Raw genomic sequence first — 128,524 nt, 5'->3', positions numbered from 1 at the left:
GCCTGGGCTCCGCACCACTGTCCGGTCTATTCCACTCACAGGACATGGCCCTGAGGGAGGAGTGTACAAAACATGGCGGACACGAGGATCGCTCAGAATGTATCACACAGGATCGGATTAGATACACAGCTCAGCAGACAGTATCACACAGAATAGGATTAGATACTCAGCTCAGCAGACAGTATCATACAGGATCGGATTAGATACACAGCTCAGCAGACAGTATCACACAGGATGGGATTAGATACACAGCTCAGCAGACTATCACACAGGAGAGGATTAGATACACACGGCTCAGCAGACTATCACACAGGAGAGGATTAGATACACAGCTCAGCAGACAGTATCACACAGGAGAGGATTAGATACACAGCTCAGCAGACAGTATCACACAGGACAGGATTAGATACACAGCTCAGCAGACTATCACACAGGAGAGGATTAGATACACGGCTCAGCAGACAGTATCACACAGGAGAGGATTAGATACACGGCTCAGCAGACAGTATCACACAGGAGAGGATTAGATACAGCAGCTCAGCAGACAGTATCACACAGGATAGGATTAGATACACGGCTCAGCAGACAGTATCACACAGGAGAGGATTAGATACACGGCTCAGCAGACTATCACACAGGAGAGGATTAGATACACGGCTCAGCAGACTATCACACAGGAGAGGATTAGATACACGGCTCAGCAGACAGTATCACACAGGAGAGGATTAGATACACAGCTCAGCAGACAGTATCACACAGGATAGGATTAGATACACGGCTCAGCAGACAGTATCACACAGGAGAGGATTAGATACACAGCTCAGCAGACAGTATCACACAGGAGAGGATTAGATACACAGCTCAGCAGACAGTATCACACAGGACAGGATTAGATACACAGCTCAGCAGACTATCACACAGGAGAGGATTAGATACACAGCTCAGCAGACTATCACACAGGAGAGGATTAGATACACAGCTCAGCAGACAGTATCACACAGGATGGGATTAGATACACAGCTCAGCAGACAGTATCACACAGGACAGGATTAGATACACAGCTCAGCAGACAGTATCACACAGGATGGGATTAGATACACAGCTCAGCAGACAGTATCACACAGGATAGGATTAGATACACAGCTCAGCAGACAGTATCACACAGGAGAGGATTAGATACACAGCTCAGCAGTCAGTATCACACAGGAGAGGATTAGATACACAGCTCAGCAGACAGTATCACACAGGATAGGATTAGATACACAGCTCAGCAGACAGTATCACACAGGACAGGATTAGATACACAGCTCAGCACACAGTATCACACAGGACAGGATTAGATACACAGCTCAGCAGACAGTATCACACAGGACAGGATTAGATACACAGCTCAGCACACAGTATCACACAGGACAGGATTAGATACACAGCTCAGCAGACTATCACACAGGAGAGGATTAGATACACAGCTCAGCAGACTATCACACAGGAGAGGATTAGATACACAGCTCAGCAGACAGTATCACACAGGACAGGATTAGATACACAGCTCAGCAGACAGTATCACACAGGATGGGATTAGATACACAGCTCAGCAGACAGTATCACACAGGATAGGATTAGATACACAGCTCAGCAGACAGTATCACACAGGAGAGGATTAGATACACAGCTCAGCAGTCAGTATCACACAGGAGAGGATTAGATACACAGCTCAGCAGACAGTATCACACAGGATAGGATTAGATACACAGCTCAGCAGACAGTATCACACAGGATATAATTAGATACACAGCTCAGCAGAGAGTATCACAGGATAGGATTAGATACACAGCTCAGCAGACAGTATCACACAGGATAGGATTAGATACACAGCTCAGCAGACAGTATCACACAGGATAGGATTAGATACACGGCTCAGCAGACAGTATCACACAGGAGAGGATTAGATACACAGCTCAGCAGTCAGTATCACACAGGAGAGGATTAGATACACAGCTCAGCACAGTATCACACAGGAGAGGATTAGATACACAGCTCAGCAGTCAGTATCACACAGGATAGGATTAGATACACAGCTCAGCAGACAGTATCACACAGGAGAGGATTAGATACACAGCTCAGCAGACAGTATCACACAGGAGAGGATTAGATACACAGCTCAGCAGACAGTATCACACAGGAGAGGATTAGATACACAGCTCAGCAGTCAGTATCACACAGGAGAGAATTAGATACACAGCTCAGCACAGTATCACACAGGAGAGGATTAGATACACAGCTCAGCAGTCAGTATCACACAGGAGAGGATTAGATACACAGCTCAGCACACTATCACACAGGAGAGGATTAGATACACAGCTCAGCAGACAGTATCACACAGGAGAGGATTAGATACACAGCTCAGCAGACAGTATCACACAGGAGAGGATTAGATACACAGCTCAGCACAGTATCACACAGGAGAGGATTAGATACACAGCTCAGCAGACAGTATCACACAGCACAGGATTATATACACAGCTCAGCAGACAGTATCACACAGGATAGGATTAGATACACAGCTCAGCTGACAGTATCACACAGGATAGGATTAGATACACAGCTCAGCAGACAGTATCACACAGGATAGGATTAGATACACAGCTCAGCAGACAGTATCACACAGGACAAGATTAGATACACAGCTCAGCAGACAGTATCACACAGGATAGGATTAGATACACGGCTCAGCAGTCAGTATCACACAGGGGAGGATTAGACACAGCTCAGCAGACAGTATCACACAGGATAGGATTAGATACACGGCTCAGCAGACAGTATCACACAGAATAGGATTAGATACACAGCTCAGCAGACAGTATCACACAGGAGAGGATTAGATACACAGCTCAGCAGACAGTATCACACATGATGGTATGGCCGTGTATCTAATCCTATCCTGTGTGATACTGTCTGCTGAGCTGTGTATCTAATCCTATCCTATGTGATAGTGACTGCTGAGCTGTGTATCTAATCCTATCTTGTGTGATACTGTCTGCTGAGCTGTGCATCTAATCCTATCCTGTGTGATATGGTCTGTTAGGCCGTGTATCTAAATACACAGCCTAACAGACCATATCACACAGGATAGGATTAGATGCACAGCTCAGCAGACAGTATCACACAAGATAGGATTAGATACACGGCTCAACAGACAGAATCACACACGATAGGATTAGATACAGTACCACACATGATAGGATTAGATACAGTACCACACATGATAGGATTAGATACAGTACCACACATGATAGGATTAGATACAGTACCACACACGATAGGATTAGATACAGTACCACACATGATAGGATTAGATACAGTACCACGCATGATAGGATTAGATACAGTACCACACATGATAGGATTAGATACAGTACCACACATGATAGGATTAGATACAGTACCACACATGATAGGATTAGATACAGTACACTGGTAGCATTATCCTTGTACTTCAGGTGTTTTGTGTTATTCCTTTGAAGCTTCATGCTGGTTGTCGCTTTATAAGGCTGTGCTGACCTCTGGTGGACATTGCTGGTATTACTGGTATTGTGCTTTGCTCTGCAGGTCACTGACATTGGTGACATTCTTGCGCTCTTCATCGCCTCTGCTGCACTGATCATTAATCTGCTGCTGTTTATTAATGGTATTAAGTGTTTTTTCCTGTTATTAGTGGCAGATTGTTCTCCGGTGTAAAGAGAATGTATTACCAGTGACTGATAATAAAAGTGATTATATTCTGGCATGTGATCTACATCCTGACAATGACTACAGCCCCGAGGCACTACAATGCCCAGTGTAGCCAGAGGTCACATGGCACAGCTGTCAGCAGGTTATTACACGAGGAGGTGGGGTACAGCTGTATAGGCATTTAGCCCCCATTATAACAATTAATTTTTTTCTAGGGGTCCAATGTGCCAGTCCTGGGACCTGTCAGCCATGTTTAGGTTGTGCGCTGCCTCTTCTTATTAACCTACAGATGACAGAAGTGGAGGAAGATGACTGCAATATCAGACTATGCACAGTTTGTATTCTGCAATCATTGGCCTGCATGAGTGCTGCAGACACAAAACGGGAGCAGATATATCAATTCTTTTAAAAGCCGCTTCATATTTCACTTTAGAGGCGCTAAAGCAAAACAAATAGTTGGAAATGTCTCCATACCCTTAATTAATTGTACAGCATAATAAAAAAATGGAAAGGGGAATTTTAATTTCTAGATCTCTGCTCGCTGTGAGTGAATAGTAACTTGATTGTTTAGGAAGATGAAGCCCTGACCTACAATAAATCTCATTTCTATTCACTGATAGGTAGCAGATTTACAATAGGGAAAATAAGTATTTGGTCCTCTGCCGATTTTGCAAGTTTTCCACCTACAAAGAACGGAGAGGGCTGTAATTTTTATCGTAGGTAACTTCAACTGCAACAGACTGAATCCAAGAAACAATCCAGAAAATCACATTGTATGATTTATAAATAATTGATTTGTATTTTATTGCATAAAATAAGTGTTTGAGACAAGTGAGAAACAGAACTTAATATTTGGTAGAAACCTTTGTTTGTAGTTACAGAGGTGGGACGGTTCCGTTAGATCTTCCCCAGGTTTGCACACACTGCAGCAGAGATTTTGGCGACTCCTCCATACAGATCTTCTCCGGATCTTTCAGGTCACTCCTCCATACAGATCTTCTCCAGATCTTCCAGGTCACTCCTCCATACAGATCTCCTCCAGATCTTTCAGGTCACTCCTCCATACAGATCTTCTCTAGATCTTTCAGGTCACTCCTCCATACAGATCTTCTCTGGATCTTTCAGGTCACTCCATACAGATCTTCTCTGGATCTTTCAGGTCACTCCTCCATACAGATCTTCTCCAGATCTTTCAGGTCACTCCTCCATACAGATCTTCTCCGGATCTTTCAGGTCACTCCTCCATACAGATCTTCTCCAGATCTTTCAGGTCACTCCTCCATACAGATCTTCTCTAGATCTTTCAGGTCACTCCTCCATACAGATCTTCTCTGGATCTTTCAGGTCACTCCATACAGATCTTCTCTGGATCTTTCAGGTCACTCCTCCATACAGATCTTCTCCGGATCTTTCAGGTCACTCCTCCATACAGATCTTCTCTGGATCTTTCAGGTCACTCCTCCATACAGATCTTCTCCAGATGTTTCAGGTCACTCCTCCGTACAGATCTCCAGATCTTTCAGGTCACTCCTCCATACAGATCTTCTCCAGATCTTTCAGGTCACTCCTCCATACAGATCTTCTCTGGATCTTTCAGTTCACTCCTCCATACAGATCTTCTCCAGATCTTTCAGGTCACTCCTCCATACAGATCTTCTCCGGATCTTTCAGGTCACTCCTCCATACAGATCTTCTCCAGATGTTTCAGGTCACTCCTCCATACAGATCTTCTCCAGATCTTTCAGGTCACTCCTCCATACAGATCTTCTCCAGATCTTTCAGGTTTCGGGGTTGTCACTGGGCAACATTGAGTTTCACCTCCCTCCAAAGATTTTCTATTGGTTTCAGGTCTGGAGACTGGCTAGACCACTCCAGGACCTTGAAATGCTTCTCATGGAGCTGCTCCTTAGTTGCCCTGGTTTTGTGTTTCAGGCCATTGTCATGCTAGAAGACCCAGCCATGACCCATCTTCAATGCTCTTACTGAGGGAAGGAGGTTGTTGACCAAAAATCTTGCGAAACATGACCCCATCTTTCCTCCTTTTATTTCGGTGCAGTCCTCCTGTCTCCTTTGCAGAAAAACACCCCTAAAGTATGATATTTCCACCCCCATGCTTCACGGATGAATCGGTGTTCTTGGGGTTGTACTCATCCTTATTCTTCCCCCAAACACAAAGATGGTGTTTATACCAAAAAATTCTATTTCTTTCTCATCTGACCACATGAGCTTCCCCCATTTCTCCTCCGGATCATCCAGATGGTGATTGGTGAACTTCAAACAGGCCTGGATGTGTGCTGGTGTGAGCAGGGGGACCTTGCGTGCCCTGCAGGATTTTAATCCATGACAACGTAGTGTATTACTAACAGTAATCTTTGAGACTGTGGTCCCAGCTCTCTTCAGGTCATTGACCAGGTCCTCTCATGTGTTTCTGGGCTGATTCCTGACCTTTCTCAGAATCATCCTTACCACACAAGGTAAGACCTTGCATGGAGCCCCAGACTGGGTAAGATTGGCTGTCATCTTATGTTTCTTCTATTTTCTAATAATTGCGCCAACAATTGTTGCCTTCTCACCAAGCTGCTTGCCTATTGTCCTGTAGCCATCCCAGCCTTGTGTAGGTCTACAATTGTGTCCCTGGTGTGTCGCGGGCGGCGGGGCGCTGTGCTGATCACGCTCGGGTCCGGCGCTGCTGCTGCTGCTGCTCGGTGGCTCGAGCGGTGGGCCGGATCCGGGGACTCGAGCGGCGCTCCTCGCCCGTGAGTGAAAGGGGGGTAGTTCGGTTTGGGGATTTAGTCCGTGACGCCACCCACGGGTTGTGGTGAAGGTGGGCACCACCGCTGCTGGTGACGGGGATCCCGGGAGCGATGGTAGGGAGCAGCTGGGATGTTGTTTTCCCCTCCGTGGGTAGGGTTTGGTGGTCCCGGGGCCCGGTGAGGTTTCGGGGAGGCAGGGCTGGCAAGGTGCAGGGTCGCTTGGACTGCGCAGCGTGGTGCCGGATGGCACGGTAGTACTCACTCAGCCACAAATGTACGCAAAGTCTCTGGTAAACCAAATGGCTGGATGGACGGGTCCCGCAGCCGGCTGCTGTAGTCTCTCCCGGACGGTTGGTGGTGGCTGCCTTTCCCTGCACCTTTGTGTATGTTCGGTCCCGATGGCTTCCCACCGGTAACCCGCTCCCCAGCGTGTATATGTGCCAGAGGAGCCCTTTTGCCCGCAGGCTCTGGCCCTTGGAACTCTAGCTGTGCTGGTAGCTGTATTTCCCTTTTGCTGTTTGGACGGTTGCCTTCAATCGGGTCTTGGCTGCTAGGAAACCCCTGGGGTTCCGGTCACTAACGGATTTGACCTGTTTAACGGCGACTCCAAGCCTGGTCGGGGTCAGCAGGCCCTGCCGGTTTGTGCTTGCTTCTCTTCGCTCCCCGGTTCAGTACCGGCGGGCCACTGCCCGTCCCCGGTCCTACGGTTCCGCGTTGATCTGCCTCTCCTGCAGACGGCCACCACCGTCTGCCAACCTTGCTCTGGGTGCCCGGGCCACGTACCCGGACACAGTCAGTTTGCTCCTCTACTACCACTTTACTCCTCACTCTTCCACTTCCCTAACTGATCTGCTTTCCTTTTCCCGCCTCCAGGACTGTGAACTCCTCAGTGGGTGGGGCCAACCACCTGGCTCCACCCCACCTGGTGTGGACATCGGCCCCTGGAGGGAGGCAACAAGGATTTTGTGTCTGGCTGATGTGCCTGTTTCGGGGTGAGGGTGTGTGTTGCAGTACCTGTGACGACCTGGCTAGTCCAGGGCGCCACAGGTGTCCTTAGACAGCTCTTTGGTCTTGGCCATTGTGGAGAGTGTGATTGAGTGTGTGGACAGGTGTCTTATCTACAGGTAACAAGTTCAAACAGGTCCAATTAATACAGGTAATGAGGGCAGAGGAGGAGAAAAAATAACAGGTCTGTGAGAGACAGAATTCTTGCTGGTTGGTTGGTGATAAAATACTTATTTCATGCAATAAAATGCAAAATTAATTATTTAAGAATCATACAATGTGATTTTCTGGATTTTTTTATTCTGTCTGTCGCAGTTGAAGTTATCAACAATAAAAATCACAGCCCTCTCCGTTCTTTGTAGCTGGGGAAACTTGCAAAATCAGTAGAGGATCAAATCCCCCCCCCAATGTATAATCATTAGAAAACTCCACTGGATTAGGAATTAAAACACAAAAGCCCCCAACAAATTCATCACAATTTAAACTAAAAGTGTATGGAAAACAGAAATGTACTCTATGTCCGGGCTTTAGGTCTTTTTTTCTGTGGCGCATGACAACTCCCTTCTTTTCGATGTTCTGATAATAGAATATTAGGCTTCATTTGCATTACGTTGTGTGACCCTCAGTTGTTTTCCGTTGTTTCACAATCTGATAGATGCCACTAAACCTAATGATTAACTTCACCAAACTATATAGCATTCTTTTTTTTAATTGCATGATTCTTTGCAGAATATTCCTGAGATTGCAGGTGAACTTACAAGCAGTGACCACCAGGTGGCAGCATAAGACAAGCGCTGCAGACGATCGCAGCTGGATTCATTGTTCATTAATGTGCTCACATCTATTATGTATGAGGCGTGCACGGATTATTGGTTTGTTATATCGATGGGAACAGATAAATCTCATTACTCAGTGAGAAGATTGAAGGAAATATTCCCCCGACATTATGGGGGCGATGATGACAGCACGACATGCTGTGCACCGCGCAGCAAGGACACCATGACCTTTACAGCAAACCTCAGGTCATATTTTTGTGGGTAAGATCAGATGACACAATCCATGTCTGTCTAAAGCTAATTTCACACTTGCGTTGAACGGCATCCGTTGCATTGCGTTGTGTGACGGATGCAACGGATGTATTGCATGTAGTGGCACAACGGATGCAACGGATCGTACAAAACAACGGAATCCGCTTTTCTTTTTTTTGTTGTTTTTTTACAGTTTTAGGCTATGTGCGCACGTTGCGTACTTCACTGCAGAAATTTCTGCAGCGATCTGAAGAGCACATGTGCTCTTTAAATCGCTGCAGAAATGTCCGTAGTGAGCGCCGATTCCATGCGCTCTGCCTGCAGCTCCTGCCATAGACAGAGCAGGAGCTGCCGGCAAAGCGCACGGAAGAAGTGACATGTCACTTCTTTTTGCGCAGCGCTTCGGCAGTAGCCGAAGCGCTGCGCTCTTAAACGCCACGTGCGCACGGCCCCTGCACAATCTCCATAGACTGTGCAGGGGACGCAGGACGCATGCAGTTACGCTGCGCTACAAAGCGCTGCGTAACTGCATGTATTTACGCAACGTGCGCACATAGCCTTACCGACGGCAGACTATTGTGAACGATCAGCTGATCTCCCGGCTGCCGGGCACTCAGATAATCACTCACAGCAGCCGGTCGCCGGGTGATCAGCTGATCGCTCACAGCAGCCGGTCGCCGGGTGATCAGCTGATCGCTCACAGCAGCCGGTCGCCGGGTGATCAGCTGATAGCTCACAGCAGCCGGTCGCCGGGTGATCAGCTGATCGCTCACAGCAGCCGGTCGCCGGGTGATCATCTGATCGCTCACAGCAGCCGGTCACCGGGTGATCAGCTGATCGCTCACAGCAGCCGGTCGCCGGGTGATCAGCTGATCGCTCACAGCAGCCGGTCGCCGGGTGATCAGCTGATCGCTCACAGCAGCCGGTTGCCGGGTGATCAGCTGATCGCTCACAGCAGCCGGTCGCCGAGTGATCAGCTGATCGCTCACAGCAGCCAGTCGCCAGGTGATCAGCTGATCGCTCACAGCAGCCGGTTGCTGGGTGATCAGCTGATCGGCCGCCGAGAATGTGTGCGGGGGGGCGGAGTGCGGGGTGGGTGGAGCCAAGCGGGGCCATGGCTCTGAGGACAGGTGAGTGTGTGTGTGTGCGCGCACACGCGTGTGTGTACATGCGGAGTGGAGTGCGGGAGGGGGCGGAGCCAAGCCAGGAAGTGTCGGGCTCCCTGCACACGTAGCCAGGGTAAATATCGGGTAACTAAGCAAAGCACTTTGCTTGGTTACCCGATGTGTACCCTGGTTACGGGTGCAGGGAGCCAAAGAGAGCATGCGCAATGAAATCCTAAGGATTCCACTGCTCAAAAAACTTTACATGCTGCATTCCTTCCGCCCGGCGGAAGCAACGCAGCGTCGTCCTTTTGGCACAATCCGTCATCCATACAAGTCTATGGGAAACAGCGGAATCCGTTAACGCATTCCGCTGTTTTCCAAAAGGGCGGATTGTGACGGAAGGAAAAAAATGCAAGTGTGAAAGTACCCTAAATTGGCTTATGAGGCTGACAACAGAGAGCAATAGCTTGTCTTTAATTTGGAGGTGTGGCATTGGCAACAATTAAAAAAATAATATTATTTTCAAGAATGATAAACTGATAAATTCGGAGTTGTTTTGTGCTCAGGGTTCCCAATTTTCGGATTAGACGGCCCACAGTGCCCGGACTGCCCGCGGCTCTAGTGACCGGAGCTTATCACTCTTAGCTCAATCAATAAGTTTGGGTCTGGAGACCCCCGGGAGTGCGGTCTGTAAACGTACGTTTTTGCTCTTGTAAGTTTTATTTACTGCTGATTTATAAAACCAGACGTACAATACAGACATAAGGATGCCGTACGGGGGAAAAATTGTGCGTTTTTCTGGATGAAAATCGTGTTATTTCTCACGCGCTCGCTGATTGTACCTTCTTTGCTCTATTAGTCCACTCTCTCACTTGTGCTTTCTTCTGTCCTTCCTAGACTGGGTGTTAATATTGGGAAATATTCATTTTTTTATATTTTATGTTTCCTTTAATGTTCATGTGTTTATTTATGGTAAAAGGTTTGCACAAATTTGAATTGCGCAATCATTTTTTACAACATTTCGATGTGTTTTACACTGAATTCTGGTGAGAAAACCTTGTTGGAGCAAGACCAAACTCTTTTTCTCTTAAAGATCAAAATCTCCAGGACTTTCTACAGAAACCTAAAGCCAAGATGCTTGAGAAAAAATGTTTTCTCTAGAAGCAGAGATTTATGGATGGACGCCCACCCCTAAATTCTTTTTGGCAAAAAGGCATGCCTGACAAAAGCACGCCGAAACGTGTGTCGGGGTGGGCGTCCGTCATGGCATTATTTTCTGTATTGGGTTCTGTTCTATCTAATGATGAGGATTGGTCTTATTTGCAAAGTGTATTGACTTGATCCTTATACAATCTCTGTAATAGCACCGGGTCACTTTATTACTGATTCTGCTGCTCCGTCAGCTTACCCGACTGCTTTATATCCTATGATCCAGTGTCTTTGACATGTTGGCCACGGACGTCTGATTGTTGCAATATTTTGCAGATATTTCCTTATAGCACTAAGTGATTTTATTAGTTTTCCTCGTTGCTCCTGTGCTAATAATTACTGACTCTCCACACTAAATTACCATGTACAACCCCTGACAAAAATTCTGGCCTCCCCTGGCTCTGAGGAAGTTCATTCAGTTGTTTACTTTTGTTTAAAAAAATTAAAAAAAGCATAAAACTAAAGTAATTTCAAATGGCAACTTTCTGGCTTTAAGAAACACTAAAAAAAATCATGAAAACATAATGTGCAGCCAGTAATGGTTACTTTTCAAGACCAAACAGGGGAAAAAATTATAGAATCACTCAATTATGAGAATAAAAATTATGGAATCATCCTGTAAATTTTCATTCCGAAAACTAAAACCTGCATCAAATAAGATCTGCTCATTAGTCTGCATCTAAAAAGGAGTGATCACACCTTGGAGAGCTGTTGCACCAAGTGGACTGACATGAATCATGGCTCCAACATGAGAGATGTCAATTGAAACAAAGGAGAGGATTATTAAACTCTTAAAAGAGGGTAAATCATCTTGTAATGTTGCAAAAGATGTAGATTGATCACAGTCAGCTGTGTCTAAAATATGGACCAAATACAAACAACATGGGAAGGTTGTTAAAGGCAAACATACTGGTAGACCAAGGAAGACATCAAAGCGCCAAGATAGGAAACTTAAAGCAATATGTCTCCAAAACAGGAAATGCAGAACAAAACGAATGGTAGGAAACTGGAGTCAATGTCTGTGACCGAACTGTAAGAAACCGCCTAAAGGAAATGGAATTTACATACAGAAAAGCTAAACAATAAAAAGATGACTTCTTGAAGAGAATATGTAAATTTCCACAGTCATTGATGATATGGGGTTGCATGTCAGGTAAAGACACTGGGGAGATGGCTGTCATTACATCTTCAATAAATGCCCAAGTTTACATTGAAATTTTGGACACTTTTCTTATCCCATCAATTGAAAGAATGTTTGGGAATGATGAAATAATTTATCAAGATGATAATGCATCCTGCCATAGAGCAAAAACTGTGAAAACATTCCTTGAAAGATGACACATAAGGTCAATGTCATGGCCTGCAAATAGTCCGGATCTCAATCCAATTGAAAATCTTTGGTGGAAGTTGAAGAAAATGGTCCATGACAAGGCTCCAACCTGCAAAGCTGATCTGCAACAGCAATCAAAGAAAGTTGGAGCCAGATTGATGATGAGACTGTCACTCATTAAGTATGGGCCTCAGAGACTGCAAGCTGTTATAAAAGCTAGAGGTGATGCAGCACAATACTAGTGATGTTTGGAGGGTTCTTCTGTTTGTTTGTTTTCATGATTCCATTATTTTTCCTCATAATTGAGTGATTCCATAACTTTTACCTGTTTGCTCTTGAAAAGTAACCGTTACTGGCTGCACATTAGGTTTTCATGATTTTTTTTAGTGTTTCTTAAAGCCAGAAAGTCGCTATTTGAAATGACTTTAGTTTTGTGCCGTCTGTGATCAACTGAATGAACATCCTCAGAGCCAGGGGAGGCCAGAATTTTTGCCAGGGTTTGTAGTATCACAGCCATCTGGATTTAATTGTACAAAGCTCCAACTAATTTTTCACCGGCTTATATATATCTAATATATAAAGCTGAATGTGTGTATGTGTATGTGTGTGTGTGTGTGCGTGTGTGTGCGTGTGTGTGTGTGTGTTTATGTCCGAGATTGGCATCTGCACCGTCGCAGCTACAGCCACAAAATTTTGCCCACTCACACTTCTGGACCCCGAGAGCGTCATAGGCTATGTTTTGAGGGGAAATTTTAACCCCGCGCTTTACAGTTACTCACCAAAAAACCTGCCTCCATTAAAGTGCATGGAGCTGTGAGCCACAGTGCAGCCAGAACTTCAGAAGAATGCGTAGCCACGCCCTTATATGGAATGTTGGCGTGTCACAATGCAGCCAGGGAAAGAGACAGACACAGACAGGGAAAGAGGCAGACACAGACAGGGTAAGAGACAGACACAAAGAGACAGACACAGACAAAGAGACAGACTGACAGGGAAAGAGACAGACAGGGAAAGAAAGGGAAAGAGAGAGAGACAGGTTAAGAGACAGACACAGACAGGTAAAGAGACAGACAAAGAGACAGAGACAGACAGGGAAACAGACAGACAGGGAAAGAGAGGGAAAGAGACAGACAGGGTAAGAGACAGACAAAGACAGGTAAAGAGACAGACAAAAGAGACAGACACAGGGAAAGAGACAGAAGGAAAGACGGAAAGAGACAGACAGGGAAAGAGACAGACAGGGAAAGAGACAGACGGAAAGTGACAGAGACAGACAGGGAAAGAGATAGACAGGGAAAGTGACAGAGATAGATAGACAGAGAAAGAGATAGATAGACAGACAGGGAAAGAGACAGACAAAGAGATAGAGAGAGAGACAGAGAGATGTATACAAAGGGGGAGACAGACATTATAATTACATCTATATCTATTTGTTTTGTGGTTTTTGTGTGCAGAATACATTTTTGTTAATACATTCTATTTTGTTAACAGCAGTTATTAACCCGGGCGAAGTACAGCTAGTATATATATATATATATATATATATATACTTTATACCATATTAGTTGCAATACCTTTTTGCTATTTCTTACTAATTATGTGGATATTTTCTGCCTCTTTCATGTATTTCTTCTGTTTTTCTCTTCTTTTTCTCTTCCTTTTTCCCTCTTCTCTCCAGCAGTATTTATCCTTTTTTGGGTTTTCTATTGATAACTATTGAGATATTGGTTGCAGATTTGGGATGGGCGAGCGCGCCTGGCACTGGCCAATAATTGGTTATCTCTGGTGCTTGAGTCCCCACCTTGCATCTTTCGCGGCCATGTTGACTACGCGGCCGCATCGCGTTATCTGGTCTATATAAGACAGTGATACAATGCTCAGCTCACTCTACCCCAGAAACAATGTAGAGATACTGCCGCAGGAGGGATAGGTTTGGATTGGAGACATCTAGGCAGGGATAAGAGCCTTACAGTCCTTGCTGTTGCACCCTAAAACCAAAAGACCCTTGTGTCACGATTCCTCTGAGCAGAGCATCTTGCACATTAGGAGATGCTCTGCTGGGTTTTCCTGGGCTATTGAGCTGACAGGTTGATTGAATACTCAGGTGTTCCATCTTCTGGGTAATTGCTTCTTTACTGATCATGCTCGCGCAGAACCTTGCCAGTCGTACATTCTGGTTCAGTTGTTGTGCTGTTGTCCTGTATTCCTGCTAGTGATCTGATTTTTGTTCTTTGACCCTGAACTGTTGTTTGACTCCATTCTGCCCGCTCCCTGTTACTGTCATCACCTCCCGGCTTTTACTTCGAATCATTACCTGACCACGTCTCAGTTTACTCCCTGAATCTATTTTGTGCTTTCCTTTAATTCTGACCCCTGGATTGTGACCTGACTACGCCTCTGTGTACTCCCTGTGTCCATCAATGTCCTCCTGTTACCAGACCCCGGCTATCCTAACTACTCTTCAGTTTGTGCAACCCATGAGTAGTGACTGCATTACGCCTTGTCAGGGCTATATCTATTCTATTCCCTATTAATACCATAACGTTTGCAGGCATATATCATCTACCTAATGTAATATGCACAAGGTGTGCAGGAAGGGACAGGGGAGTGGACGTGCCGCTGATGGTGCACCCACAGGCCGAGGCCATGGACCTGTTGAAACTGTGCCTACTGTGGGAGCACAATGAATACGCTCATCTACGAAATGTAGCTTCCTGCCCCAGTTTCCTCGGGTGCGGGACACCACTCTTAAACCCAGAACAATGCAAATAGGAGGTCGGTGGCATGGCAGATAATGCTTCCAGTATGTTTCTCAGCACCACCAGGTCTTCCACACGGTCCAGTCTCACTATGTGACACAGAGTTTGGCATAAACTTCACCAACTGTCATGGCAGCATTGGGCGCTGTTCAGATTGCAGTTCGGACACTCCGCCTGATGATGTCTCTAGTGTCTGGGATCAACACAGGCAGACTCGGGCGTTGACCTGCTGTGTGCGGATCCATAAGCAGGCTAGCAAGTGTTTATCTCTGTGTCACGAGGTGTGATGGGATAACCCGGGCTCCTAAACTGGCCCTCAGGATAGGGGGGGCCCTAGCTGTCCCTGATCCCAGAGATACGTCTAATGTTGAATCTGTCTGGGCCGCCTTCCTAGCCGTGCTCCTGTACAGCCCTGAGCTAATACCCCCTCTCCCCCACCCCAGCTGAGGGCTGGGACAGGAGTGGTAGAGCCCACAGATATGGACAAACAAGGGAAACCAAAACTTGTTCACTCAGCATGCTCACACAGAGGTATTAGACAACCAGTGATAAGGAGGAAAATAAGAGCAGGGAGTAAACAACAAGATGACAAGAGAATTCCACAACAACACCAAGCACAAAGTACTACAATTACCAGCAGGACTGGGATACAACAGCACACAAACAACTGTAGCAAAAGCTATAGTCGGCATGGAAGGACAGATTCCTCCTGCTTAAAAAGGCAGGGAGTAGCTGTGATAGGTCTTCACACAACATATGATCCCAGAGGTAAACAGCAGGGGAATAGAAATTAACTTCTGCCAACCTAATCCCAAATGAACACACAGCTGGTTGATGCCTTAGCCTGCATGTGCAACTCAGAAACACCAGAGAAACCACAGTGTGAAGTGTCAGAATCTGTAATGTGAACAGTGTCTGATGCTGACATGACAGTCTGCTTGCTCATTTGGTGACATGTTGTGGGGAGGCCTATCACATCTGCTTCCCTCCTTTTTATGTTGGTTGAAACCTTCCACCCATGCCAGCTAGAGTTTATTCTATGTTGGTCTGTGAGGTGTGGTGTATCAGACTTACTGGTGAAACCTGTGCTCATTGCTTGGTGCGGTTATGGAGTTTACACGTCTTGTTTTGTCGCTTCCTTCCTGCTCTTGTTTTTCCTCCTTATCTCATATTGTCTGTACCCTGTTGTGTGCGCCCTGTTTGACGGAGTTTTGGTTTTTCCCTGTTTGTCTTTTTCTGGGTTTCATTACACTCTTGTCCTGTCCCTCCCTGGGGGAAGGGGCAATCGGATCAGTACTGTTCAGGAAGCAGACTCAGGCCTCTCCATCATTAGGGGTATTCCTGTGATTAGGGATAGCATAGTGCCACCTAGGATAAGGAACAGCCTAGGAGCCCAGTCCCCCGCTATCCCATAGTCACTGTGACACACTAGCTAAGGGTCTGAGCCACATAATCCTCACCCTGATCCTCTTTCCTCTCACCATGGCGAGTCCCAGGAGACAAGTGATCCTACACTCAGACACTCCAAGGAGCAAGCCTTTACATTGCCATTACATTAATGTCTAAACCGCTGGCAACAAAGTGAGTATACCCCTAAGTGAAAATGGCCAAATTGTGCCCAAGTAGACATTTTCCCTCCTCGGTGTCATGTGACTCATTAGTGTTACAAGGTCTCAGGTGTGAATGGGGAGCAGGGGTGTTATATTTGGTATTATCGCTTACACACACTCTCATACTGGTCACTGGAAGTTCAAGATGGTACCGCATGTAGGGATGAGCGAACCTGAACAGTAAAGTTTGTGGTTTGTAACGGACCCTTGGTGTCCAGGACTCTAAGTCAATCACGGACTTTTCTCAGAAATCCGAGTGCTGTTTGGATGCTGAATAAAGCTGGCTGAAAGATTGCTTTTTTGCATGGGGAAGATGCCTGTAGGCTGCTGTGAACAAAATAAATGAATAAAAAAATTACACAAAATCTCCTTTATTTTTGATAACCAGCCAAGGTAAATCAAACAGCTGAGGGCTGGTGTTATGAGGCTGGGAAGGCCCATGGTTATTTGGCCCCTTCCCAACCTTAAACAGCAGCCCGCAGCCTCCCTAGAAGTGGTCATCCATTAGATGCTCCAATTGTGATTAGATGCTCCAGCTCATCCGGATTCCCTTGGTGCAGTGGCAAGTGGGGTAATACTTTTGGGGTTGATGTTAGCTGTACATTGTCAGCTGGCATCAACCCCAGGGGTTAGTAAAAGAGAGGCATCTAGCAAACACCCCCATTACTAACCAGGGAAGTGTAAAGTTAAAAAAACAAGACACAGGAAAAATTTGTTTATTTTAATAAAGTCACTCCCTCATTCAATTTATTAATTAAAAAGAAATCCTTGAATTTCAGACATAACAGAGTAATGTCCCACGACACCCGTCGAACACTACGGCGTCTCGTTCTGAGAACATTCGCAAAAATAAGAGGGTAAAGTCCTCAAAAAGAAGACATATATATATATATATATATATATATATATATATATATATATATATATATATATATATATATATTAACTGGGAAGAAACAAACAAGTGAAATGAAAACTAAACTAGGCTGTTCTCGTGATGTCTTGATGTAGTTGCAGTTTCTGGACAGCAGAGGGAGCCCATCAGTGCACACGGCATGGAGAGATCTGCCGGATCTGGCTTGCCATTCACAACTTGTTTCTTGCAATTGTTTCCGTCCATTAAACTATGTTCACACAGGGCTTTTTTGGTAGGTTTTTGCTGCGTTTTTTAGCTGCAGATTTGCCTTGGTTTTATGCAAATCCATGCTAATAAAAAGCTGCTTTTTACAGTCCCAGCAAAGTCAATGCCATTTCTGAAATCTCATGCACACATAAACACATCATTTTTTTTTCCTGACTGTTTTGTCAAATACCTGCGTTTTTGGTCAGGTTGTTAAAGAATGAGCATATCAGCTCTTTGCTGCAGATTTGCTGCGTTTTTTCATTGATGCAACCAATTTTGTAGAAAAAAAAGCAACAAATCCGCACCAAATCTGCAGCAAAAAGCCACTAAAAAAAAAAAAAAAAAAAAGCATGAAAAACGCACCAAAAACGCAAATGACTTAAAAAGAGATTTCCTGCCACAAGATCAGGTTTTGGTCAGGAAAAAAAGCCCCGTGTGAACATAGCCAATGAAGGAAAATGCGCTGCTGTACAGCCTTTCCCCTGGGGGCACGGCACAGCACAGCCTCAGCCCTCTCGGTAGGACTCGGTCTCTCCGGCTTTTCCCGGTTCTGGGGCTTTTCCTCTATAATCCTCCACTCGGGACACTTCTGAGTTTCCTCTAAAGCCCTACAATAAATCCACCAATCACACGGGCCGATAAAAGCCATGGGCGTGGCTGTCGTCGCGCCTTGCCCTATCAGCGCGCAGTGGGCGCGGCCGTGGAGCGCAGTCCTTTGTTGCCGCTGATGCAAAAGTAACGTTAGCGGAGCGCGCTGCCGTGACGTCACACGCCGGGTCCTGCTCCAGCCTGACGTCACATCCAGGGGGTCCTGTTGAAGAGTGACGTCACACCATTCATCACGTTAGGAGGAGACTGCTCCGGGTTTGGGGTGTTGCTGAAGATTCCCCCCAACTACAGCGCTGCGATCTGAACTGTGCCTTCACGTGACATCACCGGAGAGGAGATCCCCTGACGTCACCGGAGGCTCCGTGCTCCTCACAGCCCAGAGGCAGGGCTCCGGAACCAGTCACACGTGGCAGCCGCACTCCGGGACTCGGCTGGGATGGGAGGACGGTGGGAGAGCTCCCTGCTACTGGGGCTCCTGAGCCTGCTCTCAGGGGCTCTGCTGCCAGGTGAGTGCCAGAGGGAGGGAGACCGGCCCGAGACTGCGCAGCATTAATGTGACTCTCCGCTCTGCACACTGATGAGGGGTCTGCACCGAACTGGGCTATGCAGAGCTGCGACCCCCGACACTGAGCGGGTGGCATCTGCAGAGAAGTGGTATTCAAGGAGTTAACCTGCAATGGCAGGCTGGGGGTAGTTATGAAGTGTCACAGTTCTAGGTGTGCCCCCACATTACCGGGGTGTGTGCACTATTACGGACCCCGTAACTTGGGGTGTGCATTGTACAACTGTCCCGTACCAGGGGTGGGGGGTGCACCGTACGATGGACCCGTACTGGGGATGGTGGTGCACCGTGGGGGTGGGGGGTGCACCGTACGACGGATCCGTACCAGGGGTGGGGGGGGGGTGCACCGTACGACGGACCCGTATCGGGGGTGGGGGGAGGTGCACCTTACGATGGACCCGTATCTGGGGTGGGGGGTGCACCGTACGACGGATCCGTACCAGGGGTGGGGGGGGAGGTGCACCTTACGATGGACCCGTATCTGGGGTGGGGGGGCGGGGTGCACCGTACGACGGCCGCGTACCGGGGTTGGAGGGTGCAACCTACGATGGCCGCGTACCGGGAGTGGGGGGTGTGCTCCGTACTCAGGGCAGTCCTATGACAATAGTGCACCTCAGGTGTATGTTGTTATTATAGCACCATTTATTCCATGGCGCTTTACATGTGAAAGGGGTGTACATAATAGGGACAAGTACAATAATCCTAAAACTGGCACAGACTGGTACAGGAGGAGAGAGGACCCAGCCCGGGAGGGCTCACAATCTACAGGGGGTCGGTGAGGATATAGTAGATGGGGGAAGAGCTGGTCGTGCAGCGGTATAGTGGAGTGAGGGAGATGGGTGAGGATACAGTAAATGGGGTAGAGCTGGGCATGTAGCGGTATAGTGGAGTGAGGGGGATGGGTGAGGATACAGTAGATGGGGTAAAGTTGATCGTGCAGTGGTATAGTGGACTGAGGGGGATGGGTGAGGGTACAGTAGATGGGGGTATAGCCGGTCGTGCAGTGGTATAGTGGACTGAGGAGGATGGGTGAGGATACAGTAGATGGGGGGTATAGCTCGTCGCGCAGTGGTATAGTGGAGTGAGGGGGATGGGTGAGGGTACAGTAGATGGGGTATAGCCGGTCGTGCAGTGGTATAGTGGACTGAGGGGGATGGGTGAGGATACAGTAGATGGGGTAAAGTTGATTGTGCAGTGGTATAGTGGACTGAGGGGGATGGGTGAAGGTATGGTAGATGGGGTATAGCCGGTCGTGCAGTCGTATAGTGGACTGAGGGGGATGGGTGAGGATACAGTAGATGGGGTAAAGTTGATCGTGCAGTGGTATAGTGGACTGAGGGGGATGGGTGAAGGTACAGTAGATGGGGTATAGCCGGTCGTGCAGTGGTATAGTGGACTGAGGAGGATGGGTGAGGGTACAGTAGATGGGGGTATAGCCGGTCGTGCAGTGGTATAGTGGACTGAGGAGGATGGGTGAGGGTACAGTAGATGGGGTAAAGTTGATCGTGCAGTGGTATAGTGGACTGAGGGGGGATGGGTGAGGATACAGTACATGGGGTAAAGTTGATCGTGCAGTGGTATAGTGGACTGAGGGGGATGGGTGAGGATACAGTAGATGGGGTAAAGTTGATCGTGCAGTGGTATAGTGGACTGAGGGGGATGGGTGAAGGTACAGTAGATGGGGTATAGCCGGTTGTGCAGTGGTATAGTGGACTGAGGAGGATGGGTGAGGGTACAGTAGATGGGGGTATAGCTCGTCGTGCAGTGGTATAGTGGACTGAGGAGGATGGGTGAGGGTACAGTAGATGGGGGTATAGCTCGTCGTGCAGTGGTATAGTGGACTGAGGAGGATGGATGAGGGTACAGTAGATGGGGGTATAGCTCGTCGTGCAGTGGTATAGTGGACTGAGGAGGATGGGTGAGGGTACAGTAGATGGGGGTATAGCTCGTCGTGCAGTGGTATAGTGGACTGAGGAGGATGGGTGAGGGTACAGTAGATGGGGGTAAAGTTGGTCGTGCAGTGGTATAGTGGAGTGAGGGGGATGGGTGAGGATACAGTAGATGGGGGTGTAGCCGGTCGTGCAGTGGTATAGTGGAGTGAGGGGGATGGGTGAGGGTACAGTAGATGGGGTATAGCCGGTCGTGCAGTGGTATAGTGGACTGAGGAGGATGGGTGAGGGTACAGTAGATGGGGGTATAGCCGGTCGTGCAGTGGTATAGTGGACTGAGGAGGATGGGTGAGGGTACAGTAGATGGGGTAAAGTTGATCGTGCAGTGGTATAGTGGACTGAGGGGGGATGGGTGAGGATACAGTACATGGGGTAAAGTTGATCGTGCAGTGGTATAGTGGACTGAGGGGGATGGGTGAGGATACAGTAGATGGGGTAAAGTTGATCGTGCAGTGGTATAGTGGACTGAGGGGGATGGGTGAAGGTACAGTAGATGGGGTATAGCCGGTCGTGCAGTGGTATAGTGGACTGAGGAGGATGGGTGAGGGTACAGTAGATGGGGGTGTAGCCGGTCGTGCAGTGGTATAGTGGACTGAGGGGGATGGGTGAGGATACAGTAGATGGGGTAAAGTTGATCGTGCAGTGGTATAGTGGAGTGAGGGGGATGGGTGAGGGTACAGTAGATGGGGTATAGCCGGTCGTGCAGTGGTATAGTGGACTGAGGAGGATGGGTGAGGGTACAGTAGATGGGGGTGTAGCCGGTCGTGCAGTGGTATAGTGGAGTGAGGGGGATGGGTGAGGATACAGTAGATGGGGTAAAGTTGATCGTGCAGTGGTATAGTGGAGTGAGGGGGATGGGTGAGGGTACAGTAGATGGGGTATAGCCAGGGTGGATTGATTTAAATCACGCCGATTTAAATCATGATTTAAATCACGATTTAAATCAAAAGATTTTTTTCTATTTAAATCGGATCGATTTAAATCATGATTTTAATCATGATTTAAATCACTGATTTAAATCAAAAGGGTTTTTTTTAATATAAATCACGATTAAAATGAGAAGTGAGAGCAGTGTGCATGTGCGCCCATAGTTACACGGACGAAACTAGGGGCAACGATCTAACGCCAGGGTGAGGGGGGGACCCCAAAGTAAGTAAAAATCTTTTTTGTTTTACTATATGGCAATAGGTAGGTGTTTAAAAGCAGCATGTCTTAATTGTATAAACTATTAATAGCCTCCACATTTTGTTCATACTGCCCCTTTAATTCCACACTTCTAGCTTGGGTTCAGTTTTGGTTTAGTTTCTTTTTCCCTGCATTCAGTTGACATGCCCAAACTTGTTGGATAGTCAGCAGTACTTGGCTCAGGCTGTAGTAACATCAGCAGTGCTTGGCTCAGGCTGTAGTAACAATCAAACTTCATAAGTGATCTGTGTGAGCCATGGCAGCAGGTCGTAAGAGAGACCCTATTTGGGTTCATTTTGTTGAGATGCCAGCAGCAGATCTTGGAAAGAAAGGTGCAAGAGCAAAGTGCAAATACTGTCAAAAGGATATCCAAGGACTTGTTTGCCGTTTGAAATCACATTATGAAAACTGCAACCAGAAGGGAAATGAAGATGTTGATAGTGATACAACTAATGTCAATGAACCCCCACAGCTTCTTATGCACCAGGAGCCTAGTACTAGTGGTAAGTCTGGCAATTAATTTACAACCTATTTTTTTAACAGACATTTTACTGGGATGGTTAAAGTCTATGAAAAGAAAAATTTCTAGCACTGGTAGTTCTGGAGTATAGAATTTAAATTTATGTTAAGGCAATATTTCACAGAAAATTAACGCTAAAGGACATGTGCACCTTTATTTTTTTTAAGGTGCACATGTCCCCCCCCCCCCCCCGCAGCGCTCTTACCTCCGATCCCCACAGCGCTGAGATCCGTGGCTTCGTTTTGACCGTCCGCCTCCCGTCCTCCGGTTGCGGCCTACTCGCAGTGATCCAGCGGCGTGACGTCAGCGGGCCGCACGCTCCATTGAAATGAATGGAGGCGCGCTCGCGGACGGGCAGAACGAAGCCACGGATCCCCGCAGCGCTGACATCGTAGGTAAGAGAGCTGCGGGGGGAGGACATGTGCACACTGTGACTGGCTGCACCTTAAAAAATAAAGGTGCACATGTCCTTTAAGTAAAAATAAAGTGTGTATACGCTTATTTTTTTTTTTATTGTAGGCTGCAATTCACTTTTGAAGTCTGCCAAATTGACCATTTTAAAAAAAAAACATTTTTAAAACTTTTGTGACATAATTTTTTTCAGTTGCTGAGGCTCTGATATTAGTTACCAGTATTACAGCAACCTCACCGGAAAACTTGAGTAGCATAACTTTTGAGACAGCCCTTATAGGACGAGGACCATTACATTGTTCAAAAAGTTTGTTTCAAGAGATAGAGATAGGCTATTGTTAAAAAGTACTTACTCTCTGTAGTTCAATTCTGAGTGTTTAATGGTGCAAATAAAAATTATTAGGTTTCATAATCAACTGTTTTAATATTTTTATTTGTGTAAAACAATTAGATTTGCAAAAAGACAAAGTTTTGCTTGTGTACAACTTGATTAAAAAATCTGATTTAAATCAAATGATTTAAATCAAAAAAATCTGATTTAAATCAAAAAAATCTGATTTTTTTGATTTTTTTAAAAAAATCAAGATTTTTATCCACCCTGGGTATAGCCGGTCGTGCAGTGGTATAGTGGACTGAGGAGGATGGGTGAGGGTACAGTAGATGGGGGTATAGCCGGTCGTGCAGTGGTATAGTGGACTGAGGAGGATGGGTGAGGGTACAGTAGATGGGGTAAAGTTGATCGTGCAGTGGTATAGTGGACTGAGGGGGGATGGGTGAGGATACAGTACATGGGGTAAAGTTGATCGTGCAGTGGTATAGTGGACTGAGGGGGATGGGTGAGGATACAGTAGATGGGGTAAAGTTGATCGTGCAGTGGTATAGTGGACTGAGGGGGATGGGTGAAGGTACAGTAGATGGGGTATAGCCGGTTGTGCAGTGGTATAGTGGACTGAGGAGGATGGGTGAGGGTACAGTAGATGGGGGTATAGCTCGTCGTGCAGTGGTATAGTGGACTGAGGAGGATGGGTGAGGGTACAGTAGATGGGGGTATAGCTCGTCGTGCAGTGGTATAGTGGACTGAGGAGGATGGATGAGGGTACAGTAGATGGGGGTATAGCTCGTCGTGCAGTGGTATAGTGGAGTGAGGGGGATGGGTGAGGATACAGTAGATGGGGTAAAGTTGATCGTGCAGTGGTATAGTGGAGTGAGGGGGATGGGTGAGGGTACAGTAGATGGGGTATAGCCGGTCGTGCAGTGGTATAGTGGACTGAGGAGGATGGGTGAGGGTACAGTAGATGGGGGTGTAGCCGGTCGTGCAGTGGTATAGTGGAGTGAGGGGGATGGGTGAGGATACAGTAGATGGGGTAAAGTTGATCGTGCAGTGGTATAGTGGAGTGAGGGGGATGGGTGAGGGTACAGTAGATGGGGGTGTAGCCGGTCGTGCAGTGGTATAGTGGAGTGAGGGGGATGGGTGAGGATACAGTAGATGGGGTAAAGTTGATCGTGCAGTGGTATAGTGGAGTGAGGGGGATGGGTGAGGGTACAGTAGATGGGGGTGTAGCCGGTCGTGCAGTGGTATAGTGGAGTGAGGGGGATGGGTGAGGATACAGTAGATGGGGTAAAGTTGATCGTGCAGTGGTATAGTGGAGTGAGGGGGATGGGTGAGGGTACAGTAGATGGGGTATAGCCGGTCGTGCAGTGGTATAGTGGACTGAGGAGGATGGGTGAGGGTACAGTAGATGGGGGTATAGCCGGTCGTGCAGTGGTATAGTGGACTGAGGAGGATGGGTGAGGGTACAGTAGATGGGGTAAAGTTGATCGTGCAGTGGTATAGTGGACTGAGGGGGGATGGGTGAGGATACAGTACATGGGGTAAAGTTGATCGTGCAGTGGTATAGTGGACTGAGGGGGATGGGTGAGGATACAGTAGATGGGGTAAAGTTGATCGTGCAGTGGTATAGTGGAGTGAGGGGGATGGGTGAGGGTACAGTAGATGGGGTATAGCCGGTCGTGCAGTGGTATAGTGGACTGAGGAGGATGGGTGAGGGTACAGTAGATGGGGGTGTAGCCGGTCGTGCAGTGGTATAGTGGACTGAGGGGGATGGGTGAGGATACAGTAGATGGGGTAAAGTTGATCGTGCAGTGGTATAGTGGAGTGAGGGGGATGGGTGAGGGTACAGTAGATGGGGTATAGCCGGTCGTGCAGTGGTATAGTGGACTGAGGAGGATGGGTGAGGGTACAGTAGATGGGGGTGTAGCCGGTCGTGCAGTGGTATAGTGGAGTGAGGGGGATGGGTGAGGATACAGTAGATGGGGTAAAGTTGATCGTGCAGTGGTATAGTGGAGTGAGGGGGATGGGTGAGGGTACAGTAGATGGGGTATAGCCGGTCGTGCAGTGGTATAGTGGACTGAGGAGGATGGGTGAGGGTACAGTAGATGGGGGTATAGCCGGTCGTGCAGTGGTATAGTGGACTGAGGAGGATGGGTGAGGGTACAGTAGATGGGGTAAAGTTGATCGTGCAGTGGTATAGTGGACTGAGGGGGGATGGGTGAGGATACAGTACATGGGGTAAAGTTGATCGTGCAGTGGTATAGTGGACTGAGGGGGATGGGTGAGGATACAGTAGATGGGGTAAAGTTGATCGTGCAGTGGTATAGTGGACTGAGGGGGATGGGTGAAGGTACAGTAGATGGGGTATAGCCGGTTGTGCAGTGGTATAGTGGACTGAGGAGGATGGGTGAGGGTACAGTAGATGGGGGTATAGCTCGTCGTGCAGTGGTATAGTGGACTGAGGAGGATGGGTGAGGGTACAGTAGATGGGGGTATAGCTCGTCGTGCAGTGGTATAGTGGACTGAGGAGGATGGATGAGGGTACAGTAGATGGGGGTATAGCTCGTCGTGCAGTGGTATAGTGGACTGAGGAGGATGGGTGAGGGTACAGTAGATGGGGGTATAGCTCGTCGTGCAGTGGTATAGTGGACTGAGGAGGATGGGTGAGGGTACAGTAGATGGGGGTAAAGTTGGTCGTGCAGTGGTATAGTGGACTGAGGGGGATGGGTGAGGATACAGTAGATGGGGGGGGTATAGCTCTTCGCGCAGTGGTATAGTGGAGTGAGGGGGATGGGTGAGGATACAGTAGATGGGGGTGTAGCCGGTCGTGCAGTGGTATAGTGGAGTGAGGGGGATGGGTGAGGATACAGTAGATGGGGTAAAGTTGATCGTGCAGTGGTATAGTGGACTGAGGGGGATGGGTGAGGGTACAGTAGATGGGGTATAGCCGGTCGTGCAGTGGTATAGTGGACTGAGGAGGATGGGTGAGGGTACAGTAGATGGGGGTATAGCTCGTCGTGCAGTGGTATAGTGGAGTGAGGGGGATGGGTGAGGGTACAGTAGATGGGGGTATAGCCGGTCGTGCAGTGGTATAGTGGACTGAGGGGGATGGGTGAGGGTACAGTAGATGGGGTATAGCCGGTCGTGCAGTGGTATAGTGGACTGAGGGGGATGGGTGAGGATACAGTAGATAGGGGTATAGCTCGTCGTGCAGTGGTATAGAGGTCTGATGGTTACTGCAGGTTGTATATGACAACGTTGAACTGTGTGAACGGTTTTCCACTGCTTTGAGACACGGAGAGTTAATATTTTGACCTCTCTGTTCTTATCAGCATCTTTATGTTCATCATTGTGTTACCTGCGCAGAACGTTCCAGGGTAAGCAATCCCTTAAGGAACAACAACTCCCAGCGTGGTTTTCTGGATGCATGTGTTGAGAATGCTGAGTGTTGTAGTCCCCTGACAATGGCCTCCGGTTGCAGACTGCTGCTGTGCGGTCAGATCCTCCATACAGCATGATACTGAGATAATGGGATATGAGTGGATGGTGTTGCTGAACCTTCTAGTTCCTCAGTGTCCCGGGCTTCTGTGCCCACCTGCTTATTGTAGCTGTGAGGATTCTCAATATCAACAAGATGAATAAAATATGACACAAGTGACGTCATTCTGTCTGATTAACCTCTTCAGTGCTGGGACGAAGAGTGGGAAGGACCCTGGATATTCAGTCATGTCACATTTACCCCTCAGGTTACGTGTTTCTGATAGAGGACCAATATGGTGGGCTCTGCAGCCCCCATGTGGCCTCGGCACTGCCCCCTTATGACTGGGAGGGTTGGTGCTCACCTAGGTTCAGAAATGGTCGAGTCCTTTAAGAACTTAACAGAAGAGGAAACTTTGGAATTTCTATTTTTCTGTGGGATTATTTAGATTTTTGGCTTATTCAGTAATGTTCGGCTTATAGGGCTGATCCACCTTCCGAAAACTCAGATGTCTTGCTTTGTACGTGCTCTGTTAACCCTTCGTTATCCGTGCTCTGTTAACCCTTCATTATCTAGGCTCTGATAACCCTTCCGTCCTTTATTTTATATCCGCATTTACAGGGACAGGCGTGTTACAATGTCTCCATGTAAAGGGAGAGGAGTAAAGTCGTCCGTGGTCGGACGTCATTCTATAACGCACTCGTGGTATATTCTGTGGTCGTAGACAGAGCCTTTGTCTGAGGCTTATAGTAGATCCCGACCGGTGATGCAACAGATGAGACGTCCATCGGGGATAGGAGAGACAGCTGGTGTAACGAGACCGCAGGCGGGATGAGAGGTCTCCGGGGCGCTGGAGAGGCGGCTCCTCTGTGGATACAGTGTCGTTGCGTCCTGTCAAGAATGAAAGGGTTAATATGACAGAGATTAGCGAGCGCAGAGACCGCCGGGCAATTTCCAGGAAGCATCTGACGTGCGCGAACCTGCAGCCGCACATCCTGAGCCCGTCCGCGACAATGTATCCACAGAGCTACACAAAACCGATGGTAATCTGCCTAATCGCGCGGGACACGGCCGGCAACGGGGTAGGAGGGTTCAGATCAGCGTAAAAAAAAAAACCAAAAAACTTATTTCATCCTGGGAAAAAAAACTATTTCACATCTACATTTTTTTTTGTTTTTTTTGTTTTATCATCCAGTTTATACATCAACAGTGTAAAAAAAGAAAAAAAACAAATCCAAGTTGCTGTCAGTGATTGCAAGGAATCTGAGTGCATTGAGTTTAATGGGAGTCTGAGCTGAAAAACCGCTGACGGGTGCCGGCTGCGCCTTATCTATCTTGGTTTTGACTATTGACTTGCACTGGGATTTCTCTGTTACCTGTTTTGCATATGGATGAATAATAATCGAGCCTGATATCCATTGCTATTTCATCCAAAGCTCTGACTACCGTCCTTTTTTTTCCTCATTTCTTTTTCTATTGCTTTACACTGCAGCTTTGCTCTATTAGGACAGAGCTATAATCCTGATTAATATGGTTGTATTCTGGTCACTATTTGGCAACCAAAACCAGGACTGGTTCTAACAACGGATGAAGGGGGAAATCATTTTTTAAAATGTTTCTATAGGTTGCAGTGGTATAGTGCAGTGAGGGGGATGGATGAGGATACAGTAGATGGGGTAAAGTTGGTCGTGCAGCAGTATAGTGGACTGAGGGGGATGGGTGAGGATACAGTAGATGGGGTAAAGTTGGTCGTGCAGCAGTATAGTGGACTAAGGAGGATGGGTGAGGATACAGTAGATGGGGGTAAAGTTGGTCGTGCAGTGGTATAGTGGACTAAGGAGGATGGGTGAGGATACAGTAGATGGGGGTAAAGTTGGTCGTGCAGTGGTATAGTGGACTAAGGAGGATGGGTGAGGATACAGTAGATGGGGGTAAAGTTGGTCGTGCAGTGGTATAGTGGACTAAGGAGGATGGGTGAGGATACAGTAGATGGGGGGTAAAGTTGGTCGTGCAGTGGTATAGAATCCACTCCTTTTCCGCTTATACATATTGATGAAAAAAAACTAACTAGAATCCCACAGAGTGAGATCTCCCCTTTCCCATGCTTTACACTGAAGCTCTGCTCTGTTAGAAGACCTTTATGTTGAGTGACTCCAGTTTCGCAGCATCATCTATTGGAGTCTGAGGTTGTCTAGAATCCACCTCCTGTCTGATCAGAGACTCGGGTTGCTGCTCTTTCTCCCATGCTTTACACTACATCTTTGCTTCATTAGAGAGCCTCACTATTTAGGAGAAGCTGCAGCTTAACTGCATTGTCTTATCAGTCTGATTTAGGCTACGTGCGCACGTTGCAGTTTGGTACAGACATTTTCTTCATGAAAACTGCACCTTGTGGCAGAAAAACGCAACAAAAAATGCATGCCTTTTGGTCTGTTTTTGTGCCATGCGTTATTTTAATGAAGTCAATGGGTGGAAGGGTTAAAAAAAAACGCAGGAAACAATGCACCAACACTTGACCTGCTGCAGTTGTTTTCTGCACTAAATCTGCAAGGAAAAAAAAGCAACGTGTGCACAGCAATTCTCAATGACTTTGCTGGCCTGAAGAAAAATCTGAAGATTTGGACCAAAATCTGCATCAAAAATGCACTGTGTGCACAACGCCTTATGCTTCAATTCACCTCCCGTCTCCTCAAAGATCCAACTCTCACCTATGCTTTACACTACAGCTCTGCTCCAAAAGGGCACCTGTGTGTTGAGTGGCTCCAGCCCATCTGCATTGTCTATTGGTATCTGAAGTAGTCTGTAATCCATTTATCTCATTAGGGGTGGTTGTTCTGTCCCTCCCCCATACTTTACACTACAACTCTGCTTTGTTATGGCACTTCTGCCTTGAGAGGCTCCTGTTTTATATCTGCAGATATCTGTAGATAATACTGGAGCAGTGAATTAAGGTGGTGTCAAGGCCCCTTTATGCTATGTGCGCACGTTGCGTAAATTCATGCAGTTACGCTGCGCTTTGTAGCGCAGCGTAACTGCATGCGTCCTGCGTCCCCTGCACAGTCTATGGAGATTGTGCAGGGGCCGTGCGCACGTGGCGTTTAAGAGCGCAGCGCTTCGGCTACTGCCGAAGCGCTGCGCAAAAAGAAGTGACATGTCACTTTCCTGCGCTTTGCCGGCAGCTCCTGCTCTGTCTATGGCAGGAGCTGCAGGCAGAGCGCATGGAATCGGCTTCACTACGGACATTTCTGCAGCAATCTAAAGCGCACATGTGCTCTTCAGATCGCTGCAGAAATTTCTGCAGGGCTAGTACGCAACGTGCGCACATACCCTTAGGGGTGCTTCACACACAGCGAGCTCGCTGCCGAGATCGCTGCTTAGTCACGTTTTTTGTGACGCAGCAGTGACCTCATTAGCGATCTCGCTGTGTGTGACACTGAGCAGTGATCTGGCCCCTGCTGCGAGATCGCTGCTCGTTACACACAGCCCTGGTTCGTTTTCTTCAAAGGCGCTCTCCTGCTGTGACACACAGATCGCTGTGTGTGACAGCGAGAGCGACAAATGAAGCGAGCAGGGAGCAGGAGCCGGCATCTGGCAGCTGCGGTAAGCTGTAACCAAGATAAACATCGGGTAACCAAGGTGGTTATCCGATATTTACCTTAGTTACCAGCCTCCGCAGCTCTCACGCTGCCTGTGCTGCCGGCTCCGGCTCTCTGCACATGTAGCTGCATTACACATCAGGTTAATTAACCCGATGTGTACTGTAGCTAGGAGAGCAAAGCTAAGCGATGTGCGCTGGTAACTAATGTAAACATCGGGTAACCATACCCGATGTTTACCTTAGTTACCAGTATCCGCAGCTTCCAGATGCCGGCTCCGTGCAAGCGCAGCGTTGCTTGCACGTCGCTGCTGGCTGGGGGCTGGTCACTGGTGAGATCTGCCTGTTTGACAGCTCACCAGCGACCATGTAGCGATGCAGCAGCGATCCTGACCAGGTCAGATCGCTGGTCGGATCGCTGCTGCATCGCTAAAGTGTGAAGGTACCCTTACACACTGAAACTTTCTAGCGATCCCAACCTGGCCGGGATCGCTACAAAGTCTCTGGTGAGCTGTCAAACAGGCAGACCTGGCCAACGACGCAACAGCGATCCGGACCTGCAGAACGACCTCGCTGGTCATTGTGGACGTTGTAAAGCAGCTTTTTGAAAGGGAAGTCGCTAACGAAGTCGCTGTAAAGTCCCCTTTACACACTGAAACTTTGCTGCACAGCGGGAAACAAAGGACCAAAGAATGGTCCTGAACAATTTGTAGCGATCACAACTTCACAGCAGGGGCCAGGTCGCTGATGTGTTTCACACACTGCAATGTCGCTGGGGAGGTCGCTATTACATCACAAAACCGGTGACGTTACAGCGATGTCGTTTGCGATGTTGCAGTGTGTAAAGCCACCTTCACACACAGCGACAACGACGTCGCTGCTACGTCACCATTTTCTGTGACGTTGCAGCGACGTCGCTGTCGCTGTGTGTGACATCCAGCAACGACCTGGCCCCTGCTGTGAGGTCGCCGGTCGTTGCTGAATGTCCAGCTTCATTTTTTGGTCGTCGCTCTCCCGCTGTGACGCACAGATCGCTGTGTGTGACAGCAAGAGAGCGACGAAATGAAGCGAGCAGAGAGCAGGAGCCGGCGTCTGGCAGCTGCGGTAAGCTGTAACCAAGGTAAACATCGGGTAACCAAGGTGGTTACCCGATATTTACCTTCGTTACCAGCCTCCGCCGCTCTCACGCTGCCAGTGCCGGCTCCGGCTCTCTGCACATGTAGCTGCAGTACACATCGTGTAATTAACCCGATGTGTACTGTAGCTAGGAGAGCAAGGACCCAGCGCTCAGTGTGCGCGGCTCCCTGCTCTCTGCACATGTAGCACAGCGACGCGTGTCGTTATGATCGCTGCTTCGGCTGCTGTTTGACAGCTAAGCAGCGATCATAACAGCGACTTACAAGGTCGCTGCTACGTCACAGAAAATGGTGACGTAACAGCGACGTCGTTGTCGCTGTCGTTTAGTGTGACCCCAGCTTTATTCTCCTGTTGCTCAGGTTGCTGCTTTGTCCTTTTTTCATGCTTTACACTACAGCACCACTCCATTAGGGCAGCTCTGTGATTGGAGGCTCCAGCTTAGCTGCATTGTCAATTGAAGTCTAAGGCCATGTGCGCACTAGAAATTGACTATTTATTAAGGAAAAACCAGACCCTTTGAAAGAATCCCGCACCTGCGGTAAAAAACTGTCCCAAAACTAAACGCAACTAAATCCGCATGCGGTTTTGCCGCGTTTTTTTCTGCAGGTTTGTCCCTGTGGGTTTTTACCATTATCTATGGCAAAAAAAAACTCAGGTACCTGCGGAAAAGTGACATGCACATTAATTCCGCAGGTAAATCCGCAGTTATAAAAAACCGCAGTGTGCGCACAGCATTTTTTTTTATACCCATAGGTTTTGCTGGGGAATGACTGCAGCAATGTTAGACACATTTTCTGCGGCAAATCTGCAGCGTGCGCACATAGCCTAAAGTGGTATACAATGTCACTTGTCTCAATAGAGGCGCTTTATGATTATTTATTTTATATTTCCATTTTTTTTTTTATGTATTACACTTTTTAATTCTTTCTTTTATAAAGTTTTAGGATGATTATTGAGGGATTATGGATCATCAGATGCTGGATTATAGGAGTTCTGCATTTATTATTAGGGATGATCGAATACCTCAATTATTCGGCTTCGCGAATATCCAACGAATAGGTCGCTGCTATGCGAATATTCGATGCGCAGTGTAAGTCTATGGGAAGCTCGAATAGTTGTTATATGGGTTTCCCATAGACTTACATTGCGCATCGAATATTCGTGAATAGTCGAATAGCGGCGACCTATTCGGAAAATATTCACGAAGCCGAATATTTGAGGTATTCAATCTAACATGATTCCTCTATTTTCGGCTCTGGGAGCCCTATACTGAGTGCCAGGGGCCCTAGCCATGCTGTGCTTTGGTCGGGGATCTGCGGGGGTTGGTTGCGCGGCTTGCGGGGGGTTGGTTGCGCGGCTTGCGGGGGTGGGTGCGCGGCTGCGGGGTTTGGTTGCGCAGCTTGCGGGGTGGGTGCGCGGCTGCAGTGGGTGTGACGTCATATCAAAGGGCTTTGAAGTTCCTGGAGTCACATCTGTAGGAAGTCGGACAATAAATCCTGCAGGAGGGCGGCTTTTATCTTCACAATGAGGTGGAGGTGGTTTTTTTTCACCTGCATCTCCCCAAAATTAATCAGTTTCTGTATAATGAGACCTCTATTCACCTCCCACTGTCATTTATTCAATTTTTTTTGGGGGGGGGAGTTGGGTGGTCTCTGTTATGTTAGCATTCACATTGAATTGAATTGTAAAGTGCTGCTTAATATGTTGGCGCTATAGAAATTAAAGATTTATTATTAATAATATTATTACATATAGCAGCCGGTTCTCTCCGGTGACCCCATAGACAATGAATGGGGTGACGGTCGAGCATGCGCCTCCATCAGGACAGGGCACTTCTGTCCACAACTGAATGATTGGGGTCTCACGGATACCTGATGACTTCTTGTAACCCAGAATCCCCCTTTATTTCCGCACTTGCTGCTCTTCTTGGCTTGTCGCTTGGTTCCTCCAGTCCCGTCCTTCCGGATATTCCTGACTCCCCGGGGCCTCTGGGCCTGGATTCTGCGCGTTCCCACAAAGCTGCTCTGCGCCTTCGCCCGTCTCCCATCATGGTGACCACAGAGGGGCCTGGTGTGGAGCTTCTGTTCACACCTCCCTGCTAAAGCTGCAAGAAGTGTCGCATTTGTAAAGAGAAACTATTTGTTCTTCCTGAGACCCTCGAGGGGCTTTTATTTAGTCTATTTTGGGTGTAAAGATGAAAAGACAGAAATGTGACACCGAGGTGCCACTGATTGAGCCGCAGCGGGGGGCGTCTCCAAAGGGGGCCCTTATCTTTGATGTGTAGATCACAGCTGAGCCACCATTGTGCAGAGTATCTGATCCTGTCCTGTGATACTGTCTGCTGATGGATCTGATCCTATTGTGTGTGAGATACTATCCTGCTGAGGCTAGGGCCTACTTCAATCATGTGTAATCCTGTCTGCTGAGCTGTGTATCTAATCTGATCATGTGTGATACTGTCTGCTGAGCCTCTGTATGTATGCATGTCATGTGTGATACTCTGCTGAGCCTCTGTATGTAAGCATGTCATGTGTGATACTCTGCTGAGCCTCTGTATGTAAGCATGTCATGTGTGATACTCTGCTGAGCCTCTGTATGTAAGCATGTCATGTGTGATACTCTGCTGAGCCTCTGTATGTAAGCATGTCATGTGTGATACTCTGCTGAGCCTCTGTATGTATGCATGCCATGTGTGATACTCTGCTGAGCCTCTGTATGTATGCATGTCATGTGTGATACTCTGCTGAGCCTCTGTATGTAAGCATGTCATGTGTGATACTCTGCTGAGCCTCTGTATGTAAGCATGCCATGTGTGATACTCTGCTGAGCCTCTGTATGTATGCATGTCATGTGTGATACTCTGCTGAGCCTCTGTATGTAAGCATGTCATGTGTGATACTCTGCTGAGCCGCTGTATGTAAGCATGTCATGTGTGATACTCTGCTGAGCCTCTGTATGTAAGCATGTCATGTGTGATACTCTGCTGAGCCTCTGTATGTAAGCGTCATGTGTGATACTCTGCTGAGCCTCTGTATGTAAGCATGCCATGTGTGATACTCTGCTGAGCCTCTGTATGTATGCATGTCATGTGTGATACTCTGCTGAGCCTCTGTATGTAAGCATGTCATGTGTGATACTCTGCTGAGCCTCTGTATGTATGCATGTCATGTGTGATACTCTGCTGAGCCTCTGTATGTATGCATGTCATGTGTGATACTCTGCTGAGCCTCTGTATGTATGCATGTCATGTGTGATACTCTGCTGAGCCTCTGTATGTATGCATGTCATGTGTGATACTCTGCTGAGCCTCTGTATGTATGCATGTCATGTGTGATACTCTGCTGAGCCTCTGTATGTATGCATGTCATGTGTGATACTCTGCTGAGCCTCTGTATGTATGCATGCCATGTGTGATACTCTGCTGAGCCTCTGTATGTATGCATGCCATGTGTGATACTCTGCTGAGCCTCTGTATGTATGCATGTCATGTGTGATACTCTGCTGAGCCTCTGTATGTATGCATGTCATGTGTGATACTCTGCTGAGCCTCTGTATGTAAGCATGTCGTGTGTGATACTCTGCTGAGCCTCTGTATGTAAGCATGCCATGTGTGATACTCTGCTGAGCCTCTGTATGTAAGCGTCATGTGTGATACTCTGCTGAGCCTCTGTATGTAAGCATGCCATGTGTGATACTCTGCTGAGCCTCTGTATGTATGCATGTCATGTGTGATACTCTGCTGAGCCTCTGTATGTAAGCATGTCATGTGTGATACTCTGCTGAGCCTCTGTATGTATGCATGTCATGTGTGATACTCTGCTGAGCCTCTGTATGTATGCATGTCATGTGTGATACTCTGCTGAGCCTCTGTATGTAAGCATGTCATGTGTGATACTCTGCTGAGCCTCTGTATGTATGCATGTCATGTGTGATACTCTGCTGAGCCTCTGTATGTATGCATGTCATGTGTGATACTCTGCTGAGCCTCTGTATGTAAGCATGTCATGTGTGATACTCTGCTGAGCCTCTGTATGTATGCATGTCATGTGTGATACTCTGCTGAGCCTCTGTATGTATGCATGTCATGTGTGATACTCTGCTGAGCCTCTGTATGTATGCATGTCATGTGTGATACTCTGCTGAGCCTCTGTATGTATGCATGTCATGTGTGATACTCTGCTGAGCCTCTGTATGTATGCATGCCATGTGTGATACTCTGCTGAGCCTCTGTATGTATGCATGCCATGTGTGATACTCTGCTGAGCCTCTGTATGTATGCATGCCATGTGTGATACTCTGCTGAGCCTCTGTATGTATGCATGTCATGTGTGATACTCTGCTGAGCCTCTGTATGTAAGCATGTCGTGTGTGATACTCTGCTGAGCCTCTGTATGTAAGCATGCCATGTGTGATACTCTGCTGAGCCTCTGTATGTAAGCATGTCGTGTGTGATACTCTGCTGAGCCTCTGTATGTAAGCATGCCGTGTGTGATACTCTGCTGAGCCTCTGTATGTAAGCATGTCATGTGTGATACTCTGCTGAGCCTCTGTATGTATGCATGCCATGTGTGATACTCTGCTGAGCCTCTGTATGTATGCATGTCATGTGTGATACTCTGCTGAGCTGTGTATCTAATCTGATCATGTGTGATACTCTGCTGAGCCTCTGTATGTATGCATGTCATGTGTGATACTCTGCTGAGCCTCTGTATGTATGCATGTCATGAGTGATACTCTGCTGAGCCTCTGTATGTATGCATGTCATGTGTGATACTCTGCTGAGCCTCTGTATGTATGCATGTCATGTGTGATACTCTGCTGAGCCTCTGTATGTAAGCATGCCATGTGTGATACTCTGCTGAGCCTCTGTATGTATGCATGCCATGTGTGATACTCTGCTGAGCCTCTGTATGTAAGCATGCCATGTGTGATACTCTGCTGAGCCTCTGTATGTAAGCATGTCATGTGTGATACTCTGCTGAGCCTCTGTATGTATGCATGTCATGAGTGATACTCTGCTGAGCCTCTGTATGTATGCATGTCATGTGTGATACTCTGCTGAGCCTCTGTATGTAAGCATGCCATGTGTGATACTCTGCTGAGCCTCTGTATGTATGCATGTCATGTGTGATACTCTGCTGAGCCTCTGTATGTATGCATGTCATGTGTGATACTCTGCTGAGCCTCTGTATGTATGCATGTCATGTGTGATACTCTGCTGAGCCTCTGTATGTATGCATGTCATGTGTGATACTCTGCTGAGCCTCTGTATGTAAGCATGCCATGTGTGATACTCTGCTGAGCCTCTGTATGTATGCATGTCATGTGTGATACTCTGCTGAGCCTCTGTATGTATGCATGTCATGTGTGATACTCTGCTGAGCCTCTGTATGTATGCATGTCATGTGTGATACTCAGCTGAGCCTCTGTATGTATGCATGCCATGTGTGATACTCTGCTGAGCCTCTGTATGTATGCATGCCATGTGTGATACTCTGCTGAGCCTCTGTATGTATGCATGTCATGTGTGATACTCTGCTGAGCCTCTGTATGTATGCATGTCATGTGTGATACTCTGCTGAGCCTCTGTATGTATGCATGTCATGTGTGATACTCTGCTGAGCCTCTGTATGTATGCATGTCATGTGTGATACTCTGCTGAGCCTCTGTATGTAAGCATGTCATGTGTGATACTCTGCTGAGCCTCTGTATGTATGCATGTCATGTGTGATACTCTGCTGAGCCTCTGTATGTATGCATGTCATGTGTGATACTCTGCTGAGCCTCTGTATGTAAGCATGTCGTGTGTGATACTCTGCTGAGCCTCTGTATGTATGCATGCCATGTGTGATACTCTGCTGAGCCGCTGTATCTAATCCTGTGACACCGGTGTCTTTACATCTGTCTGACCTCATCAGTCGCTGTGTATCTGCTGCGCTCGTATATTCCCACTGTTGCGGCTCTGCTGAGATTTCCCCGGGTTGTGGCTGATATATTATTTATTGGCTGATGTGAGACGGACATTGGAAGTGACAGTGATTGCAGGAGGAGGGCGGCCGTCCCCCGCCCGGGGTCTCTGAGGACGGGGGCGCAGGAATGACTTCAGCCTGGAGATACTGCACCACCTCCATAGTGCAAGGAGGTGAGATTTCTCCTGACCGCCCTCGTGGCCCCCCCATGTGCCTCTCTCCTGACTGCCCTCGTGGCCCCCCCCCCCCCCATGTGCCTCTCTCCTGACCGCCCTCGTGGCCCCCCCCATGTGCCTCTCTCCTGACCGCCCTCGTGGCCCCCCCCATGTGCCTCTCTCCTGACCGCCCTCGTGGCCCCCCCATGTGCCTCTCTCCTGACCGCCCTCGTGGCCCCCCCCATGTGCCTCTCTCCTGACCGCCCTCGTGGCCCCCCCCATGTGCCTCTCTCCTGACCGCCCTCGTGGCCCCCCCCATGTGCCTCTCTCCTGACCGCCCTCGTGGCCCCCCCCATGTGCCTCTCTCCTGACTGCCCTCGTGGCCCCCCCATGTGCCTCTCTCCTGACTGCCCTCGTGGCCCCCCCATGTGCCTCTCTCCTGACTGCCCTCGTGGCCCCCCCATGTGCCTCTCTCCTGACTGCCCTCGTGGCCCCCCCATGTGCCTCTCTCCTGACCGCCCTCGTGGCCCCCCCCATGTGCCTCTCTCCTGACCGCCCTCGTGGCCCCCCGTGTGCCTCTCTCCTGACTGCCCTCGTGGCCCCCCCCATGTGCCTCTCTCCTGACCGCCCTCGTGGCCCCCACGTGCCTCCCTGCACGGCTCTACAGGACTGGGCCATGCCATAATGGATCCAAGTAAAATCCAGGTCATCAAATTGTGTCACGTATAAGAGCTGGGCAAATTCTCCAACATTTCATGTAAAAGAAACTCATTTAGGCTGCTTTCACACATCCGGCTGTAGCAGTGCGGCACAATCCGGCGCTCTGCTGAAAAAACTAAACCGGGGGTTTTTTTTGCCGCTGGTTTCGTTTTTTCCAGCATTGACTTGCATTGGCGCCGCATTGTGCCGCATGGGTTTGCGCTCTGTCCGGTTTTCGCTGCATGCGGCAGATTTAGCCGATGCGGCGGCCGGATGGAACGTTCCCTGACACGTTTTTTGCTCCGGCAAAAAAACCACATCGCGCCGCATCCGTCCGCTGCGGCACATTTTTCAATGCATGCCTATGGACGCCGGATGAGGCGCGATGCGGCAAAAAACGCATCCGGCCGCCGAATGCGTTTTTTCCACTGCGCATGCTCAGTAGCGTGCCGCAACTGGAAAAAAACGGACGGGCCGCATGTAAAAACTTATGCAAAGGATGTGGTGTTTTCGCCGCATCCGTTACATAGGTTTCACAGCCGGATTGAGCCGCACTGCTCAAACCCGGAAGTGTGACAGTAGCCTTAGAGGGCCGCTCCTTTGCTTTAGCTCTCTTGCTGGATGAGCTCTGAGCGCACCTGAATGTTCTCTACACAATAGAGCGTGCCCCTTCTGCCTGCAGCGACACGGGCATCATTGACTAAAGTACTGATAGAACTACCGTACATTGCGATCAGACCGGAGATGCACACCTTACACTAAAGTTTTTCAGTAACGCATATTTTTTTTTTTCTCGTTTTGAGAATAGACTAGCCCAAGTTCTGATCATCTCACGGAGCACTTTAAATCCATCAACCAAAATTGGAAGGAGCATGGCACAAGTGCAAACCTGCCCACAGGGGAGCGCGATGGTGAACCCACAGGACTGCGGCAGCGGACACCAGAGACTGACTCGGACAGGATGGAAAGGACTTTAATGATCAGAGCGCGACCAGCGCCAAACACAGGGTCCTATAGTAGAGTCCAGAGTGCAGGTACAGCCAGCACAGGAACAGTCCTAATACCCGTAGATATGGCCGAGTAGCAATGCACAGCAGGTACGACCTGAGCACCAGCTGAGTCCGGTCCAAAGTGGAGGTAGATTGAAACACCGAGCCAGGCCTAGATCCTGTAGTTGGAAGGATGTTGACAAGGGCGACTCGGTAAGGACCTCCTCTGGTGGTGCTTGATCTGATCCAGTGGGCTGAAGCGGAGTGGTCACGGCCGGACAGGTATGGACCCTGTGGAGCACAGGGACCCAGATAAGGACTGGAGCAGCAGACAGGCACGGCCGGCTCTGAGGGGAGACGAGGTACAGACATTAGGAACAGGAGCAGGGTTAAACAATGAAGGCAGGGGATAGGAACCTGATGGAAAGGGACAGGAAGACGTTGCTCAGGCACCTCCCAGAACGGGAGGATGCCTTATATATCCAGTGCCTCTCTGCAATAGGCTGAGAAGCACTTCCAGGTTAAGGAGTTCTGGCCCTTTAAATCACAGCAGGATGTGGCGAGCGTCACCTAAAGAAAGTCCTGGAAGACCTGTTCAGTGCATGCATGTCTCTGGACGAGGTGGAGAGCTGGAGAAGGATCCGGGACTGCGATCCGAGTGAGTACCCTGTACGGAAAGAAGGACAGCAGGATGGGCAGACCATACGGAGCTGTGTGCTGGATGCCAAACCCCCCCCCCCTCCTGCCCAGTAGGGGTCGGTCCCACGGGTCAGGGCATGACATCGAGACATGGACGTCCACCTAATCTGACATCCCACAAAGGGGAGGGATAATGAGAGAAGCAGCCAAGAGGCCCATGGTCACCAGAGATCACAGCTCAGAGGGGAAGATCTGTCCACAGGACGACTATTAGTCATCTACTCCACAAATCTGGCCTTTATGGAAGCGTAGCAAGAAGAAAGACCTTTTTGAAAGCAAAACATAAAAATTCCCCTTTGCAGTTTGCGAAAAGCCATGAAGGGGATACAAGCAAGAATGTGGAAAAAGGTGCTCAGGTCAGATGAGAGCAAAGGAGAATTTTTTGGGCTAAATGTAAAATCCTATGTGTGGTGGAAAACTAACTGCATATCACCCTAAAAACACCATCCCCACCATCACACATGGTGGAGGCAGCATCTTGCTGTGGGGAGGCTTTTCTTCAGCAGGGGCCGGGAAGCTAGTCAGAGTGGATGGAAAGATGAGTAAATCTAAATACAGAACAATCCTAGAGGAAAACCTGTTGGAGGCTGCAGAAGACTTGAGACTGGGGGTAGGTTCACCTTCCAGCAGGACAATGACCCTAAACATACTGCCAGAGCTACAATGGAGGGTTTAGAGCAGAGCATATTCATGTGTGTGAACGGCCCAGTCACCGTCCAGACCGAAATCCCTGCGAGAATCTGTGACAAGACGTGAAAATTGCTAAGCACCGACGTCTCTATCCAATCTCACTGAGCCAGAGCGAGTGTGCAAATCTGGTGGAGACCTAATGCAAAAGACTTGCAGCAGTATTTGCAGGGAAAGGTGATCCTACAAAGTATTGACTCAGGGGCTGAATACAAATGCACGTCATAATTTTTAGTATTATATTTTTTAAATATTTTGATAACCTTTCATCGTTTCCTTTACACTTCACAAATACTTGCTACATTTAAATTTTGTGGGTGTAACATGAAAAAAAGTGGAAAAGTTCAAGGGGTATGAATACTTTTTCAAGTCCGGTGTAAAGAACATTAGTTGTCACATGGCAGATACTACTTCCTTTTCTAGAGCATTGTCATCAGTTGGCCCCCCGATATCCCAGGCTTCGGGGGCCATGGTTTCGGGACTTGCTCTGTTTTGTCTGGATCCCGGAGGGAGAGAGGGGCAGATTTATGCTGCGACTCTCATCTGTCGGAGCTTTGAGCAAATATTTAGAAGATCCTTTCCGCGTGCGTCAGTGCCGGAGCCCCGAGCCCTTCCTAATAGGGTCTGGAGCTTTTGTCTGCAGCCCGGCCCCGTCCTGGGAATTTGCTTCCGTCTGTGACTCAGCGCTCACCGGAGCTTCCTCGCCTCAATCACACAACGGCCGAGGTGTAAATGATATGAAGATGTGTGTGAAAGTCGCGGATCCCAGCGTTTCCCACGTCAGTCCTCCTGCAGAAACACTTAACACCTCGGCTTTTTATAACCAGTGGTAGATTCATGGGGTACACAAGATCCCCCCCCCCCCCCCTCCCTGCACAACCTCCTTTAACATCATACCCTTTCACAGGTAGCTCAGTACCCTCCTTAAAGACTCTGTGCTGCTGCTCCTTCCCATATGTAACTCAGTTGAAGGCCTCCAGTGAGATAAGGGCACTCTTATAATGCTGGAGACCCCGATCCTTCCATTATGTAACCTATCCCAGAATGACCATCCTCTCCTGAAACACTCTGTGCTGCTAGAAAGAAGTTTCCACCTTCCGCCATCCTCATTAAGAAGGTCAGGTGATGAAAATTTCTCATCTTTATAAGAACCCAGCCTCCTCTAACCTTGTGCCAAAAAAACAGCAGACATGCGTTCTTCTAAGCAGCTGCCTAGCACTCTGAAAATGGTGGAGGCCCACACAGCAGGAGAAGGATATATGAAGATAGCAAAGTGTTTTCAAGTTGCCCTTTTCTCATACTCTCTTTTGAAATGTAATTAAGAAATGGCAGCTAACATGAACAGTGGAGGTCAAGATAAGGTCTGGAAGACCAAGCAAAATTTCTGAGAGCTGCTGGTAGGATTAGGCTACTTTCACACATCCGGCTTGAGCTCTGCGGCTCAATCCGGCTGTGCAAGCTATGCAACGGATGCGGTGAAAACACCGCATCCTTTGCATAAGTTTTTCCCTTGCGGCCCGTCCGGTTTTTGCCGCTTGCGGCATGCTACTGAGCATGCGCAGTGGCAAAAACCGCATGTGGCGGCCGGATGCGGTTTTTGCCACATCGCGCCGCATCCGGCCGCCATAGGCATGCATTGAGAGATGCGCCGCATCGGCCGAATGCGGCGCGATGCGTTTTTTTTTGCCGCACGAAAAAACGTGCCAGGCAACGTTCCATCCGGCCGCCGCATTGGCTAAATCTGCCGCATGCGGCAAAAACCGGATGGAACGCAAGGCCATGCGGCATAATGCGGCACTAATTAAAGTCTATGCAGGAAAAACGCAACCGGCAGCAAAAAAAAACAGTTGCGGTTTTCCTGCAAAGTGCCGGATTGTGCCACATTGCAAAAGCCGGAGGTGTGAAAGTAGCCTTACTAGAAAGGAAACTCAGAGCCCCTGCATGACTGCAAAAGACCTTCAGGAAGAGTTATCAAGACTCTGGAGTTGTGGCACGTTGTTTTACGGTTCAGAGACACCTGCACAAATATGGCTTTCATGGAAGAGTCACCAGAGGAAAACCTCTCCTGCATCCTCACCATAAAGTCTAGCTTCAGAAGTCTGCTAAAGAACATCTAATCAAGCCTGATGCATTTTGGAAACAAGTCCTGTGGAACGATGAGGCTAAAATAGAACTCTGTGGCCGTAATGATCAAAGGTATGTGTGGAGAAAAAGGGCACAGAATTTCAGGAAAAGAACATCTCGCCAACCAGTAAGCATGGGGGTGGATCAATCCTGCATCGGGGTTGTGTTGCAGCCAGTGGCACGGGGAACATTTCTCAGGTAGAGGGAAGAATGGATTCAATGATATTTCAACAAATTATTGATGCAAACAGAACACCATCTGTAAAAAAAAAAAAAAAAAAAAAACCTGACGGAGAAAAGTGGGAAAAAAAAGGATGGCTTTTACAAATGGATAATGATCCTAAACACGTCAAACTCTGCAATAGACTACATCAAAAAGTGCAAGATGAAGGTTTTACAATGGCCTCACAGTCCCCTGATCTGAACATCATTGAAAATCTGTGGCTAGACCTCAAAAAAAGCAGTGCATGCAAGACGAGCCGGGCACGTCGGGAGAGGACTGGAAGGCGAGCCGGGCACGTCGGGAGAGGACTGGAAGGCGAGCCGGGCACGTCGGGAGAGGACTGGAAGGCGAGCCGGGCACGTCGGGAGAGGACTGGAAGGCGAGCCGGGCACGTCGGGAGAGGACTGGAAGGCGAGCCGGGCACGTCGGGAGAGGACTGGAAGGCGAGCCGGGCACGTCGGGAGAGGACTGGAAGGCGAGCCGGGCACGTCGGGAGAGGACTGGAAGGCGAGCCGGGCACGTCGGGAGAGGACTGGAAGGCGAGCCGGGCACGTCGGGAGAGGACTGGAAGGCGAGCCGGGCACGTCGGGAGAGGACTGGAAGGCGAGCCGGGCACGTCGGGAGAGGACTGGAAGGCGAGCCGGGCACGTCGGGAGAGGACTGGAAGGCGAGCCGGGCACGTCGGGAGAGGACTGGAAGACATTTCCAAGGGAGAATTGAAAGATTGGCTGCTTCGAAAAAGCTGTGATACTTGCCACAACCATGCAGGGTGCTCAAACTTTTGCATCAAAACATTTTTCTTTTTTTGTTCATTTTAAATTGTAAAAGATGAATATTCCCCCCCCCTCCTCTTAAAATACAGAGGAAATGTCATCTATCACTTTATGCCTTTTTAGAGATCATTTCATCTTCAACTTGCTTAACTGTTAACAATAGCCGTAAGGACTAGGGGTGCTCAAACTTACCTGCCTCTGTATAGTGTCCTGCATACTAGAAGGGGGCTACATTGCAGTCTGTGACTTCCCACAATGTGCGCTTTCCCTTAAACACTCTGTGCTGCAGGGGTCACTGCTAATTTTTTTCTACACTTTATAGATTATGGATTGGGTCTGTTGTTTGTCCGCTGGTTATTTCTTGGACCACCTGTCTTCTGCCCACTGCTCTCGGTATAGTAGAGGTCAGGCTCGGCGCTGGCGTGTCTCGCTCCCTGGCACAGGGCAGAGCTGAAAGCGTGCAGTGTCTCGTGGTCAGGGCAGGATATTCCTGTGTGTTTACCCGGCCTCACTTATGAATGGAGCAGTGTGTGTCTATTATTAACACGTTCCCATTGAGTGACCCCGGAGCAGAGCATCATGGAGCCTTCCTGCAGCGACCACCGCTCACAATCCGCTTTTTATGAGGAAGAAGGGCAAACTGTGTGTACAATATGGCGAATGCGTGGGGAACACCCCTACAACTCATCATCACTGTATACCACGGCCAGTCCATGGGGGCCAGCAAAGGGCCAGATGTGTATATGCATTATAGTACTATAATATAGTCCCTATGTACGAGAATATAACTGCTATAATACTGCCCCTATGTACAAGAATATAACTACTATAATACTGCTCCTATGTACAAGAATATAACTACGATAATACTGCCCCCTATGTACAAGAATATAACTACTATAATACTGCCCCCTATGTACAAGAATATAACTACTATAATACTGCTCCTATGTACAAGAATATAACTACTATAATACCGCGCCTATGTACAAGAATATTACTATAATACTGCCCCCTATGTACAAGAATATAACTACTATAATACTGCTCCCTATGTACAAGAATATAACTGCTATAATACTGCCCCTATGTACAAGAATATTACTATAATACTGCCCCCTATGTACAAGAATATAACTGCTATAATACTGCTCCTATGTACAAGAATATAACTACGATAATACTGCCCCCTATGTACAAGAATAGAACTACTATAATACTGCTCCTATATACAAGAATATAATTACTATAATACTGCCCCCTATATACAAGAATATAACTACTATAATACTGCTCCTATATACAAGAATATAACTACTATAATACTGCTCCTATATACAAGAATATAACTACTATATTACTGCCCCTATGTACAAGAATATAACTACTATAAGGCTATGTGCGCACGTTGCGTACTGTCAGTGCAGAAATTTCTGCAGCGATTTAAAAGAGCGCACGTGCGCTGTAAATCGCTGCAGAAAAAGTCCGTAATGAAAAAAAAACGATTCCATGCGCTCTGCCTGCAGCTCCTCCCATAGACAGAGCGGGGACTGCAGGCAAAGCGCAGGAAAGAAGTGACATGTCACTTCTTAGAACGCGCACTTCGGGCAGCAGCTGAAGCGCTGCGTTCTAAGACGCCACGTGCGCACGGCTCCTGCATAATCTTCATAGATTGTGCAGGGGACGCAGGACGCATGCAGTTACGCTGTGCTGCAGAGTGCAGCGTAACTGCATGTAATGACGCAACGTGCGCACATAGCCATATATACAAGAATATAACTGCTATAATACTGCCTCCTATGTACAAGAATATAACTACTATAATACTGTCCACTATGTACAAGAATATAACGTATAATACTGCTCCTATGTACAAGAATATAACTACTATAATACTGCCCCCTATGTACAAGAATATAACTACTATAATACTGTCCACTATGTACAAGAATATAACGTATAATACTGTCCACTATGTACAAGAATATAACTACTATAATACTGCTCCTATGTACAAGAATATAACTACTATAATACTGCTCCTATGTACAAGAATATAACTACTATAATACTGCCCCCTATGTACAGGAATATAACTACTATAATACTGCCCCTATGTACAAGAATATATCTACTATAATACTGCTCCTATGTACAAGCATATAACTACTATAATACTACCCCCTATGTACAAGAATATAACTACTATAATACTGCTCCTATGTACAAGAATATAACTACTATAATACTGCTCCTATGTACAAGAATATAACTACTATAATACTGCCCCTATGTACAAGAATATAACTACTATAATACTGCTCCTATGTACAAGAATATAACTACTATAATACTGCTCCTATGTACAAGCATATATCTACTATAATATTGCCCCCTATGTACAAGAATATAACTACTATAATACTGCACCTATATACAAGAATATAACTACCATAATACTGCTCCTATGTACAAGCATATAACTGCTATAATACTGCTCCTATGCGTTGAAACAATGAAGATGGCACAACAGACACTGGTGCAAATATTGGGTCCCTATCAAAGAAATCCATAAAAATAAAGATGAGGCAGCACTTCCACGCTTGGCGTAAAAAAAGGAAAAAAAAAAAGAGAATCTTTACTCACCCACAGCGATGTTTCGGCTCTCCTCAATGTAGACTTTGTCCAGCGCTGACATGCCACAGTATCCGGGTATCAATACATGTGCACAGTGTCGACAGTGAACTGATTTTAATAAGAGTTATACAATATATAGTCTAAAGAAGCAGGGTGGACAATTACATTTCACAAGAGGCCAATGCTTATAGGCTGATATTAATTCTGCTTAATAATGTTAACATAAAGTAATAATTATATCACTTAATATTGAGCAGACAGTGTGCTGACATCTCCCTATATACAGGATGAGCCCACACACAGCCCCAATATGCAGTATGAGCCCTGACATAGTTCCTGACATTCAGGATGAGCCCTTACAGAGCCCCCTATATACAGTATGAGCCCTACATAACCTCTATATACATTATGAACCCCACATCACCCCTATATACATTTCTGAGCCCCCACATAGACTCCACATATACAGTGTGAGCCCCCGCGTGGCCTCCTGTGGACAGTGTGAGCCCCCGCGTGGCCTCCTGTGGACAGTGTGAGCCCCCGCGTGGCCTCCTGTGGACAGTGTGAGCCCCCGCGTGGCCTCCTGTGGACAGTGTGAGCCCCCGCGTGGCCTCCTGTGGACAGTGTGAGCCCCCGCGTGGCCTCCTGTGGACAGTGTGAGCCCCCGCGTGGCCTCCTGTGGACAGTGTGAGCCCCCGCGTGGCCTCCTGTGGACAGTGTGAGCCCCCGCGTGGCCTCCTGTGGACAGTGTGTGCCCCCGCGTGGCTGCTTTGTTTTCTGATAGCGGCAGTGGCTGGATAATCCACATCCACCTCCGTTGCAAGTCAATAGGAGGTAGATGACCACCTGGTGCCGCTGCTGGCATCGGGAACAGCTGATCGGCGGGGTGTCGGACCCCGCCTGATCAGACATTGATGACCTATCAATGTAAAACTAGTGGAGAACCCCTTTAAATGCCTTGCAATGCTCCTCTGGGAAGTTTATATAGATGCGGTTGCCTCTTCAGAGAGGAAGAGGACTTTTACTCCAGTCCATGTATTGGAAGTAGCAATCCCGAATGTCGATATCGGCTCTAACCTTTAACAAGTCGTGTCACATGACCCAGGATATACAATGTACAGCGACATCTATAGATTTTATGCATTGCAGTGAAAAGCCGTCTATAATACAGGCGTTATATACATACGGGGAGATCTGCGCAGGGCGCCTCCGCTCTAATGTGTTACTTAGTAGTCCCCTATAATAGAAATACTCAGCCCGAATCATGGTTTATTTATGGGGGGGTTTGTAGTCGGTTTTTTTTTTTTTTACATTGTCATTTTTTGCACCAAATTTTTCAAAACATCACGTGATGTGGTTCATGGATTTTGTGCCATTAACTCCACAGAACTTTATAGACCTCATCATTGGGGCTCACAATCTAAGTTCCCTATCAGGATGTCTGTGGAGTGTGGGAGGAAACCCCCCGCAAACACAGGGAGAACATACAAAACTCTCTGCAGGTGTTGTCTTTGGTGAGATTTAAACCCAGGACCCCAGCATTGTAAGCAACTGTTCTAACCACTGAGCCACCCTTTCTGTAGTGCTAGCCACTGAGACTCCCTTCCTGTAGTGCTAGCCACTGAGCCACGCTTCTTGTAGCGCTAGCCACTGAGACTCCCTGCCCGCAGTGCTAGCCACTGAGCCACCCTTCCTGTAGTGCTAGCCACTGAGCCACCCTTCCTGTAGTGCTAGCCACTGAGACTCCCTTCCTGTAGTGCTAGCCACTGAGACTCGCTTCCTGTAGTGCTAGCCACTGAGACTCCCTTCCTGTAGTGCTAGCCACTGAGACTCCCTTCCTGTTGTGCTAGCCACTGAGACTCCCTTCCTGTAGTGCTAGCCACTGAGACTCCCTTCCTGTAGTGCTAGCCACTGAGACTCCCTTCCTGTAGTGCTAGCCACTGAGACTCCCTTCCCGTAGTGCTAGCCACTGAGACTCCCTTCCTGTAGTGCTAGCCACTGAGACTCCCTTCCTTTAGTGCTAGCCACTGAGCCTCCCTTCCTTTAGTGCTAGCCAGTGAGCCTCCCTTCCTTTAGTGCTAGCCAGTGAGCCTCCCTTCCCGTAGTGCTAGCCACTGAGCCTCCCTGCCCGCAGTGCTAGCCACTGAGCCTCCCTGCCCGCAGTGCTAGCCACTGAGACTCCCTTCCAGTAGTGCTAGCCACTGAGCCTCCCTGCCCGCAGTGCTAGCCACTGAGACTCCCTTCTTGTAGTGCTAGCCACTGAACCACGCTTCCCGCAGTGCTAGCCACTGAGCCTCCCTTCCCGCAGTGCTAGCCACTGAGCCTCCCTTCCCGCAGTGCTAGCCACTGAGCCTCCCTTCCCGCAGTGCTAGCCACTGAGCCTCCCTTCCCGCAGTGCTAGCCACTGAGCCTCCCTGCCCGCAGTGCTAGCCACTGAGCCTCCCTGCCCGCAGTGCTAGCCACTGAGCCTCCCTGCCCGCAGTGCTAGCCACTGAGCCTCCCTGCCCGCAGTGCTAGCCACTGAGCCTCCCGTCATCGGGTGCTAACCACTGAGCCACCATGCTGCCTAATCATTTGCGTAAAAATTATTGCCGCTTGAAAAAAAATCACGGGAGACTGTACTGTAGTACATTTGTGTAAAAATGTTGAGATCTTTTGAAAAGTCACAATTGACGAATCAACCACAAACATCTGGAAAAAACGAACCGTGTCCAAAACAGCGAATGTAAAATAATCAAACGTGGACACACAAAATAGTCTTCAAAGAATGTGAAAATTAAAAATGAGGTAAAAAACACCAAAAACTAAACAATAATGAAGCAGGGCCCCTGTGTTGGAAATGGAGCGGAATGGCGATATGTGAGCGCTGCGTGTGCAGATCCCGGCGCTGGGGTTGGCATCGTTGCTGTGATGTGGATTACGCTGGATGCGGACGTTGATTCTCGGTTTAGGGGGCAGTAATGGTTTTTAGAATCACCTTTCAGATTTTATACAAGTGGAGAATTATTATTAGGGTTGTTTTTTTTTTGTTTTATTTTTTTGTGAATCACTTTTATATTGCTGTATTTGAGCGCCCTCTAGTGGACAAAGCTGTGATTGCTCCAGATTTTATTGTATTTTGAGGTTTACAGATGACAACTTTATATAATCCAGATTATTTATATTATAAAACTGTTTATTTTCTTGCATTCACTTGTTTTAAAGTTATTTCCCACCCTGAAGTGGCTGATAACAGAAAACAATAGCTCCTATTTACCTGTGGTGTCTGTGCTTTCTTGTAGGTGAAGCTCAGGAGGACACGAGCTTCCTTCCCACCGATAGCCCTGTGGCCACCACCGGCCGGTTTCTTGCGAGTGCCTCGGATTTGAGTGCGAGCTCCTTTGTCCCCGGAGCTCCGGATGCATCTTCTGAGCTTCCAGATAATGAGATAATGGCACAGACCGGGCGGCCATCCTCTCCGTCCTCCTTCACAGTCGGTGTACCAGAATCGGAGGATGCCGGTGGCAGCGTCCCCACTGCACCAGGCGATGCCAGCTCCGCTCTACCTCCTGAGACATCAGACCCCAGCAGATTATCATCCCCCGTGACTGAAAACAGGGAGGTGACAAGTATGGATGCCACCCAGCCCCCTCCACCATCGGCAGCCAACAATGTGACAGACGGTGAGTTAGTTTTCACTTTTTGGGGGGGGTCTTACTTTGCCCCCTTTATCATGGTCTGGAGGGAGGAGGCAACATTATGGATTTGGGGGGTGTCCAGCGCACAGATAAGAGACCCCCTCTACGGTATCTCATGGGAAACTATCCTCTAAGATGGCAACAGTCAGTATTGCTGAGGCTTGGAACAAAGTTGTCAGATCCCTTCCGGTGTTGCAGCTAGAACCCCTCTCGCAGTTATCAGCCGCCTGCGTTTCAATGCTTTGTACATGTTCCCTCCTCTTATCCACCGTAGACACCGCGACAGAGACTTCCTCACTCCTCGCCATTCTCAGGACGACCGCAGCAGCCAAGACAGCGCCCGGCGATGACTCCACCTCGTCCACTTCGGCCTCCACATCCTTCCCCTCCACTGGGATGTCCACAATCGCCACCAGCCTCTTCATCACCTCCACAGAGACCTCCACGGCACCGAGCAGCACGGCCGCACCGAGTACCTCCGCACCGCACACAACCAGGGCCGAGGTGCAGAGGGGGCCGTCTGTGCTGGAGGTCGGGGAAGACAAAGGTGGGTTCCGGGGTTTGTTACAATGTATCAGTGCAGGGTTCAGGACAGGAAAACTTTGTTTCCACCGATACATTGTAATATTGGAAACAGACAGCAAGCTTGTGGATAGACACATGAAAGCTTAGCTGAGCTCCAGTATGGGAGAAATCAGAGAATGCTGGGAGATTTCAGCTCCTGTCATGCCAGAGTGTACAGACCAACACAAAGGTAACAACTGGTATAGTATAGAAGGATGGCCCTAGAGATAGGGAGAGGGGACACCTCCTGCAACTCACCCGAGTCTGTACCCTTCGCTCCCCAACATCCTTATACAGGTCCTTCCCGCCTGTTGCCACCACATGCATAGGGCCTCACTTGCCTGAATTCACCCTGGCTAGTGAGACGGCCAGCGAGAACACTAGTCTCACCACTGCAATAATTGAAAAAGAGTAGCAAAACCCAAACAAAGAGAAGATAAAAACACAAAGGAAAACACTCCAAGCTGCTCCAATGCAGCTAAACACCCAAGCTGCAATAGTCACAACACATCAGCTTCTTCCAGAGACTGGCTCCTTCCAAAGTGGTCAGCATAAGAATGAGATTCTATAGTAAGACACGTGACTTTCTATAGCGATGGGGAGTGATCACAAAGAACTGCACCTCAGATTAAGGCTACAAAGGATAGCCAGATAAGAAAGAGTCCATAACCCCTCCAGGAGTAAAAGAAAGTAGATTCACTCAAAAATACAAGTTGAAGACCTGCGATAAATAAGGAGCTGTGACTTTCAGGGCCCAGACTCTCCAGAGGTCTCCTGATGACAGCCCTGAAGCTAGAAACTTGTGCACGCAGTGTAATGCAATGTATTCAGAAAGCAATTCTGCTGTTTATGGAGATTGCGTATGTGACCGGTAAAACGGTGGCAGTGGTCCGCTTCCCGTAGGTTGGTTCTGAACCTGTTTGCGTATGTGACCGGTAAGACGGTGGCAGTGGTCCGCTTCCCGTAGGTTGGTTCTGAACCTGTTTGCGTATGTGACCGGTAAGACGGTGGCAGTGGTCCGCTTCCCGTAGGTTGGTTCTGAACCTGTTTGCGTATGTGACCGGTAAGACGGTGGCAGTGGTCCGCTTCCCGTAGGTTGGTTCTGAACCTGTTTGCGTATGTGACCGGTAAGACGGTGGCAGTGGTCCGCTTCACATTGGTTGGTTCTGAACCTCTGGCTGTTGATGGATCCATTGATCTGTTCCCTCTTGTTGCAGATCTGACGAGTTATCACTCCAGGAACAGCTCTAACCCTCTGTTCGTCATGATCGTCTCCGTCTTTACCATCATGGTGCTGATGGTGGTGGTTGTGGTTGGATTCCATCGATACAAGAAGAGGAACAGCCGTACGGAGTTCAGGCGCCTGCAGGATCTGCCAATGGTGAGACTCGAAAAACCACACGCGGGATTCCCCATTAATGTCCCCACATTGCTTCTGGGGCCAGAACGTTTGTGTGAAGGAATATAATGCTGGAAACTGTCAGCAAGTAGGCTCATGGCTGATAAAGGATCTCATTAACAGATTTTTTTTTTTTTTTTTTGTTACATTTGGGACTGCCGGGCTTATTATGTCCATAAATAGTAAATATAGAGACAAAAGAAAAATATAGATCTGTTAACAGCAACTTGTTGACAATTTCCAGGTAGCAAAAAAAAATTGAAGGCTAAAAAAATCGCTGATTTTTATATTTTATTTTACTATACTCAGAGGTGGGGGTCTCTTTATTGCGCAATGATATAATCTTGGGGTTGTCACATTGTGGCATATTAGTTTACATTGCACACAGTTGTCCACTTTAAATGTAGTAATAGGGGCCACCATCTCTGCTTGCTGGACATGAAAGGAGAATTTTATTATTTCACCTTGTCATGTTTTTCCTTCCTGACCCTTTTGAAAATGGAGCAAGCTTAAAGAGAATCTGTCCGTAAGATCAAAACTCTGAAACCGCGGCATATGAGGGCATCCAGGTCTTTAAGCCTATGTTCACACACTGCGTTTTTTATTTCTTGAGAAATTCTTGTAACCTTTCTGCAGACATTCCCCAGCAAAACCTATGGCAAAAAAAATGAGCTGTGGGCACACTGCGTTTTTTTTCTTAAGAAAAAGAATGAGCATGTCACTTCTTTTCTGCAGCGAAGTGCGTTATTCACTCCATTGACTGTAATGTAATCATGAAATAGCGCTGGAATAACGCAGGTAGCACGTGATGTGCGTTATACCTGCGTTATTCCCGCATTGTTTCGCGTTTTCGGGACATGGTGTACTTCCATGCACTACGTTTTGCAGCGAAGTGATGTCACTAGGACAGGAAGAAGAAGAGAAAAAAAAAAGCGTGTGCTCCGCTGTATTTTTACCTTCCAGCCGGGTAAACACACAGCGGCGGCCCGGTATTCTCAGGCTGGGGAGAGCGAGGGACAGGGTTAATGCCCCCTACCCCTCCCGCAGCCGAGAATATCAGCCGCAGCTGCCCCGGGACTGTCGCATCCATTATGCGACAGTCCCGGAGTGTCCCCGGCTCTTCCAGATGCCGTGATGCGGGGGCAATCCAGGTAATATGGAGTTAACGGCAGCCAATAGCTGCCGCGAAGTCCAAGATTAGTGATGGCAGCATCTATGACACGCCGTCACTAATCTGAAAGTGAAAGTAAGGAAACACTCACACCGAAAAATCCTTTATTTTGAATAAAAGACAAAAAGCCCCTCTTTCTCCAGTGTATTAAACCCCCCCGAAACACACAGCTCCGACGTAATCCACAGCGATGTCCCGCGGCGCTTCCAGCCCTGCTCCAGCCGCGTGTGACAGTTCTCCACGCAGCCTCGGTCAGGGAGCGACTGCTGAATCCGGCTCCTGAGCGAGGCTGCGGGGAACTACAGGACATTTCTCACGGCCGGTGATGTGAACACACTACTGACCGCGAGAAGTGCAGTGTGTGGGGGGAACATCCTAAATAAAGCTGGAATATCCATCCCTATATTAACTTTCTATGTATCTATCTATCTATATCTATCTATCCCTCTATCTATCCCTCTATCTATCTATCTATCCCTCTATCTATCTATCTATCTATCTATCTATCCCTCTATCTATCTATCTATCTATCTATCTATCTATCTATCTATCCCTCTATCTATCTATCTATCTATCTATCCCTCTATCTATCTATCTATCTATCTATCTATCTATCCCTCTATCTATCTATCCCTCTATCTATCTATCCCTCTATCTATCTATCCCTCTATCTATCTATCCCTCTATCTATCTATCCCTCTATCTATCTATCCCTCTATCTATCTATCCCTCTATCTATCTATCCCTCTATCTATCTATCCCTCTATCTATCTATCCCTCTATCTATCTATCCCTCTATCTATCTATCTATCTATCTATCTATCTATCCCTCTATCTATCTATCTATCTATCTATCCCTCTATCTATCTATCTATCTATCCCTCTATCTATCTATCTATCTATCTATCCCTCTATCTATCTATCTATCTATCCCTCTATTTATCTATCTATCCCTCTATCTATCTATCATCTATTTATCTCTGTATTATCTATTTATTTATTTTTTTTCATTTTCAATGTGCTTTATTGCTGTAAAGGCATTAAAAAACGCAGGGACCAACATGAAAAAAAAACGCCTCAAAAACGCACCTGCGTTATTGGTGCGTTTTTTAACGCAGGTGCGCTAATCCTTCACTCAAGAAATTTCTTAAGAAAAATCATTTTTCTAGTGTGAACATAGCCTAAAAGTATATCCATTCCTTAGGAAATAGTGTTTTCATTCAGATGCAAAGATCAACTACCCCAAACCACATAAAGAGATGCAGGCTTTTGAAATGTCAATCCATGGACACCTTTTATATCTTCTATCTGTTGCTGCATTCCTGAGAAATCATTGTTTTAATTAACATGCAAATGAGGCATTAAATGCTCTGGATGTGACAGAGCACTTTACAAGCCTCTACCTCCTCAGGTTGTTTCCCTCCCAGTTTAAGTCTCTTTAACTTGATTGAGGGCTCATTGCCTTTGTGATATCAGGCGCCCAGCAAAGACATTTGACTGTGAACAATCAGCCAAGCTAAAAAGGCTGACACTGGGAGGGAAAAAACGTGAAGTGTTCTGTCATGTTTAAAGAACTTAACTCCTCATTTTCCATATAAGTTAAAACACTGATTGCACGGGAATGCAGCAACAGATAGAAGATATAAAGGTGTCTATATATTTACGTTTCAAAGACCTGCATGTCTTTATGTAGTTTGGGGTATTTGATCCTACTGACAGATTTTCTTATAGGCCACAATCACACATTGAGTATTTGGTCGTTTTTTTACCTCAGTATTTGTAGCCAAAACCAGAAATGGCACAATCAGAGGACAAGTATAATAGAAACACGGCACCACTTGTGTATTTATTACCCACTCCAGGTTTTGGCTACAAATACTGAGGTAAACTCTCCACATACTCGACGTGTGCACATGGCTTAGGCCAAAATAGATTTGTGCCATAGGTTTCAATAACCTGTGATCTGTGTTTGCTGATAGTTGGTGTGGGTTTCAGTTTCTGACATCACAGCTGCCTCAGATATGCCAAACTGTGTTCACCTCTCAAGATAATTTTGGCGCAAATCAACATAAGACTGGTGTATGACATTCCGGGCCTAGTTAAAGGTTGTCCCCCAGGAATAAAGCTGATTTTACACAATAGATTTTGGAATAATAATAATTACCACAATTGGATGTATTTAATGTTCCTGCGCTGAGATAATCTTATATCTGTGTCCCTACTGTGTAATGGCCGTGTCTGACTGTACAGGGACATGGTCTGATCATCCCACACCTACTGGGCCGGGGAGGACAGAAAAGAGAGTATACAGACATTACACCACAGTATCATAGATGTTGGGTTTTTTTTTTGTGATGTAAAATAATTCCCTGCCTATTTTTAACAAATGTTTTACCTCAAAGAAAAGATTATTTCATAGATTATTCTTTTTGTGAGGTAAAACATTTTCCTGTCCATTTTTAACAAATGTTTTACCTCAAGGAAAGTATCATAGATGATTCTTTTTTGTGAGGTAAAACATTTCTCTGGCTATTTTTAACAAATGTTTTACCTCAAAGAAAAAAATTATATCCTAGATGATTCTTTTTGTGATGAGACCATGTCGCTATACGGTCAGACACGGACATTACATAGTGCACAGCAGTGACACATATATAAGTTTATCTTGGCATAGGAACATATTTTTTTTTAATCACATCCAATTGTGGAACCTATTATTATACCAAGATCTATTAATTAAAATGAACTTGGCTTCTGGGGAATACCCCTTTAATCTCTGCCTGCTGTCAATGAATGGAATAATTTGTGATCCTGGATATGATTTTTTTTTTTCTTTTCCTTGCAGGATGACATGATGGAGGACACCCCGTTGTCTCTGTACAGCTACTAGTCCTTATATTGCACAGAACCTTCTGCTCAGGACCGGGCACCGTTCCCTCTGTGCCTTCAGTCACCGTGGGGCGGCCTTGATGCACTTATGGGGGGACTTTAGCTGCAAATGTGTGAAACGTAACACTACTGAAGACCCTCCATGACTGTGACCCCACGTCCTTCGCTCATCATGGCCGCCTCCCCAGCCTTTAATGACATCCGGGACGACTGTAGCAGTCCAGCACTTCGCTGGGAGACTGTGTGATCTATTATCATCTGGAGCACCACTCCTGACAGGTCCCCGCGGTGTCACAGGGGGAGCGGCGCTCCTGACAGGTCCCCGCGGTGTCACAGGGGGAGCGGCGCTCCTGACAGGTCCCCGTGGTGTCACAGGGGGAGCGGCGCTCCTGACGGCTCCCCGCGTCGTCACAGGGGCAGTGCCGCTCCTGACGGCTCCCCGCGTCGTCACAGGGGCAGTGCCGCTCCTGACGGCTCCCCGCGTCGTCACAGGGGCAGTGCCGCTCCTGACGGCTCCCCGCGTCGTCACAGGGGCAGTGCCGCTCCTGACGGCTCCCCGCGTCGTCACAGGGGCAGTGCCGCTCCTGACGGCTCCCCGCGTCGTCACAGGGGCAGTGCCGCTCCTGACGGCTCCCCGCGTCGTCACAGGGGCAGTGCCGCTCCTGACGGCTCCCCGCGTCGTCACAGGGGCAGTGCCGCTCCTGACGGCTCCCCGCGTCGTCACAGGGGCAGTGCCGCTCCTGACGGCTCCCCGCGTCGTCACAGGGGCAGTGCCGCTCCTGACGGCTCCCCGCGTCGTCACAGGGGGAGCCCAGCTCCTCGCATTGTCAGAGGGAGCGCCGCCAATTTCGTTTCTGTTTTTATGTTCAAATTTGTGCAAAATAGGCCGAATTCTCCAGACTGTAGAGTGGGGGGGGGGGGTCTGGATTGGGTCACATTTGTAAATTCTGTTCTGTGGGATTAGACGGCCGGAGCTTTATCGTCTGATAGACAATCAAAACGGGAATATTTAGCGTTTGTTTGCAAATGGTAATATAATTTAATTTTTTTTATATAAATTGCACAAGAAAATAAGATTTACAGTTTGGTTTTTTTTTTGGGGGGGGGGGGGGGGGTGTTCCTTCCCAGTATTGATAATCTTTTGGGGGGGGTTTTGGAGGGGGGGGGGGGGGTCAGAATGTAATATATTGACCATCACAGGGGCGTTTCCGTCACTCTCGTCGTTAGCCCATCATTTGCACTCAGGGTAATGCGTCTGGGCACTGCCCCCAGCACAGGGCATCGCCCCACAGAAGACTCCATCATATTCCGCCATTGTTTAATATAAGCGACACGAATTGTTGCCGCACATATGGCCTCTTCAGCAATACTGAACTTTGGGGAAACTGTACTGAAAAGTTTTCTTGTTTGTTTTATTACTTGGTGAAATAAAACTTTATTTTTCCCCAATTTTATGTTTTGTTTTTTTTTTGCATGCAACGTGCTGGATTATAATCCGTCATACAGACATTCATAACTCGTATTAGGTTGAATAACATGGCTAATAGGTTTCTATACTAAATTGTTTAAAAGGGAACCTGTCAGGTGCAATATGCATCAGGACCACGAGCAGTTCTGGGTGTATATTGCTATTCCCTGCCTAACCGTCCCTGTATCTAGTAGCATAGATAAAGAGATCTTTAGAAAAAGTATTTCTAATGATCCTTTGATATGCTAATGAGCACAGGAACTAGTCGCAACGGCGTTAGTTCCTGCACTCATTCCGCCCACAGGTGCGTGCAACATGCTGTTCACTGCCGCATCATCAGCGGTGACGTGCGTACCTGTGTCCGTTATCACTTCAGAATGCTGGCTTTAGGGTCAGTGCGCATGATCAGAACGCCCCGCCATTTCGTCATGCGCACTATGAAGACAGATGTACATGTCTCTGCTTCAGGGAGGTCTAGTGCGCATGACTGAACGTGCTGGGACTTCTGATCAATTCCACTGAGCCTAAAGCGAAAGTCATCAGCGGTGACAACAGACCGTTGCGTACATCACCGCTGATGACGCTGGACAATGAATATATACTATAAATGCATACAGTTGCACACTGAAAAAGTCAAAAATGTACAAGTTAAAATATGGCACTACATTACTGCAAAAGAGAGATATTTAGTTTATGTATTGGCCAATGCATGTAAGCCCGGAAACCAACGGCAAGGTAATCTCTGTAATCCGGGACCCTAACTTAAATGCCACTATCTAGGTTAAAAACATCCGTGTCTGGGCAAAATGCCACTATTTGGACTGCAAACCTTCATGTATGGGCAGCTAGGCTCCTGCTACAATGGTTATGAACACAGCCAGGTCTTAGGGCGGAGTGCTCAGTCAGAAAAAGACTCACTACAAATATCAAAAAACTGACCCGCACATCCAACAAATGTGAACATTGTTGGATGTGCGTGTCAGTTTTTTTTATATTTTTGCTGGGGAATGAATAGTATGTTAGTACGCCCTTGTGGGTGTACTAACATGGTAAGAGGGCGGAATGAGCACAGGAACCAATGCCCTTGTGACTAGTCCCCGCGCTCATTAGCATATCATAAAGGATCCCTTTATCTATGCTAGTGTATACAGGGATAGTTAGGCAGACATTAGCAATATACACCCAGAACTGCTCATGGGTCTGGGTGCATATTACACCTGACAGGTTCACTTAAGTTAAACTCCAGTTACATCCAGAGCTGCATTCACAATTCTGCTCTTTTCCTGGATTATAGGAGTGGAGAGGAGTTTTGCACAGTTTAAAGGCTTTGCTTTCCCATAAGACAGAAGCCTATATATAGATTTTATTTCTTCATTTATAGCCACTCTGGATGGGACTAGAGTAACCATTATGAATTGTTCAAAAACAAGTTACTTAACCCTTTCCTGACCATAGAGTGTAACATTACATTGGAGCAGAGGGGGGGGTGTATATGCAGCGACCAGGGGAACTGTTACAGAGACTGCGTCCGGCTGGAACAGCAGCAACACAGGTGCCATTAGCCATTTAAATCCCACTGTCAATCACTGACGGCAGCATTTACATGGCTTCTGTCACAATCACAAGATGCCAATAGGTTACCACATCAGCTGGAGGGCATGCTAATGGCCACCATGTTGATTCCCTCCCAATGGCGGAGCTTCTTAGGGGAACATTCGTTTTACTATATGGTATTAAATGATTGCAAGTTCATACCTCCTGTGGAAATTGGAGGGGTGGGGGAGGAGAACTTTAAGAACTTATTAAAAATTCAAAACAATTTTTCCCTTTTCCCAATTTTTTTTGTAATAAACATACCTGGTATTGTGTACACTAATAAAATATACACAATTTGGCCCATATGGCAGATGCCAATAAAAACCACTTTCTTTGTCGCTCCATTGGGAGACCCAGACAATTGGGTGTATAGCTATTGCCTCTGGAGGCCACACAAAGTATTACACTTAAAAGTGTAAGGCCCCTCCCCTTCTGGCTATACACCCCCAGTGGGATCACTGGCTCACCAGTTTTGTGCTTTGTGCGAAGGAGGCAACACATCCACGCATAGCTCCACTTTTTAGTCAGCAGCAGCTGCTGACTATGTCGGATGGAAGAAAAGAGGGCCCATACAGGGCCCCCAGCATGCTCCCTTCTCACCCCACTGTATGTCGGAGGTGTTTGTAAGGTTGAGGTACCCATTGCGGGTACGGCGGCAGGAGCCCACATGCTGATTCCTTCCCCATCCCTTTTTACAGGGCTCTGGGTGAAGTGGGATTTACCGGTCTCCAGGCACTGAGACCGTGCTCCATCTACAGCCCCTGGAGAAGATGCTGGATGGAGCGGAGTACATCAGGGACATGGCCCTGCTTCCTCAAGGTACTCTGTGTCCCCGTGCATTTGGCGCTCACACCGCAGCATGCTGGGTGTTGTAGTGCGCCGGGGGACATCAGCGCTGCGGCGCCTGTGCCATGGCCTCATTCAGCTTTGCTGAAGCAGGCTCACTTATGGGAATTGGTCGCGCCGGCCGCTGGGACTGCGGCGCGGCTGGCACTTGTAGTGCGCCGGGGACTTCAGCGCGGCCTGCGCTTTTACGGCGGCCGCGCTGATAACTAGAGTCCCCGGCTTTTGCGGCCTGCTTCCGTTCGTTCCCGCCCCCAGACCTGCCAGTCAGGAGAGGGGCGGGACGCTGGCCACTTCCAGGAATCGGTCGCGCCGGCCGCTGGCAGCGGCGCGGCTGGCACTTGTGGTGCGCCGGGGACTTCAGCGCGGCCCGCGCTTTTACGGCGGCCGCGCTGATAACTAGAGTCCCCGGCTTTTGCGGCCTGCTTCCGTTCGTTCCCGCCCCCAGACCTGCCAGTCAGGAGAGGGGCGGGACGCTGGCCACTTCTATGAATCGGTCGCGCCGGCCGCTGCAACTGCGGCGCGGCTGGCACTTGTGGTGCGCCGGGGACTTCAGCGCGGCCCGCGCTTTTACGGCGGCCGCGCTGTTAACTCGAGTCCCCGGCTTCTGGGCCTAGTCTCCCTTCGTTACCGCCCACAGCCCTGACAGTCAGGGTAGGGGCGTGACGCTGCATAGAGCAGAGCTGAGAGCTGGAGTATGTTTTGCATACTCCACCCCTCTCACTGTGTGCACTGTGAATCCGGATTCCCGCACTTTCTCAGGCACGCCCACGGCTTCCTTCTCTACAAGGACACCGGCAGCCATTAGTGTCAGTTTCTGTACGATACAGAGACAAGTGTGGAAGACCCTGGCATTCTGATAGTCACACAATCGCTGTAACAGGCGTTAAGCAGCACCTGTGGTGCTAACCCCACTAGTGCAGAAGTGCACTTATAGATATGCTTGTACTATATACATTGCACTGTTTGGTCGCACGTTGTATATACCCTCCTGGATTATGCGGAGGAGTTATCAGCATATTCTCTGTGTAAAACAAAGGTGCAGAACCACATGTTTTTCTATACAGCTGGTACAGCATGTACGGCTATACGGCCGGCAGGTACATAGGCTCCCATTGTATGCACTAATGGCCAGGGGATGAGGACGGTGTCTGCAGTATTTACTGACAGTTTTTCTGAGACTATGGCTATGATACTAGAAGCCTAGCAGTCCGGACATGTCTCTCACAATATGGGCACTGTTGAATCATTGATCCATGGCCCCCCTCAGTGTGAATAACTAACAGCTCCGGGAATGTCACACGCATCCCAGAGTCACGGCTCTGCACGGACGTCAGTCCCAGACAGCCTAAGTGGGCTCGCTATGAGCGGCCTCGGTTTCATCAGGGTCCTAACAGAAGGACTCGCTGTGTAATGAGGCGGAAGTAGCGGCTCAGGATTCTGATCCTGAGACCGCTCTCAATCTGGATACACCTGATTGTGACGCCATAGTAAATAATCTTATAGCGTCCATCTATAGAATGTGGGTTATTTCTCACAGCTCCTCCAGTGGAGGAGTCAGCTTCACGTATTTTTCTGGACCACTCTGCCTTCAGAGAGGCAGTCCAGGAACACCACGCTTATCCAGATATGCGCTTCTCCAAACGGCTTAGGATACACGTTATCCCTGTCCCCTGACTTGGTCAAGGACTGGACCCAATGTCCCGAGCGGCATCCTCCAATCTCCAGGCTTGTAGCTAGATCCATAGTTGCAGTGGGAGATGGAACTGCAAACTCAAAGATGCCACTGACAGACAGATGGATCTCTGGTCGAAAGCCATCTATGAGGCTGTCGGCGCACCGTTGGCTCCGGCATTCTCTCCCTTGGGGCACTCCAAGCTATTTCAGCTTGTCTTACACAGATTGACACGGTTACACGTACATCTGTGCCGCAGGTGGCATCCTTAACCTCTCAAATGTCTGCATTTGTTTCTTACGCGATTCAGGTTGTCCTGGACTCTGCGAACCGTGCGGCGGTAGCCTCCGCTACTCCGTGTTTTTAAGCAGAGCCTGGTCTGCTCGTTAAGTGAATGGAAGGCAGATTCTGCTTCCAAAAAAGGTTGCCTAACCAGTTGCCTTTTTCTGCTGACCGACTGTTTGGTGAGCGTTGGATGTAACCATCAAACAGTCCAGGGGTAAGGATTCATCCTTTCCTCAGCCCGGACACAACAAACCCCAACAGAGCAAGAGGCAGTCGGGGTTTTCGGCCTTTTCGAGGCTCGGGCAGGTCCCATTTTTCCTCGTCCAATGTGGACTCAAAAGGATCAGAGGAGCTAAGATTCTTAGCGGGCTCAGTCTCGCCCAAAAAAGCGACAGTCTGAAAACCCGCTTCCAAGGCGGCTTCCTCATGACTTGCGGCCTCGGTCGGTAGCAGGCTCTCCCTCCTTGGCGATATTTAGCTGCCATAGGTCAATGACCATTGAGTGTGAGACATTCTGTCTCACGGGTACAGGATAGAGCTCACTTCTCGTCCTCCAACTCGATTCTTCAGAATTTCTTCACCTCCCGGCCGGGCCGCTGCTCTTCTGCAAACAGGGTGCACTCTATAGGCAGAAAGAGTGATGACCCCCGTTCCTCTTCAGGAACAAGGTCACGGTTTTTACCCCAAATTCTTTGCGGTACCTATAACAACGGGCCGTTCCGTCCCGGATCTAAAAAATGCTCAGCAAGCTCGTGGACACCAGGCGGTTCCGGATGGAATCCCTCCGCCATGTCATCGCCTCAAGGTCCCAAGGATATTTCCTAGCATCATTAGGCATCAAGGATGCTTATCCACACGTGCCGATTGATCCAGAGCACTAGCGTTTCTACGCTTCGTTATAGGAGACGAACACCCTCTGTTCGTAGCTCTACCTTCCGGCTAGCGACAGTCCAACTGGTCTTCGCCAAGGTCAGGGCAGCAGTAGTCACAGTCCTGCACTCTCAGGGTCACTCTGTGGTCCCGTATTTAGACGATCTACTTGTCAAGGCACTCTCTTAGGAAACATGCCAACACTGCCCGAACGTTGCGCTGGAGACTCTCTAGAGTTTTGGGTGGATCATCAACTTTTTAAAGTCAGATCCGACCCCGACCCTATCGATAACATATCTAGGCATAGAGTTTCTTACTCTCTCAGCGATAGTGAAGCTGCCGCTAGACAAACAGCATTCACTACGGGCTGCAAGCTCTTCTTTAAGAACCAGTCGCACACATTGAGACGCCTCATGCACTTCCTACGTAAGATGGTAGCAATGGAGGCAGTTCCTTTCGCGCAGTTTTACTGCGTCCACTACAATGGGACATTCTCCGCCAATGGGACGAGGAGTCGACGTCCCTCAACAGAGTCGTCGTTCTTTCTCAGGCGGCCAAGGAATCTCTACGGTGGTGGCTTCTTCTCACCTCTTGGTCAAAAAGAAGGTCCTTCCTATCCCCGTCCTGGGCGATAGTTACGACAGACGCGAGTCTATCAGGGTGGGGAGCAGTTTTTCTCCACTACAGCGCTCAGGGTACGTGGACTCAGCAAGAGTCCACTCTTCAGATCAATGTTCTTGAACACAGAGCAGTGTATCTTGCCCTACAATCCTTCCAACAGCGGCTGGAAAGCAAGCATATCCGACTTCAGTCGGACAGCTCCACAGCGGTGGCATACATCAACCACCAAGGAAGAACGCGCAACCGGCAAGCCTTCCAGGAAGTCCGGCAGGTTCTGATGTGGGTGGAAGACACGGCATCCACCATATCCACAATTCACATCCCAAGTGTGGAAACTAGGAAGCTGACTTCCTAAGTCGCTGAGGTGTGGCCGAAAGAGTATGGTCTCCTCACCCGGACGGGTTTCAGGAGATCTGGCGCCGCTGACAGAGGCCGGACGTCGATCTAATGGCGTCACGGCACAACAACAATGTGCCAGCTTCATGGCACGGTTTCACAATCATCGAGCTCTGGCGGCAAACGCCTTAGTTCAGCATTGGTCGCAGTTCTAGCTACCTTAGGTGCCACCTCTGGCATTGTTGCCCAGAGTACTGCGCTAGATCAAGACCGACTGCGGCCGCGCCATCCTCGTCGCTACAAATTGGCCGAGGATGTTGTGGTACTCGGTTCTGTGGTGCCTCACGGTAGGCTAACCGGGGGCACTACCAGACCAATCAGACTGGCTGTCTCAAGGGCCATTCTTCCATTTGAATTCTACGGCCCTCAACCGGATGGTGTGGCATTGAGTCCTGGAACCTAGTGTCGTCAGGATTACCTCAGGACGTGGTTGCCACCATGAGACAGGCTAGCATACCAACGTCCGCCAAGATTGACCGCAGGACGTGGAAGATGTTCTTATCTCGGTGCTCGGCGCAGGGTGTTTCTCCCTGGCCGGTTGCATCGTCTATGTTTCCTTCCTTCCTGCAATCTAGGTAGGAAAATGGGTTGTCGCTCAGTTCCCTTTAGGGACAAGTCTCAGCGCTATCTGTATTTTTTCAGAAACGACGACTTCCTCAGGTACGCACGTTCCTACGGGGAGTTTGTCTTCTCAGCACTCCGTACAAGCGGCCGTTAGAGCCCTGAGATCTGAACAATGTTCTAATTGCTCTCCAGATGCCGCCTTTCGAGCCTTTGAAGGATGTCTCCCTTCCCGTTTTTCACGGGAAGTGGCCTTCTAGTAACGGTCTCGTCTCTTAGGAGAGTTTCCGAGCTAGCAACGCTCTCATACAAACTCCCTTCCTGGTCCTTCACCAGGACAGGGTAGTTCTGCGTCCGGTTCCGGAATTTCTCCCTAAGGTGGTATCCCATTTTCATATCAATCAGGATATCACCTCACCTTCTTTGTGTCCTCGTCCAGTCCATCAATTTCAGAAAGATTTGCATCTGTTGGTTCTGGTGAGAGCACTCAGGTTCTACTTCCCGCATGGCGCTCCTGCGCCACCCGGATGCACTCTTTGTCCTTGTCGCTGGTCGGCGTAAACAGTCGCAAGCTTCCAGATCCACCCTTGCTCGGGGGCTCGAGGAACCAATTCTTGAAACCTACAGTTCTACTGGGCTTCTGGTTCTCTCAAGGCCGAAGGCCCATTCTACCAGAGCCGTGGGTGCATCCTGGGCATTACGGCACCAGGCTACGGCTCAGCAGGTGTGTCAGGCACCCACCTGGTCGAGTCTACTTACTTTTACCAAGCATTATCAGATGCATACCTACGCTTCGGCAGACGCCAGCCTAGGTAGATAAGTCATTCAGGCGGCGGTTGGCCACCTGTAGGAGAGGGCCGTTTGACGGCCCTATCATGAGGTATTCTTTTACCCACCCAGGGATTGCTTTTGGACATCCCAATTGTCTGGGTCTCCCAATGGAGCGACAAAGAAGAAGGGAATTTTGTTTACTTACCGTAAATTCCTTTTCTTCTAGCTCCAATTGGGAGACCCAGCACCCGCCCTGTTTTCTCGGGGTTTTTCTGTTTTTTCGGGTACACATGTTGTTCATGTGGTATGGTTCAGTTCTCCGATGTTTCCTCGGATTGAATTGGTCTTTAAACCAGTTATTGGCTTTCCTCCTTCTTGCTTTGGCACTAAAACTGGTGAGCCAGTGATCCCACTGGGGGTGTATAGCCAGAAGGGGAGGGGCCTTACACTTTTAAGTGTAATACTTTGTGTGGCCTCCAGAGGCAATAGCTATACACCCAATTGTCTGGGTCTCCCAATTGGAGCTAGAAGAAAAGGAATTTACGGTAAGTAAACAAAATTCCCTTCTTTATTGGGGGGGGGGGGGGAGAGAATGAGGAGGGGAAAAAAAAAATATGGAAAGTCACCTCTTATGAAGAGGTTAAGTTTAGAGATGTTCTGAAATGTGACTGAATTTGCATGAAGGGGGTTGTCTTCTTGGGGGTCACATCTTTCCGTTGTCCCTGGTCAACCCCCCCACCTAATACTCAGCACCTCTCTGGACCTGTGACCTGTACATAAATTACGCTGATATTCCCACACATGAACTTGTGATAAAACTGTATATTTATTTAAATTAATTACAAAAAATAAAACTTGACCATTTCATAAAACTTTCCCCAAGGTTTAATAATAAATAATCAAAATGCCATAAAATAAATACATTAAAAAAAATCTGGAGTTTTAAGAATCAAAAATAAAATCCAGAATCTACAATCCCAGCCCCCGCACTATCTACAAGACTAATACCCACCCAGTACCGTCTAATGTTATATCTTCCTGTAATTGCTCAGTACTGACCATCCGTTCCTGTGACCTGACAGTCTCTATACTGGGGCCACAGAATACAGAGGAGGACGTGGTAGGAAGGCCCCGGCTGGTGGGGAAGTGTTCAGACTTCTGACCATGCAGAGCTGAGGAGTCGTCACAGTCTCAGCAGGGAGGGGTGGGCTGTATCTGACCCCAGAGTCTAAGTAGGTTCAGCCTCTCTGCAGGTGGAGTAGTAAAGTACAGAGTCTGCTCGGCTGAATACTTCTCCTTTGCCGGCAGCACGTCCCGGTACTTCCCATCCTTCCAGTTAAAGTTGAAGTTTTCCAGGAGGCTTATCCTGTCCTCTCTGCTGGGGACGCAGTCAATGGGCAGAGTCTGCTCCAAACCCGGAGCCTGGACATCAGTAAACACCAGTACAGCGCGGATGGCGAACCAGCCCCCGAACCGCGGATGGATACACACACCGTACATCTTCTGGGGGAAGAAAGCACAAAAAAACTCAATGAAGATCGGCAGAAAATGAAGGCAAACTGGTTTTCTTCAGCAAACTTTAATTTCTAATTATATCACATTCCCTTCTGTTTGTGTTAGAAAATGTGAAGTTCCCCATTATGTCCACTAGGTGTCAGCAGTGTATTGGTACTCCATTCTATGTCTGAACTGGGTGCAAAAAACCTAAAAAACATCACTATGGGGAGATAAGGTATGCACACCAGTGACTATGGAAGGGGAATACATGGAATAGCAGAAACTTCTGTGTGAATACTGACATGAAAAATTCAATAGCTATTTGTAAGAATGAAATGTGAAAAATGGAACCTGCATTACTGCCATGAATATATGAATAAAGAGAAATTTAGCTACCGAATTGATCAATGCAGAAGAGCCCCAACACTACGCCAAAGCATCTCTCTACGTTGGGGTCCCTAGCTTGTGTGTGTCCTCTCATGCAGTTAAAAAACTTACCGTGTATGGGAGGCTGAGACCCAGGCTATATATACGATGTGGATTGGCAATAGGTGTGTAAGGGGAGGGTTCACAAACGTTATTCCTTAATGTTAGTAGTTTTTCGTTTGTGAACCTTCCCCATACACACCTATTGCCAATCCACATCGTATATATAGCCTGGGTCTCAGCGTCCCATACACGGTAAGTTTTTTAACTGCATGAGAGGACACACACAAGCTAGGGACCCCAACGTAGAGAGATGCTTTGGCGTAGTGTTGGGGCTCTTCTGCATTGATCAATTCGGTAGCTAAATTTCTCTTTATTCATATATTCATGACAGTAATGCAGGTTCCATTTTTCACATTTCATTCTTACAAATAGCTATTGAATTTTTCATGTCAGTATTCACACAGCAGTTTCTGCTATTCCATGTATTCCCCTTCCATAGTCACTGGTGTGCATACCTTATCTCCCCATAGCAGTGTATTGGTGGCCACAAGCATTCATGCATATTATACCAGTGCTGACACCTAGTGGACATAATGGGGAATTTCTTCATATTTTCTAATAAAAAATAAAGGGGCGTTTTGTGTAATTTAGAGAAAAACAAGAGGTAGGGCAGTAAAATGCAGCACAGCTTTCTATAAGTAAATAAATACAACAATCAGAATTAACCTTGAATGAAGCCATAACATGACAAAGTGCACAAATTCCAGAGACTCGGAAGAAGGTTTTCATTGGACTTTGCCCCATGGGTCTCCGCTAATCTTGGAGCAATGAGAAAAGCAGCTAAACCGGTTTCCAGAGAACAAAGACTGACCCCTCCCAGCGTGGACCCTCCACCCATCACATAATATCTGGTCTTCTCCTTTATTGTTCCAGTCCTGCAGTTATTGATGAGTCCCAAATGCAAGAGGGTTCTGCAGCAGTTGTGGAAACATACCTTATATTATACACCCCAGCTGCTGCAGAACCTCATTGATTTAAACCCTGTGGACTATCAGACGATGCAATTCCCACCACCACCACCTTCACGGCACATGGCCTGTAGTTCGGGGTCGTACGAGATACCTAGTGTCTGTAGACTGACCCTGAACACTGACTTCCCAGGGAACTGTAACTGTTTGGATTTGGCCACCTGAATAAGTTTTAAGAAAAAAAAGCAGGAGCGCTATACTTACCGAGTCTCCCATGCAGCAATAACACTACTTCCGGGACCACTCATTACCCTCATACATATTCGCTGCTTCCCCCGCCCACCAGCAGTCCTGGCATCTGTGATTGGTTGCAGTCTGTCCGCGCCCCCCACCCTGTGTGACAGCGTCTGCGATGCAGTTTTTTTTGTCAGGAGCCGCAGTATTGGTGCAGGAATTTGGTGAATAAATTTCAGCAGCAAATCTGCATTTCTCGGCAAAAACAAACAAACACAGTCTCATTGAGCTAAATGAGTTCACAAAGGTGAGGTCACTGAGTTCACCTGAGGTCAGTGGTGGGGTAACCTAGGAGCCTCCAGCTGTGACTGCAGATAAACTGAGTGACGTCACCATTCACAGCTGCGGCTCAGTCAGTGTCTACCTGAAGCCGCAGCGGGCTGTCGTGTTCTGTAATGTGCCAGCGCGCTGCAACTTCAGCATGTAACAAAACTGGGATAGTCATAGGGCCTCGTGTGGATTATGCAGAACTGGGTGTTTAGAGTTAAAAAAATTGAAGAAAGAGGGGGTTTTATTTGTATTTTATTTCACATAAAAGATTTTCGGTTTTCACTTACAGATTAGTAATTTGGGCGAGGGGGGGGGTCTCAGACTCCTCTGTTAACTAATATAGGGCTTAGTGGCAGCTGTGAGCTTTCATTAACCCCTTATTACCTCGACTGCCAGAGCACAAGGGCAATCGGGATGAGCTGGGTTAAGTGCTGGGATTGTCACATCTAATGGATGCGACAACTCTGGGTGGCTGCATACTGCTATTTTTAGGCTGGGGGGTCCCAAGAAGCACGGGCCTCCCCAGCCTGAGAATACCAGCCCCCAGCTGCCTGCTTTATCTTGGCTTGGTATCAAAATTGGGGAGGAAAAGGGGGGGGAGGGGAGAATACACAGTTTTTTCTCAAATTGTTTATTTAAATAATTTAAAAAGAAAAAAAAAAGCGTATGGTGTCCCTGTTATTTTATACACAGCCAAGATAAGCGCACAACAAGGGCTGCAGCCTGGAGCCGTATGCGTTATCATATGGGGGAACCCTTAGCCAAATTTTTTAAAATTTATTTCTACACTACTATAGGGACACACACAGCGTTTGAGTCCAACCAATCACAGAAGCAGTCACACAGAGTGGGGGTGCGGTCTGACTGCAACCAATCACAGAGGCTGGCACCACCAATCACAGTCCCTCCTCCTGGCAGCTTTGTACAAGTGGCCATTATTGCAGCCCCGTTGTTGGCACTCACCCTCTTCTCCCAGGGGTCCTGCTCCACATCTTTCCTCTGGTAATAGTACGCTGCTCCGGACACGTGCGCCGCCGTCTGCATCAGAACCTTCGGCCTCCGATTGGGATGAAGTTCATAGTCGTAGATGACGTCAATGTTGTGTGCGGAAAATCTCTGCGTGGAAAGAGCTGAAGATTAATCCGGGTTACGTCGGTACCATCCAATGTCATTTGTATTCTGGCCCCGCCCATGAATATCAGTAATTATGCAGACCACGCCCCCGCTTAGCTTGCTTCATCCAGACTCCACCCATTTATGTCTCCATCAAAACCCCATCTAGGTTGTGCCCACAACAACCTGCCTCTGCCCGTCATCTTCCCATATCTGCCGAATTCTCTGCACCCACCTCCTTCACCCGTGCCATGTGGTAGGACACGCACTGGTCAATCGGATCCCGCAGACTCTGCAGCTCGTGCTGAGCCAGGAAAGGCTTAAAGGACTTCTCAAACATGGAGGGTGCACTGAGCACGACGAACGCCAGCGTGTCCGGAGGGTAGGAGAGATGGAAGACAGGATCCAGGACGCCATTGTACCAACAGATCTGCATGGAAAATACCAGGGGAAAAGCAAGCAGAAGATTACACCATAGGCCACAATGAAGTTTTACCCACTGAGCCAGATCTATTTTTAATGTCCAGTCCTCATGTGCATCCACCTACTGAGCCTTCAATGATACACTTGTTTTAGTTTTTACCCACTGAACATTCTCAATCCACCATCTCTTACCCATTGACCCTGCACAGGAGACGCAGACCATTCCTAGTCTCTTACTTACTGACCCTCCAACTCTTACAATCTCTCAATTCTATCATCCACTGCATGGGTCCCCAACTCCAGTCCTCGAGGGCCGCCAACAGGGCATGTTTTCAGGATTTCCTTAGTATTGCACATGTGATGGAATCATCAACTGTGCAGGTGATTAAATTATCACATGTGCAATACTAAGGAAATCCTGAAAACACGCACTGTTGGCGGCCCTCGAGGACTGGAGTTGGGGACCCATGATCCACTGTCTCTGCACCCCATAAATTTACCATACCTAGTTTTTTTTTTTTACTAATTTACCCTGCACCTCAGACATTCACCTCCAATTTCTTACCCACAGACTCTCCTCCTAAGGCACAAAGCTTCTCCAGTCTCTTACCCACTGACCCTCATCAAAAACACCTGACTTAGTCTATTATCCATCTACCCTTCTCCTAATGCACACACCTTCTACAGTCTCTTACCCAATGACCCTCATCAGACACACTTCTAGTCTTACTCACTGATCCTCCCTAGACTCACACACACCCTGGTAGCTTATTCACAGATCTTCCTGAGGCACACCTCCAGTCTATTATCCATTGACCCTCTTCCTCATACATGCACTTAATCCAGTCTCTTACCCACTGACCCCTCCCTCAGACACACCATACCCACTGACCTTCATCAGGCACCTCCATCGATCTATTACCCACTAACCCTCCTCCTAAAGCACATGCATCTACTGTCTCTTACCCACTGACCCTCCTCTACAGACACACCTTACACACTGAACCTCAGACACACCTCCAGTCTATTACCCATTGACCCTATTCCTCACACATGCACTTAATCCAGTCTCCTACCTACTGATCCTGATCAGACACACCTCTAGTGTCTTACTCACTGACCCTCCTCCTCAGATAATTCTTTCAGTCTCTTACCCACTGACCATCACACACTCCTTTGGTTTATTTCCCACTGATCCTCCTCCTAACGCACACACCTTCTAAAGTCTCTTACCCAATGACCCTTATTAGACACACCTCTAGTCTCTTGCTCACTGATCCTCCCTAGACTCACACACACACACCTCTGGTATCTAATTCACAGATTTTCCTGAGGCACACCTCCAGTTTATTATCCATTGAACATCTTTCTCATACATGCACTTAGTCCAGTCTCTTACACACTGACCCTCATCAGAAACACCTCTAGTGTCTTATTTACTGAACGCCCCCCTCAGACACCTCCTTCAGTCTCTTACCCACTGACCCTTCTCCTAAGGCACACACACACATAATCTACAGTCTCTTACCCCTGACCCTCATCAGACACACCTCGAGTCTCTAACTCATTGATCCTACTTAGACACACACCCCCTCCAGTATCTTATCCACTTACCATCAGACGCACCTCTAGTGTCTTCCCCACTGACCCTCCTCCTAAGGAACACACCTTCTACAGACTCTCAGCCACTGACCCTCCTCCTTAGAAACACCTCCAGTCTTACTCACTGATCCTCCTTAGGCACACACCTCTCCAGTATCTTATTCTCAGACACAACTCTAGTGTCTTCCCCACTGACCCTTCTCCTAAGGCACACACCTTCTACAGTCTCTTACCCACTGACTCTCCTCCTCAGAGACACCTCAAGTCTCTTACGCACTGATCTTCCTTAGACACTCACCTCTCCAGTATCTCACCCTCAGACACCTCTAGTGTCTTACCCACTATCCATTCTCTATTAGTGATGAATCCCTGCACATTAGACTCTTATTCACTGCACCATTTTCCTTCATGTTATTACAGCTGTTACATAAGTAGCACAGTCTATTACTCATCTTCATGCTCTTACACACTGAGCCTTCTCCTAGGTCAGTTACAGCAGACCATTGGTTCTCATCATATAAATTTACAACTGAGAGAAGTCATTTCGCCTCCACCAGTGTCTCTTGCTCACTGAGCCTCCGCCGCCTCCTCCTCCTCCGCCGACATTCACTAGGATATTTCGGGCGCACCGGTTACCTGGAATGGATACACCTCGAACCCCTGCGCCTGTAGCGCCCCCTGCAGCTTCTCCAGGATCTCCACGTGTGCGCCCATTATACCCCGAGAAGTCACCTCCAGCCGCGGCGCCTCATGGTACTTGTAGTGCGGGGGCGGGGCTGAAGTTACGTGCACGCTAACCCTGCGCACAGACTCTTGGGACTTGTGGTTTAGTGTTTCGCCCGCTCACTGTACCAGAGGCGGGATAGAGAACTACATATCCCGGCGTACTCTGCGGCAGCTGCCGTTACCGAGAGCTGGACGCTGCTGGTGCCCGGGAGACTGTTTGAATGGTGGGTAAAAAAGAGCGGAGGGACCCGGGCCGGGGGACCGTAGAGGAGCCGGGGCCCGGGGGGGGGACTGTAGAGGGGATGGGGGGGCTGTAGAGGAGCCGGGGATGGGGGGGGGGAATGTAGAGGAGCCGGGGCCCGGGGGGGACTGTAGAGGAGCGGGGGATGGGGGGGGACTGTAGAGGAGCCGGGGCCCGGGGGGGACTGTAGAGGGGATTGGGGGGGGGCTGTAGAGGAGCCGGGGATGGGGGGGACTGTAGAGGAGCGGGGGATGGGGGGGGACTGTAGAGGAGCCGGGGATGGGGGGGGACTGTAGAGGGGATTGGGGGGGGCTGTAGAGGAGCCGGGGATGGGGGGGGACTGTAGAGGAGCCGGGGCCCGGGGGGGACTGTAGAGGGGATTGGGGGGGGCTGTAGAGGAGCCGGGGATGGGGGGGGACTGTAGAGGAGCCGGGGCCCGGGGGGGACTGTAGAGGGGATTGGGGGGGGCTGTAGAGGAGCCGGGGATGGGGGGGACTGTAGAGGAGCGGGGGATGGGGGGGGACTGTAGAGGAGCCGGGGATGGGGGGGGACTGTAGAGGAGCCGGGGCCCGGGGGGGACTGTAGAGGAGCCGGGAGCCGGGGCCCGGGGGGGACTGTAGAGGAGCGGGGGATGGGGGGGGACTGTAGAGGAGCGGGGGATGGGGGACTGTAGAGGGGATGGGGGGGGGGCTGTAGAGGAGCCGGGGATGGGGGGGGAATGTAGAGGAGCCGGGGATGGGGGACTGTAGAGGGGATGGGGGGGGGGCTGTAGAGGAGCCGGGGCCCGGGGGGGGGACTGTAGAGGAGCCGGGGCCCGGGGGGGGGACTGTAGAGGAGCCGGGGCCCCGGGATGGGGACTGTAGAGGAGCCGGGGCCCCGGGATGGGGACTGTAGAGGAGCCGGGGCCCGGGGATGGGGGGGGGGGGACTGTAGAGGAGCCGGGGGCCCGGGGATGGGGGGGGGGACTGTAGAGGAGCCGGGGGCCCGGGGATGGGGGGGGGGACTGTAGAGGAGCCGGGGCCCTGGGATGGGGGGGCACCGTAGAGGAGCCGGGGATGGGGGGGACCGTAGAGGAGCCGGGGCCCCGGGATGGGGGGATGGGGACTGTAGAGGAGCCGGGGCCCGGGGATGGGGGGAGGGGGACTGTAGAGGAGCCAGGAGCCGGGGCCCCGGGATGGGGGGGGGGACCGTAGAGGAGCCGGGGCCCCGGGATGGGGGGATGGGGACTGTAGAGGAGCCGGGGCCCGGGGATGGGGGGGGGGGGACTGTAGAGGAGCCAGGAGCCGGGGCCCCGGGATGGGGGGGGGGACCGTAGAGGAGCCGGGGCCCGGGGGGGGGCCGTAGAGGAGCCGGGGCCCCACTTTGTGTATGACGTCCCTCACTGGGCCTATGTGATAGAAGTAATCTACATAAGGGCTTAAGGCTGTAAGAGCTCTGCTTGCTGTCAGAGGAGGGGTCAGTCTGACTTCTCAGCTGAGGCTTTGTTACAGTGTATCTGTGGATGGGTCACATCAGCCACACTGATCTCTCCTGCGCTGATGGTTTGTTACAATGTGTCAGTCTGCTCATAATCCCATGATACACTGTAACAGACCCTCTGCTGTGATGTTTGTTTCTGGGATATGTATAATTATTTCTCCATTGTTTCCTAGTGACGCTCCGCTGCTGCCGCCATGAACTGGGATTCTGAGCTGGACGCCGTCCTCACGGCCGCTGACAACAGCATGGCGAAAATCAAGGTGAGCGGCTGTGAACTGACGTCTGTGCCCTGCTATCAATTGTGGCTTGTGGCAGGGCTTCATAGGAGCACCATGATGGCGGCGACGAGGACCTTTAACTGGCTCAGCCGCCATGGCAGGCTATTGCCACCACACAATAACATCTTGGGGGGGCAGGGTTGGTAAAATGCACCCTATTGTATGTGCCTATGATTGATGGCTGGCTCTGATCGCTGCTGATGGAGGCAGGTCATGGCTGTATAACGCAGCTGGCGCCTGCCCGGTGTAGAGCAAGTAAATAAAGTGGCTAATACTTACGTACGTGGCATTTACAGCAACGTGTGTGATCTGAGTCGTGGGGTTCTGGACTCTGCCCATAGATGTAGCAGACGTTTCCACACCCTATGGCGGCTTCTCCCGTGCGTTTGTAACGTTACCTGGCGCACTTCTGACGCTCGCTCTTTTCTCTGCAGGAGAGGCTGTACACCCGGGGCAACGCCAGCAGAGGTAAAACTCACAATCTCGGGCCTAAAATAACACCAAGTACCGGGCGTAAGAGCCCCGCACCAAATGTACAGCACGTCCTAACATCGGGCGGCACAGGCCATAGTGCCGTATGCCAATACTTAATTATGTAGATTACATTGTTGCCTGTTTTCCAAGATCTCTGCTTGCTGTCACTAACCTGGAATATTCTTATTATACATCCAGAAACATGTAGTCCAGCTGAGGGTTTGTTACAATGTACCAGTTTACATGGTTTTCTATGATTAAAACATGGCTGCACAAATCCCTGTCCTTGATTCCAGTAGTATCTGTTGTAAGAAAAGTGCTAGAAATGGGGAGACAGGAGGTGCAATAGGGTCTTACCCGGAATTTACCGTTCGAAGTAAAGAGAGGTACACTCACCTAATCGAGTTGTGCCAGTCACAACTCCTTATCAAGCATGTGAGTGTCCGCGTGGTCCAAGTAGCGGCCCTGTGCAGAACGTGGTAAAATATATCATATAAGAAACCGGGTATATGCCGTGCTAAAAAAACACTGATGTCAGGATAATGGAGCAATCTCTTTTTTATTTTAGCAATCCAACGCGTTTCAGAGACAAGGACCGTCTCCTACTTCAGGGAAAAAAGGATTTCTTTTTTTCCCTGAAGGAGATGGTCCTTGTCTCTGAAACGCGTTGGATTGCTAAAATAAAAAAGAGATTGCTCCATTATCCTGATATCAGTGGTTTATTAGCGCGGCATATACCCGGTTTCTTATATGATATATTTCTTTTTCGCTCCTAATTGGGAGACCCAGACAGTGGGTGTATAGCTACTGCCTCTGGAGGCCGCACAAAGAACTACACTTAAAAGTGTAAGGCCCCTCCCCTTCTGGCTATACACCCTCCCGTAGGAGTACGGATTCCTCAGTTTTAGCTTTGTGCGCAGGAGGTCAGACACGCACGCATAGCTCCATTGTTTTTAGTCAGCAGCAGCTGCTGACTATGTCGGATGGAAGAAAAGAGGGCCCATACAGGGCCCCCAGCATGCTCCCTTCTCACCCCACTGTATGTCGGAGGTGTTTGTAAGGTTGAGGTACCCATTGCGGGTACGGAGGCTGGAGCCCACATGCTGATTCCTTCCCCATCCCTTTTTACAGGGCTCTGGGTGAAGTGGGATTTACTGGTCTCCAGGCACTGAGACCGTGCTCCATCTACAGCCCCTGGAGAAGATGCTGGATGGAGCGGAGTACATCAGGGACATGGCCCTGCTTCCTCAAGGTACTCTGTGTCCCCGTGCATTTGGCGCTCACACCGCAGCATGCTGGGCGTTGTAGTGCGCCGGGGACATCAGCGCTGCGGCGCTTGTGCCATGGCCTCATTCAGCTTCGCTGAAGCAGGCACACTTTTGGGAAACGGTCGCGCCGGCCGCTGGGACTGCGGCGCGGCTGGCACTTGTGGTGCGCCGGGGACTTCAGCGCGGGCCGCGCTTTTACGGCGGCCGCGCTGATAACTCGAGTCCCCGGCTTTTGCGGCCTAGTTCCGTTCGTTCCCGCCCCCAGACCTGCCAGTCAGGAGAGGGGCGGGACGCTGGCCAGTGCATCAGCGCCGAGGGCTGGAGTCGTTTTTACATACTCCAGCCCTCACAATAGGCACAGAGGGGACACTGTTTCCCGCACTTTTGTTTGGGAACTCCCACGGACCGCCCCTCTCCACAGACGCCGGCAGCCATTCCTGCTGACACGCTGAGCTGCAGAGGGGAGCCGGGGAGACCCAGACAAGGAATTCTGCGCCTCTTACCCGCTATTCAGCGGGCGGTAAGCAGCCCTCAGGGCTCACCCCCTCTTGTGCCAGTAGTAATCTTAGTATTTTGTTCCTGCAAATACTTTGTACTGCATAGCGCTGGTCGCCCTTTGGCTATAGACTCTCTCACATTGCAGAGAGCCAGCAGCATGTCGTCCACAAAACGCAAGGGTGCCAAGGCACAGACATTATATGCTTCCTGCACCGCATGTGGGACTTTTCTACCGGCAGGCTCCACGGACCCCCATTGTGTGCAGTGCTCGGCCCCTGTGGCACTTGCACAGCCGGGACCTCTGCTGGACGTGACCCAGGGTGTACCACCTGTGAATGCTGTCCAGGTGACAGGAACTGAGTTTACAGCTTTTGCTGACAGAATGTCTCTCACTATGTCACAAATTCTTGACACATTGCGAGCTAGGCCTGTACTTCAGGCCACGGACACTGTGCAATCATTGCCCCCTGGTCCCCCTCAGCTCCAAGCTCCGGGACGGGCATATACACCTCAGGGTGAAGACTCTGACTCGGACGATGGCCCCGGGCAGCCTAAGCGGGCTCGCTATGACGGGCCTTCACATTCATCTCAATGGTCAGGATCCCAGCGAGATGAATCTATGGGTGATGAGGCGGACGTAACTGATCAGGATTCTGATCCTGGGACCGCTCTCAATCTAGATACACCAGATGGTGACGCCATAGTTAATGATCTTATAGCGTCCATCAATAAGATGTTAAATATTTCCCCACCAGCTCCTCTTGTGGAGGAGTCAGCTTCGCAGCACGAGAGAATCCATTTCAGATATCCTAAGCGTACATTAAGCACTTTTCTGGACCACGCTGACTTTAGAGACGCAATCCAGAAACACCACGCTTATCCGGAAAGGCGTTTTTCTAAACGGCTTAAAGATACACGCTATCCTTTTCCCCCTGAGGTGGTCAAGGGTTGGACCCAGTGTCCAAAAGTGGATCCTCCAATTTCCAGGCTTGCAGCTAGATCCTTGGTTGCAGTTGAAGATGGAGCGGCACTTAAAGATGCCACTGACAGGCAGATGGAGCTCTGGCTGAAATCCATCTATGAAGCGATTGGAGCGTCGTTAGCGCCATCTTTTGCTGCCGTATGGGCACTCCAAGCTATCTCAGCCGGGCTTGTGCAAGTCGACTCAGTCACACGTGCAGTTGCCCCGCAGGTAGCACCATTGACCTCGCAAATGGCGGCATTCGCGTCGTACGCGATTAATGCTGTTCTTGACGCTACAAGCCGCACGGCAGTGGCGTCAGCCAACTCCGTTGTTTTGCGTAGGGCCCTGTGGTTGAGACATTGGAAGGCAGATTCTCATTCCAAGAAGTGCTTAACCAATTTGCCTTTTTCTCGTGACCGATTGTTTGGAGAGCGTTTGGATGAAATCATCAAACACTCCAAGGGTAAGGACTCATCCTTACCGCAACACAGACAAAACAAACCCCAACAGAGGAAGGGTCAGTCTGGTTATCGGTCCTTTCGAGGACCGGGCAGGTCCCAATTCGCCTCGTCAAAGAAGACTCAAAAAGACCAGAGACGCTCAGATTCTTGGAGGTCTCAGTCACGCCCAAAAAGGACAGCCGGAGGAACCGTTGCCAAGACGGCGTCCTCCTGACTTGCAGTCTCCGATTCCCACACCCTCGGTCGGTGGGAGGCTTTCCCACTTTGGCGACATTTGGCTGTCACGCGTCAAAGACCGTTGGGTGAGGGATATTCTGTCTCACGGGTACAGGATAGAGTTCAGTTCTCGTCCGCCAACTCGTTTCTTCAGAACTTCTCCACCACCAGACCGAGCCGATGCTCTGTTGCAGGCGGTGGCCGCTCTAAAGGCGGAAGGAGTGGTGACCTCCGTCCCTCTTCAGGAACAAGGTCACGGTTTTTACTCCAATCTGTTTGTGGTCCCAAAAAAGGACGGATCGTATCGACCCGTCCTGGATCTAAAGTTGCTCAACAGACACGTAAAAGTCAGGAGGTTCCGGATGGAATCCCTACGCTCCGTCATAGCCTCAATGTCTCAAGGAGATTTTCTAGCATCAATAGATATCAAAGATGCGTATCTCCACGTGCCGATTGCGCCAGAGCATCAGCGTTTCCTACGCTTCGTCATACACGACGAACACCTGCAGTTCGTAGCGTTACCTTTCGGTCTGGCAACAGCCCCCCGGGTCTTCACCAAGGTCATGGCAGCAGTAGTAGCTGTTCTGCACTCGCAAGGTCACTCGGTCATCCCGTATCTAGACGACCTGCTTATAAAGGCACCCTCTCAAGAGGCATGCCAACACAGTCTGAAGGTGGCACTAGACACTCTCCAGAGTTTCGGGTGGATCATCAACTTTCCAAAGTCTCATCTAACCCCGACCCAATCTCTGACTTATCTTGGCATGGAGTTTCATACTCTCTCAGCGATAGTGAAGCTTCCACTGGACAAGCAGTGTTCGCTACGGACAGGAGTGCAATCTCTCCTTCAGAGCCAGTCGCACTCACTGAGGCGCCTCATGCATTTCCTAGGAAAGATGGTAGCAGCAATGGAGGCAGTCCCGTTCGCGCAGTTTCATCTGCGCCCTCTACAATGGGACATTCTACGCCAATGGGATGGGAAATCGACGTCCCTCGACAGGACTGTCTCCCTCTCTCAGACTGCCAAGGACTCTCTGCGTTGGTGGCTTCTCCCCACCTCATTGTCACAGGGAAAGTCGTTCCTTCCCCCGTCCTGGGCAGTGGTCACGACGGATGCGAGCCTATCAGGGTGGGGAGCGGTGTTTCTCCACCACAGGGCTCAGGGGACGTGGACTCAGGAAGAGTCCACCCTGCAGATCAATGTTCTGGAAATCAGAGCAATCTATCTTGCTCTGCGAGCCTTCCAACAATGGCTGGAAGGCAAGCAGATTCGGATTCAGTCGGACAATTCCACGGCGGTGGCGTACATCAACCACCAAGGGGGAACACGCAGTCGCCAAGCCTTTCAGGAAGTCCGGCGGATTTTGACGTGGGTGGAAAGCAAAGCGTCCACCATATCCGCAGTTCACATCCCAGGCGTGGAAAACTGGGAAGCAGACTTTCTCAGTCGCCAGGGCATGGACGCAGGAGAATGGTCCCTTCACCCGGAAGTGTTTCAGCAGATCTGTTGCCGCTGGGGGACGCCGGACGTCGATCTGATGGCGTCACGGCACAACAACAAGGTCCCAGTTTTCATGGCACGGTCTCACGATCACCGAGCGCTGGCGGCAGACGCCTTGGTTCAGGATTGGTCGCAATTCCGACTCCCCTATGTGTTCCCACCTCTAGCATTGTTACCCAGAGTTCTCCGGAAAATCAGGTCCGACTGCCATCGAGCCATTCTCGTCGCTCCAGACTGGCCAAGAAGGTCGTGGTACCCGGATCTGTGGCATCTCACGGTAGGCCAACCGTGGGCACTACCAGACCGTCCAGATTTGCTGTCTCAAGGGCCGTTTTTCCATCTGAATTCTGCGGCCCTGAACCTGACTGTGTGGCCATTGAGTCCTGGATCCTAGCGGCCTCAGGTTTATCTCATGAAGTTGTTGCCACAATGAGACAGGCTAGAAAACCATCCTCAGCTAAGATCTATCACAGGACGTGGAAGATATTCTTAGCTTGGTGCTTGGCTCAAGGGTTTTCTCCCTGGCCATTTGCATTGCCAATTTTTCTTTCCTTCCTGCAGTCTGGGTTGGAAAAAGGTTTGTCGCTTAGCTCTCTTAAGGGTCAAGTCTCCGCGCTATCCGTATTCTTTCAGAAGCGCTTGGCACGGCTTTCTAAAGTACGCACGTTTCTCCAAGGAGTTTGTCATATCGTTCCTCCTTACAGACGGCCATTGGAACCCTGGGATCTAAACAAGGTTCTCATTGCTCTCCAGAAGCCGCCTTTCGAGCCTTTGAAAGAGGTTTCCCTTTCTCGGCTTTCACAAAAAGTAGTTTTTCTTGTGGCGGTCACGTCTCTTCGAAGAGTGTCCGAGCTGGCGGCGTTATCTTGCAAATCTCCCTTCCTGGTGTTTCACCAAGACAAGGTAGTACTGCGTCCAATTCCAGAGTTTTCTCCCAAGGTGGTTTCTTCCTTTCATCTCAATCAGGATATCACTTTGCCATCTTTGTGTCCGCATCCAGTTCACCAATTTGAAAAAGGTTTACATCTGTTGGACCTGGTGAGAGCACTCAGGATTTACATTTCTCGCACGGCGTCTCTACGCCGTTCTGATGCGCTCTTTGTCCTAGTCGCTGGTCAGCATAAGGGATCGCAAGCTTCCAAATCCACCCTGGCGCGGTGGATCAAGGAACCAATTCTTCACACATACCGTTCTGCTGGGCTTCCGATTCCATCTGGACTGAAGGCCCATTCTACCAGAGCCGTGGGTGCGTCCTGGGCATTGCGGCATCAGGCTACGGCTCAGCAGGTGTGCCAGGCGGCTACCTGGTCGAGTCTGCACACGTTTACCAAACACTATCAAGTGCATACCTACGCTTCGGCAGATGCCAGCCTAGGTAGACAGGTCCTTCAGGCGGCGGTGGCCCACCTGTAGGAAGAGGCTGTCTGACAGCCCGTTCATGTGGTATCTTTTTACCCACCCAGGGACTGCTTTTGGACGTCCCACTGTCTGGGTCTCCCAATTAGGAGCGAAAAAGAAGGGAATTTTGTTTACTTACCGTAAATTCCTTTTCTTCTAGCTCCAATTGGGAGACCCAGCACCCGCCCTATTGTTCTTAGGGTTTCGTTTTTCGGGTGCACATGTTGTTCATGTTGTTTCTTAAGTTCTCCGATCTTGTTATCGGATTGAATTTGTTTTTGAAACTGTTATTGGCTTTCCTCCTTCTTGCTTTGGTACTAAAACTGAGGAATCCGTACTCCTACGGGAGGGTGTATAGCCAGAAGGGGAGGGGCCTTACACTTTTAAGTGTAGTTCTTTGTGCGGCCTCCGGAGGCAGTAGCTATACACCCACTGTCTGGGTCTCCCAATTGGAGCTAGAAGAAAAGGAATTTACGGTAAGTAAACAAAATTCCCTTCTTTACCATATTGTAAGAAAAGGACAGGATTGTGCCTATTCCCTGACAGCAAGCAGAGATCTTGAAGATGCAGCACTGAGACCTTGAAGTTTTCTTACGATACTGGGCTGGCTCAGAATTTCAGATTTTATATATATATATATATATATATAATTTTTATTTTTTTTTTGCAGATTTTTGCTATGATGTAACCCCTGTCAGAAGATCAGTGCAGTGTGATGACAGACCAGAAATGAAGCCCTCCTCACCGTACACCTCTTCCGTGTACACCCACGCCGCGCTGGTGTCCTCTGAAGACATGGTGAATCTGAGCAGTCAGCTGCTGTCACAGGCCAAGGTAAGACGTCCTCACCCCACACGCTGCGCCGGTGCAAGCAGGATCGTCACACCACACGGATTTGGTGTCAATAAGGTCTAATATGGAAAAGTCACCACAGCCCCTTAAGGCTATGTGTCCACGCTGCGGAAAATGCGCGGATTTTGCCGCGGATTTCTCGCGGTAAAGCCGCGGATTTCCCGAAAATCTGCAGCTCAGGCACTTCCCAGCCACTTCTATGGCATTTTGGAAATGCTGTGCCCACGCTGCGGATTTTTCCGCAGCGGATTTCGTGCGGATTTTGATCCGGAAAAATCTGCAACATGTCAATTATTGTTGCGGATTTTCATCCGGATTTTGGCTTTAAAATTGGAAAAAAAAAAAAAATCCACGGCAATTCTGCGGTAAATCCGCGGCAAATCCGCACCTTTTGAAAAGGTGCGGATTTTGCGGGAAAGCTGCGGATTTTGATGCAGAAAAATCCGCAGCTACATTCTCCCGTGGACACATAGCCTAATTGCATCGCAGTGGTCAGACCCCCGCAGATCACACATGGATGCTCTATCTCACAGAAACCATACAGCACATTAATGCTGCCTGATCCTCGGGCAGCAAAAATCACAGTCCAGATCCAGAATGACGTTTTGGGGGAGAAGCCACCGGCGGACCGGCCCCTTGGACTAGTCACTTGAACCGCATGGTTCCCATCTGGTTCTTAATCCTGTGTTTTCAGGGTACACCCGCCTGGCTGCAGTGACAGAGCCGGACTGTGATTCTTGCTGCCCATGGTTCAGGCAATAGGAATCGGCTATGTGTATTCTCCAGGTCTCTGCTGTTCAGGTTTTATATTTAGGCCGGGGCCACACGGGGCACTACTGTGATGCTCGCATGACACTCGGCTCACGCTGGCAGCATAGCAGGAGCCGAGTGTCATGCAAGTGTGCCTGCGTCTGAGGTCCGACCGTGTGAGTGGACCTCAGCTGCAGGGGGCGGGCCGGCTCTGCGGAGGGGCGGGCAGGAGCTGCGGAGGGGTGGGCAGGAGCTGCGGAGGGGAGGGATTTCTCTCCTCTGTAGCCGGATATTGTGATTCTCGCTCTGCACGTGTGGTACACCGGTGTACCGCGAGTGCAGTGCGATTTTTTTTTTTTTTTTTTTTTTTTTTTTTTTTTTTTTTTTTTTTTTCCTCTCCCCATTCACTTGAATGGGTACGAGAGAAGAGAGACTCGCCTTACAATCGTAGCATGCTGCGATTCTTTTCTCGGTCCGATTAGGGCTAAGAATATAATCGCTCATGTGCGCTGACACACAGGCTAATATTGGTCCGAGTGGAATGCGATGTTTTATCGCACTCCACTCGCACTGATTTTCTCGCCGTGTGGCTTAGGCCTTAGGATGAGTTTTCAATATGAGATTGGCAGAGGTCCTACTCCAGCTGATCTGAAGAATTAGGGGCACACGGACCCTTAACAAGAGAGTATAAAGCTATGTGCGCACGCTGAGTTTTTTTGCAGCGTTTTTTTTTTGGGGTGCAGTTTTGGTCTCAAAAGTGCATGAATTTCCTTCCCCAGCAAAGTCTATGAGATTTTATTTTTGCTGTCCGCACATTGCAGTTTGTTTTTTTTTTTTTTTTTTTATGGGTGCGTCCTTGTGGTGACCACTACAGCATGTCAATTCTTTATGCGTTTTTTCACCAATTGAATTAATTGGACAAAAACCGCAGCAAAAAAAATGCATAAAAAACTCATGCGGTTTTTTTTATGCACTTTTCCTGTGAGTGCGGGTTTTTTTTTTTTGTTTTTTGGGGGGGGGGGGGCAAAAACGCTGCATCTTTGTGGTTAGAAAAAAACGCAGCATGCGCACATAGCCTTACCACGAGGTGTATTATCAGCCACTGCTGCACGTTTGGCCCTGATCCTGGTAAAGCGGATACGATGATCAATGGCGCACAACGGCCCCTTCTGTTACCTGTCAAACGTCCACTGATTTGATAGTATTTTGGCCACCAATAAACTAGCACTAGAGTTTTTTGGGGTGTGGATTTGTCCACCGGGGGGCACTCTCGCAGCAGTTGAAGATGTGTTTTGTCTCCTCCTTTCCGTCAGATGATCACTTCTTTGCATCAGGCCATTGGCCGTCTGGAGCGAGACCGCGACCTTCACATCCAGCGGATACAGAGCCTGGAAGGTAGGAAGCCGAGGATCACCTATCATGTAATAAGCCTATAACCACTGCACACATAATGACAGCAGAAAGGATCACGAACGATCTAGGGTCCTGAACTCTGCAATTACCGGATCTTGCTGTCGTAGTATTCTGGTTGTTACTCCTTTTGCAATGAATGCAGGGTGCACCGCTGGCAGGGAATGTGGGCTGCCACGTGTACATTGCCACCCCTGGGTATGCGTGGCAGTAATGGCCCTTCCCCTGTTGTACAGGTGAGGTGCAGCGGCTCGCAGCCTCGCGTGGACTGGACGTGTCCGAGTCTGTGCTGGAGAGGAAGATGGACGGCCTGCGGCAGGAACTATCCACCGAGCTGCGCCACATGGAGGACAGAGTAAGAGATTCCACCACCTACGGGTCCAGTCCCTCGCTGCGCTCCGCCATCAGCATCTCGCAGGAGATGAATGAAACGTAAGTGACGGAGCAGCCCCTCGCCGCCGCCGTCACTGCGCATTTCATTTTACATTCTTCTTCTCTCATTTGCAGCAAGAGGCTGATTTGGAAGGAGTACCAAAGCCTGCGGCGAGACGCTGACTATATGCACCAAAAATTACGTGAGTGTCCTGTGCTGGGCGAGGGGGGCGGTCACACTGCGGGGTCTGGGACCTTTCCACCACTTATTACTTTTCTCTAAAAGGCCGACACGAGGACGACTTACAGCAACAAATCTCAGAAGGGCAGGAGCTGAAGCAGGCAAAAGAGAAGCAAGGCACGGTAGGTGGCAGAGCGGAGTACGGTGGTTGTGCCGCTAATCGCTGCCGGTTACCGTATTTTTCGGACCATAAGACGCACTTTTTTTTTCTCCAAATTTGGGAGGAAAGTGTGGGGTGCGTCTTATGGTCTGAAGCTGCGGGGTAGGGAGCTGTGGGGAGTCAGCACTATGCAGTGGGATCACAGGAGGCAGGGAGGGTCGCTGCTGCAGGAAGCCGGCTGCTGGAGAAACCACGTGTACACGCTGCTTAAAGTCAGTGAATATTCATTAGCTGCTCCCCGCCCACCTCTCTCTGCAGTCAGCGGGTGTGAGGAGCAGCTAATGAATACTTGTTTAATGTAAACAGCGGACACACATGGGAGCTCCAGATGCCGGCTTCCTGCAGCAGCTGGGGAGACTGTTGGGGAGACTGTGTGTCCGCTGTTTAGGAGGCAGGAGCAGGGTGCGGCTGCAGTCATGTCTCGCCCGGAGGATGTGCAGATCACTGCAGTGTCCGGGCCAGAGCACGGCATACCTTCACAGCACAGCCGCAGTCTCTGGGCTCACATTACTTTCACTTTGCTCCTGCTGCCTCTGCTCAGTCTCCCGTAGCTGACAAGGACCTACAGTGATGTAATGCAGAGGGGTGGGCCAGAACAGCACAGAACAGCACAGAACAGCACAGTGCCCGCCTCTTCATTACATCACTGCAGCTCCTCTTCAGATATGGCAGACTTTGCTTGTAATGCCAGGACCAAACTGAAGCATGGTGAGCAGCACATCTGTAAAAGTAAGGCAATAAATAATATAGTATAGGCATTACTGTACACCTGGATGGGGTTGGATTTTATATATATAATAGAGCTAACACACACACACACACACACTATATAACTATATACACACACAAACACAGACACATACTATATACACACAACCACACACGCACAGTATATAACTCATATATATATATATATATATATATATATATATATATATATATATATATATATATATATATACACACGCAACCACACACACGCAACCACACACACGCAACCACACACACGCAACCACACACACACGCACACAACCACACACACACAACCACACACACACACACACACACACTATATAACTATATACACACACAAACACAGACACATACTATATACACACAACCACACACGCACAGTATATAACTCATATATATATATATAATATATATATATATATATATATATATTCACACACACACGCAACCACACACACGCAACCACACACACACGCAACCACACACACACGCAACCACACACACACGCAACCACACACACGCAACCACACACACGCAACCACACACACGCAACCACACACACACGCACACAACCACACACACACAACCACACACACACACACACACACACTATATAACTATATACACACACAAACACAGACACATACTATATACACACAACCACACACGCACAGTATATAACTCATATATATATATATAATATATATATATATATATATATATATATATATATATATATATATATATATATATATATATATTCACACACACACGCAACCACACACACGCAACCACACACACACGCAACCACACACACACGCAACCACACACACACGCAACCACACACACGCAACCACACACACGCAACCACACACACGCAACCACACACACGCAACCACACACACGCAACCACACACACGCAACCACACACACGCAACCACACACACACACACACAACCACACACACACGCAACCACACACACACACACAACCACACACACACGCAACCACACACACACGCAACCACACACACACACACGCAACCACACACACGCAACCACACACACACACACACACACGCAACCACACACACACGCAACCACACACACACACGCAACCACACACACACGCAAACACACACACACACACACAACCACACACACACACACACAACCACACACACACAACCACACACACACACACACAACCACACACACACAACCACACACACACACACAACCACACACACAACCACACACACACACACACAAACACACACACAACCACACACACACACACAACCACACACACACACACAACCACACACACACACACAACCACACACACACACACACACACAGTATATATATATATATAATATATTATATATATATATATATATATATATATATATATATATATATATATATATATATATATATATATATATATATATATATATATACACACACACACCTCAAATTGGAGGATCACACATATAATGATGGGGAACATACATATTCCACAATAGGGGCCATATATACCTGGAAGGTACCCAGAATGGGGGATATGAGGACAGAATTTGGGGATATTATTACCTCAGTAACACTGTCAGCAGTAAAATAACAGTGTGTCATGACCACATTCTTTGACTTTAATTTTATTTTCTTCATCGTTCCTTATGGGAGACCCAGACCATGGGTGTATAGCTTCTGCCTCCGGAGGACACACAAAGTACTACACTAAAAAGTGTAGCTCCTCCCTCCGAGCATATGCACCCCCTGGATGACCAAATCTAGCCAGTTCAATGCTTTGTGTTCAGGAGGCACACATGCATTCTCATTTGATTTTTGATTTTAAAGAGTTGGAAGAAAAGCGGGTCCAAGCCTGGACCCCCGGCATGTCCCTTCTCACCCCACTGTGTCGGCGGTGCTGTTAAGGTTGATTTCAGGGCTGGAGCCTTACATGCCGCGCTCCTTCACCATCCCTCGGGCTCTGGCTTGAAGTGGGAGCCATCACGGTTCTCACTGCTTTGCAGGAGTCCGGTCTCCATCCGCAGCCCTTTCAGGACCCTGCCGGACGGAGCGCTCATCCCTCAGGGACCTGGCCCTGCATCTCATAAGCTAAGTATTGAGACGTTATTGAGGGGTCCCTTGTACATTTATTGTGGGGAGAGTGTGTTATTTAACTTTGCTGTGATTTCCGGCCGGTTCTCTGGTTTTCTCCTGAGAACCGCGCCGAGGGTGCCTGCTCGTCGGCCGCATGGTAAAATTTAGGCCCCGGCTTCGGCTGCGGCCTACTTTCGTTTTCACTGCCCCTGCATGTCAGTCATGCAGGGGAACAGTGCGGCGCCGCCCACCGGCCGTTCAGCACAGGGGAGGACACTCCTCTCTGAGGAGATGTTTCCCTCCCCTGTATTTCTCCTTGGCCCTCCGGTTCCCGCTCTTGGACTAAACCCCGCCCCCCCCTCCTCACTCCGGCGCCATTTTCTCAGCGTTCACACACTGATCGGTGCTGGCTGCTGCAGCTCTGCAAACTGTCTGGGGGTCCAAGCTGTGGAATCCGGAGGGCACACAGAACGGTCTGGTAAGCCACAACCTCTGGTTGTGGACTTTCTTATACACTCTCTGGGGGTCATTCTGAAGGAGTGTGTTCTTTACTGCAGAACCTCCACCTCAGCAGCATGTCTGTCACTAGGAGCAAGTCTGCAAAGCTATACGCTATATGCACTGCATGTAACCTCATACTGCCTGAACCGAGCACATATCCACATTGTGATGCCTGCTCTAACATGGTGGTGCCTCAGCCTGGAGTCTCCCCAGTGGTCCCTCCGGCTGCTCCGGCCCCGGTGGCTGAACCCCCGGCTTGGGTAGCATCGTTTTCTATTGCTATCTCCCAGTCCTTTGCCGACTCCATGGGACAGCTGTCCCGGACTCTGCTGACCATGCATCAGCCCCCTTCTCAGGGCGCCGCTGCTGCTCCGACTCGCTCTGCAGAGCTCACGGAGGATTTTTCATCTGTTCCCAGACCCCGTCCTCCTAAACGGAGACGCAGGGACTCTTCTCCTTCCTCGTCCCACGACTCTGATTCACGAGCTGAATCGCAGGGCGAGGAGGATGCCTTTACTGTGGGCTCGGACGCTACCTCTATGTACCCCATTGATCTGTCCGAGGGTGATGCGGATGTTAGTGATTTGATTGCGTCCATTAACTCCGTACTGAACCTCAATCCACCAGTGTCAGAGGAACAAGCCTCTCTGGTAGAAAAACACCAGTTTACCTCACCTAAGAGAGCAAGGAGTGTGTTCTTTAACCACTCCAGTTTTCATACCACTGTGACCAAGCCCAGGGCCTGTCCTGACAAACGCTTCCCAAAGCGTGGTTCTGATGACCAGTTTCCCTTTCCACCAGAGGTGGTCAAGGAGTGGGCTCATTCACCTAAGGTGGATCCTCCGGTGTCTAGAATCTCAGCCCGGACCGTTGTATCAGTGGCTGATGGCACCTCACTTAAGGATCCCACTGACCGCCAGGTTGACCTTCTGGCCAAGTCTGTATATGAAGCGGCAGGGGCCTCGTTCCCCCCCATCTTTTGCAGCAGTGTGGGCTCTCAAAGCCATCTCTGCTTCTCTGGCGGAGATGCATTCCCTCACCAGGGACTCTATGCCCGAAATGGTTGCCTTAACTTCCCAGGCTTCGGCTTTTTCATCCTATGCCATGTCTGCCATTCTGGAGGCTTCTCACCGCACGGCGGTGGCTTCCGCTAATTCCCTCGCGATCCGCAGGATCTTGTGGCTTCGAGAGTGGAAAGCAGATGCTTCTTCCAAGAAGTACCTTGCTGGGCTCCCTTTTGCTGGGTCCCGGCTGTTCGGTGAACAACTGGATGAAATTATTAAGGAAGCTACTGGCGGGAAGAGTACTTCCTTGCCACAAACTAAAACCAGGAAACCTGTCCAGGGCAGGAACCAGTCGAGGTTTCGTTCCTTTCGTTCCTCTAACTGGTCATCCTCTAAGCCCTCAGCCTCGTCCACTAACTCAGCCAAGGATCGAAAAACCAGCTGGCGCACGAAGCCGCGTCCTCAGAAGAACGGAGGAGCCTCCTCTTGACTATCTGGCCGCGCCAGCAACGTCCTTAGTCGGTGGCAGGCTCTCCCACTTTGTCGACGTGTGGTTTCAACACGTCTCCGATCAGTGGGTGCGGGATATCATCTCCCGCGGCTACAGGATAGAATTCTCTTCCAGCCCGCCAAACAGATTTTTTCTGTCCACTCCCCCCTGCTCCAAAGCCGCCGCCTTCTCTCAGGCCGTGGCATCTTTGCAGGCCAACGGAGTAATTGTACCGGTTCCCGCCCGGGAACGGTTCAGAGGTTTCTACTCAAATCTCTTCCTAGTCCCCAAGAAGGACGGTTCCTTCCGACCCATCCTGGATCTCAAGCTTCTCAACAAGCATGTTCAGGTGCGGCATTTTCACATGGAATCTCTGCGGTCAGTCATTGCCTCAATGACCCAAGGAGATTTTCTAGCATCCATCGACATCAGAGATGCCTATTTGCATGTGCCAATTGCAGTTTCACACCAGCGTTGGCTACGTTTTGCAATCGTAGAGGAACATTTCCAATTCGTGGCTCTCCCCTTCGGGTTAGCCACGGCCCCTCGAGTATTCACCAAGGTCATGGCAGCAGTGGTTGCGGTTCTGCACCTCCAGGGGTTGGCAGTGATTCCTTACCTGGACGACCTTCTAGTCAAGGCTTCATCCAGTGCAGACTGTCAGCGGAGTGTCTCGCTCACTCTCGCCACGCTTGTTCAATTCGGGTGGCTTGTCAATCTACCCAAGTCCACTCTGACCCCGACCCAGAAACTTACGTACCTAGGGATGCAATTCGAGACTCTGCCGGCACTTGTGAAGCTGCCCCTAGTCAAACAGCAGTCCCTTTATCTGGCGGCGCGCTCTCTGTTGAGGCCCCGCCGTCATTCCATCAGGCACCTCATGCAGGTGCTGGGTCAGATGGTGGCGTCAATGGAAGCGGTTCCCTTTGCCCGGTTCCATCTGCGTCCTCTGCAGCTGGACATTCTCCGCTGTTGGGACAAGCGGACCTCTTCCTTGCACAGGTTAGTGGCTCTGTCGCCACAGACAAGGAGCTCTCTTCAGTGGTGGCTTCGGCCCCTCTCTCTGTCACAGGGACGCTCCTTTCTGATCCCGTCCTGGGTGATTCTCACCACGGATGCCAGTCTATCCGGCTGGGGAGCAGTGTTTCTCCACCACCGAGCACAGGGCACTTGGACTCCGTCCGAATCAGCCCTCTCGATCAATGTGCTGGAAATCAGAGCTGTGCTTCTAGCTCTCGTAGCCTTTCACCACCTGTTGGCGGGCAAGCACATCCGAGTCCAGTCAGACAACGCGACAGCAGTTGCCTACATCAATCACCAGGGCGGGACTCGCAGTCGCCTGGCAATGTTGGAGGTTCAACGTATCCTTCAGTGGACGGAGGACTCCAAGTCCACCATATCCGCAGTCCACATCCCAGGCGTAGAAAACTGGGAGGCAGATTATCTCAGCCGTCAAACCGTGGACAGCGGCGAGTGAGCCCTGCATCCGGCAGTGTTCCGGTCAATCTGTCGCAAGTGGGGCACTCCGGAAGTGGACCTAATGGCATCCCGGCACAACAACAAGGTCCCGGTTTACGTGGCTCGCTCCCACGATCCTCAGGCCTTGGCAGCGGATGCGCTGGTTCAGGATTGGTCCCAGTTCCGTCTGGCCTACGTGTTTCCCCCTCTAGCTCTCTTGCCCAGAGTCCTGCGCAAGATCAGAATGGAGGGCCGTCGGGTCATAATCATTGCTCCAGACTGGCCCAGGCGAGCTTGGTACCCAGACCTGCTCCGTCTGTCCGTAGAGGTGCCGTGGCATCTCCCGGACCGCCCAGACCTTCTCTCACAAGGTCCGTTTTTCCGCCAGAATTCTGCGGCTCTCAGATTGACGGCGTGGCTCTTGAGTCCTGGATCTTGACGACTTCCGGCATTCCTTCCGAGGTCATCTCCACTATGACTCAGGCTCGGAAGTCTTCCTCGGCCAGGATTTACCACAGGACTTGGAGAATTTTCCTGTCCTGGTGTCGCTCTTCCGGCCATGCTCCTTGGCCTTTTTCCTTGCCGACCATCCTGTCCTTTCTACAGTCCGGTCTGCAGCTAGGACTATCCCTCAATTCCCTCAAGGGACAGGTCTCGGCTCTGTCAGTGTTGTTCCAGCGGCGTATCGCCCGACTGGCCCAGGTGCGCACCTTCATGCAGGGCGCATCTCACATCATTCCTCCATACCGGCGGCCTTTGGATCCCTGGGACCTTAATCTGGTCCTCACGGCCTTACAGAAACCCCCCTTTGAGCCTCTTAGGGAGGTTTCTTTGTTTCGACTTTCACAGAAAGTGGTCTTTCTGGTGGCCATAACTTCTCTCAGGAGAGTCTCTGATTTGGCTGCGCTCTCTTCGGAGTCACCCTTTTTGGTTTTTCACCAAGACAAGGTGGTTCTCCGTCCGACTCCGGACTTTCTCCCTAAGGTGGTGTCTCCTTTCCACCTTAACCAGGACATTTCATTGCCTTCCCTTTGTCCGGCCCCTGTGCATCGCTTTGAGAAAGCGTTGCATACTTTAGACTTGGTGCGGGCTCTCCGGATCTATGTGTCACGCACCGCTGCTCTCAGGCGGTGCACCTCTCTTTTCTTTTTCGCTCCTAATTGGGAGACCCAGACAGTGGGTGTATAGCTACTGCCTCTGGAGGCCGCACAAAGAACTACACTTAAAAGTGTAAGGCCCCTCCCCTTCTGGCTATACACCCTCCCGTAGGAGTACAGATTCCTCAGTTTTAGCTTTGTGCGCAAGGAGGTCAGACACGCACGCATAGCTCCATTGTTTTTAGTCAGCAGCAGCTGCTGACTATGTCGGATGGAAGAAAAGAGGACACATATAGTGTCCCCAGCATGCTCCCTTCTCACCCCACTTATGTCGGAGGTGTTTGTAAGGTTGAGGTACCCATTGCGGGTACGGCGGCAGGAGCCCACATGCTGATTCCTTCCCCATCCCTTTTTACAGGGCTCTGGGTGAAGTGGGATTTACCGGTCTCCAGGCACAGAGACCGTGCTCCATCTACAGCCCCTGGAGAAGATGCTGGATGGAGCGGAGTACATCAGGGACATGGCCCTGCATCCTCAAGGTACTCTGTGTCCCCGTGTATCTGGCGCTCACACCGCAGCATGCTGGGTGTTGTAGTGCGCCGGGGGACATCAGCGCTGCGGCGCCTGTGCCATGGCCTCATTCAGCTTTGCTGAAGCAGGCACATTTATGGGAATAGGACGCGCCGGCCGCTGGGACTGCGGCGCGGCTGGCACTTGTAGTGCGCCGGGGACTTCAGCGCGGCCTGCGCTTTTACGGCGGCCGCGCTGATAACTACAGTCCCCGGCTTTTGCGGCCTGCTTCCTTTCGTTCCCGCCCCCACACCTGCCAGTCAGGAGAGGGGCGGGACGCTGCCCACGTCCAGAACTCGGTCGCGCCGGCCGCTCGAACAGCGGCGCGGCTGGCACTTGCGGTGCGCCGGGGACTTCAGCGCGGCCCGCGCTTTTACGGCGGCCGCGCTGATAACTCGAGTCCCCGGCTTTTGCGGCCTGCTTGCGTTCGTTCCCGCCCACAGACCTGCCAGTCAGGAGAGGGGCGGGACGCTGGCCAGGGCATCAGCGCTGAGGGCTGGAGTCGTTTTTACATACTCCAGCCCTCACAGTCAGCACAGAGGGGACACTGTTCCCGCACTTTTGTTTGGGAACTCCCACGGACCGCCCCTCTCCACAGTAGCCGGCAGCCATTCTTGCAGACACGCTGAGCTGCAGAGGGGAGCCGGGGAGACCCAGACAAGGCATTCAGCAGCCTCTTACCCGCTGTTCAGCGGGCGGTAAGCAGCCCTCAGGGCTCACCCCCTCTTGTGCTCGTAGTATTCTTAGTATTTTGTTGCTACAAATACTTTGTATTGCATAGCGCTGGTCGCCCTTTGGCTATAGACTCTCTCACATGCAGAGAGCCAGCAGCATGTCGCCCGTAAAACGCAAGGGTGCCAAGGCACAGACATTGTATGCTTCCTGCACCGCATGTGGGACTTTTCTACCGGCAGGCTCCACGGACCCCCATTGTGTGCAGTGCTCGGCCCCTGCGGCGCTTGCACAGTCGGGACCTCTGCTGGACGTGTCCCAGGGTGTACCACCTGTGAATGCTGTCCAGGTGACAGGAACTGAGTTTGCAGCTTTTGCTGACAGAATGTCTCTCACTATGTCACAAATTCTTGACACATTGCGAGCTAGGCCTGTACTTCAGACCACGGACACTGTGCATGTATTGCCCCCTGGTCCCCCTCAGCTCCTAGCTCCGGGACGGGCATCTACACCTCAGGGTGAAGACTCTGACTCGGACGATGGCCCCGGGCAGCCTAAGCGGGCTCGTTATGACGGGCCTTCACATTCATCTCAATGGTCTGGATCCCAGCGGGATGAATCTATGGGTGATGAGGCGGACTTAACTGATCAGGATTCTGATCCTGGGACCGCTCTCAATCTAGATACACCAGATGGTGACGCAATAGTTAATGATCTTATATTTAACATCAATAAGATGTTGAATATTTCCCCACCAGCTCCTCCTGTAGAGGAGTCAGCTTCGCAGCACGAGAGAATCCATTTCAGATACCCTAAGCGTACATTAAGCACTTTTCTGGACCACGCTGACTTCAGAGACGCAATCCAGAAACCCCACGCTTATCCTGAACGGCGTTTTCCTAAACGACTTAAAGATACACGCTACCCTTTTCCCTCTGAAGTGGTCAAGGGTTGGACCCAGTGTCCAAAAGTGGATCCTCCAATTTCCAGGCTTGCAGCCAGATCCTTGGTTGCTGTTGAAGATGGAGCGGCACTTAAAGATGCCACTGACAGGCAGATGGAGCTCTGGCTGAAATCCATCTATGAAGCGATTGGAGCGTCATTAGCGCCTTCTTTTGCGGCCGTATGGGCACTCCAAGCTATCACGGCCGGGCTTGCGCGAGTCGACTCTGTCACACGTGCATTTGCCCCGCAGGTAGCACCATTGACCTCGCAAATGGCGGCATTCGCGTCGTACGCGATTAATGCTGTTCTTGACGCTACAAGCCGCACGGCAGTGGCGTCAGCCAACTCAGTTGTTTTGCGTAGGGCTCTGTGGTTGAGACATTGGAAAGCAGATTCTCATTCCAAGAAGTGCTTAACCAATTTGCCTTTTTCTCGTGACCGATTGTTTGGAGAGCGTTTGGATGAAATCATCAAACACTCCAAGGGTAAGGACTCTTCCTTACCGCAACACAGACAAAACAAGCCCCAACAGAGGAGGGGTCAGTCTGGTTATCGGTCCTTTCGAGGACAGGGCAGGTCCCAATTCGCCTCGTCAAAAAAGACTCAAAAGGACCAGAGACGTTCAAATTCTTGGAGGTCTCAGTCACGCCCAAAAAGACCAGCCGGAGGAACCGTTGCCAAAACGACGTCCTCCTGACTTGCGGTCTCCGATGCCCACACCCGCGGTCGGTGGGAGGCTGTCCCACTTTGGCGACATTTGGCTAGCAAATGTCAAAGACCGTTGGGTGAGAGATATTCTATCTCACGGGTACAGGATAGAGTTCGGTTCTCGTCCGCCAACTCGTTTCTTCAGAACTTCTCCACCACCAGACCGAGCCGATGCTCTGTTGCAGGCGGTGGCCGCTCTAAAGGCGGAAGGAGTAGTGACCTCCGTCCCTCTTCAGGAACAGGGTCACGGTTTTTACTCCAATCTGTTTGTGGTCCCAAAAAAGGACGGATCGTATCGTCCCGTCCTGGATCTGAAGTTGCTCAACAGACACGTAAAAGTCAGGAGGTTCCGGATGGAATCCCTACGCTCCGTCATAGCCTCAATGTCTCAGGGAGATTTTCTAGCATCAATAGACATCAAAGATGCGTATCTCCACGTGCCGATTGCACCAGAGCATCAGCGTTTCCTACGTTTCGTCATACACGACGAGCACCTACAGTTCGTAGCGTTACCCTTCGGTCTGGCAACAGCCCCCCGGGTCTTCACCAAAGTCATGGCAGCAGTAGTAGCTGTTCTGCACTCGCAGGGTCACTCGGTCATCCCGTACCTAGACGACCTGCTTATAAAGGCATCCTCTCAAGAAGCATGCCAACACAGTCTGAAGGTGGCGCTAGACACTCTCCAGACTTTCGGGTGGATTATCAACTTTCCAAAGTCTCATCTAACCCCGACCCAATCTCTGACTTATCTTGGCATGGAGTTTCATACTCTATCAGCGATAGTGAGGCTTCCACTGGACAAGCAGTGCTCGCTACGGACCGGAGTGCAATCTCTCCTTCAGAGCCAGTCGCACTCACTGAGGCGCCTCATGCATTTCCTAGGAAAGATGGTAGCAGCAATGGAGGCAGTCCCGTTCGCGCAGTTTCATCTGCGCCCTCTACAATGGGACATTCTACGCCAATGGGATGGGAAATCGACGTCCCTCGACAGGACTGTCTCCCTCTCTCAGACTGCCAAGGATTCTCTACGTTGGTGGCTTCTCCCCAACTCATTGTCACAGGGAAAGTCGTTCCTTCCCCCGTCCTGGGCAGTGGTCACGACAGATGCGAGCCTATCAGGGTGGGGAGCGGTGTTTCTCCACCACAGGGCTCAGGGGACGTGGACTCAGGAAGAGTCCACCTTGCAGATCAATGTTCTGGAAATCAGAGCGATCTACCTTGCCCTGCGAGCCTTCCAACAATGGCTGGAAGGCAAGCAGATTCGGATTCAGTCGGACAATTCCACGGCGGTGGCGTACATCAACCACCAAGGGGGAACACGCAGTCGCCAAGCTTTTCAAGAAGTCCAGCGGATTTTGACGTGGGTGGAAAGCAGAGCGTCCACCATATCTGCAGTTCACATCCCAGGCGTGGAAAACTGGGAAGCAGACTTTCTCAGTCGCCAGGGCATGGACGCAGGAGAATGGTCCCTTCACCCGGACGTGTTTCAACAGATCTGTTGCCGCTGGGGGTCGCCGGACGTCGATCTGATGGCGTCACGGCACAACAACAAGGTCCCAGTTTTCATGGCACGGTCTCACGATCACCGAGCGCTGGCGGCAGACGCCTTGGTTCAGGATTGGTCGCAATTCCGACTCCCCTATGTGTTCCCACCTCTAGCATTGTTACCCAGAGTTCTCCGGAAAATCAAGTCCGACTGCCAGCGAGCCATACTCGTCGCTCCAAATTGGCCAAGAAGGTCGTGGTACCCGGATCTGTGGCATCTCACGGTAGGCCAACCGTGGGCACTACCAGACCGTCCAGATCTGCTGTCTCAAGGGCCGTTTTTCCATCTGAATTCTGCGGCCCTGAACCTGACTGTGTGGCCATTGAGTCCTGGATCCTAGCGGCCTCAGGTTTATCTCAGGGAGTTGTTGCCACAATGAGACAGGCTAGAAAACCATCCTCAGCTAAGATCTATCACAGGACGTGGAAGATATTCTTAGCGTGGTGCTTGGCTCAAGGGTTTTCTCCCTGGCCATTTGCATTGCCAATTTTTCTTTCCTTCCTGCAGTCTGGGTTGGAAAAAGGTTTGTCCCTTAGCTCGCTTAAGGGTCAAGTCTCCGCGTTATCCGTATTCTTTCAGAAGCGCTTGGCACAGCTTTCTAAAGTACGCACGTTTCTCCAAGGAGTTTGTCATATCGTTCCTCCTTACAGACGGCCATTGGAACCCTGGGATCTTAACAAGGTTCTCCTTGCTCTTCAAAAGCCGCCTTTCGAGCCTTTGAAAGAGGTTCCCCTTTCTCGGCTTTCACAAAAGGTAGTTTTTCTTGTAGCGGTCACGTCTCTTCGAAGAGTGTCCGAGCTGGCGGCGTTATCTTGCAAATCTCCCTTCCTGGTATTTCACCAAGACAAGGTGGTACTGCGTCCAATTCCAGAGTTTTCTCCCAAGGTGGTTTCTTCCTTTCATCTCAATCAGGATATCACTTTGCCATCTTTGTGTCCGCATCCAGTTCACCAATTTGAAAAGGGTTTACATCTGTTGGACCTGGTGAGAGCACTCAGGATTTACATTTCTCGCACGGCGCCTCTACGCCGTTCGGATGCGCTCTTTGTCCTAGTCGCTGGTCAGCATAAGGGATCGCAAGCTTCCAAATCCACCCTGGCGCGGTGGATCAAGGAACCAATTCTTCACACATACCGTTCTGCTGGGCTTCAGATTCCATCTGGACTGAAGGCCCATTCTACCAGAGCCGTTGGTGCGTCCTGGGCGTTGAGGCATCAGGCTACGGCTCAGCAAGTGTGCCAGGCGGCTACCTGGTCGAGTCTGCACACGTTTACCAAACACTATCAAGTGCATACCTACGCTTCGGCAGATGCCAGCCTAGGTAGACAGGTCCTTCAGGCGGCGGTGGCCCACCTGTAGGAAGAGGCTGTATGACAGCCCGTTCATGTGGTATCTTTTTACCCACCCAGGGACTGCTTTTGGACGTCCCACTGTCTGGGTCTCCCAATTAGGAGCGAAAAAGAAGAAGGGAATTTTGTTTACTTACCGTAAATTCCTTTTCTTCTAGCTCCAATTGGGAGACCCAGCACCCGCCCTATCTGTTTTTAGGGTTTCGTTTTTTCGGGTGCACATGTTGTTCACGTTGTTTCTTAAGTTCTCCGATCTAGTTATCGGATTGAATTTGTTTTTGAAACTGTTATTGGCTTTCCTCCTTCTTGCTTTGGTACTAAAACTGAGGAATCTGTACTCCTACGGGAGGGTGTATAGCCAGAAGGGGAGGGGCCTTACACTTTTAAGTGTAGTTCTTTGTGCGGCCTCCAGAGGCAGTAGCTATACACCCACTGTCTGGGTCTCCCAATTGGAGCTAGAAGAAAAGGAATTTACGGTAAGTAAACAAAATTCCCTTCTTTGTGCTGACCATAGGTCAGCGCAAGGGTCTCTCGGCTTCTAAACCGACCCTAGCTCGTTGGATTAGGTCGGCCATCTCCGATGCCTACCAATGTACTCAGGTGCCTCCCCCGCCGGGGATTAAGGCGCACTCGACCAGAGCTGTCGGTGCCTCTTGGGCTTTCAGGCACCAGGCTACGGCTCAGCAGGTCGGTCAGGCGGCCACTTGGTCTAGTCTGCACACCATTTCGAAGCACTATCAAGTGCATGCTCATGCTTCGGCAGATGCGAGCTTGGGCAGACGCATCCTTCAGGCGGCTGTCGCCCATTTGTGAAGTTAGGTTTCGCCTACTTCTCAGTTTTCTGTTTATTTCCCACCCATGGACTGCTTTGAGACGTCCCATGGTCTGGGTCTCCCATAAGGAACGATGAAGAAAAAGAGAATTTTGTTTACTTACCGTAAATTCTTTTTCTTATAGTTCCGACATGGGAGACCCAGCACCCTCCATGTTGCCTGTTGGCAGTTCTTGTTCCGTGTGTTTTCACCGGCTGTTGTTGTAGACAGAGGTTCCGGTTGTTCCGGGTTTTACTCTATCTCTACTTGTGGGTGGATGTCCTCCTTCAGCTTTTGCACTAAACTGGCTGCATATAGTCATCCAGGGGGTGTATATGCTAGGAGGGAGGAGCTACACTTTTTAGTGTAGTACTTTGTGTGTCCTCCGGAGGCAGAAGCTATACACCCATGGTCTGGGTCTCCCATGTCGGAACTATAAGAAAAAGAATTTACGGTAAGTAAACAAAATTCTCTTTTTTTTTTTCTATTTTTTCCTCCTCTAAAACAAGGGTGCGTCTTATAGTCCGGTGCGTCTTATAGTCCGAAAAATACGGTATATGTAACGTCTGCTGCTCCCCAGGTGCTGGAGAGAATACTGCGCAGCCATGAAGTGCACACCCAGGAGCTGGCGCGTGCGCGAGCGGATGCCCAGGGAGCGCAGCGAGACGTTCTGCAGCTCAGGTACGCCACCATCCGGAAACTTCCACTAATGGAGTAAAGGAATTTCACTAATAAACTCTGAAGGTCGGGTTTGGCTGATTTTCTGCTGCTTTGTTTGTCGTCCACAGATCGGTAATTGGAGACCTTTTGGACGACGTGAAGATTCTGGAGGGGAAAGTCTCTGTTCACAGAGCGAGGGGTGACCGGACTGGTTAGTACAGTCACAGCCACGCTGGTTATAAAAGCAAGAGGGGTATAATACGACCTGTATCCATCGAGCGGTGACATCACTGCTGTATAATATGACCTGTATCTACAGAGTGGTGACATCACTGCTGTATAATATGACCTGTATCTACAGAGTGTGACATCACTGCTGTATAATATGACCTGTATCTACAGAGTGGTGACATCACTGCTGTATAATATGACCTGTATCTACAGAGTGGTGACATCACTGCTGTATAATATGACCTGTATCTACAGAGCGGTGACATCACTGCTGTATAATATGACCTGTATCCATCGAGCGGTGACATCACTGCTGTATAATATGACCTGTATCTACAGAGTGGTGACATCACTGCTGTATAATATGACCTGTATCCATCGAGCGGTGACATCACTGCTGTATAATATGACCTGTATCTACAGAGTGGTGACATCACTGCTGTATAATACGACCTGTATCCATCGAGCGGTGATGTCACTGCTATATGATATGACCTGTATGTACAGAGCGGTGATGTCACTGGTGTATGATATGACGTGTATCTACAGAGTGGTGATGTCACTGCTGTATGATGTGACCTGTATCTACAGAGCAGTGATGTCACTGCTGTATGATATGACGTGTATGTACAGAGTGGTGATGTCACTGGTGTATGATATGACGTGTATGTACAGAGCATTGATGTCACTGCTGTATGATATGACGTGTATGTACAGAGTGGTGATGTCACTGCTGTATGATATGACGTGTATGTACAGAGTGGTGATGTCACTGGTGTATGATATGACGTGTATGTACATAGTGGTGATGTCACTGGTGTATGATATGACCTGTATGTACAGAGCGGTGATGTCACTGGTGTATGATATGACGTGTAAGTACAGAGCGGTGATGTCACTGGTGTATGATATGACGTGTATGTACAGAGTGGTGATGTCACTGGTGTATGATATGACGTGTAAGTACAGAGTGGTGATGTCACTGGTGTATGATATGACGTGTATGTACAGAGCGGTGATGTCACTGGTGTATGATATGACGTGTATCTACAGAGTGGTGATGTCACTGCTGTATGATATGACGTGTATGTACAGAGCGGTGATGTCACTGGTGTATGATATGATGTGTATGTACAGAGTGGTGATGTCACTGGTGTATGATATGACGTGTATGTACAGAGTGGTGATGTCACTGGTGTATGATATGACGTGTATGTACAGAGCGGTGATGTCACTGGTGTATGATATGACGTGTATGTACAGAGTGGTGATGTCACTGGTGTATGATATGACGTGTAAGTACAGAGTGGTGATGTCACTGCTGTATGATATGACGTGTATGTACAGAGCGGTGATGTCACTGGTGTATGATATGACGTGTATGTACAGAGCGGTGATGTCACTGCTGTATGATATGACGTGTATGTACAGAGCGGTGATGTCACTGGTGTATATGACGTGTATGTACAGAGTGGTGATGTCACTGGTGTATGATATGACGTGTATGTACAGAGTGGTGATGTCACTGGTGTATGATATGACGTGTATGTACAGAGTGGTGATGTCACTGCTGTATGATATGACATGTATGTACAGAGTGGTGATGTCACTGGTGTATGATATGACGTGTATGTACAGAGCGGTGATGTCACTGCTGTATGATATGACGTGTATGTACAGAGTGGTGATGTCACTGGTGTATGATATGATGTGTATGTACAGAGTGGTGATGTCACTGGTGTATGATATGACGTGTATGTACAGAGTGGTGATGTCACTGGTGTATGATATGACGTGTATGTACAGAGTGGTGATGTCACTGGTGTATGATATGACGTGTATGTACAGAGCGGTGATGTCACTGGTGTATGATATGACGTGTATGTACAGAGCGGTGATGTCACTGGTGTATGATATGACGTGTATGTACAGAGTGGTGATGTCACTGGTGTATGATATGACGTGTATGTACAGAGTGGTGATGTCACTGGTGTATGATATGACGTGTATGTACAGAGCGGTGATGTCACTGGTGTATGATATGATGTGTATGTACAGAGTGGTGATGTCACTGGTGTATGATATGACGTGTATGTACAGAGTGGTGATGTCACTGGTGTATGATATGACGTGTATGTACAGAGTGGTGATGTCACTGGTGTATGATATGACGTGTATGTACAGAGCGGTGATGTCACTGGTGTATGATATGACGTGTATGTACAGAGTGGTGATGTCACTGGTGTATGATATGACGTGTATGTACAGAGTGGTGATGTCACTGGTGTATGATATGATGTGTATGTACAGAGCGGTGATGTCACTGGTGTATGATATGACGTGTATGTACAGAGTGGTGATGTCACTGGTGTATGATATGACGTGTATGTACAGAGTGGTGATGTCACTGGTGTATGATATGACGTGTATGTACAGAGTGGTGATGTCACTGCTGTATGATGTGACGTGTATGTACAGAGTGGTGATGTCACTGGTGTATGATATGACGTGTATGTACAGAGTGGTGATGTCACTGGTGTATGATATGACGTGTATGTACAGAGCGGTGATGTCACTGGTGTATGATGTGACCTGTATCTACAGAGCGGTGATGTCACTGGTGTATGATATGACGTGTATGTACAGAGTGGTGATGTCACTGGTGTATGATATGACGTGTATGTACAGAGTGGTGATGTCACTGGTGTATGATATGACGTGTATGTACAGAGTGGTGATGTCACTGGTGTATGATATGACGTGTATGTACAGAGCGGTGATGTCACTGGTGTATGATATGACGTGTATGTACAGAGCGGTGATGTCACTGCTGTATGATGTGACCTGTATCTACAGAGCGGTGATGTCACTGGTGTATGATATGACGTGTATGTACAGAGTGGTGATGTCACTGGTGTATGATATGACGTGTATGTACAGAGCGGTGATGTCACTGGTGTATGATATGACGTGTATGTACAGAGTGGTGATGTCACTGGTGTATGATATGACGTGTATGTACAGAGCGGTGATGTCACTGGTGTATGACATGACGTGTATGTACAGAGTGGTGATGTCACTGGTGTATGATATGACGTGTATGTACAGAGCGGTGATGTCACTGGTGTATGATATGACGTGTATGTACAGAGTGGTGATGTCACTGCTGTATAATATGACGTGTATGTACAGAGTGGTGATGTCACTGGTGTATAATATGACGTGTATGTACAGAGCGGTGATGTCACTGGTGTATGATATGACGTGTATGTACAGAGTGGTGATGTCACTGGTGTATAATATGACGTGTATGTACAGAGTGGTGATGTCACTGGTGTATGATATGACGTGTATGTACAGAGTGGTGATGTCACTGGTGTATGATATGACGTGTATGTACAGAGTGGTGATGTCACTGGTGTATGATATGACGTGTATGTACAGAGCGGTGATGTCACTGGTGTATGATATGACGTGTATGTACAGAGCGGTGATGTCACTGCTGTATGATGTGACGTGTATGTACAGAGCGGTGATGTCACTGGTGTATGATATGACGTGTATGTACAGAGTGGTGATGTCACTGGTGTATGATATGACGTGTATGTACAGAGCGGTGATGTCACTGGTGTATGATATGACGTGTATGTACAGAGCGGTGATGTCACTGGTGTATGATATGACGTGTATGTACAGAGCGGTGATGTCACTGGTGTATGATATGACTTGTATGTACAGAGCGGTGATGTCACTGGTGTATGATATGATGTGTATGTACAGAGCGGTGATGTCACTGCTGTATGATATGACGTGTATGTACAGAGCGGTGATGTCACTGGTGTATGATATGACGTGTATGTACAGAGCGGTGATGTCACTGGTGTATGATATGACGTGTATGTACAGAGCGGTGATGTCACTGGTGTATGATATGACGTGTATGTACAGAGCGGTGATGTCACTGGTGTATGATATGACTTGTATGTACAGAGCGGTGATGTCACTGGTGTATGATATGACGTGTATGTACAGAGCGGTGATGTCACTGCTGTATGATATGACGTGTATGTACAGAGCGGTGATGTCACTGGTGTATGATATGACGTGTATGTACAGAGCGGTGATGTCACTGGTGTATGATATGACGTGTATGTACAGAGCGGTGATGTCACTGGTGTATGATATGACATGTATGTACAGAGCGGTGATGTCACTGGTGTATGATATGACGTGTATGTACAGAGTGGTGATGTCACTGGTGTATGATATGACGTGTATGTACAGAGCGGTGATGTCACTGGTGTATGATATGACGTGTATGTACAGAGTGGTGATGTCACTGGTGTATGATATGACGTGTATGTACAGAGCGGTGATGTCACTGGTGTATGATATGACGTGTATGTACAGAGCGGTGATGTCACTGGTGTATGATATGACGTGTATGTACAGAGCGGTGATGTCACTGGTGTATGATATGACGTGTATGTACAGAGTGGTGATGTCACTGGTGTATGATATGACGTGTATGTACAGAGCGGTGATGTCACTGGTGTATGATATGACGTGTATGTACAGAGTGGTGATGTCACTGGTGTATGATATGACGTGTATGTACAGAGCGGTGATGTCACTGGTGTATGATATGACGTGTATGTACAGAGCGGTGATGTCACTGGTGTATGATATGACGTATGTACAGAGCGGTGATGTCACTGGTGTATGATATGACGTGTATGTACAGAGCGGTGATGTCACTGGTGTATGATATGACGTGTATGTACAGAGCGGTGATGTCACTGCTGTGTAATATTGCTTATGTCTGAAGCGTGTTGTATAATGTCACTTTATATCTGGAATATTGCGATGTCACCCCCTGCATAATGTAATGTATTCCTGGAGAGCCGAGTTGTGGCCTCCAAGATAATGTAATATACATGCGGTGACTTCGCTGCTCTCCAGAGCGATAATCTGACATATCTGGAGCTGTGATGTGACTTTTTGTACCACATTGACCTTTAACCCTCTGCTCCTTACAGACCACAGACGCTGCAGGCAGAGGCCGGAGCTCAGCAGGTCCCTGTCCTCCTCTTCTGCAGAGGACGAGCACTCGCAGATCAGCCTGGCCGACATCAGCTCCGAGGACACATCGTACAGCCTTGGAGCCGCTCCGACGGTTTCTAGAGGTATTCGCCCCCTTCTTTTCGTGGCTTGTATCTCGCACAGTGGGGATTTATAACTATTCCTTCTCTACAGCCCCCAGCACAGGTTACAGAGCACTGCCCTAAAGCAAAATCTCCACCTCTAGAACACACTGACACATTGTAACAATCCTGTCGGCAGGATGAGTTTTATGCTCCATTTACTGATAGGAATAAGATGTAAAATGATTAAATTAAAATCTAAAGTTGCACAACTTTTCTTTAGACATTGTTTAAAAGTTTCCGGCCACTAGGGGGAGCTCTCTAATGGCCTTCAATAGGAGCTGTGTGCAGAGAGCTCCCCCTGGTGGCGGCTGCAGAATTACAACTCTGGAAGTATCAGCTTCTATAAGAAATTATATCAAGTGATGAATGCGACAACATCTGAGCTGATCGTGCATTTAAAGGTGACTCCATTGTTGTGCATAATCATTTGCATAGAATAGGAATCCCATCTGATTCTTTTTTTTTTTTTTTTTTGTTTTTCTCCTGTAGACTCTAGAGAAAAATCCAGCACCAGCAGAGATGGAAAGAGCCGGAGCGACCGAGACCTAAGCGACCACGACCTGGATGACCTTTCAGACAGCGCCCCTGAACTTAATTTTAGCGACCTCTGAAAGTTGGGAAAAATCAAAGGACAATAAATTTGAGAGGTTACTAACATTTCTCCTGCGTATAAAAGTGTCTAGTAAAGAACAAAGAACATGGATGTTGTCTGCTGCTCCGCACAATCAGTAATACCGGTCATCAGAGGTTTCATCCCCCGGATAAAGAAGGGAAGGGGCTGCAGATCGCCCGTCGCACATCCACCCTTACAGACTTGTATACAATTGGCCTGATCCTGCAAACACTCTGTGCTGCTCTGTAATTTGCTGCTACATTTTATATTCATAGATTTTACTGTAATTTTTTTTCTTTACCATTTTTGGGATTTTTATAAATGAAACAATATTCATCTCTGATATTGTGAAGGTGTTTTTGGGGGAGAGTGACTGTACCCCAATATATTTAGGACTGTGCTCCTTGAAAGATTGAGTTTGATATATATGAATGATCACTAAGGATCATCTTTTCTCTTTATACATAAAATTATAACCGTCTAATGATATAAACTTATTCTACATAAAGAGAAATCACTTTATACTACATGCAATAGTCTGTAGAATTTCAGCCTGCAGTGTAAAGCAAGGCGGTTTTGATTGAGAAGCAGAGAAACAACCAGTTTATAAAGAGTAAGAACAATGACTTTGCTGCTTTTTCTTTTTTTTTTTTTTCCCCTTTCCTCACATCTGAAATATATCATGTCTGTGCAATGCAGGGAAGGCGGATTTACATTGGATCCTTGTAGCTTTGTAAACTGCACTTTAAATGGGAAACTAGAAACTTTTCACATTATGAAGCGGCTTCTGCATTGATAAAGGTGTTTACAGCTCGACCTGCAATGATTAATGTATAAGCTGCTCTGGATACAGATATGTGTGATGCTGATGTATTATGATGTAGATTCTGGATTGAGCAGAGCTGACACTGTTTAACTATGGAGAGCAATGTATGGATGGAAGCAATAAATCATTTACTGATTTTTCAGACTTTTGCTGCGACAGTGATTTGATATAAAGTGAGAGATTTCTACATAAGTGGGCAAAAATTTGGATATTCTCGTTCATGCAACGATTTTACATTATTGGAATGTGAACATTGTAACGTCAGGCTGGTGGCAGCAAAAGAACATAGGAAAAGGAGCGAAATGTTACATCTGAGATTCCTCTAAATGCTTCCCTTGCAGTCTGATGACAGCGTCACACCCCGTTGGCGTTCTGTCAAGCAGCTTTTATCCGGTAATGAAAAGATTGCCTCATCAAGAGATATTATAAAATCGCCAGCATTTAGCAAGTGTTTGCAACCATCAGGGTGTGGTGCGAGGAAGCAGCGTCGGTGCACGGCTCCATGGACGCTTCCAAGGAAGAGCAAGGCAAGAATCACTTAACTACATGTGCATCTCAATAAATTAAAATTTCTTCGGCGCTCCATTGGGAGACCCAGACGATTGGGTGTATAGCTACTGCCTCCGGAGGCCACACAAAGCATTACACTAAAAAGTGTAAGGCCCCTCCCCTTCTGGCTATACACCCCCAGTGGGATCACTGGCTCACCAGTTTTCTGCTTTGTGCGAAGGAGGTCAGACATCCATGCATAGCTCCACTGTTTAGTCAGCAGTAGCTGCTGACTATATCGGATGGAAGAAAAGAGGGCCCATATAGGGCCCCCAGCATGCTCCCTTCTCACCCCGCTTGTGGTTTGTAAGGTTGAGGTACCTATTGCTGGTACGGCGACTGGAGCCCACATGCTGTTTTCCTTCCACATCCCCCTGAGGGGCTCTGAGGAAGTGGGATCTTACCGGCCCCAAAGCCCTGAGGCCGGGCTCCATCCACAGACCCATTGAACCTGCTGGATATGGAGCTGGGTACCGTTCAGGGACATGGCCCTGCACCATTCAGGTACTCTGTGTCCCCGTACTCACAGGCACAGCACACTCCAGACTTGCTGGGTGTGCTAGTGCGCCGGGGACAGTAAAGGGTTACAGTCACTGCAGCCTAGCTGAGTGACTTTATGTATGGGGAACTACCGCGCCGGACGCTCCGGGAGCGGCGGCGCGGCTGGGACTTGTAGTGCGCCGGGGACTTAGCGCCGACCGCGCTTTTACGGCGGCGGCGCTTATAAATCCAGTCCCCGGCTTTTGCGGCCTAGCTCCGCTTCGTTCCCGCCCCCACCCTGTCAATCAGGGTAGGGGAGAGACGCTGTACAATCAGCAGCGCCGAGGGCTGGAGCCTTATTTACGTGCTCCAGCCCTCTCACTGGACACTGTGGGACGCCGGTTTCCCGCTCTGACTTGGGGGCACGCCCACGGCCCGCCCCTACTCACACGAGCTGGAGAAGGACGCCGGCAGCCATTCCTGCAATCCGAGCTGAGAGATCGGACTCTGGGCAACCAGGCACAGGACTAGGGCGACCACACACCCGCTTATAGGCGGGCGGTAAGCGGCACCTGAAGTGCTGACCCCACTAAATACCGCAGTTGTCCATTTGTATTTTTATGCATACACTGCATAGGTCGCTATTTTTGGCTATATGCCCTCTTAGATGGCGACACATCAGCAGCAGGAAAGCAGGGGTGCTAAGGCACAGGCTTTCTATGCTGCTTGTATTGCATGTACTGAAGTGTTCATGTGTAGTTATGCTTGCATGCTATACACTGCACTGTACGGGCGCTAGTCTGGGCTATTTTCGCCTAGAATGACTAGACTACAGCAGCAGAAAAGCAGGGGTGCTGAGGCACAGGTTTTTTTCTATGCTGCTTGTATTGCAGGGGTTGCAGTGTTCATTTGTACTTATGCTTGTATGCTATACATTGCACTGTATGGTCGATATTCTGGGCTATATTCCCCTAGATGGCTAGTCTACAGCAGCAGAAAAGCAGGGGTGCCAAGGCACAGGCTTTCTATGCTGCTTGTATTGCATGTGCTGCAGTGTTCATTGTACCTTATGCTTGTATGCTATACATTGCATTGTACGGTCGCCATTCTTGGCTCTATGTCCTAGATGGCTAGTCGGCAGCAGCATATAAGCAACACAGGCTTTCGATGCTGTTTTTACTGCATGTGATACTGTTCCACGGCACTGAACCCCATTGTGTGCAATGCTCCCCTGGAGCACTTGGTCAGCCGGGGTCTCTACTAGACGTGGCCAAAGGAACCACCTGTCAACCCTGTCCAAGGACAGGGATGGAGTTGCAATGGGATAGAGACTTGCAGTCCGGACAGGCCATGGGCAATCTGGATCAGTGCTCCCTGGCCACCCTCATTGGGAATAAAATCGGTGCTCCGCTCCGGGGGGGGGTCCCAGGAGGCTCTCTGTATGATGAGGCAGACGTAGCTCATCAGGACTTTGATCCTGACAACGCTCTCAATCCGGATACACCGGATGGTGACGCCATAAGGGTATGTGCGCACGTTGCTTTTTACCTGCTTTTTACCTGCTTTTTTGCTGCTTTTTCTTCTGCGCTGTTTAATGCCAAAATGGATGTGTTCTTCTATTCAAGCAAAGTCTATGGGAATTTGGGTTTCTTGTTCACACTATGTTGTTCAACATTCTGCCTTTTTGTGGCAGAACTTTGGTCAAAAACTCAGCTTTTCAAAGAAGCAACATGTCAATTGTTTTTGCCATTTGGGTTTTGCACTGCAAAGCTGAGTTTTTGACCAAAGTTCTGCCACAAAAAGGCAGCATTTTGAACAACATAGTGTGAACAAGAAACCCAAATTCCCATAGACTTTGCTTGAATAGAAGAACACATCCATTTTGGCATTAAACAGCGCAGAAGAAAAAGCAGCAAAAAAGCAGGTAAAAAGCAGGTAAAAAGCAACGTGCGCACATACCCTAAGGCATGATCCTATAGCGTCCATCAATGGAATGTTGGATCTTTCTCCCTCAGCTCCCCCAGCGGAGGAGTCAGCTTCACAGCAGGAGAAGTCCCATTTCAGTAGCTCAAACGTATATTGAGTATTTTTCTGGCCACGCTGACTTCAGAGAAGCAGTCCAGGAACACCACGCTTATCAGAGAAGCGTTTTCTCCAAACGTATTAAGGGTACACGTTATCCTTTTCCCCCTGACGTGGTCAAGCGCGGGACCCAGGGTCCAAAGGTGGATTCTCCAATCTCCAGGCTTGCGGCTAGAGCCATAGTTGCAGTAGAGATGGGACTTCACTTAAAGATGCCAGACAGATGGACTCTGGTTGAAATCTGTCTATGAGGCTATCGGCGTGTCGGTTGCTCCGGCATTTACAGCCGTATGGGCACCCTAAGTTTTTCAGCTGTTCTTGCACAGCTGGTCTTAAGCATATGTACATTTGTGCCGCAGGGGCGTCCGTAACCTCGCAATGTCTGCATTGCGACTTACCCTATTAATGCTGTCCTGGAAGGACAGTCGAGGTTTCGGTCCTTCCCAAGCTCGGGCAGGTCCCAATTGTCCTCGTCCAAAAGGGCTGAAAAGCCTCAGAGGGGCTCAGTTTCCGGGGGCTCAATCACGCCCAAGGAAGGCAGCCGGAGGAACCGCTACCAAGGCGGTCTCCTCATGACTCTCAGCTCTCTCATCTCTCCGCATCCGCGGTTGATGGCAGACTCGCTCGCCTTTGGCGACATTTTGCTGCCACAGGTCACAGACCGGTGGGTGAGGGACATTGTGCCCACGTGCACAGGACAGAGTTCTGTTCTCGTCCTCCGACTCGATTCTTCAGAACGTCCCCACCTCCCCACCGAGCCGATGCTCTTCTGCAGGCAGAAGGAGTGGTAATCCCTGTTCCTCTTCAGGAACAAGACACGGTTTTCCTCCAATCTGGTTGTGGTGCCAAAAAAGGATGGCTCTTTCCGTTCCGTTCTGGACCTAAAACTGCTCAACAAGCACGTGGAGGCCAGGCGGTTCCGGATGAAACCCTCCGCTCCGTCATTGCCTCAATGTCTCAAGGATATTTCCTAGCATCAATAGACATCAAAGATGCTTATCTCCACGTGCCGATTGCTACAGAGCACCAATGTTTTCTACTTTTCGTGATGGGAGACGACCATCTTCAGTTCGTAGCTCTGCCATTTGGTCTGGCGACAGCCCCACGGGTGTTCACCAAGGTCATGGCGGCAGTGGTAGCAGTCTTGCACTCACAGGGACACTCTGTCATCCCTTACTTGGACGATCTACTGGTCAAGGCACCCTCTCAAGAGGCATGCCAACTCAGCCTGAATGTTGCGCTGGAGACTCTCCAGACGTTCGGGTGGATCATCGACTTCTCAAAGTCAAACCTGTCACCGACCCAATCACTAACGTATCTTGGCATGGAGTTTCATACCCTCTCAGCGCTAGTGAAGCTTCCGCTGGACAAGCAGCGGTCACTACAGACTGGGGTGCAGACCCTCCGTCAAGGTCAGTCGCACTCCTTAAGACGCCTCACTTCCTCGGGAAGATGGTGGCGGCAATGGAGGCGGTTCCGTTTGCGCAGTTTCATCTGCGTCCTCTTATTGGGACATTCTCCGCCAATGGGACGGGAAGTCAACATCCCTGAACAGGAAAGTATCCTTTTCACAGAAGGACTCTCTGCAATGGTGGCTTCTTCCCACCTCATTATCACAGGGAAGATCCTTCCTACCACCGTCTTGGGCGGTAGTCACGACAGACGCGAGTCTGTCAGGGTGGGGAGCAGTTTTTCTCCACCACAGGGCTCGGGGTACGTGGACTCAGCAGGAGTCCACCCTTCAGATCCATGTTCTGGAAATCAGAGCAGTGTATCTTGCCCTACTAGCCTTCCAGCAGTGGCTGGAAGGAAAGCAGATCCGAATTCAGTCGGACAACTCCACAGCGGTGGCATACATCAATCACCAAGGAGGGACACGCAGTCGGCAAGCCTTCCAGGAAGTCCGGCGGATTCTGATGTGGGTGGAAGCCACGGCCTCCACCGTATCCGCAGTTCACATCCCCGGCGTAGAAAACTGGGAAGCAGACTTCCTCAGCCGCCAGGGCATGGACGCAGGGGAATGGTCCCTTCACCCGGACGTGTTTCAGGAAATCTGTAGCCGCTGGGGAAGGCCGGACGTCGACCTAATGGCGTCCAGGCACAACAACAAGGTCCCAACCTTCATAGCACGGTCTCGCGATCACAGAGCTCTGGCGGCAGACGCCTTAGTGCAAGATTGGTCGCAGTTCCGGCTCCCTTATGTGTTTCCACCTCTGGCACTCTTGCCCGGAGTGCTACGCAAGATCAGATCCGACTGCTGCCGCGTCATACTCGTCGCCCCAGACTGGCCAAGGAGGGCGTGGTATCCGGATCTGTGACATCTCACGGTCGGCCAACCGTCAGCACTACCAGACCGACCAGACTTACTGTCCCAAGGGCCGTTTTTCCATCGGAATTCTGCGGCCCTGAACCTGACTGTGTGGCCATTGAGTCCTGGATCCTAGGGTCTTCAGGATTATCCCAAGGGGTCGTTGCCACCATGAGACAGGCTAGGAAGCCCACGTCCGCTAAGATCTACCACAGAACGTGGAGGATATTCTTATCCTGGTGCTCTGCTCAGGGAGTGTCTCCCTGGCCTTTTGCATTGCCTACCTTTCTTTCCTTCCTGCAATCTGGGTTAGAAAAAGGTTTGTCGCTCGGCTCCCTTAAAGGGCAAGTCTCGGCGCTATCCGTCTTTTTTCAAAAGCGTCTAGCACGACTTCCTAAGGTGCGCACGTTCCTGCAGGGGGTTTGTCATATTGTACCCCCGTACAAGCGGCCGTTAGATCCATGGGATCTGAACAGGGTACTAGTTGCCCTCCAGAAGCCGCTCTTCGAGCCTCTGAGGGAGGTTTCACTTTCTAGACTATCACAGAAAGTGGTTTTTCTGGTAGCGATCACATCTCTTCGGAGAGTGTCTGAGCTAGCAGCGTTGTCATCCAAGGCTCCTTTCCTGGTCTTCCACTCAGAATCTACATTTCCCGCACGGCGCCCCTGCGCCGCTCCGATGCACTCTTTGTCCTTGTCGCTGGTAAGCGCAAAGGGTCGCAGGCTTCCAAAGCCACCCTGGCTCGATGGATCAAAGAACCAATTCTTGAAGCCTACCGTTCTGCTGGGCTTCCGGTTCCATCAGGGCTGAAGGCCCATTCTACCAGAGCCGTGGGTGCGTCCTGGGCATTGCGACACCAGGCTACGGCTCAACAGGTGTGCCAGGCAGCTACCTGGTCGAGTCTGCACACTTTCACCAAACATTATCAGGTGCATACCTATGCTTCGGCAGACGCCAGCCTAGGTAGAAGAGTCCTGCAGGCGGCAGTTGCCTCCCCGTAGGGGAGGGCTGTCTTCGCAGCTCTAACATAAGGTATTTCTTTACCCACCCAGGGACAGCTTTTGGACGTCCCAATCGTCTGGGTCTCCCAATGGAGCGCCGAAGAAGAAGGGAATTTTGTTACTTACCGTAAATTCCTTTTCTTCTAGCTCCTATTGGGAGACCCAGCACCCGCCCTGTTGTCCTTCGGGATTTTTGGGTTTTTTCGGGTACACATGTTGTTCATGTTGAACGGTTTTTCAGTTCTCCGATGTTACTCGGAGTGAATTTGTTTAACCAAGTTATTGGCTTTCCTCCTTCTTGCTTTTGCACTAAAACTGGTGAGCCAGTGATCCCACTGGGGGTGTATAGCCAGAAGGGGAGGGGCCTTACACTTTTTAGTGTAATGCTTTGTGTGGCCTCCGGAGGCAGTAGCTATACACCCAATCGTCTGGGTCTCCCAATAGGAGCTAGAAGAAAAGGAATTTACGGTAAGTAACAAAATTCCCTTCATCCTCAAAAAGTTATTTCAGTAATTCAATACAAAAAGGGAAACACATATATTATATAGAGTCATTACACACAGAGGGGTCTATTCCTATATATTATATAGTCATTACACACGGAGGGATCTATTCCTATATGTTTTATAGAGTCATTACACACAGAGGGATCTATTCCAATATATTATATAGAGTCATTACACACAGAGGAATCTATTCCTATGTTTTATAGAGTCATTACACACAGAGGGATCTATTCCTATATATTATATAGAGCCATTACACACAGAGGGATCTATTCCTATATATTATATAGTCATTACACATAGAGGAATATATTCCTATATTATATAGAGTCATTACACACAGAGGGATCTATTCCTATATATTATATAGTCATTACACACGGAGGGATCTATTCCTATATGTTTTATAGAGTCATTACACACAAAGGGATCTATTCCAATATATTATATAGAGTCATTACACACAGAGGGATCTATTCCTATATATTATATAGAGTCATTACACACAGAGGGATCTATTCCTAAATATTATATAGAGTCATTACACACAGAGGGATCTATTCCTATATATTATATAGAGTCATTACACACAGAGGGGTCTATTCCTATATATTATATAGTCATTACACATGGAGGGATCTATTCCTATATAGAGTCATTACACACAGAGGGATCTATTCCTGTTTTATAGAGTCATTACACACAGAGGGATCTATTCCTATATAGAGCCATTACACACAGAGTGATCTATTCCTATATATTATATAGAGCCATTACACACAGAGGGATCTATTCCTATATATTATATAAAGTCATTACACACAGAGGGATCTATGAATCTGGGGGTCTGCTGCAAAGACATTGAGGGCACCAGACCTCTGATCCTACAGGGATATTGGTACAATAAAACTTTCACACCACTAATCAAAGCTGATTAAGGCGGCTTTCACACATCCGGTTTGAGCACTGCGGCTCAATCCGGCTGTGACGCCTATGCAACGGATGCGGTGAAAACACCGCATCCTTTGCATACGTTTTTTACATGCGGCCGGTCCGGTTTTTGCCGCTTGCGGCATGCTACTGAGCATGCGCAGTGGCAAAAACCGCATGCGGCGGCCGGATGCGGTTTTTGCCGCATCGCGCCGCATCCGGCATCCATAGGGATACATTGGGAAAAGCGCCGCATCGCCCGGATGCGGCGCGATGTGTTTTTTTTTGCCGGAGCAAAAACCGTGCCAGGGAACGTTCCATCCGGCCGCCGCATTGGCTAAATCTGCCGCATGCGGCAAAAACCGGACCGAACGCAAGCCTATGCGGCACTAATTATAGTCTATGCAGGAAAAACGCAACCGGCAGCAAAAAAAAAACGGTTGCGGTTTTCCTGCAAAGTGCCGGATTGTGCCGCATTGCAAAAGCCGGATGTGTGAAAGCAGCCTTAGACAACTTTCACACATCCAGTTTGTGCCTGATGCAACGGATCCGTCGCAGATTGTGTAAAAACTGATGAGACGGATCCAGCTAAAATCGGATCCGTTTTTTTTTTTTTCTTTTTCATGCCGAGAGAGAGACCCCGTCATCACCGCACACACACCGGTACTACCGCCCCCATCATCAGCGCACACACGCAGGCACTACCGCCCCCATGATCACCGCACACATACAGGTACTACCTCAGTGACATCACCGCTGACAGCGCGATTCACTTCAGTTGCTGCGTGGAGCTCACAGCGAGCGGAGGTGTTCTACGGCCGCTCCTGTCAGCTTACGATGTAGCAGAGCTGAAAGCGTCGTGGGACCTGATGTGGATTACGACGGACCTGGAGGGGTGTTTGAGTTTTAATAAAGTGGTAAAAGAGGGTGTGTTTTTGTCTTATTTCAAATAAAGGATTTTTCGGTGTCTGTTTGTTTACTTTCACTACAGTTTAGTGATGGGGGGTGTCTCATAGACGCCTGTCATCACTAAGCTAGGACTTAGTGGTGGCTATGGGCTGCCATTAACTCCTTATTACCCCGATTGCCACTGCGCCAGAGCAATTCGGGATGGGCTGGGTAGCGTCCCAGGACTGTCGCATCTAATGGATGCAGCAATTCCGGACGGCTGATGGCTGATATTTTTAGGGTGGGGGTGCTCCCCATAACGTGGGGCTCCCCATCCTGAGAATACCAGCCCTCAGCCACGTAGCTTTACTTTGGCTGGTACCAAAATTGGGGGGGTGGGCCACACGTCGTCTTTTTTTTTTTTTCTTCTTTCAATTATTTATTAATTTTACTGCAAGATATAGACCCGCCCACCGGCGGCTGAGATTGGTTGCAGCGAGACAGCTGTCACTCAGCGTGGGGGCGTGTCTGACTGCAACCAATCATAGGCGGCGGTGGGTGGTGGAAGCAGGAAATACGAGATGGAATAATGAGCGGCGGCATTTTCAAAAGCAGGAGAAGCCGCCGGAGCAGTGGGACAGCCGTGCAGCGCCGTATCGGTTATCGGTGAGTATGAAAGAGAGAGGAAGAGACGACAGAGAGAGAGCGAGAAAGAGACGACAGACAGAGAGAGACATTTTCTGTGACCAGATGTGAATTTACACAACGTCTGGGCATGCCCAGAAAAAAAAACGGAAACGGATCCATCGTTGGTTTCCGGGAAAAGCCGGATCCGACGCCCACAGGCTTCCATTATACAACATGCCGGACTGCGCCGGATCCGGCGTGGTGCGTTTTTTTTGCCGTTGTCAAAAAACGTTCCATGCTGCGTCCTTTCCAGCAGCCGGACGAAGACATTTCGCTGGAACTGGCGGATGCCGCATGCAACACAAGGCTATCCGGCACAATCCGGCGCTAATACAAGTCAATGGGGAATAAAACTGATACGGCGCCAGATCCCTTTTATCCGCATTTCGCCGGATTGTGCCTGACTGCAAAAAACGGATGTGTGAAAGCAGCCTAAGGCTATGTGCCCACAAGACTCTGTAACCGCGGAATTTGCCGCGGAAAACCTGCAGATTTATCTGGATTTTCTAGATAAATCCAAAAGGTTTCAGCAAGTACAGACACTCTCCATGTTATCATAGGGGACATGGAAGTGCTGTGTCCATGCTGCGGTATGTGCGGCTGCGGATGTCCACGTAACTGCATGTCAATTATTCCTGCGGATATACCTGCAGAATTCCCGCCTATCCAGTATGGAGATAGGTAAGTCGCACGAATGTCCGCACGTTTTCCGCAGCCATTTCGCTGGAATCCCGCAGCTATGTATAGCTGCGGATTCCGGAGATCAGCTGTGGGAAACCTGCGGATATATCCGTGGGTACATAGTCCCGTGGGCACATAGCCTAAGAATCCTCTCGCTAAGCTCAGTGTTTGTTTATTTAAATGTCCTTTTAGGCTAAGTTCACATTTCCGCTAAAATGTATCAGTCGAAATCCGCCGCTATGGTAAACAACGGAATCCGTTTAGCGGATTCCGTTGTGTCCCATAGACTTGCATTAGTGGCGGATTGCGACTGATGACCCTGCGTTGCGTCCGCTGCGTCGCGGTCCGTCGTTTTTTGACTGACCGCCGGGCGGGGAGCAACGCAGAATGTAACGTTTTTCGGGCCGTCGAAAACAACGCACCACGCAGGAATCCGTCGCCATCCGTCACACTTGCAATGTATGTCTATGGTGCTGGATACCGTCGTAATCCGTCTTACGACGGAATCCAGCGCTGGATTCCGTCATGCTCTACTGAGCATGCCCAGCATGTTTGGCACACCCACTGGGCTGTCCCAAACACAAACGGATCATGACTGATCCGTCAAAAAACGGACGCACAGCGGATGTAACGGACGCAACTGATCCGTTTTTTCACAGGAATCCTGTGAAAGGACTCCTGTGAAAAACACATCAGTTGCATCAGTTGACATCTAAAAAACAATTGATCCGTTGCTGACGGACCTGACGGATTGAAAACAACTGAAGTGTGAACTTAGCCTTACTATGCATCCCTCTGCCCTGTTTTGTGCTTCAAATACATTGATATTTGTGTTTCTTCAGATATTTTATTATACCGTGCCTGAGGAAGAGACAAGAGATGTCTCGAAAGCTTGCTTTGTATGAGACTTCGTAACATCATTTATTTTATTTTAACCATTAAAAGGTATTAGAAGGACAAGATTCTAATTGAATAACGTTGTCACTCATGTCCTGCTTTTCAGATCTCTGGGTTTGGTCCCTGGTTCTGTGCTGGGATCCGAATATTATATCGAGCTCCCGAGGCCAGAATAGTGGTTAATGGGATTTCATCCGAACCTTTGTTACTAGAAAGGGGGACTCATCAGGGGTCCCTTGTCCCCAGCCCTTTTCGCCATGGCCATTGAAGCGCTAGCAATTAAGATACGTTCTGACAGACTGGTGAAAGGCATCCGGATTGCTGAGCGGTTGGTCTGTACGCAGAAGATATGATTATATTTATGGGTGACGTGGAGCGGTCACTGCCTCGAATTGTCAATGTTATAGATGACTTTACAAAATACTCTGGACTAGGCATAAACTGGGATAAATCCAATTTGATGTCCCTCTACCATAGTCCCACGCCCCATTTAGAGGCTCTATCCCTTTTGCATTTAGTCTCTAATTTTAAATACTTGGGAATCCTCATACAAAAGGATAGGATGGGCGGCACGGTGGCTTGTCTTGTGGTGGCTCAGTTGTTAGCACTGCAGTCTTGCGGTGGCTCAGTGGTTAGCACTGCAGTCTTGCAGTGGCTCAGTGGTTAGCACTGCAGTTTGCGGTGGCTCAGTGGTTAGCACTGCAGTCTTGCAGCGCTGGACTTCTGGGTTCAAATCCCACCAAGGACACCATCTGCAAGGAGTTTGTATGTTCTCCTCGTGTTTGCGTGGGTTTCCCCCGGGTTCTCCGGTTTCCTCCCACACTACAAAGACATACAGATAGGGACTTTAGGTTGTGAGCCCCAATATGGACAGTGTTCCTGATGTATGTAAAGCGCTGTGGAATATGTTAGCGCTATATAAAAATAAATATTTGATTTGATTTTTTTTGATAGACAGGACCTCCTGTCCAATATGTACCCCCTCTTAGAGCTGACTAAGCAAAAATTGCCACCATGGAGCAAGCTCCCCTCATCAGTCCCGTGGCGTATTAATCTAACAAAGATATTACTTCCCAAATTCAGCTATTTTCTCCAACCTAGCCCGGTAAGAGTCCCTAAATCTTTCTTCTCCTCCCTAAATACATTAACCAGGGTCATGTGGGGCAATACAAGACCCAAATTATTCTACCATTATTTAGCAGGTCAGTTAGAGGCCATATCTTCATGGATGCCTGGCTCTTGTCTGCCTAATTCCGAGAGCCACGTAGCTCATGCAGTGGGGACGGGTTGTCTACTTGGCCTCCTTGAAGTGGCGTTACTGGGACCGCGCATATTGCTGCCCCTTCATAGACTGGCGCAGCAGGTATGGAGACAAGCTAAAAGGGTTGTGTACTTTTCCGATATTATAACTCATTCCATCCTCCACATTCTGGCGTTCGCACGGCGTTTCCGCTCTTGGTCAGATATATGAACAAAATATTATCCTTTGATCAGATCCAGTCCAGGTTTAATGTAGCTACCATAGGTGTCACTTCTTCAGATATTTGCAGCTCAGAACGGCGATCCTGCATCGCGAGACGTACACATGGGACTGTTCTGATATCGTCCTTTCCTTTAATACGGATACTTTGGTCTCAGGGCCCGAAAGGGCTGATCTCCCCTTTATATACATACCTACCGTCTGTGGGGAATGAGTCCCAGCCTTTGGCTGATCCCAAATTTACAAGGGGAGGTGGTTTTGGAATTACCTACTAGAGTCTCCCTGTCAATACAATGATCCAGATCTATGTAATATACCAGGCGTATCTTACCCTGCTGAGACTGTGAGGGTAGCCTGGGCTATAGGTCGTTTGTCCAAATGTAATATTGTGTGTTTAAAGAATCAAAATATCGATGTCGTTGTATAATTTTCTGTGTGTCTATATGATAATCGCATAAACGCCATAGTATAATGCTAAGATGTGTGTACAGTAAGGTGTTAATGGAGACAAAGCCAGAATGCACAAAGAAGTATTGAGAGAATTTATAATCATGATTTTCTCGCCAGCTGGAATGAGGGATGTGATATGTGGGATATTCACTCCTTGTTTTTGCTTCCAGGTCGAAGTTGAATATGGTATGGTATAATCACAAGTTTAATACACGAGTCAGAAGTAAGCTTCTGCTCAAACAATGAACATGTATCATTGTCTGATTCATTAATATCTGCACACATTTGATTTGGACTCCGACTCTGTGCCCCAAACAAGGGACCCCATTTGTGGTCTCCCCTAAATTCCCAACCTTGACAAGACTATTTAAGATGCGGCATCGGGAGACGTCAGAGTGCACGCGGTGTTATGGGGAAGACGCAGACTTTGTCCACATGATTTGTAGCTGCCCGGTAATCACAGCCTTTTGGCATGAGGTTGCTGCGCTCCTATCCTCCTTCCCTATACCTTTTAATGCACTACTGTTTATTTGGAGTCTTGGATGAGGGAACTTTGTCTCATCACCACCAATATTTCCTGCAAGAATACCTCTATGGGCAGGAAGCTTATTGCTCTGCAGTGGAGGGCAGCTTCCCTCCCCCAACGGTACGTGCTCGGATAGATCTCGTAAACGTAATGTTTCCCGATGAGCAAATGGTGTATTAGAATAGAGGATGCCCTGAGAAATATGACAAAGTTTGGGGAATGTGAAACTTTCTCGCTTGACATTAACAATGTCCAGGGAAGGCTGCTTTCACAAATCAGTTTTTTGCCATCAGGCACAATCCGGCAATCTGTCTGTTGCCGCTGGATCAGGTTTCCCCCCCCATAGTCTTTCATTAGCGCTGGATGGCCTTGCGTTTCATCCGTTTTTTGCCAGATCTGGCAAAATTTACTTGTCCGGCAGCCAGATGAAACATTGAAGTGACCGTTTGTGTCCGGCCAAAAAAACGCCACACGCATTGCGCCGGATCCGGCGCAGTGTTTTATAATGGAAGCCTATGGACGCTGGAACCGGCAGCTGAGCATGCTCAGAATCACACCGGATCTGTCAAATATATTAAAAAAAAACAAAAAACTGAAGGCACTGATCTGTTTTCGCCGGAACGTTCGCATCTGTTTTTTCACCGGATCGTGCCTGATGCCAAAAAAAAAGTGATGTGTGAAAGCAGCCTAATTGCTATATGGGCGATTTACGCCGTTGTATTATGTTATTATTAAGGACTGGTACGTTACTGAGTTAATTTCTTGCAGGTTGGTGCCTAAAATAGAAACAGTCACAGCAAAATGTATGGTATGTTTGTTCCTCCCATTCTTGGTATTTTGTCTTTACACCCCAGGTATGTTGAAGAAAAAAAAAAAAAAAAAAAAAAAAGAAGAGCAGATGGTGGTGCCCCTGTATAAAGCACAGAGCGGGAGCTGTAATGGCGATTTATTCCAAGTTCTAGGCATATTACCCACCATGGCTACCACAGGATTATGCAACAATATACCAGCTAATAATCTGGTTTGCACTTGTGACCATCATATGTGCTGCACCAGGACAATGACCCAAAACCGTGGTCACAGGTTGTAGGAGAGGGGAGGAGGCTGCGTCTGAAAGTGGGGCCTCCACAATCGCTTACATGAGATGGTTTGGGATGAGTGGTGCAGAGTGAAGGCAAAGCTGCTGGCGAGTGCACAGCATTTCTGGAACTCCCTCAAGACTGAGCCATGTCAGGGGCTTGGGAGGAGGCCAAGGGGGTGGAATAAGGTTTTTACACACCCGTTTCCATAGATGTTCCTCTGTAGTTTTGCTATTCTTAGTCTAAATCTACACTGTGCATATGTCACTTTCTAATACTCACCTAGGGGGTCTTTTGCGGTGCAGACTGGTCAGATGGGTGTCTCCATTCTCCAGTACCAGCGCCTCCTCTTTTGGCCATCTTTGTTCTCCTTCTGCAGTGTCCTTTATCATCCACACTGGACAGCATTGAGGTCCAGCGCAGGGCAGATCAAAGTATTGTAGTGCGCCTGCGCAGGACCTCAGTGCCGGCTAGTGTGGATGATCTAGGACACATCATGCACCCAGACTTCAGAAGGAAAGAGGACAAGGATGGCTGGAAGAGGAGAACGTAGACACCCATCCGACCAGTCTGCACCACCCATTAGGTGAGTATTATAAAGTGATTTTTACATTCTATACAGCGGTCTGGGCTCTTATATACAGCAGTCTAACATGCTGTATATAACAGCCCACTGGTGGTGGCCGCAGCTTCTAGTGACAGGTTCCCTTTAAGTGTAGCCATTCTGGCTCCACGTATTCATCAATTGATGTTTATTTAATGTATGACCATGTAGAAGTGCACACTTGCCCCACTTCTAGGAAGTATACAGAGATACTGTTAACTCTCACAAGCCACTGCACTCACTAATCTCACAGATGGCATGTAGCCCCCGACCACTACAGTAGGTGATGCCACAATCCAATGAGCGTCAGACACAGCGCCAGTCCCAAAATAAATTTTAATTGGTCTTTACAAAAGTTGCCAGTCATCAGTGACAAGGAATGTTACAACACAGACGTAGTGCCACCCTGCAGACGGGCACTGGGGCTGCGCCATGCTCTACAATAGAAAAGGCTCCTAAAATACATTACACATTCTATACAGAGACAAGGCCCCAATTACGACGGGCAGCACCTCCTGCCTTTACTTCTGCTTGGAGAAATATTCCTTGCTCTTCTTGACGTCGGGCTTGATGGTGTCGCTTCCGGGCTTCCATCCGGCCGGGCAGACTGCAAGAAAAGTGCATGGGGTTACATCAGGGGAGTCCCCAGTATGAGCGGCAGCAGAGTGATGAGTCCGTGCAGAATTATGGAAATAATGCGGAATTACTGAAACTTTAATAAGCTTTATTTTATTTCCCGACCATTTAAGAACTGATTGCCGTCAGTAAGTGGTCATGCTAGTGCCCGGAGGCGTTCAGTTTAGAATGCAGATTTAGTTATTTATTGTTTTGCTCAATTTAAATCCAGGGTGGAAATAAGCTAAAAAGCATCTGCGCAAGGAGACTTGTGCTGTTGCATTTGGCTCACATGATTGGACTGGATATAATTTATATAAAACCCATCAGCTGCAAAGTTATCAGGATGCAGGCATTTTGCTAAGTAATTTTCCTGTTCACTGACAGCAAGCAGAGATCTTTATAATGTTGAGGAAGAAGGGAATTTTGTTACTTACCGTAAATTCCTTTTCTTCTAGCTCTTATTGGGAGACCCAGACGATTGGGGTATAGCTACTGCCCTCTGGAGGCCACACAAAGCACTACATCAAAAGTGCAAGGCCCCTCCCCCTCTGGCTATACCCCCCCCGTGGTATCACAGGTTCTCCAGTTTTAGTGCCAAAGCAAGAAGGAGGAAGCCAATAACTGGTTTAAACAAATTAACTCCGAATAACATCGGAGAACTGAAAAACCGTTCAACATGAACAACATGTGTACCCGCAAACAACAAAAAAACATCCCGAAGGACAACAGGGCGGGTGCTGGGTCTCCCAATAAGAGCTAGAAGAAAAGGAATTTACGGTAAGTAACAAAATTCCCTTCTTCAGCGCTCTATTGGGAGACCCAGACGATTGGGACGTCCAAAAGCTGTCCCTGGGTGGGTAAATAAATACCTCATGTTAGAGCTGCAAAACAGCCCTCCCCTATGGGGGTGTCACTGCCGCCTGCAGGACTCTTCTACCTAAGCTGGCATCCGCCGAAGCGTAGGTATGCACCTGATAATGCTTGGTGAAAGTGTGCAGACTGGACCAGGTAGCTGCCTGGCACACCTGTTGAGCCGAAGCCTGGTGACGTAATGCCCAGGACGCACCCACGGCTCTGGTGGAGTGGGCTTTTAGCCCTGAAGGAACCGGAAGCCCCGCAGAACGGTAGGCCTCTAGAATTGGTTCTTTGATCCATCGAGCCAGGGTGGCTTTAGAAGCCTGCAACCCCTTGCGCGGACCAGCGACAAGGACGAAAAGTGCATCGGCACGGCGTATGGGCGCCGTGCGGGAAATGTAGATTCTGAGTGCTCTCACCAGATCTAGCAAACGTAAGGCCTTTTCATACCGGTGAACCGGATGAGGGCAAAAAGAAGGCAAGGAAATATCCTGATTAAGATGAAAAGAGGATACGACCTTAGGGAGAAACTCCGGAATAGGGCGCAGCACTACCTTGTCCTGGTGGAACACCAGGAAGGGAGCCTTAGATGACAGAGCTGCCAGCTCAGACACTCGCCGCAGCGATGTGATTGCAACAAGAAACGCCACTTTCTGCGACAGCCGAGAAAAGGAAACTTCCTTCAGAGGCTCGAAGGGCGGCTTCTGGAGAGCAACTAGTACCCTGTTCAGATCCCATGGATCTAACGGTCGCTTGTACGGGGGCACAATATGACAGACCCCCTGCAGGAACGTGCGCACCTTAGGAAGACGTGCTAGACGCTTCTGAAAAAACACGGATAGTGCCGAAACTTGCCCTTTAAGGGAGCTGAGCGACAAGCCCTTTTCTAACCCCGATTGCAGGAAGGAAAGAAACTTGGGCAATGCAAATGGCCAGGGAGACACTCCCTGAGCAGAGCACCAGGACAAGAAAATCTTCCACGTTCTGTGGTAGATCTTAGCCGAATTCGACTTTCTAGCTTGTCTCATTGTGGCAACGACTCCCTGAGATAATCCAGCAGATGCTAGGATCCAGGACTCAATGGCCACACAGTCAGGTTCAGGGCCGCAGAATTCTGATGGAAAAACGGCCCTTGGGACAGTAAGTCTGGTCGGTCTGGCAGTGACCACGGTCGACCGATCGTGAGATGCCACAGATCCGGATACCACGACCTCCTCGGCCAGTCTGGAGCGACGAGTATGACGCGGCTGCACTCGGATCTGATCTTGCGTAGCACTCTGGGCAAGAGCGCCAGAGGCGGAAACACGTATGGGAGCTGAAACTGCGACCAATCTTGAACCAAGGCGTCTGCCGCCAGAGCTCTTTGATCGCGCGACCTCGCCATGAATGCCGGGACCTTGTTGTTGTGCCGGGATGCCATTAGGTTGACGTCCGGCACTCCCCAGCGGCGACAGATTTCCTGAAACACGTCCGGGTGAAGGGACCATTCCCCTGCGTCCATGCCCTGGCGACTGAGGAAGTCTGCTTCCCAGTTTTCTACGCCTGGGATGTGAACCGCGGATATGGTGGATGCTCTGTCCTCCACCCACATTAGAATGCGCCGGACTTCTTGGAAGGCTTGCCGACTGCGCGTCCCTCCTTGGTGGTTGATGTATGCCACCGCTGTGGAGTTGTCCGATTGGATTCGGATCTGCTTTCCTTCCAGCCACTGTTGGAAGGCCAGTAGAGCAAGATACACTGCTCTGATCTCCAGAACATTGATCTGAAGGGTGGACTCCTGCGGAGTCCACGTCCCCTGAGCCCTGTGGTGGAGAAATACTGCTCCCCACCCTGACAGACTCGCATCTGTCGTGACTACTGCCCAGGATGGGGGCAGGAAGGATCTTCCCTGAGACAATGATGTGGGAAGGAGCCACCATTGTAGAGAGTCTTTGGCCGTCTGGGAAAGCGAGACTTTCCTGTCCAGGGACGTTGACTTCCCGTCCCATTGGCGGAGAATGTCCCTTGAAGTGGACGCAGATGAAACTGCGCAAAGGGAACTGCTTCCATGGCTGCCACCATCTTCCCTAGGAAATGCATGAGGCGCCGCAAGGGATGCAACTGGCCCTGCAGGAGAGATTGCACCCCTGTCTGTAGTGACCGCTGCTTGTCCAGCGGAAGCTTCACTATCGCTGCTAGAGTATGAAACTCCATGCCAAGATACGTTAGTGACTGAGTCGGTGATAGGATCGACTTTGGAAAGTTGATGATCCATCCGAAAGACTGTAGAGTCTCCAGCGTAGCATTCAGGCTGAGTTGGCATGCCTCCCGAGAGGGAGCTTTGACCAATAAGTCGTCTAGGTAAGGAATCACCGAGTGTCCCTGAGAGTGCAAGACTGCTACCACCGCCGCCATGACCTTGGTGAAGACCCGTGGGGCTGTCGCCAGACCAAATGGAAGAGCTACGAACTGAAAATGGTCGTCTCCTATCACAAAACGTAGAAAACGTTGATGTTCTGTAGCAATTGGCACGTGGAGATAAGCATCTTTGATGTCTATTGAGGCAAGGAAGTCTCCTCTGGACATTGAGGCAATGACAGAGCGGAGGGTTTCCATCCGGAACCTCCTGGCGTGCACATGTTTGTTGAGCCGTTTTAGGTCCAGAACAGGACGGAACGAGCCGTCCTTTTTTGGAACCACAAAGAGATTGGAGTAAAACCCTTGCCCTTGTTCCTGAGGAGGGACTGGGATAACCACTCCTTCCGCTTTTAGGGAATCCACCGCCTGCAGCAGAGCATCTGCTCGGTCTGGACGTGGGGAGGTTCTGAAGAACCGAGCTGGAGGACGAGAATTGAACTCGATTCTGTACCCGCGAGACAAAATGTCCGTCACCCACCGGTCTTTGACCTGTGACATCCAAATGCCGGAAAAGCGGGAGAGCCTGCCCCCGACCGGCGATGCGGAGGGGGGGGGCTGGAAGTCATGAGGTAGCCGCTTTGGAAGCGGTACCTCCATTTGCTTTCTTGGGGCGTGTGTGAGTCCGCCACGAATCTGAGTTTCTTTGCGTCCTCTGAGTCCCTTTGGACGAGGTAAATGGTGTCTTGCCCGAACCTCGAAAGGACTGAAACCTCTGCTGCCACTTTTTCTGCTGAGGTTTGGGTGTTCTGGGTTGTGGTAAAGAGGAGTCTTTACCCTTGGACTGCTTAATGATGTCAGCCAATGGCTCGCCAAACAGTCTCTCTCTAGACAAAGGCAAACTGGTTAAACATTTTTTGGAACCAGCATCTGCTTTCCAGTCCTTTAACCACAAGGCTCTGCGCAAAACTACCGAATTGGCGGACGCCATTGAGGTGCGACTGGTAGATTCTAGGACCGCATTGATAGCGTAAGACGCAAACGCCGACATCTGCGTGGTAAGGTGCGCCACTTGCGGCACTGCTGGATGCATGATAGCATCCACTTTTGCTAAGCCAGCTGAAATAGCCTGGAGTGCCCATACGGCTGCGAATGCCGGAGCAAACGACGCGCCTATAGCTTCATAGACAGATTTTAACCAAAGGTCCATCTGTCTGTCATTGGCATCTTTAAGTGAAGCGCCATCCTCCACTGCAACTATGGATCTAGCTGCAAGTTTGGAAATCGGGGGGTCTACCTTTGGACACTGTGTCCAGCGCTTGACCACCTCAGGGGGGAAAGGGAAACGCGTATCTTTAGATCGTTTAGAGAAACGCCTTTCTGGATGAGCGTCGTGCTTCTGGATTGATTCTCTGAAGTCAGAGTGATCTAACAAAGCACTCAATTTACGCTTGGGATAAAGGAAACGAAACTTTTCCTGCTCCGCAGCCGCCTCTTCTGCTGAAGGGGCTGGGGGAGAAATATCCAACAGCCTATTGATGGCTGAGATAAGGTCGTCTACCATGGCATCCCCATCCGGGGTATCCAGATTGAGAGGGGTTCCAGAAGTGGATTCCTGATCACTCTCATCAGACACATCACAGGGAGACTGATTGCGCTGAGACCCTGAGCAGTGTGAAGACGTCGAGGGTCTTTCCCAGCGAGCTCGCTTAGGGTGGCTGGGGCCATCATCTGAGTCATAATCCTCGGCCTGTGAAGCCGGGGACCCCCCTGTGGGCTGGATACATTCCAAGTAAGGGGGACCTGAGGACAGAGGCCTCGCCGTGCCCAGAGACTGAGCCCCATGCATAGATTGCAAGGTCTCAAGGATTTTTGCCATAGATACAGACATATTATCTGCAAAAACTGCAAAGTCCGTCCCTGTCACCGGGGCAGAACTTACAAGCGTCTCAGCCTGGGTCGCTACCTCTCCTGACTCCGGCTGGCGAAGCAGCACCGGGTCGGAGCATTGCACACAATGGGGGTCATCAGAGCCTGCTGGTAGATTAGCCCCACATGCAGCACACGCAGTATACACAGCCCTTTTTGCCTTGGCCGCCTTGCGTTTTGAGGATGACATGTTGCTGCTTCCACAGAGCGATCTGGGATATGCAGCCAGAAGCGCACCTCACAGTGCAAGAAATACAATATCTATATAACTGTATCCAGTACACTGATACACAGTGAGGCACTAGAGGGACCAGCACAGAAAATCGCTTACCGCCCGCTTAAAAAGCGGGTGTGTGGTCGCCAGATAGCCCCTAGTCCAGGTCTCCCAGAGCCTTGCGTCCTTCCTCCAGCCAGGCATGCATGTAATGGCTGCCGGCGTCTCGAGAGAGGAAGGGGGGCGGGCCCTGGGCGTTCCTGGCCAGGAGCGGGAAGCCTGCTTCCCTCTGTGCCAAGTGAGAGGGCTGGAGCATGTAAATCAGGCTCCAGCCCTCGTCGCTGCTTGCGAACAGCGTCTCTCCCCTACCCTGAATGACAGGGTGGGGGCGGGAACGAAACGGAGCTGCCGGCGTCCTAGGCCCAAAAAGCCTGGGACTAAAGTTATAACCGCCGCCGCCGTAAAAGCGCGGACGGCGGATCCCCGGCGCACCACAAGTCACAGCAGCGCCGCCCGGTCCAGAGGGGGTCGGCGCTGCGTTCCCAAACACAAACAGTCCCCCAGTAATCTGTAGGGACACCAACTCCACGTTGCGGTCCCCGGCGCACTATAACACCCAGCCAGCCCGGAGTGTGTCTGTGCCTGCCGGGGACACGGAGTACCTGTAAGATGCAGGGCCCTGTCCCTGATCGTACTCCTGCTCCGAATCCATCAGGTTCCAATGGGTCTGTGGATGGAGCCCGGCATCAGAGCTGAGAGGCCGGCAGGATCCCACTTCCACAGAGCCCTACAAGGGGATGTGGAAGGAAAAACAGCAT

The 128,524-nt window shown here is 49.3% G+C and overlaps 3 protein-coding genes across 5 annotated transcripts; 2 read left to right on the top strand and 1 right to left on the bottom strand.

The window, feature by feature from the left end:
- The first annotated feature begins 18,363 nt into the window (after positions 1–18,363).
- On the top strand, positions 18,364–57,184 carry LOC142249516 (uncharacterized). Its single transcript, XM_075321178.1, has 5 exons — positions 18,364–18,770; positions 49,669–50,049; positions 50,339–50,611; positions 51,846–52,009; positions 56,044–57,184. The coding sequence occupies exons 1-5, from the start codon at positions 18,701–18,703 to the stop codon at positions 56,086–56,088; spliced, it is 933 nt and encodes a 310-aa protein (XP_075177293.1). The 5' UTR covers positions 18,364–18,700; the 3' UTR covers positions 56,089–57,184.
- Positions 57,185–66,036: 8,852 nt separating this feature from the next.
- Positions 66,037–72,543, bottom strand: MMACHC (metabolism of cobalamin associated C). The gene is made up of 4 exons (XM_075321177.1): positions 72,406–72,543; positions 69,980–70,174; positions 69,595–69,747; positions 66,037–66,676 (listed from the first exon to the last, which is right to left on the bottom strand). Exons 1-4 carry the CDS (start codon positions 72,481–72,483, stop codon positions 66,365–66,367), a joined length of 738 nt encoding a protein of 245 aa, XP_075177292.1. The 5' UTR covers positions 72,484–72,543; the 3' UTR covers positions 66,037–66,364.
- CCDC159 (coiled-coil domain containing 159) lies at positions 72,503–106,889 on the top strand. Of its 3 annotated transcripts, none has more exons than XM_075321174.1 (12): positions 72,503–72,522; positions 74,389–74,475; positions 74,928–74,961; positions 81,944–82,107; positions 84,189–84,270; positions 84,522–84,717; positions 84,793–84,860; positions 84,944–85,020; positions 99,652–99,752; positions 99,860–99,942; positions 105,002–105,148; positions 105,659–106,889. In XM_075321174.1, exons 2-12 carry the CDS (start codon positions 74,410–74,412, stop codon positions 105,778–105,780), a joined length of 1,140 nt encoding a protein of 379 aa, XP_075177289.1. In that variant the 5' UTR covers positions 72,503–72,522; positions 74,389–74,409; the 3' UTR covers positions 105,781–106,889. The 3 variants fall into 3 exon arrangements, with proteins under 3 accessions (XP_075177289.1, XP_075177288.1, XP_075177291.1); XM_075321173.1 differs by lacking the exon at positions 72,503–72,522 and adding an exon at positions 72,575–72,719; XM_075321176.1 differs by lacking the exons at positions 72,503–72,522; positions 74,928–74,961 and having other exon boundaries at positions 74,388–74,475; positions 105,659–106,888.
- Positions 106,890–128,524: the final 21,635 nt, after the last annotated feature.

Source organism: Anomaloglossus baeobatrachus, chromosome 8 (genome assembly GCF_048569485.1).
Source record: "Anomaloglossus baeobatrachus isolate aAnoBae1 chromosome 8, aAnoBae1.hap1, whole genome shotgun sequence".
In the NCBI taxonomy this organism is placed as follows: Eukaryota; Metazoa; Chordata; class Amphibia; order Anura; family Aromobatidae; genus Anomaloglossus; species Anomaloglossus baeobatrachus.
The sequence above is the reverse complement of the archived record's forward strand: the minus strand, read 5'-3'. Positions and strand labels throughout refer to the sequence as shown.

Coding starts and splice junctions, on each gene's coding strand:
- LOC142249516 (XM_075321178.1), top strand. CDS start 18,701: ATGGGAGGACGGTGGGAGAGCTCCCTGCTACTGGGGCTCCTGAGCCTG. Junction 50,050..50,338: donor AGCCAACAATGTGACAGACG/GTGAGTTAGTTT, acceptor TATCCACCGTAG/ACACCGCGACAGAGACTTCC. Junction 52,010..56,043: donor GCCTGCAGGATCTGCCAATG/GTGAGACTCGAA, acceptor TTTTCCTTGCAG/GATGACATGATGGAGGACAC.
- MMACHC (XM_075321177.1), bottom strand. CDS start 72,483: ATGGGCGCACACGTGGAGATCCTGGAGAAGCTGCAGGGGGCGCTACAG. Junction 69,748..69,979: donor ACATGGCACGGGTGAAGGAG/GTGGGTGCAGAG, acceptor CTTTCCACGCAG/AGATTTTCCGCACACAACAT. Junction 66,677..69,594: donor AGGACCCCTGGGAGAAGAGG/GTGAGTGCCAAC, acceptor TTCTTCCCCCAG/AAGATGTACGGTGTGTGTAT.
- CCDC159 (XM_075321174.1), top strand. CDS start 74,410: ATGAACTGGGATTCTGAGCTGGACGCCGTCCTCACGGCCGCTGACAAC. Junction 82,108..84,188: donor AGCTGCTGTCACAGGCCAAG/GTAAGACGTCCT, acceptor CCTTTCCGTCAG/ATGATCACTTCTTTGCATCA. Junction 99,753..99,859: donor CGAGACGTTCTGCAGCTCAG/GTACGCCACCAT, acceptor TGTCGTCCACAG/ATCGGTAATTGGAGACCTTT.